This window comes from Tachypleus tridentatus, chromosome 7 (assembly GCF_004210375.1).
Source record: "Tachypleus tridentatus isolate NWPU-2018 chromosome 7, ASM421037v1, whole genome shotgun sequence".
Classification (NCBI taxonomy): domain Eukaryota; kingdom Metazoa; phylum Arthropoda; class Merostomata; order Xiphosura; family Limulidae; genus Tachypleus; species Tachypleus tridentatus.
In genome coordinates this window covers 169,058,228-169,198,910 of record NC_134831.1, presented here as the reverse complement: position 1 = coordinate 169,198,910, position 140,683 = coordinate 169,058,228, and the positions used below count along the sequence as shown (strand labels likewise).

Genomic DNA, 140,683 nt, shown 5'->3' with positions numbered 1-140,683 from the left:
GAATGTTTTCGGTCCTTGGGACAACAACCCAGCCAATAAACGTACAAATGAATGTTAAATATAGCGATTTGTTATAAATTATTAGCTTATGTTTTTCTGTGCGTGTGTTTTTTAATATCGGGATATCAATATCAAGTGTAATATGATATCTCAGGTGATGATAGAAAACACCATTCATAATTCCTTCGTTTTTATTGTAGAATATGGCGAACCAGTTGTTCTTATTAGTTATCGCATCGTGTTTATCATTATAAATACACTTCTCTAATATTGATTGATTTGTTGTTGTCAGTAGTTAAATATACTATATATAAAGTTTTGGTTATGGACACTGAGCTTTATATGACTTACGAAATTATTTAAGTAGATCTCCAACAACAGAAAAGCATTACTGACAAAACTTGTGTTCTCACAGTATACAACTAGGTGCCGACCCGTAATCATAGAGTTGGAGATGAAAGAAGCTGTCTTTAAAACCTGCTACAAAAGTGGTGTTCTGACAAGGTACAGCTAGGGATCAACCTGTAATCACAGAGTTGGAGATGAAAGAAGCTGTCTTTAAAACCTGCTACAAAAGTGGTGTTCTGACAAGGTACAGCTAGGGATCAACCTGTAATCACAGAGTTGGTAGTAGATGTGACTTTACAAATAATAATGCTAGTGTTGTTTAGAAATCCCGAGACGACATCCTTGAAGCTGAATTTTTGTAGCTAGGGTTTCCAAATAATAATAAATACTTCCAGGTAATTCATCCCTCTCTGAGAAAGCTATGAAGTTTTACTGAATCTATACTTTTAACATTAGATTTTTCATGGCAAAGCAATGTTAACAATAACTTATATATTACGATTTAAAATCCGAAAGTTGGCCAAGTATTACAAACCAATAAACCTAGGATTTTTATGATAATTATGATTACTATAATATTATATAATATATAATTATATAATATTATAATTATAATTATGATAAACTGCAACATTGTTGTTGTTGTTGTTTTATCACTTTCTTCTTAATCTTTCTAGTGCGGAATCAAAATCAGTGAAAATAATATTTCATTTCTATCTATTGTCTCTGAGGTTCTATTTTTACACGCGTCTATTCTTAATCCAAAATAGATAAATTAAGAGGAATTTTTCCAAAAAAAAATCCAGTTTCCGTGATTTTTATCTGAAATTGTGGTCTATTAATACCTTATATATCTTTTATATGTTTCCTAGTAGCAATAGGACGTTTAATGAGACCTCGATAAACTGGTTTTTATTGCTGTAATCCAAGAAGTGAGAAGATTTTATTAACGTTTAATAGTTTCTCAGAGCGGCCGTAGATTTATTTATGTTACGCGTCTTTAGTAAGGAGATAACGGGATAAAATGCGATATTTTAAGGTGATACCACAGGAATTAATGTTTATTCAATTTCCTTAGCAATCATAGAATTCTTTATGTTAAAACTCCTTTGGTAACGAAAATATTTAAAGAATATAAACCACTTTTTGATGTCGTAACTCTCAAGCTGACGTTTAATAATTTTCCTTTAGCAACAAAATAATAGAAAATATACAGAATTATTTTGCTGTGGTAACTCACGAACTTACTTCTAATATTGCCCTTAGCGACTACAGACGTTTTATGTTAAACCCACTTAGTAGCAAAAGATTTTTGTTTTGAATTTCGCGCAAAGCTACTCGAGGGCTATCTGCGCTAGTCGTCCCTTACATAGCAGTGTAAGACTCAGAGGGAAGACAACTAATCATCATCACCCATCGTCAACTGTTGGGCTACACTTTTACCAATGAATAGTGAGATTGCCCGTCAAATTATAACACATCTACAGCTTAAGGGGTGAGCATGTTTGGTGTGATGGGGATTCGAACCCGCGACCCTCAGATTACGAGTCGAATGTTTTAGCCCTCCTGGCCATGCCGGGCCCTCACGAATTGACGTTTGAACACTTTCCTCAGCGATCATAGACTTCCCTATACGTTAACAACGAGAGAATTAAAATGTAATTAAACATACCAAACAGTATTTTTATTAACCACTTGTTTATGTGAAACTTAACCATGTCCTCTTTTAAACATTTACAACACTTACTTCACTAAACATGAGAAGCGTTACATGAAAAGTAAACAGTTGTAATTCACAGTAAAACAGTTGTAATTCACAGTAAAACAGTTGTTATTCAACATACTGATTATATAAATAGTGTATGGACTAAAACTGTCTGTTATATTCTAGCTGGCTAGTTATTATTCGAACGGTATTAGTCGAAAAGCCTCGTCGGCACAAGATGTAGCAGATAGTGTGGCTGGTACGTTAATACACTTTATCTTTCTTGTGACTTGTGAAGAATGTTACTAAGCTTCGTTGCAGCCAGTGAAGCCTGAGTTGGCTGAATGTAAATCACTCAAAATTCTAGTAGAATAGAAACGTGTTTATTTTGATAATAAAAAATACGGAACTCGTGCTATTCAACGGTTCACTAAGACGTGAAAGATAGTACGAGTCATTTTCTAAATCATACAGCGTGAACACTTCTACTTTAACCTGCTGTGATATATAACAACTCCCGCCGTCTCTCGTCGTCCACCAATGAGAGATTCTTAGGTCGAAGTTCCAGCGGCACGCACGACTGCTTCAACAATAATTCTCACGGAAATAATCCGGAGCCAGACATTACCGTTTATGTAATAAGCTGAGGCCAGCATAAACGTTAAACATGTCAAATGTAATCCTTGGGTTTTGAGAAATATCTGAATCGATTTACCTAAAATAGCTTTTTGGTTTACACTAATTTAGATTTCAGAATGCATTTTGTCAGTGAAACAGACCAGTTAAACAACTGATTGTTCCATTTTATCAAACAAAAATAAGACGATTTTTTTTATATCTGGAAGCACAAAGCAGCATTTTTTTATTCTGTAACAAAAGAAAAAACTTCATATATCAATATTCATGTACAAGTCAAGAAACACTTTGATACTAATGTTAATGAATTATATATACGTATATATTAAATTAATTAAACTGTGTTATATTAAGAAATATTTTTGCAAGGTCGAAATCACATGAACTACCATTATGTACTCTTACCACAAACACAATAATGAAACAAACTGTTCAAGTTGACTGTAAGTTGAGTATTAGCCATTTTAAGGAAGAATTTGGTTAAACTGAGATTTCATGCTTAATGATAAAGTATTAGTAATATTTCAACCATTCTGTATTTTAACCATTTACTTTAACATAGCGCCCTCTTAAGTATGAACTCAAAAACATTAGATGTTTTGTTACGAAATCAAACTTTCCAATCTGAGATGAAGATCGAAACAACAATTAAAAGTTCCGATTATCTCGTAAATTTATTTTATTAATTTTTAATTTTCTAAAACTCAAATATCCCTAAATGCAGTAGCTGGATATATTATTTTAAAAGGTTAACGTAGGGCTTTATGAAGTTTGATAATGTTCAAATCTAAGACCGCACTTCATGAAATGAAACCAGTTATTAAAGCTTTAGTTCCATAGTGAGCCAGCTAATATCAAGGTTCGATTTCCAGTGTTTGACGTAGCAACTAGTCCAATGTGCTATACAATAAACTTAAGTTTATATTCACTTTACTTCTACGAAACAGACTTTGATTAATGGTGTGTAATAACTTAACATTCGAAGCTCCGGTAATTAAGGCACTGGACTCGTAATCCAAGGGTCGAGGGTTCGAATCCCCATCACACCAAACATGCTCGCTCTTTCAGCCGTGGGGGCATTATAATGTGACTGTCAATCCCACTATTCGTTGGTAAAAGAGTAGCCAAGAGTTAGCGGTGGGTGGTAATGACTAGCTACCTTTCCTCTAGTCTTACACTGCTAAATTATGAACGGCTAGTTGCAGCCCTCATGTAGCTTTGCGCGAATTTCAAAAACAAATAAACAAACAATCGAAGCTTTTTATGAGATACAGAATTTATTCATGAAACTACAAAATTATATCCAAATTATACTACACAAAATTCAATTGCGCAACCTACTGGAGGGCGACGCGAAACATTCAGTTAAAACTACATTCTACCACTAGGGGTTATGTGAAAATTTATGTGGTTTCTTCTCTTTTTTTTCAACTGTAATTATATACATTACTTCACATCAATTTCTTCGTTAACCGATAAGTGTAGTATGGGTTTAATTAAGTTTTGCCTACTTGAATACACTAATTCAAAGCTATTTCCAGTCATTCACTTAACTAGGCGACGTGATAATATAGCTACTATCATTCGTATAGAACCTGAACAGTTCCCAGAAGCAACTCACCACACAGCTTTTGGTTTTATTTCTCATCCCATTAAGTTTGAGCACGGCGTGTCTTCTGGTTTTACGTTTTCCAAATTGAATTTTATGTAAATAAAAGGCCGTTAAGATTTTCCCAAAGCTTATAATGAAAGCGGAAATATATATATAAACATATATATATAGCACAACCATTAAGAGAAAGTGAGCTAAACTTAGTAGTGGGTTTCTGTGGGAATAACAATACTCATAAACAAGAAATCTCTGTCTTGTGGAACAATACACGATCAAGAGAAAGTGAGCTAAACTTAGTAGTAGGTTTCTGTGGTAACAACAATACTCATAAACAAAAAATCTCTGTCTTGTGGAACAATACACGATCAAGAGAAAGTGAGCTAAACTTAATAGTAGGTTTCTGTGGTAACAACAATACTCATAAACAAGAAATCTCTGTCTTGTGGAACAGTACACGGTCAAGAGAAAGTGAGCTAAACTTAATAGTAGGTTTCTGTGGTAACAACAATACTCATAAACAAGAAATCTCTGTCTTGTGGAACAGTACACGGTCAAGAGAAAGTGAGCTAAACTTAATAGTAGGTTTCTGTGGTAACAACAATACTCAGAAATAAGAAATCTCTGTCTTGTGGAACAGTCCACGATCAAGAGAAAGTGAGCTAAACTTAATAGTAGGTTTCTGTGGTAACAACAATACTCATAAACAAGAAATCTCTGTCTTGTGGAACAGTACACGGTCAAGAGAAAGTGAGCTAAACTTAATAGTAGGTTTCTGTGGTAACAACAATACTCAGAAATAAGAAATCTCTGTCTTGTGGAACAGTCCACGATCAAGACAAAATGAACTAAACTTAATAGTAGGTTTCTGTTGGAACAACAATACTCATAAACAAGAAATCTCTGTCTTGTGGAACAGTACACGATCAAGAGAAAGTGAGCTAAACTTAATAGTAGGTTTCTGTGGGAACAACAATACTCATAAACAAGAAATCTCTGTCTTGTGGAACAGTACACGATCAAGAGAAAGTGAGCTAAACTTAGTAGTAGGTTTCTGTGGTAACAACAATACTCAGAAATAAGAAATCTCTGTCTTGTGGAACAATACACGATCAAGAGAAAGTGAGCTAAACTTAATAGTAGGTTTCTGTGGTAACAATAATACTCATAAACAAGAAATCTCTGTCTTGTGGAACAGTACACGATCAAGAGAAAGTGAGCTAAACTTAATAGTAGGTTTCTGTGGGAACAACAATACTCAGAAATAAGAAATCTCTGTCTTGTGGAACAATACACGATCAAGAGAAAGTGAGCTAAACTTAATAGTAGGTTTCTGTGGGAACAACAATACCTAGAAACAGTGAGCTAAACTTAATAGTAGGTTTCTGTGGGAACAACAATACTCATAAACAAGAAATCTCTGTCTTGTGGAACAGTACACGATCAAGAGAAAGTGAGCTAAACTTAATAGTAGGTTTCTGTGGGAACAACAATACTCAGAAATAAGAAATCTCTGTCTTGTGGAACAATACACGATCAAGAGAAAGTGAGCTAAACTTAATAGTAGGTTTCTGTGGGAACAACAATACCTAGAAACAGTGAGCTAAACTTAATAGTAGGTTTCTGTGGGAACAACAATACTCATAAACAAGAAATCTCTGTCTTGTGGAACAGTACACGATCAAGAGAAAGTGAGCTAAACTTAGTAGTAGGTTTCTGTGGTAACAACAATACTCAGAAATAAGAAATCTCTGTCTTGTGGAACAGTACACGATCAAGAGAAAGTGAGCTAAACTTAGTAGTAGGTTTCTGTGGTAACAACAATACTCAGAAATAAGAAATCTCTGTCATGTGGAACAGTACACGATCAAGACAAAATGAGCTAAACTTAGTAGTAGGTTTCCGTGGTAACAACAATACTCAGAAATAAGAAATCTCTGTCATGTGGAACAGTACACGATCAAGACAAAATGAGCTAAACTTAGTAGTAGGTTTCCGTGGTAACAACAATACTTAGAAACAAAAAAGCTCTGTCTTGTGCACGATCCACGATATTTGATTTGCTTTGAATTTCAGGCAAAGCTACACGAAAACTGTCTGCACTAGTCGTCCCTAATTTAGCAGTGAAACAGCAGAGGGAAGCTAGTCATCACCACACCTCTTTGGCTATTATTTATCCAAAGAACAGTGGGATTGATTGAGACATCATGACTCACTTACAGCAGAAAGGACAAAAATGTTTGGTGGAATTGGGATTAGGATCCGGGATCATCATATTGCAATATTCACACCTCTACACGTAAAGTATCGAAGAAAGCGTACATTCTTTCTCTAAAGCAACATTGTGTTTTAAGACTCATTAACGACCTAGCCGTTATCACTAATGTTTATTTTTTGTAGAATATTTTGTAACAAAAGAAAAAAGTAATGGAAGACGATACGGGTGTTGATAGTAACACAAATCGTTTTTCATGAAATTGTTACATAAAGAGATAAAATCTCTACTTGGTTAGAAGTATCTTAAAGGCCATTCAATAATCTACTACAGGGTGTACAACCGGCGTGACTAGCTCTGTAATACAAACTACGACAATAGGTGTTAGATGTTTCTCTTATCTGAATCACGGAATGAGGAAGAAAAACTTGTCTGTTTGTTTGTTGTTAAGAAAATTGGGCTATTTGTGCTGTGCGAGTAAGGTTTGGTTTTAATCAAGAAACACTAAATATTATTTGATAAGCTTGCATTACGGTTTCACTTAGAGCTCTAATTTATTAAAACTTTTGCCAGATATAAAACTTTACAGATTGATTTATATTTCTCACTTAGAAATGAAATCGCAGACCACTGAAGTATATAAGAGAGTAAATATTGGTAACGGATTCTGGAGTTGGCGAAGCAAGATCCATAAAAGAATAAAACATAACTAGTTTATAATAGCCATTACATAAAAATTTCTTTTCGGATACGTATTAATACTATATAAGGATTAAAAGCAATACAAAAACTACATATTTTTGGCACAATCAAACATAAAATGTTTATTAGAAATTTCAGCCGACTAATATCGGTAACTCAGTTACCGTAGTCACTAGTCCTGATGATGGTAATACAGTTACCATAGTCACTAGTCGTGATGATCATAACAGTTACCATAGCCACTAGTCCTGATGATAATAATACAGTTACCATAGTCACTAGTCGTGGGGATCATAACACAGTTACCATAGTCACTAGTCCTGATGATGGTAATACAGTTCACATATTCACTAATCCTGATGATCATAACAGTTACAATAGTCACTAGTCCTGATGAGAATAACACAGTTACCATAGTCACTAGTCGTGGTGATCATAACGCAATTACCATAGTCACTAGTCCTGATGATCATAGCAGTTACCGTAGTCACTAGTTCTGATGATAATAACACAGTTACCATAGTCACTAGTCCTGATGATAATAACACAGTTACCATAGTCACCAGTCCTGATGATGGTAATACAGTTAACATAGTAACTAGTCCTGATGATCATAATACAGTTACCATAGTCACTAGCCCTGATGATGGTAATACAGTTCACATATTCACTAATCCTGATGATCATAACAGTTACTATAGCCACTAGTTTTGATAATCATAGCAGTTACCATAGTCACTAGTTCTGATGATAATAACAGTTACCATAGTCACTAGTTCTGATGATAATAACAGTTACCAAAGTCACTAGTCCTGATGATAATAACAGTTACCATAGTCACTAGTTCTGATGATAATAACAGTTATCATAGTCACTAGTCCTGATGATAATACCACAGTTACCATAGTCACTAGTCCTGATGATGGTAATACAGTTAACATAGTAACTTGTCCTGATGATCATAATACAGTTACCATAGCTACTAGTCCTGATGGTGGTAATACAGTTCACATATTCACTAATCCTGATTATCATAACAGTTACTATAGCCACTAGTTTTGATAATCATAGCAGTTACCATAGTCACTAGTTCTGATGATAATAACAGTTATCATAGTCACTAGTCCTGATGATAATAACACAGTTACCATAGTCACTAGTTCTGATGATAATAACACAGTTACCATAGTCACTAGTTCTGATGATAATAACAGTTATCATAGTCACTAGTCCTGATGATAATAACACAGTTACCATAGTCACTAGTCCTGATGATGGTAATACAGTTAACATAGTAACTAGTCTTGATGGTGGTAATACAGTTCACATAGTAACTAGTCCTGATGATCATAATACAGTTACCATAGCTACTAGTCCTGATGGTGGTAATACAGTTCACATATTCACTAATCCTGATGATCATAACAGTTACTATAGTCACTAGTTTTGATAATCATAGCAGTTACCATAGTCACTAGTTCTGATGATAATAACAGTTATCATAGTCACTAGTCCTGATGATAATAACACAGTTACCATAGTCACTAGTTCTGATGATAATAACAGTTACCATAGTCACTAGTCCTGATGATCATAACACAGTTACCATGATCACTAGTCCTGAAGATGGTAATACAGTTACCATAGTCACTTGTCTTGATGATAATAACACAATTACCATATTCACCAGTCGGCTGAAGTTTCTAACAAAGATTTCTTCTCTTGTTGTATCAACAAGTATACAGTTTTATTTTTTACAGTTACCAAGTGAACGTACTCCTTAAGTCTGTACATACTATGTTTTACAGTTACCAAGTGAACGTACTCCCCAAGTCTGAGTTTTATGGTTCACAATGAGAAAAAACAGTAGGTCTAAGCTGTAGATATTCTTAGATTTCTCCTCCTTGTATTAGAATCAACGTTCCATCGTTTAGGTTTTTATGTATTTTTTCTCACTTCTTCTTCTCATGATTGGATGGAAAGTTAAGCGTTCTTATCAACTTCCAGCTCATAAACCCAGAAACAAAACCTGATCCGCAACTGTCACCGTAACAAAGTTACTTGCTTGATTAATTAGCCGAAACGTAATAAAAAATACTAGCCACGATTACGTTATCTTACAAAAGAGCAACTTTAAAGGTTCGAAACTGACGATAATGGCTTAAGTTTTGTGATTCTCACGGCTGAATGCCTAATTAATATTCTAAGGGAGTCCTAAGCAAGCTTTACCAAATATTTTTTGTCCAATGTTAAAAGTCTTATAAAGTAACGTATGATTGGTATTAGAATTATTTATTTTTTTATTAATACTTAATCCAATATTGGTTTACTTCTGTCTGAAAAACTGTTAGATTATGGACACTGAATAGTCTAGACCTTTTAGCATTAGTATTAAATATTTTGCAAAAATAAGTTGTGATCTCTTCATTGGATATTAACCAATAGATTTGTTTTTACTAGAGATAAATGGACATTTTTGTGAAATACAGAGACGGTTAACAAAACGAGCTTTTCTTGGAAAACAAAAGTATGTTTCTCTAACTTTGAGAAATAACCAAATGTGTTATATTTAAATAGCCAGTGTAAAATGAAACAATAAACTTTTGATATTCTAATTTTACACTTGAAAATTGTTTATCTTTGCATTTCGCGCAAAGCTAAAGCTACACAAAGGCTATCTGCGCTGGCCATCCATAAATTAGCAATGTAAAACTAAGGGAAGACAGCTAGTCATCACCACCCACCGCCACTTGGGTTACTCTTTTACCAACGAATAGTTGGATTGACCTTAAATTTATAACGCACCCACAACTGAAAGGACGAGCATGTTTTGTGTGACTCAGATTGTGAGTCGAACGCCCTATCCATCTGGCCATGCCCACATGAAAATGCGGATATTGTAATCTTATGAATGGTCATGAAAGTAATGTTTTCATTATCCCGAGAATTACACTTGGAATTCTAAACATTGTGACACATAAACTTGTGGTACTAATAATACTTAAAATTATGATTAATAAAAATCTGTTCTGGTATTGATGTTAGCAAAATATACTAGCAATATTTTGTGAAAACCGTATGGACAGGGTTTCTTGAAACGATCAAACATTCTGTTGTTGTTGTGTTTTGGGAAGGGGTTATTACGTGGTCACGTTTATGTTTACTTAATATAATGAACTACGCGAAAAAATTACATTCAATTTGAGGTTATAAGATAACTAGTGTATTTCTTCAGTCATTAGAACTTTCAGTTAAATACCACAATACATAAACATGTGTTTGGATACATACTCACGATAAATAAGATGAGTATTCTACCATAGCGGTAACAGCACTCATTAAATAACTCTCGAACTTACTGTTTAATTTGTTATCTTTCGATAGCATAATACCCAAAATTCCACAACCTACAAATTTCCCATCCCATATATAGGTTCTAAGATATGAGTCCCAGAACTAACTAGCGATTACCTTTGTTATGTGTTACTGAAATAAGAAATTACAGCCAAGTATGGATATATGGAGGGTTTGAAGTCAACCTGATCTATATCATTATATCGGTTTTAATCATTAGGCCCTCCAGAGGGCGATGAACGAAAATAATGCTCTAACACAAACAAGACCATAAAACGTAGTTTCACTTCCTTAAAACACTATCTTATCAAGAGCTTTACATCTGCAGAATGAAACAGAGACAGAAAAAAAATTCTCTCTCCCACGACTTTCTTCTGTGTAACCGTTTACTAAACACTAAATTTAGAACAAAGCTGTATTGTGCATACACAGGTTGAATACTGAATATGGGATATACGATTACTTGGAAGTGGGTAAATTATGAATATTTTACACAATGCTACATTTCTACTATTTTAAGGTAGTGTGTGAGAAATAACAAACAAAGAAAATATTCACACACAACTGTAACTAAATAGTTACAGTTCTGTGTAGAGCTTTGGGATGTTTTTTTTTTATTCTAAAATTTTAAGAGGTTAAGTCAAGATAAAGATAACTTTTGTTAAAATTCAGCGAAGCTCTTGGTCTGACATTATAATATTTTTTAATATTCCCTTGTTTGTTTTTTCTGAGTACCGCTTGCGGGAGTTCGTGTTCCACACAACTTTGGCCAACGGGTCATGTGTATAAAACACAGGAGCCGAGATAGCAGCACTTTGTTTTGTTGTTTGAAGTTAAGCACAAAACCACACAATGGGCTATTTGTGCTATACATACTAAGGGTATCGAAGCCCGGTTTATAGCGTTGTAAGTCCGCAGTCTTGCCGCTTTCTATATCTACATTTATTTTTCATGTTCTTCTTACCATGGTATATTTTAATCAGTGAGTTTCGTAGAATGAACTAATTTTAGATTCGAAATGGTCATAATAAATTCGAGCTTGTCGCGGAGTGATTTGACGATTGAATTTATATTTATACGCTAAAAAAAGTTTCCATGGGTACTCAATGAGTGGTATGTTGATAACGTTAAATCTAGACTTGATGGTATAAGTGATGCAATAACATAGAGTAAAATAGGCTTAAGTGAATAAACCTACTTTCTCCCAAAGAAGGTGTCTTAACGTTCAGTAAATACGCCGAGACGCCTTTATTAAGACATTTTAACTTAAATTACACTACGTAACAAAATGTTTCCTTTTTCTTGTTCCTGGGCAGAAAGTGTTATTTCCCAATTGCTTATGCCTAAAGTAGATGGGAAAGACCTATTTTTCTCTTCGAACTTTGCTTTTGTGACCTGGGTGATGAAATTTTTAAATTTACCCATTTTCCAGAACATTCCAGGTAGATTCAGTGCTGAGTAGCTGATAGAGAATTTTTTCTAACTTTCAAGAATTTTCAAGAACTCTTTAGAATATTGTAGAAGCCTCAAAGCTGTGCTGCTCCATAACGGGAGTAAGCATCCGTCTCTTCCCCTGGCTCATTCGGTGCACCTCAAAGAGGAATAAAACAGCGTCAAGACCTTGTTAGAAGCCTTGAAGTATGATGAGTATGGTTGGGAGGTTATCGGACACTTCAAAATGGTGGCATTTCTGATGGGTGTCCAAGGAGGCTTTACCAAGTACCCTGTTATCTTTAGCTTTGGGACAGCAGGGACACCGCAGCGCACTGTAACAGGAAGCATTAGCCACAACGGACCAAGTTCTATGTAGGGAGGCACAATGTCAAGTGTGAGCCACTAGTGGACCTCCAAAAGTTGTTGTTTCCACAGTTGCACATAAAATTGAGTCTAATGAAACAGTTTGTCACAACTTTTGATAAGGAATCTGCAGCCTTCAAGTACCTTCGAGACATCTTCTCTAAGCTGTCTGAGACAAAGGTCAAAGCTGGTGTCTTCGTTGGGCCACAAATAAAGAAGATCCTGGAGTGCACATAATTCTCCAAGAAACTCAGTAGGAAGGAAAAAAAACTCGGGCAGAATTGTTGCAGTGGTTCGGGGCTTCTTAGGCAATCTCAAGGCCGAAAATTATGTGGAACTGGTTGAGGCTCTGGTGAAGAACAACGGCAAAATGGGCTGCATGATGTCCCTGAAAGTCCATATCCTTGACGTTCATCTTGATAAATTTAAGGAGAACATGGGAGCATATTCAGAGGAGCAAGGCGAGCGCTTCTACCAAGATATACTGGACTTTGAACGCCGCTACCAAGGAGCGTATAGCAAAAACATGATGGAAGACTATATTTGGGGGCTGATACGTGAAAGTGATTTGCATTACAGTCGCAAATCTCGAAAAACTACTCACTTCTAAACATTTTTGTTCATTTTTGTATAACTTTAGTATAAATACATGCAAATCTTGAATCATATGTTGTTTTTATTCATACCTGATGTAAATGAAAATGTGCAAATTTGCCAATTTTTACATAGGAAATAGATTAATTTCTAAATTTCATTATCCAGGTCACAAAAGCAAAGTTTGAGGGGAATACTGGCCATTTTCTGCACTTTTACAACATAAGCAATTAAGAAATAACACATACTATCCAGGAACAAAATTTGGGTTACATAGTGTTATTTGATTTTTAATCACAATGATAATTTACTTAAGATATTAGTACATCTGGGATACAAAACTATTAATTTCTTAAACCTTACCATATAAGAGTAAAATAAATATACCTGTGAAAAAGAAACATTCTTCAAGCAGTTTAAACTTTTCAATTGTTTCTTCTACGAATTATATGCAGGTATTACTTTGCTTTCTAATGCATATTTATTTACAGAATCGGTACTTGTTTCAAAGCTAAAGTAAACAAATTGTTACTACATTAAAATGAGGTTTACCTGTGCGGTTTAGTAAACAAAGATAAGAAAGAAAGAACTTGAAAATACATAGCTTATGTACGTTTCTCCAAACTCATTTAAGCTTAACAATTTTGGGTTCTCTACTTTTTCGTAGGATAAAATTATGGGTTTATAATTTCTTTTAATTGTTTTATTTATGTTAACTCGAATTTTGCGATGCTGTTCAGATGGCAACATAGTGAAAAAAATATATTACACACACGGTCTTCGTCATGCTCATGAGACTCGTGAGTTCAGAATAACTACTCATGATTCTGTACAATTGTGGTTTTCAGTTTATTTTCTTTATAGCACGCATTCCTTCAGAAATAGGTAAGGTTAGAGCCTGCGTGCTACACTAAAAAGAAATAACAGGTACTCGCCTCCCCCAGTGGCTCAGCGGTATGTCTGTAGATTTGCAACGCTAAAATCCGGGTTTCGATATCTGTGGTGGGCAGAGCACAGATAGCCCATTGTGTAGCTTTGTGCTTAATTTAAATCAACAATAACGACAGGTACTAACCTGTTAAAATACGAAAAACGGAGAGTACGTTGTTGTTAAAAATATGAAAACACTACGACTACATTATTGTTGAAATTTGAAAACAATGGGAATGCATCTCAGTTAAAGTACGAAGAACCAAGAGTACATTATACATACTGTACTGTAGTTAAAATATGAAAATACTGAAGGTACACCATAGTTAAAATATGAAAATACTGAGAGTACATTATAATTAAAATATGAAAATACTGAAGGTACACCATACTTAAAATATGAAAATGCTGAGAGTACATTGTAATTAAGATACTGAAGGTATACCATACTTAAAATATGAAAATGCTGAGAGTACATTGTAATTAAGATACTGAAGGTATACCATAGTTAAAATATGAAAATAATGAGAGTACATTAAAGTTAAAATATGAAAACACTGGGGGTATGTAAAAGTGTGATAATACTGAGAGTACATTAAAGTATGACATGATTGAAAGTGCATTCTTTAATTTTAAATATTATTTTACACAGTTTTCTCCAGCTCTAGAAATCTATTGTAACTTTTCAATAATTTCGAGTGAGGGTGAAATATTTGAGAGAGTTGAATATTATAAAGTTCCTTCAAAAAAAAATGTAACTGATTTCATTTAATCATTCAATCCAAGATTAGGTTTTATTCCGTTTAAAACCTCCACAGTCAATCCAGGATTAGGTTTGACTTAACTTTTACAATATGAAATATTCTATTCGGGGTTGAGACGAAGGGGGACTGTTTTAGCGTCGATTATTTTTTTATTTTGGTCTGCTATTTATACAATGATTCCTTTGGGGTATTTATTGAGATTTAATTACAACACAAGCCAGCGAAAATTCTTATACGAATTATAAAATAACCTATCAGTATTTTAATAACTACATGAGCCTTATAAAATTCCGTTTAAAATCAGCCTGAACGCAATGCCTCGGGCACGAAACAGATCCTGGAAACGGCTGAAAGACAGTTTAAAAACGGTAATGAACCGGTGCCTGTATTCCCATACAGGTATCTCTTCGGGTGCTGTAATATACATAACCACGGGAAAAGTTACAACATCCGTAAAATTACACCTTTGTAAGTACACTTTGTTGCTCCACACAAAGCAGCTCTCATCATGTGAGTCGAGGGTGACCTGGATAATCTGCATGTGTGTGTGGAGAGGTGGGGTGGGGTTGGGGGTGCTATGACTTAAAAACAAAGATCGCTTGTTTGTTTGTATGCTTTGAATTTCGACCAAAATTACAAGAGGGCTATCTGCACAAGTTGTCCCTAATTTAGCAGTGTAAGACCAGAGGGAAGACCGTTATTCTTCACCACACACTGCCAACTCTTGGACTACACTTTCTCTAACGAATAGTGGGACTGACTGTCACATTATAACGCCTAAAAGGGCGAGCATGTTTGGTGCAACGGGGATTCGAACCCGCGACCTTCAGATTATGAGTCGAACGCCCTAACTATCTGGCCATGCCAGGCTAAACAAAGATCGAACTTTGGAACCAATGGGTGCATTTTGTGAATAACCCTCGTATCTCGTTATTCGATCACAAAAGTTGGTGGCGCGTGACACCTGCGTGTTGGTTCAATATTAGTTCCAAATAGCTTTGCCTGAAGTTAAACTGGTTACAATTCGGACACTTCTGACAAACAATATAAATTAGTTCTGACTGTTACCATCAGGTGGAGTAAGTATACTGTATTTTATATAATAACCTGCTTCATCGAAATCTCTAAACAACCACGATTTTGTATTGATGAGTTTCCGAGTGTATCTCTGTCCGTCACCTCGTTCGTCTGTTTCTATGAAGCTCTGTCAATACATCGGTATATTAATCACTATATCTATCAATGCGACTAAATGATGTTTTCACTCAGTATGTCTGTCTATCACTCTATTTGTCCACCATCCCGTCTGCCATTTTCTCTATCTCTAATCTGTCTATCAGTATGGCTGTATGCCTATCCATGTTGTCACTCTGTTTGCCATTCCGTTCATCTGTCTCTCACTCCGTCTGTTGGTTTGTATTTGTAGTCTATCTGTCTATCATTACATATATGGCTGTATAGATGCCCATGTTGTTATTCTTTCTGTTTCTTAGTTCGTTCATAACATGTATATCATTCCATTTGTTTGTTTCTGTATATGGCCCATATGTCTATTATTTCGTTTGTTGTTTGTGCTTCTGGTTTATTTGACTATCATTTTGATTCTTGGTTTGTGTCTCTGGTTTATCTGTCTATCATTCCGTTTATTGGTTTCTTCCTTTCGTCCATCTGTTCTATCATTCTGTTTGTTGGTTTGTATATCTCGTCAATCTGTCTATCATTCCGTTTGTCGGTTTTTGTCTCTTGTCCATCTGTCTATCACTCAGTTGATTCGTGTTTTGGACTATCTGTCTATCATTCCGTTTGTTGGTCTATGTCTGTTGTCTATCTATCCATCATTCTGTTTGTTGGTTTCTGTTTCTCATCCAATTGTCTATCATTCCATTTGTTTGTTTCCATCTATCTGTATATTATCCCGTTTGCTAATTCATGTCTCTAGTCCATCTGTCTATCACTAGATTGGTTCGTGTATTGACCTATCTGTCTATTATTCCATTTGTTCGTATATGTCTTTGGTTCATCTGTCTATCATTGCGTTTGCTGGTTCGTGTGTTTCGTACATCTGTCTGTCACTGCGTTTATCGTTTCGTGTCTTTGGTCCATCTATCTATGGTTCCGTATGCTGGTTCGAGTCTCTCGTTCATCTGTCTATTCGTACGTATATTCACCTATCTGTCTATCTTTACGTTTGTTGGTCTCTATCTGTCATCCGCCTATCTATCATTGTTTGGTTTCTGCCACTTATCCATATGTCTATTATTCCGTTTGCTTGTTCGTGGCTCTAGTCCATTTTTATGTCACTCAGTTTGTTCGTGTTTCTCGGCTATCTGTGTATCATTCCGTTTGTGGTCTCTGTGTGTAGTACATCTATCTGTGATTTCGTTTGTTTGTTTCTGTCCCTCATCCTACTGTTTATTATTCCGCGTTCTGGTTCCTATATCGCGTCCAACTGTCTATCACTCAGATGGTTCGTATTTCTATATTATCTGTCCATCATTCTGCTTGTTGGTCTTTTTTCTGTCGTCCATCTATCTATCATTCCATTTGCTTGTTCGTACCTCTCATTCATTTGTCTATCACTCAGTTGGTTTATGTTTCTGGCCTATCTGTCTATCTATTATTCCGTTTGTTGGCTTTTCTCTCGTCCATCTGTCTATCATTCCAATTGCTTGTTCGTGTCTATAGCCCGTTTGTCTATCATTCAGTTGATTCGCGTTTCAATGTCTATAGTCAAAATATTAAGCATTATTTCAACATATATGTATTATTGTGCTGCCATCTACAACTTAGCTCGGTTATTACATACACGCATGATTACAATTATTACAATTGTTGCTATTATTCCTATGTCACACTACACACGTGTATAGTAAAACAACACTATTGTGAAAGAACTTCTACTTTCCTTAATTCCTGGCCAAAACAATTTGTGTGAAATATCAGTCGAGGTTTATCAAAGGAACCTACTATGTGAAGAGGTGGTATATACAACAAAGTCGACATAGATTAAAGGGACACGCAAGATGCGATTTATACAAAAGCAATCAAATTAGAATAAAAGAATCAACAATACAAAGATATAACGTCTACAAAGAACCAGCAATGCAAAGATGTGATAGTTAAAAAAACAGTCACAAAGAAATGTGACATCTACAAAGAAACAACAGTATAAAGATGTGACACCAAGAAAAACAACCACATAAAGATGTGACATTTACAAAGAACCACCCATATAAAGATGTAACACCTACAAAGAAACAACAATATAAAAATGTGGCATCTAGATAAAAACAACCATATAAAGATGTGATACTTGCAAATGACCACCACCCATAAAATGATGTGACATAGACAAAGAATCAAATTGAATAAAGATGTAAACACATAGCGTTAAAACGACGATGTTAAACAAAACATTTCTCGGTGCTTTGTGGTCAACCTTAAAGTTTATAAAGCTCAAAACCTGTTTTCGATACCCGTGGTGGGTTTGCCCAGTACAAATATCCCACTGTGTAGTTTTGTGCTTTACTGCAAACAAACACACAAACCAGCGCCATGTTGGCCACACTTTTTATATTCGTGTTGTTGCTAGTTCCAAAAGCTACAAAGAACTCAAAATCCTATTTTGAACTGGAAACTAAAGGAAAGATAAATAATTGAATGCGTTTTTGTAACAACATCTGACCAAAACACTTTGTTTGAAATATCATTTTCTCAATATTAACCGCAAAGCCACGCCCGCCCCAGTTCAGACTGTAACTACACAAGATATTTAAAACTCATCTATTGTGATGAAACCAGGTTCTGGTCTCTCCAAGTAACGAGGTTTCAGAATAATTTGTATATCCGTTTAATTAACTTATTGCTGTCTTTTATTAAGTATTTTGTCACAGAAGAAAAGAATGTCTCAGCTCATTGAAAATTAGATTCTTTATATAACGAAACAAACATGTCTTCAATTACCAAACATTTAGGCTTATTTCACATCCAATAATTATCATATTATTAACGTCGGACAACTTAATACTCAATAATACATTAGCGTCGGGTAAATAAATACTCAATAATTATTAAAATTATTAGCGTTGGATAACTTAATACTTAGTAATTATTAATACATTAGTGTTGGATAACTTAATACTCAGTAATTATTAAATCATTAGTGTTGGATAACTTAATAAACAATAATTATTAATTTATTAGTGTTGGATGTCTTACTGTTCAATAATAAATAATAGGTTAGTGTGAGATAAATTAACACACGATTGTTATTACTATATTAGTGTCAGAAAAATTAATATTCAATAATTATTACATTATAAACGTTGAATACCTTAATAACTAATAGGCTATTAGCATTGGATAACTTAACACTCAATAATTATTAACCTGTTAGTATCAGATAAGTTAACACACAATAGTTATTAATTCAATAGTGTTGGACAACTTGGTGCAAAATAACTGTGAAAATGTGTTAAACTAAGTACATGAATGACATAACATGAGTTATTTGACTAATCTCAACAAGGGACATTTTAACTTGTTACATGCAGTTGTTATTGTTTTTTTAAAGATAATGTTACATATTCACTGTTCATTAACACGCAATAATTTCCTGGTAAAGATATAAAACATTCCAACAAATATTGATTTTCTTTTACCACTTTCCTAGCTGCATCCAACTGAAACCAATCTCTTCCTCTGGTACATCGCAAACTTGTCTGACGAAGCCTCAAAGAATAGGGCTCTCATGAGCCGACAGTCCAAAGACCCTGAGGGATTCAGTAGACAAAAATAGGAATCGTAATTATTTTTGGCCTTCAAAAAACTCAGATTCATAAAAGCTAGGCCTATTTTTTAACTTATATCGTACACTCGTAAAGGTTAATGGTTTTAAGATCGTTGTCCTAAATTCAGATACTAGTCCTCTGTAACTTTTCCCCTGATCTTTCTGCCCCTGAAATATCCATGCTTCCCTAGAAATAACCATTCATATGTTTATAATCCCAGGTCAGGCGTCATTTATGAGGTTCTGGTAGCGAAAACCATCACGTTAATTCTGTTGGTTTTACTATATTATTAACAATTATATGGGCCAATATCCTTCCATGCTACATTATTACTATTATGGTTTTACAATGTTTTTTCGTTAAACTTCCACGGGTACATCACCTATTCCACTTGGTTTTTATTTCGTTGCCTAAAAGTTAACCATATTTGTCGTTTAGACAAAAAACTCAAAACCTACATAAAAACATTGTTTATCGTCTGTCAAAATCTTATAGGTACACATTTTTCAGGCTCTAAGTGTTACTATGGGAAATGTTTTTCTTACAAATTGCATATATATTATAATGAAAAGCGAAGAATATTTTTAAATCGCTGTTTTTTTGTGTGGAATAACATATTCTTGTTCCGTATTCTTGCTATTACACTGTATGTCAGTGTTATCGTTGTAAAGTGTAATATCGTTTAGGTTATGATCGAAAATTCACACACCATTCTTAGTTATTGTTGAAACTCATCAGTGTTATTATGTTGTTATTGTTGCCAAATTTAATACTGGATTATTTTTACGGATAAACTGCATTATTATTTTTTGTCATTATTCGGAATGTCACTCGAGTTTTTTCTTGTGTAATGTGACAATGTTTTTTATCGTTTAGAGTATCATATTTCTTTTTTATTTGATCTGAGTTTATTACGGTTATCTGTTGTTTTTGGAACATGTGGTTAGTTCGTTATACACACTATAGAGTCATGTAGTTAGATTTGTAAGATACTCTCTGTTTCTTGGTTGGGTAGGCGGATTTCTTTCCAAATTATTAATGCCAGAATGGAATCTATATTTCATTCACTTTTTTCCAACGTAGTCAGAGACTTAATTAATAGTGTTGGTTAAAGCAACGCATGTGAGTGTCTATCTCGTGCGACCAATAGTTTGTTTTGTCTGCTGTTACAATAATGATTAGAGCAAATGTTTTCCGTTTTGTTGATAGAATGGAATTTTGTTAACAGCTTGTTACTTCAAAGAAAAGTATATTTTCTGCATAATTACTACCAATTTTATTTTATATGTGTATATTTAGGGCACAATAGAAACCAATACAAAACAATGCATGAGTGAGATGGAATAAAAAGTAAATAATGAAAATCAAAATTAGTTTAGAAACGAACGCAACAGATGTATTAGTTTCTTCTATAATGTCGGATTTTCTAAAATAAAACTTTATTATTTCTTAGATAACTTTATGTTCACTAGATGTCGCCATATTTTGAAACGATTACGATTGTAGTACAAAAATGTTTAGAAATACACTGGATATGTATTTCAACGGCACGGTAGGGCCAGGTGGTTAAGGAACGCGACTCTTAATTCGAAGGTTCTAATCCCAGTCACACCAAACATACTCGCCCCTCAACCGTGGAGGCGTTATAATGTAACAGTCAATTCCACTATTCGTTGGTAAAAGAGTAGTCCAAGAGATGGCGGTGGGTGGTGATTATTAGTTGCCTTTCCTCTTGTCTTACGTTGCTAAATTAGGGAGGGCTAGCGCAGATAACACTCGTGTAGCTTTGCGCAAAATTCAAACAAAAAAAAAAGTTTATTTCAAAAATTAAATATAGTTCCTAAGTAATACTTATTAAGTGTGTATCATAATATAAAATAGGTACACGGAAACCGAAAAATGCAAATTATAGTTTATTAATTAAACAATAACTAATAAATTTGAATGAGAGCTAGAAGAGAGAAATTAATCTTTAACTGTGATTTAAAAAAAATAATAGAATATAAGTATATAGCCAGTAAGACTAAATCACAGTTTAATTCATACCCAAAATAAGAATAAATTATACTTTAATTGTTATACAAAATAAGAATAAATTACAATTTAACTGTTTTAACACTATACACTCATTATCATTGAGCTACACTTAATTGTTAAACGAAATATGAACAAACTATAATTTAATTGTTACACCATATAATTTTGAATTATATTTTAAATATTACGCCAAATAACAATAAACTATACTTTAATTTTTACACCAAATGAGATTGAACTATGCTTTAAACTTGAACTGTTACATTAAATAAGTATAAATTATAATTTGGTTGTTACACCACATAAGATTGAAATATACTTTAATTATTTAAACGATCATTCTGGCTTCGTCAATTGCGACTAGAACAGTGTCTTACAACAGAATCCAACAAGCGGCAAAGAACACAAGTTAATTATTTTTTGTGTCACCTATAAACTAAAACATTGAGTTCCAAACCTGATTCCGTTTTCTTCTCTTGACTCTGGATATTAAATCTAGAACATGTTTTGGAATTGTTTTTTTTAATGTAAAAGCATAAAAACTATGACTAATTTTATCACTGCTTCATTTGCAACTTGAAAGAAACCAGAAACACCCGATCAGGTTAATTGTCTTGATAGTGTTCAAATTATTATCATTTTCTAAAATTCAATTTTTTTTCTCTTGGTACTAGTTCGCCATTTGGTAGAATCCTGCATTTCTGAGCTAGCGGATCGGGTTTTAATCTGTATGATTTCACCAAACATTTTTTTTTACTCTACGCTCTGTGTGTGTTATAAGAGTAACAGGCAACACTTTATCATGGATGACAGGTGCTGACAGCTTCAGTAGCTTTGCTATAAATATGTAGCACAGGTAGAACCCCTATTTTCTAACCAATACGAGAGAGACAATATCTTCAGTTTCTTATTGATAGAACACAGAGTAATTTACTGAAATATTCTTCACGTGGTTTAAATACGGCTATTACTCTTCAGAGCAAAGTGTATTTATTTAATGGAAAACAGTAAATAAGATTTGTAAGAACTTTCATAGAGTAGTTTTTACGGTCTATTTGTAAGAATTAAAACAAAATTTCTTAAAGACATAATAAAACAACAGCACCACCTACCATAGTACACCTAGAGAACGAAATCTGCTTGAAGTATCATTAGAAAGTAAAGAAAGTAACAAAGAAAACGACACTAGAGGGTTAGACTGTTATTTTAGTCTAAATATGATATTTTTTGTTTAGTGTACAGTTTTGTTGTTACTATCTTATATTACTTACAACATATCATTATACCGTGACTTTCATAAGAAGAACATTTTTTTACACCCAGGACCGACTTCAAGGTATTTGAGCAAAGAACAAATAAACATACAACTCTTTATGTTCTGAAAGGAAAACATACCAGCGAAAGTTTATCTTCCGCGAAGATTTCTCGTTCATTTTCTAAACATTTCCCTAACTTTTTGATAAGTCCTAACTGAATGCAAAAGGTACATCAATACAAATGAATAATTATACAAAAGAAATAGACGCATAAAGATAGACAACGTTTAAATTCTTGTCATTATAATACGCACAACCAAGTGAAAATAATATTTATTATAAATAAAGTCCCCTAGTGGCTTAGTGTTAGGCTTGAGGGTTAATATCAGTAAAAATCGTGGTTCGATAAGCCTACTAGGTACAGCACAAACAGCACATTATGTTTCTTTACTCTCAACAAAAGCACGCGCCTTTCAAATAGATTTCACGTTTTATAAGAACTAACTAGATAATTTGATATTTTATTAATAAAATGTTATGACTAATAGAAGTTTAAAGGGTTATTTGATGGATCAAAAGAGACCTTAAAATGCATACAAATTAAATGAATTATCGTCATTTGTGATAACTTTAATAGATAAATAAAATAAAATTTTGAAATATATTTTAAATCAAAATGACAAATCTATTAAGACTATTTTACTCAGGTCCACTAACTAATAAAGAGTACTTCCTAATAAGTGTGATAATGTTAAGATTCATAAAATAATAGGTGTAACTTGCTAATCAGTAGGACTATGTATGTCTCCTCCTTTATCATGAACTATAATAGTTTTATTAATAAAAACACTAATTACATGTCTAAGTCTTCTCCTGTGTTATATACTATTGTTGTTTTTCAATATAAACATTGATTGTTGATGTAAATATATGTCTCCTCCTGTGTTATATACTATTGTTGTTTTTCAATATAAACATTGATTGTTGATGTAGATATATGTCTCCTCCTGTGTTATATACTATTGTTGTTTTTCAATATAAACATTGATTGTTGATGTAGATATATGTCTCCTCCTGTGTTATATACTATTGTTGTTTTTCAATATAAACATTGATTGTTGATGTAGATACATAAGTCTCATCGTGTGTTGTAAACTATTTTGTTTCATTAACAAAAACATTGATTGTTGATATACATACATAAGCCTTATCCTGTATTATAGACTATTGTTGTTTTATTAACAAAAACATTGATTGTTGATATAGATGTATGTCTCCTCCTTTACTGTAAACTATTTTTGTTTCATTAATAAAACATTAATTATTGATGTAGGTATATGTCTCCTCCTGTGTTGTAAACTATTGTTGTTTTTCCAATATAAACATTGATTGTTGCTGTAGATATATGTCTCATCCTTTAGTGTAAAAAATTATTTTATTAATAAAAACATTGATTGTTGATGTAGATACCTAAGTCTTCTTCTTTATTGTAAACCATTATTTTATTAAAAAACATTGATTGTTGATATACATACCTATGTCTCCTCCTGTGTTGTAAACTATTATTGTTATATTAATAAAAACATTTTGTTGATATAGATACCCGAGTCTTATCCTGCATTGTAAACTATTGTTATTTTATTAATAAAAACATTAATTGTTGATGTAGATATCTAAGTCTCCTTCTGTATAGTAAACTATTGTTGTTTTAATAATAAAAACATTAATTGTTGATGTAGATACCCAAGTCTTCTCCTTTATTGTTTTTTCAATAAATTCATTGGTTGATGATATAGAGATGCTAGCGTTAGCCTTCGACTATATTGTAAACTATTGTTGTTTTATTAGTAAATTAGATGTAATTATAGTTTAGGAGAGGTTAAATAGATTTTTTGTTTTTTGACACAATTTTATTCCACATATTTTCAAGTCTGAAAGTAGGTTTATTTCTTATCTTAAAACTTTCTTTAATCGTTTTACAGACAATATGCTAATTACGTCAAATGTCTTCTATGATGTTTGTTTGATAACTGTTAGAGTAGATACAACGATTTCTCTCCAATTTTATCTTAGGTTTTCAATTCGTGAAACTGCGTTTCTGGCTCACTGGTTCAACAGATATGATGTTAAAAACGCGTTGGTTTAAGAAATCAACTTCATACAAAAATATATTGATATTCTATAAGCCGAGAGCTTTTCAAAGATGGACCTTTCTTCTTCGTTTTGTATTCGTATTGTTATATTTAACTGGTACAACAGAGGTACTCTGACAAATACATATACGTTAATTTTAGGACACGTGCCACATCTCTAATTCACTGTGTGGTTAATAAGGTGTATTTACACCACAGCTCCTCTGAACACTTAAAATATTCACGTGACTCGTCATTCAGAATTACTCTGCACCAGTAATTCTCTTCTGTGTCAAGAGTACAATAGATAACGCGAGAACCTTTGACGTTGGTATTAATACGGCAGGCAAGTAAAGGCTACTTCTGGCTTGGCCAACAACCCGTATCACCTACTGTTTCAAAAGGCTGGACTCGTGTGTCGTAAAAATCAAGTTTCCACACTGTGCTGAGAGGATGTTTTTTATTATAAATATATAATATAAAAGCCTCGAGAGTCAAGTGGTCGTTTAGTTTACATACAGTAACAGAAGAAGTAATACATCACAATGATGACGGTAAGGTTCATATATGTTATTAGTTGCTGTGATAACTGGTTAGATTCTAAGATTTAAGTTGGACAGACAGTAGCTTTAAGACAAGAATATCAGTCTAAATATTTATATTATAGTTGTAGTCGAACTGGTGGGATAACAGGTTCGTTTTCATGAGTATCTTAGATTACTAACTTGTTTACCATCATCTCAGATTACTTATTACCGTTTGTCCTTACAGAAACTTCTTCTAGTTATGTTTGTCGTCCATTCAATAATAGTAACAGCAAAGAACAAAGTGACTTGGGATGAAGAACCCTCACACGTTAAAAGAGATGGTGTTCATGGAAGCTTTGGTGATCGTATTAGTGGTAAACATGGAAGCACTGGAGGGAGCCATGGAGTATCTAACACTAATAACCCTAGTGATCCGAAACGTGATCATGGATATGGTTCTACCTTTGAACTTGGTAACGAATTTGGAAGAAGAATTGGTAGTGGAAGCGGAAAACATTTTCAGTTTCATGAGCAAGTATGTGAATCAGAGTAACATCCTCTGCTATTAAGTTACTTTATTTTATCAATCATTTCAACTTATTATAAAATCTATGTTTGCGTTTTTCATATTTTGTTGTTTGAATAATTCTGTTTTATAAGTTTAAATTTTACTCAAAAGTTTCTCTTTCATATAATTTATTTAATATTCAATTTATATAAGATTCAAAACCTCGTCAGATACATGTTTTCTTTCAGTCAGTTAAAACAAGCACTTACACAGAAGGTGATTAATGGTTGTCATGGTTAGTACCATGACAACGAATAATACATCCAGTTACGGCTACTCAGACGATGGAGGGTTTTCTAGTTATTCAATACCACAATTTTTGCTTTAAAATGAGATTTTGATTTTTTGGGACAGCAAAAGAATATATTTTTACTAACCAATAGGGTCAAAAGGGTCCTCACTCCTACCGTTACGGGTACGACACTGGTGACTCCTACAATCCTTTAACACGTTTCGAGGAGCGAGATGGCAACGGAATTGTTAGGGGTTATTATACATATCGAGACCCTTATGGAAAACTTCAACGAGTTGAATACATGGCCCACCCCAAATTTGGGTTCCATGTCAGGGGGAGCTTTGGAAAATTCCCCAGGAGAGGGCACTGATTTTGACAAGTATTAACGGTCAGTGTATACTTTATCAAAAGAAGGAAGAGACCTAACTTATATTTTTTCTACGTAAACTACAGAAAACTTGAATGTGATTTTGTATTTCTGTTTTTTTTTTCTTATAGTTTCGAATAAAACACGTACTTAAGCTCTGACTGATCAGCAATGTCGCAATGTTCTGTCAATAACTCATTACCAAACATGACAACTTATGTAAACATACTGGTATAATAACACAAATTATTCATTATTAAAGTCAAGTGATTTTTTTTGTTAAAGTCAAAAGTACTTATCCTTTGATTTATTTTTAAGTTTTCTTGTATTTGTACTTTTAAAATATTGTCGCCATAGTTACTTTCTGCCGTCGTGAGTGTAAACGTACTTGTTCAAACCGCTCATGCTCTGTTTCTTTTATATAATCTGACCTGGAAACATGTTTATATCTTTAAATATCAAAAGTACGGTAAAAATAGGTTTATAAGTTTAGCTTAAAGTAATAAGTGAGATATTGCTTATAGAAACAACATAATTTGTTGCACGTTAACTTCAGTCACAAAGAAAGAAAAGAACAGGTATATAAAAGTTACATGAAAACATTATGTTTCAAATGTTTAAAGAATGTAGCGGTTTTTTGCTATTAGGCTTAACAAATGTAGGGGTGTCGTGGATATTAGGCTTAACAAATTTAGAGGTTTTGTTGCTAATGAGGCTTAAAAATATTGAGTGGAATCTCTTAGTTTGGATAAGGTGTCATTAGAAGAATTACGTTTATTTAGTTTTAATAAATATATTATCTGATGGTTTCAATCATCTGATATAGTGACTTTTTTAAATAGTTGAATTATTCATAAATGGTGTTTTGGGAAATTATATTATTAAGTTTTCTCACAAATTAAGGAAGATGGGAGTTTATAACCTGTGGTATCTACACTAGAAACACGAATATAAATTAAAATACGAATTCAGCAATATTCAAAAAGGTTTAATATATTATTAATAATTTCTGTTTAAAGCAAACTACCTACAAAAGTAAAACTAAAGATTAACTCAGTAAATGATACATCTAACGTAACAGAAAATATAATAAAATAAACTTATAAAGGTAAGAACGCAATTATTTATCATTATATTCCTCTATATTATTAGTATTTTTTCTTGTTAATATCAGTTTTTAAAATCATATTAGGTTGAGGAATAATTCGTGAGCGTTTTTAAATAATTTCATTCAAGCATTGCATGCAAGACTATACAATACTTCAATGCATGAACACATGACACCCAAAACATTTATTATGATACTTTATTTCATGTAATACCTAGGTATATAGTATGCATTGTTGTAAACGAAATTGCAAGAAATTAAATGCGAAAAGCAGATGGTGTCGAAAATGCTCGATTTTGTCCACTTCACATTCCATTTAATGAGCTGAAAATGAAAGCAAAAATTAAAGACATGTGAAAATCAAACACACCATCTATTAGAGCAAAAAATTATCTACCAAATGACATGAAATATTTTGCGAAAGCGTTTCATTTATGAATATATTTTTTTAACTTGAAAAAACGCTCACGAATTATTCCTCAACCCAATATGTTCCGCAACAATAACAGCTGCTATTAGACACAATATCCTCTAACTTCGTGTCTTGCAGAATTATCACTTATAGTCTAAACATCGATTTATATTTTCAATATTTCTCAAGTCTTATAATTTATATAAAATTTACGTAACAACATTAATCAGTGGAAGAGGGGGCGGGCAAAGCCCAGCGGTTAATATGACGGACTGTAAATCCGAGAATCAAACATTGGCACGTTGCTTCCATAAAAACACTCTCCGTACTTGGGGCACTGGATGCATATAAAAGTGACGGATATATCCCACTAATCCACCAGATAAATGGATTACGTCTGTTAGCCAACTAACTTCCAGTCTATAATTTCAAAATTAGGGTTGACCCTTGTATAGTTTTGTTTGAAATTCTCGTAAGTGTAAATTTTAGGTTCAATCCAAGACTAGTAGTTTTATGTGATAAAACGTTATAAAACTTGAATATAAAAGGTAGGTTACATGGTTATTTCTTTAAAATGTAATTACTCCACGAGTCTACAAGGTTGATTTATTTAACCAGTAATATATTTTATGAACAGAATAAGACAAATGTGAATATTTACAGCAGTGATAACTTTTCAGTTGCCAGAACCCTGGGTCTATTTCAATATCTAGAGATTCCACACTTCTTCCTACCTGAAACAAAATATTAAGAATAATTATTACATGAATAAAACGTTTTGTAAAAAAGTGTAAAAACTAACACCAACAATTAAGCTTATTGGATAAATGATTTAGTCAACTAAGATATCAAAGTACTGAATGTACACATCCCCTCACAGAGGGAACTGTCTGGTATGGTGAGTCGAGGGTTCGAATACAATATGTTGGAATTATTAATTTTCTAAAAGCTTAGATTACAACAAGGGTTACCTTCCTAAAGAATATTAAAATGTATCGTGAAAAATATACATAACAAATACAGTCAACCTGAAAATAAATTCTGTTAATTTTGTGTGTGTGTGTGAAATTATCTCAGAAATTTGTTACCCTACTAAATTCTCTTAGTTTCAAAGTTTTACAATGCATTGAAAGAAAGCTTTGGAAAATCAATTATTTGTAACGCTACCTTTATTTTCAATCATTTCTGCTCGAGACAAACATTTCTTTGCGTTTTTTATTTCGCCTATTTCCGCGTACGTTAGGCTTAGCTGTTTTAAAACTTCTGCCACCTGTAGAAGAAAATTAATATATAAAAACTATGAAATATTGAACATTTGAAAATACATTTTCTTCAGTCTTCAACAGTGATGACATTTTCTAAAATCATGGCTGAAGTAACGTTATTAAAATTATTTATTAGTGCTGGAATAAAATTAAATTTCAAAATCAAATAAAAGTAGAAACCTGTTAACTCGTAGAACAACTTGCACTCAAGGTTACAAATACTTTTAATCCTCCAATAAATGAAATTTTGTTGCTAATCGATAAATAATTAACTTCAGAATATTTCTTGGAACACAGATATTTTATAATTAAAAAATGATACAAAACCCTGGCTAAATAACTTTTTTCTTTCTTATGATATATAACAAACGTCTCTACTCGATAAAACCATAGTTCAGTTTAGTAGCAGTAATAAAAATGAATATTTTCAGTCGAATTTTACAAAGTGGTTAAGTATTGTTCAATATAATTGAGGGAAAACAAAACAGCTGTAGCTGATGAAGCCTTAACTGGCTAAACCACGATCGTAATAAATGATGTATTTCGCCAATTATCGACAGTCTCAAATATTAATTATATTATTCTATAGATGGCACTACCATACTAATGTTCATGGATAATCAAGTTCCACTGTTCTTAATTCGCAGTTCTTGTCAGTTTGGCCATGGAAAGTTTGCTTACTTACGAAAAGGTAGAAGCAACACAGTTACTTGTTTTTATTGTGGTTTGGGAGATAAAACGTTCAAGTTGTCCTCACAGACATGTTTAGAGAACTACTGATTTAGAAAATGGTCAGAAAATTCACACGGTAAAGTTTAGGATTTTACTTACCTTTTTCTGTGTGCAATTAGAAAATAATGTTACACTATTGTAAAATATCACCTTACAAGTGATATTGTAAAATAACGTTACACTATTGTAAAATATCACCTTACAAGTGATATTGTAAAATAACATTACACTATTGTAAAATATCACCTTACAAGTGATATTGTAAAATAATGTTACACTATTGTAAAATATCACCTTACAAGTGATATTTAAAAAAAAAATACATTTTTGTATTTCTGTTTTTTTTTTCTAGCTTTTGTTGGGAAAAACAATTATATTATTATTTTATATTCAAACAAATCGTAGCCTTTAAATTTCAGCGTTATACGCGCGTATGTCTTGCTAAGCCCCAAAGTGCAATACTTCACAGACCTATGTATGAAAAAATTCAATGACTGGAGCGATTTCGGAAAATGGACTTTCTTTCATTGGAGTTAAATGGTCATTGCATGTTGAACATTTACGTAGTTGTCTTACAGGAAGTCTGACGTCACGCATTCTGGAAATATGACCTTAACTGTGAAATAGTGTGCTTGTGCGTACGTCAAGTGTTGGTTGGCTGGTGTTAATACAAAGCTCTGCCCACCATGGATACCCAAAGTATTTCCAGAAGGGGGTTTAAGTGAATATGATGATCACTGGAGTAAAGATTATACACGTGGGTTGAGCATATTTAATATTTTGATCCAGTATAAGATATATCTCTCTCGAATTTGACAAAATAGCGGTTTTGTTGTGTTCGTTAAACAAGATACTTATAGTACTTATAATCTTACAACCCTGACATCGAACCGTCATTTTCTCGCACACCATAACTTATTGTTGCATCAACAAAGATATCTCAAAAACTTTTGTTTGTTTTTTAGAAGGAAACAACACGGACTTAGGGAATATTTGTTTTCAAATGATTTATGAGTTGAATAAAATGAAAATGTTACTTAAAGAGTTTGTGAAACATTTTAAAGTTTGGGATAAGGTGTGACAACCAGAGAAACTCTGCTATAATGTTTAGTTGAGGATAACAACATGTGAACTTTCGTCACACTTTTCGGTGTATGTTTTCTGAAGATTACTCTTAGTAAATATCGTTTTCTTGATTTGTTTGACGTAAGTCCGTTAGCAGCTTTCTAGTGGAGACATTTTACTCTGTGTTTTACATGTCAGTAGATATAAACCCATCTCTTAAAGACACGGTTGATGGAGAAATTGACTGGAACTCTATTAGTAATTTAAAAAAAGCATAGAAAGGAAAGAAATGAAGGTCAGTGATGGCTAGAGATCTAGTTAGGACTCAGAAATAGAAGCATGTGATCGTGGACGTAATGTAATAAGAGCCATGAACTGGGAATGTAGAAAGAAGGCTTAGAATGATAACAGAAAACTTATGGAAGGTTGAGACACAAAAGGGGAGTCAGAAGACTTGGGTAGGGGGTAGAAAGGATAAAGAACTTAGAAGTCTTAGAATACGAGGCTGGAGAAAACTGGAATAGTTAAGTGGCATAAGATTTATGTAACTTGGAAACAATTTTTAATTACTTTTTCATCGGATTCCGGCAGACGGCGTCCGATCTTTAGAGCTAGGGTAAAACAGGTCACAGCAAGAGAGAGCTGACGTTTAGATCTGTATAAGTAACCCAAACTACTGAGAATAGAAACGACTGGCAGGGTGATTTCTTGTCCGATCTAAGAAAGAGAAAGATAATTGTTCAATTTACTTGAGTATAATTTAACAGTTTAAGAAAACAAAACTTTCTCTTGATGAAAACAAACATATCATTGATAACAGCAGTATAATGCAATTTTATTTAATACATGTCGAAACATTTAATTATTAAATTTCTGTGCAATAGAAAAGTAAAAAAAGTACTGATTATTTTATTTGTCATAGTTTTAGTAATAAGAAAATTTCAATCACCAATATTAACATCTCATCAATAGTGTGTTTTATTTTAACACAATAAACTAAGCTCAGTCCACCACGAGGAATTGAACCCCGGATTTTAGCGTTGGAAGTAAACTTATCACTCACTAGGAGACTTTCTGGTCAAAGGAAACTTCCTGCATGCATCAGAACTACAAACACACACCTTAGTACAAAACACAGTTAACTAGATATACTGTTCAAAGTGCAATATAGATACTTTTCGTTACAATGAAACAGGTATTTATCCATGTTTTTATCTAATCAGTCCAGCTATAATTCAAGGATCTTTAAACACGTGTTACACTGGGAAAATCTAGAAAAAACTGAATTTTAATTAAAGGGTTTAAAAGACGTTATTTAGAATCAAAGTATGAGAATTGGATGAAAAGACATTATCAGCCTGATACTCACAAGAGCACTTTAACTGTGGATTATATTGAAATACGGCCCATTAAAAGGAAATTATCAATTCTTCTGGCAAGGAAAATATCTTAATTTACTTGCTTTATAGATAAAAACGGGTGTGCCAGGTTAAATAAACTTTTGCTTGGGTAAGGTAAATATTTCTTAAATAATGAGGCAATTACCCTGGTAAAACAAACTCGAAATAAACTGTCCGATGACATGGATTTTAGTTCGAGGTTCTCAAAACTCGTTTTTCTTTAACAACTGAATGGACAATAGATCATACTATTAATAGTTTAAAACAGTTAGAACCGTACAAGTGTTGACTTGGACACATTTTAACCAGGTCTAAGTTCTTAAATCCATTTAGACAAGATTATAACCCGAAAGTTGTCAAACACTTACATTTTGCTTAACCATCAGTGCAGCCAAATAATACTTCTCAGCAGTTTCATGGTCACCTCGATCACAGTGGACATTAGCCAACGCGTGTAAGGTCCGTCCGACCTGTAGAAGAAAAGAGATTTTCTAGAAATTAGACTTCAAAATGGTTAATATGTTCTGACTGAATTAAGCGTGTCAATGTTTTCTCTTTGTTATCTTATATCTTGTTCTCTAAGGGTTTCAGTCTGTTTCTGCTACAAGCTCTTTCAAGAAGAAAGGTATGATTCGTCAATGATTAATACACTTTCCCGGGTTTTACAAGCTGGACAACTTACATCTAGGTATTAAAGACTGAACAAGTTACACCTGAATTTTAAAACCTACGTAGTTTAACTGTATAGTCGATAGTCAAATAATTTTATAAAGTGGTGTATTTTTAAGAGACAGTCTTGTTTTACGAATTTTATAAGATTGTAAGTTTTAAACAGAAATTTCTGTAAAGAAGCCTTTAGAACATTTTTATGCCTCTGACGGCTTTAAGTATTTATGAAAATTCGGTTGAGTTTGCTGGTGTGAACGTAGTTTGTAGTCACTATGAGAAAAACCTATAAGAAACAGTTTCACTGGTTACTATTCAGCTCTTCACAATAACAGATATAACAAATAAACTTTCAACTGGAACTAGACCCTCATGATCTTAAGACTTCCAGGTTAAAACAATTTACAAGGTTCATTTGTTATACCTTCTATTGTATAATTTTTAATGTGAAGAACTGAAGAGTGACCAATGACACTACTTATTCACTTCAACTATTCAGTGTATAGGTTTTTTCACAGTCACTACAAAGCACGTTCGCATCAATAATATCTTTGATACTTTTCACTACGATATAGGTCCATCTTATCTTTCTTTAGTTAACATGTATTTAAGGTTACTGATGAAGAGTGGGATTATTTTATAACACACGAGAATCAAAGTGTAGATTGAACAATTAAACAATTTTCGGAATATAGTAAGTTCATTTAATATAAATAAACGTTGTCATGGCTGTTTTCATACAAAAAACACACTTTCTAATAAAAAATAATGTCAAAAGACGTCGCTTCGATGTCTCAACGATAACTCTGATGCCTCTCATATCGTTATTGGGGCGAATTATAAAAGCTTAAATCGATATAGAACACTGTTTATTGCTTGTAATATATGTTCACGAATATTGAATAAAAAATAAAAAATAAATGGTTTGAAGTTTATTAATATTACAGTCGAATCATGAAACTTGTACTGTATTGTATTAAACAAGTGCACAAGTATCAAAATTTGTAAACCGTGATAACTGTCCGACGTAGCTCAAAACATGATAACCTTTGTCTCTATTATTGTGTACTAGTTCTATTTGTTTCATAAGTGCTAATACAAACTCTATTAAGTCTTCTATACAAGAGTACAGGGTCCTCTTTCTGATTCGTGATTTGTAAATTGAAAAGGTTTCAGTCGTTACATCAGCAGTCAGATGTTTTACTACGCAACAGGATAGGAGATGTTTACCGTAAAATAATACAGAAAATATACCGTGAATTATTTTCAGACATCTGTTATTTTAAAATCAAGTTCTCACCGATGAAATATCTAATGGGACCAACTTCAATCTCATCTTCAACACTTTTTCATAACATTCTAAAGCTTCGTCAAGTTTTCCCAATTTGTAGAGCACTCCTCCTAGACAGTGCAGAATGGTAGAAACCAAACACCTGTAGGGCTCTGCCCTCTAAACAAGAAACCGTTACAGAAATTAGGTCGAGAAAGGTTTGAAGTTATAAAGACATTAGAAAAACAGAGATGGTTTCTGAATACATTTAGTGAGAGAAGATACACTAAATAAGTCAGTTATAAAACTATCACCTGAAACTTAGAGAAAGCATACTGAAAAAAAAATCAGTTAAAAAACTAGTCCTTGATTAGTGATTTTGAAAAAAAAAAATCTACTCACATAACTATCAATTTATACATTAATTTGGCATCAAACAGAATCCACTATAATTTCCACCAATAAATTTCTTTTCATTTACACGATTTCTTAAATTTCATCCACAGTGATCCAACATTTAATTCCTTTATATCAGGGGTTCTCAACCAGGGAGGGAATTTTAGGGTTTCAGGGGGGAAAATTGGGACCACACATTGGCAGACTCAAACTATTGTAATAGTGATCTTTCTACAAACTAAACAATTCTACAGATTGTACATAATCTACAAGAAATCACACTTTATCGAATAAAGTGTAGATTATGTACAATCTGTAGAATTGTAGTTTATTTTCAATTTAATCTGTAACATTAAATAAACTTTGTTCAATGTCACAGATTGAATTAAAAATAAAGGTAAATATTTCACTTTTTATCTGTGAAAATATTCCATTTATAGTTATCTTTGAGTTATTCTTGTTTTTTATTCACAGAAAGAAAAAAAAAGGGTACGATGATTGATATATTCAACATGGATTCGTATCCATCACCATCAATGGAGAAGGAAAGCTTCAATGTGTTATTTGTAGCAAAGCTTTGTCAAATGATTTTATGGAACCAACAAAGTTGAAGCAATATTTGCAGAATGTTCATTCTCAACACAAGGATTATGACAAAAGCTTTTTTGAACGTCATACGAATGTGCTCAAAAAGGTAAAGCTGAATTCAACAGAGGCATTCCAAGAAATGAACGAAAAGGTTATTGAAGCTTCTTATGTCATAACACTGGAGATAGCAAAGCAGTAAAAAACACACACAACTAGGGAAACTTTGATCAAACATTGCGCTCTCAAAATGGTAGAAATTGTCTTGGGAAATGGATTGAAGAAAAACTTTCAGCAGTTTTACTATCAAACAGTACTGTTCAAAGAAGGATCAGCGACATGGCAATTGACATCAAGGATTAAGTTGTGCAGAAGATCAAGTCTGCAGCATTTGGCTTATTTTTAACATGACGAATCTACTGATGTGGCATCGTGTTTCCAGTTACTGGTATTTACAAGAAATGATCACTCAGGTTTATTTAAAGAGAAGTTTCTTTTTTGTTCTCCTCTTGAAACATCTACCAAGGCCTCAGATATTTTAAAAAAAGTTTCATTACTCTTTGAATCAGAAATCTTTTGTGGGAAAATGTCGGTGGGTGCTGTAGAGATGGAGCACCAGCTATTTTAGGGACAAAATCTGGATTTCAAGTTTGTCTGAAAAAGCGAGCTCTAAAAGTGAAAGGCATTCATTGTGTGATCCATCGTCAGGCACTGGCCTCAAAAACACTTCCAGCTCCACTAGAGAAGGTTTTGGATCAAACAATTCAAATTGTGAATTTTGTCAAATGAGGAGTTATGTATGCATGAATGCAGGCCATTATTTGTTTCTTTTCCACACAAATGTTCGATAGCTTTCACGAGGAAATGTAACTGAGAGAGTATTTGAGCTTAGAGATCAGCTCAAACTATTTTTTGAAGTTTAGGGTAAGATGGAATTTTTTTGCCTGGCTGAATGATGAGGAATGGATCATGCACTTTGTCTATTTGGTTGACATTTCTAAGCAGCTGAATAAGCTGAATCAGATAAAAGGAAGGAACACAAACATACAATTCATGGATTCCTTGAAGGCACTCGACTCGTAATTCGAGGATCGCGAGTTCGAATCCCCGTCACACCAAAGATGCTCGTCCTTTCAGCCGTAAGGGCGTTATAATGTGACGGTCAATCCCACTATGCGTTGGTGAAAGAGTAGCCCAAGATTTGGTGGGTGGTGATGACTAGCTGTCTTCCCTCTAGTTTTACACTGCTAAATTAGGGACGGCTAGCACAGATAGCTAGCCCTCATGCAGCTTTGCGAGAAATTCAAAAACAAAACAACAAGAAAGTTAAAACTGTATTCGAAATGTTTTATATGTTTTTTTTAACCCTTGGGGGATATTCATCTCTTCTACCAACTTTCTTCAGAATCCGCGAAAGATATTTCGTGTTTTTTTTCGAAATGTGTTCAAACGAAAAGAACTACTTAACATTTATTTTACAGATTCTCTAAAGTCAAAACCATATTATTATTAACAAATAAAAAAGAGGTTTTTTACCTTGTCGTAAATTTCCAACGCTTGACGGAAATATATTTCAGCGTTGCTATATTGGTGTGTTTCCGCCAGAGCGAGACCCAGAACATAAGCCGTATTAGCAACCTGAAGGAAATCCACACAATGCTGTCTGTTTTTTAACATGTATTCTAAACAATTGAAACATCCTAGACTGTTAACAAAACTAAACAGTTTACATTTAAATACACTATTATTATTTCTAATTAAGCTTGAATAATTTAATTGTTGAAGGTTTTTAAAAGTGTAGTTTTATAACATGCGGCATAATTTCACTTAAAAACTTGAAAGCAATTTAAACAGTTTGATGTCCAATAGCATTAGGGCTAATTAGGGTTAACGAAGTAAATATGTAGTTCTCGCAATCATTTGTTGGTGTTTTTGTTTTTTAGAATTAAAGTTTTCGTATGATTTTAGTGTTCGTACACTTTGCTCTAGAACACTACCAGTAAGTCGTAACTTATGTCCATCTGATGGAATATAATTGTAAAATAAAAATTTAAAAACTAAAGAATGCATAAAAATGTTTTATAGTGGCATAAATCAAATTGAGAATTTCAATATTTTAACGGCTCATTTTGGAGTGTGTAGTGAATTTAAAATAAAAATAAACCTTTCATTTGTCTCACCGTCAAACTATCTTCACCATACAGTTTTTCCCTAATTTCCACAACCTCTTCATAGCATGAAATTGCTAAATCCAGGTATTTCATGTTGTAAAGAATGAAACCCATACTGTTGAGAGTTGAAGCCACAAGGGGGTGACTATGTCCAAGTACCTATAAAAATATAATTATTAACTTATTAAGATATTGAATTTTGGAATAAATTTGAATTCATAACTTTAAAATATTTTTTTACGAATGTGTTAACTTGCTGTTGGGCGCTATATTTCTTTCACATTTTCTAAACCTCGCATAACACAGAAAAAGAACAAAAGACAACAAAAACCAAACTGAAGTCTGTAAGATGAATCCAGTGATAACAAATAGACATTTACCTTTCCTTGATAGTAGAGATTTTGACTGTGTAAATGTAGAGCGTCTGTGTATTGTTTCTTATTGGCTTTATCCAGCGCCGTGATGTGCTTGGCTATGAGGATCTGCAACAGATCCGAGTTTTTAAAAAACGTCGTTTGAAAGTCATATCACACTTATACGTTTATCTGCAAGAATTAAATAAAATATTGTTAGTTATTAATTAATGAAATGTTTGAAAACATTTTGTGTTCGAAGTATTATTGTTCATTAATTGATGGAATGCTTGAGAAAATTTTGTTTGAAATTTTAGTGTTCATTAATTAATAAACAACAATAATTCAGACAAAGTTTTCTTAAGCATTTCATTTCTCATGCTTGAGAAAATTTTGTGTTTGAAATATTATTGTTTATTAATTGATAAATTGTTTCAGAAAATTTTGTTTGAAATTTTACTGTTCGTTAATTAATGAAATGCTTAAGAAAAGTTTGTTTGAAATATTGTTATCCATCAATGAAATGCTTGAGAAACTTTTTCCGAAATATTGTTATTTATTAATTAGTGAAATGCTTGAGAAAATTTTCTTTGAAATATTGTTGATTACTAATTAATTAAATGCTTGAGAAAATTAGTTGTTCATTAATTTATGGAATGTTTGAGAAAATGTTGGTATTCTTTCCGTCCAGAGAATAGGATCAGTGTGTTTTCATTCACTCGTCCGATTTTGTAAGTTGGTACGATAATAAAAGCACAGTTTAATAAAATGTAATATAACATGAGGGAAGGAAAACATATATTTAACTTGGTTTATTTATTCGTAATTATACTTACTTATTTTCATGCATATGAAATTTGTTCATTATCCAAAGTTCTTGTTTTATTTTAATCAGAAACTCTGGTTTTCCTGTTCCACGAGTATTTGGTTTCGTTAACAAACATCTAATTAATTAAAACTTTAATTGGTTGTCAATAACGCAGAGATGCCAACTATTTCAAGTGACTGAGCGTAATGATTCTAAACAGAGATCTTTATCATTTGCGGCTACTAGGCCTGACCAATGTCTCTAAGCTGTTTATTATTATATTATTAATATAACTATTATTATTTATTACTACTATAGATTACTCATTTATGACTGTGTTTTGTGTATTTAATAAATAAATTTAAAAAATTCTTTTGAAATTATGTCTTTGTTTTAGTTCAGAGTAACAAACATACTGGTAAAACAACATTGAACATGAACAAACAGTAAGCAGAAAAAGCCTTTGTGTAAGGACTAGTTTATATCCTGTTTATGACACTTATTGAAATAGTTTTGCAGCTGTTGCATCACTTCTGCATTTATGGTTTCATATTCTGAATTCTTACTCATAAATGTCGTTATCTGCATCGTTTTTGTTTTTGCCTCAGCCTTTTGTTGGTGATATGCCGATTTTGTATGTCTGGAACAATCGTTTACCCCGCCATGCGCCACAGAAAATTCGATGTGACAAACTGTACAAAACGCTTGACTGTCACTGACTTTTGATTCAATGAGCGGATATTTTGCACTATACTCTTTCCTAAATTTTTGATTTACAGTTTTAGTCCTTTTAGATTTGCCAGAAACAAGACAATCTGGTGAACGAGGCCTCTTTTTTCCACTTGTGAATGGTCATATTGGTGTTTCTATGCCGCTTAGGAAACGAAAAATATCCATCTACTCGAGCGCTGATTGGCTGACAAACACTGATGACGTAACTATGTATTCCCCAAGTACCAAGTATGGAGAAGCACCGCACTCAAACTATTGGTAAACGTCGTCGAAGATACAAATATTTTTTTATTATTTCAAGCACAAACATGATTATCTCAAGTAGCCATTTGGACTATGTCTTTTATTTATTATCAAAATATTTGTATCTCACTAGAAATTTTCTTTCCACCCCTTTCAAGCCCTGGAAGAACAATTTATCACTTTATTGTATAGGCCTATATTACATATTAATAATTTGGGAGTTGCAACAAGTCGTAATATTTGTCTGTATGAGCGTATAGTCGTAATGTATACACCAAAATCGTAATGGTTGGCATCTCTGCATCAGTTGCCACACCGGTTTCGTGAAATCCAATGAAACACTACTACACAGTCGTACTGTCTTTTCGAATAGAGCAGACCCAGTTGTCTGGCCCTTCATGGAACCCATGCTGATTAGTTCCTCTGTGATATCAAACAATCACGACACACCACGAACAAAAACTAGTAGCTGTGCTGTTGAACTGACGTCAGTCGACTGGTCTGCTGCCAAAGAAAAGTAGACAAAGTTGGTTGCTTTATTTGTAAGCTGCCTTGTCACGTCTGCTGAGAGGTGTGAAATTCTTCGTTGAACTGCCACACGATTCAAAGCCACCATCTGTAGCTTGAGGACTGCTTCCAGACACAACTTTTCCGATGAAGTAATCATACATTGCTTAACAAAATTACTATCAGTGAACGGTCGGCCAGATTTCGCTATCATCAACGAAATATCGTAACTGACCTCACATGCTGCACCTAAATCTGCTGACTGCTTGGAGAAAACGTTCTGCTGGTGATTCAGCGACCGCCACAGAGATACAATTCGAGCTGTTCGTTGTGGAAATCTTTATGATTCGACTCATAATGACGCTTTATATTGGATACCTTCGCCACTGCTACTGTCGAATGACACAGCAGACAAATCACGTTCTTCTGTTGTTGAACAAAACAATATTGCGCAGTCCAATCATCATGAAACTGTCGGTTTTCGTCGTCAACTTTTCTTTTACGATTAACTGCTAAATTAGGGACGGTTAGCGCAGACAGCTCTCGTATAGCTTTGCTCGAAATTCCAAACAAACAAACTCAACGTATTTAGTATTTTGTCTATAAACATATCTTTGTGTCAAATTATGACACTTTATTAGCACTTAACTTAAAACTAATACTTGAATTGCAGGCCATAAATATTGGGTCTGTTTGTTTTGTTTGTTTTTTTTGGAATTTCGCACAAAGCTACTCGAGGGCTATCTGTGCTAGCCGTCCCTAATTTAGCAGTGTAAGACTAGAGGGAAGGCAGCTAGTCATCACCACCCACCGCTAACTCTTGGGCTACTCTTTTACCAACGAATAGTGGGATTGACCTAACATTATAACGCCCCCACGGCTAAAAGGGCGAGCATGTTTGGCGCGACCGGGATGCGAACCCGCGACCCTCAGATTACGAGTCTTACGCCTTAACACGCTTGGCCATGCCGGGCCTTGGGTCTGTGAACAGGTGCGACAAAACAAGGGTTAAAATACTTCTTTCTCACTCCCTAACTCTACATCTTGTCTCCAGAATTCTGGGCTTGGAAGGAGCAGATTTTGCAAGTGTCAGGGGAGGGAACTCTCTTGAAGATAAATTATAGAGCCCTAAGGGGAAACTCACATAATATTTTATTAGCTTTTACTAACCTTTAGAACATTTTAGGTGTGGCGGGAAAGAATGCAGACAAATCTAACGGATAGTGCCCGCTATCACTTGCCCCTTCCCTCCGCCTCCTGATGAGCTATATTGAAATTCTGAGAGTCAACATATTAGTTATACATATATAAAGCCTGGCTGTATACACACACATACCTCAGTTTAAAACAAGTTGAGAATCAACTCATTATATATAACCCTGGCTGTATACACACACATACCTCAGTTTAAAACAAGTTGAGAATCAACTCATTATATATAACCCTGGCTGTATACACACACATACCTCAGTTTAAAACAAGTTGAGAATCAACTCATTATATATAACCCTGGCTGCACACACACACAGCAATTTAAAACACGTGTCACTTTCTCGTTCATGCTAGATTATATTTGATTCTAGATGGCACTGTTCACTAAACCTTCGTGTTTAGGTAGCTATGAACCTTCCAGATTTAATTCCTACAAAACGCTGCCATATTAAGTGTTTGCTTTGGTAAAAGGTATCTAAACTTACCCTCTTTCTGTACTTCCCAAATATCGTCCTCCTGTTTAACTGCACCTCTTTTCGAAGTTGCTGAATGATTACGTCTAGGTGAGCCTGAGATGAGTCATCTCTAATGGTAACTTACCCTCTTTCTGTACTTCCCAAATATCGTCCTCCTGTTTAACTGCACCTCTTTTCGAAGTTGCTGAATGACTACGTCTAGGTGAGCCTGAGATGAGTCATCTTTAATGGTAACTTACCCTCTTTCTGTACTTCCCAAATATCGTCCTCCTGTTTAACTGCACCTCTTTTCGAAGTTGCTGAATGACTACGTCTAGGTGAGCCTGAGATGAGTCATCTTTAATGGTAATTGTAACAGTCATCTTGAACTCGGGTAACCTCTGGGAAATATTTTAACTTGTTTTATTGCTAAAGAGGTAAGTTCATGAAACATCATTTAACATTAAAGATTTGTTTTCAAACCAATAGGTTATGGTGAACTATTTATCAGCGAAATGACCACTGATATTCTACTGAAATCTCCACAAAAAACTTGTAAAGAACATCAAATATTGTATTCGTCAATTCAACCTTGCTCACTTTAGTTCTGACTCGTATAAAATTGATAAAGATTATACTTCAATAACTTAATCTAGTTTAAACCACGATTATTACTATATTTATCGTATCTTGGCCTGTCTGATGAAAGTTGATATTAGGCTTAAAGTCTCCTTGGCACTGGATATAACAGGTATAGTGTGTCGGAAATATTTCGATACATTCTTCTATATTTTTATTCAAATGTTTTTGAACTTACGTGACGTCACTCCTTATTATTAATTACGGTTGTACCATATTTTTATGCACCACTACAGTTTGTTTGTTTTTGAATTTCGCACAAAACTACACGAGGACTATCTGTGCTAGCCTTCCCTAATTTTGCAGTGTAAGACAAGAGAGAAAGCAGCCAGTCATCCCCAACCACCGCCAACTCTTGGGCAACTATTTTACAAATAAATAGTGGGATTTACCGTCACATTATAACGCCCCTATGGCTGAAAGGGTGAGCATGTTTAGTGTTACGTTGGTCGAACCCGCGACCCTCAGATTACGAGTCGCACGCCTTAACATGCTTGGCCATGCCGGGCCCAATTCGTACGAAGCGATACAATATTAATAAATTATTATTATGCACCGATACGACACCAATATACAATCTGTAAACAGATACCATACCAATACACATTGTTATGAGCCGATACAATACCAATATAAATTTTTATAAACCAATACACAGTTCGTATGAACCGATGCAATGTTAATAAATTACTCTTTTGCACCAATACAATAACAATACACATTATGAGCCAATACACAATTGGACGGAATTACAACGTCAAACGTACCAGTATTATATTGCTGAATTACTAAGTCTTCAATAAATGTTTTGTGATAAACTGTTTCCGAATTTTATTGTAAAAATAAATATTAAATCACACACCTCACTGAATAAATGTATCAAATTATGTCAAAGTTTCGTACGGCTGGTCTTTCGTTAAATAAAAGGCTGCTATGAAATACTATAACATCTACTGTTATATTAACGTTTTCCAACAACCTCTTTCTCAGTTAGTTTGTTGCCTGTTTCAGTTTCGATACCTTAGTGAATTCTACTGTTAAAGTTAGGTTACTCTATCACGTTTGTATTACACCGTATCTATCAGAGCTTATATATACTACAATTCATATATTATATTGTTTTACCAACTCACCATGCCAACAACACAATTCATATATTATATTGTTTTTACCAACTCACCATGCCAACAACACAATTCATATATTATATTGTTTTTACCAACTCACCATGCCAACAACACAATTCATATATTATATTGTTTTTACCAACTCACCATGCCAACAACACAATTCATATATTATATTGTTTTACCAACTCACCATGCCAACAACACAATTCATATATTATATTGTTTTACCAACTCACCATGCCAACAACACAATTCATATATTATATTGTTTTTACCAACTCACCATGCCAACAAAACAATTATTAGAATATTATATTGTGTTTACCAACTCACCATGCCAACAACACAATTATTAGAAGATAAAAATCTTCACTTATCATTAAAACCTGTAATACAGTTAACTATGTTTTAAGTTTTACTGAATATCGCGTTGTATTACAGAAGTATTACTGTAACAATACTGGAAACGTTCTGTAAACCCGTTCTACTGTATATTACTGGCGTTTTGTGACTATCTAATTACATCAACAAGTGTCATGATATGAAAGTGTTTTTACAACCAAAGAACCATGACCAAAATATAGTGTACGTGGAACACTGTTATTGTAGGCTCTTGTAATTCTTGAAACTCCTTGTAGGACTAGATAAAAAATACAGTTTAAAAATATAATAAGTCTACTACTAGTAATACGTATATTACGATAAATATAATTAATTACAGTCATACTTCACCGCCTTTGAAAGGTGCTAACAACGTAACAACTATTTTTGTAACAAACGACTTATATAAATAACCTCCCTGTTACTTTAATTCTAGTTCTGAATTGAAAATTTCAAACCTGAATATTACCATAAAATGTTCCGACCACTACTGTTTTTGTCGTATTCTAGTCGGTAGAAAGAACATTATAATGAGCGAAATGCGCCATCTACAAAGTATATGGCGAACATGGTGTGTGGCCAGACATGGCCAGGTGGTTAAGGCACTCGACTCGTAATCTGAGGGTCGCAGGTTCGAATCCCCGTCATACCAAACGTGGTCGCCCTTGTAGCTATGGGGGCGTTATAATGTGACGATCAACCTCACTATTCGTTGGTAAAAGAGTAGCTCAAGAGTTGGAGGTGGGTGGTGATGACTAGCTGCCTTTCTTCTAGTCTTACACTGCTAAATTAGGGACGGCTAGTGCAGAAAGCCCTTGTGTAGCTTTTCGCGAAATTCAAAATAAACCAAACCAAAACATGGTGTAAGTAGAAAACTACTGGAATACGTTCTTCTAATTGTTGAGCATCCCTAAGAGACGAGATAAAAAATTAGTGTTTGAAAATATAATACGAATGAAAAATATAGCTATATCATATAAAATATTCAAATACAGTGTACAGAATGATAATTTATACTAAAAAATGTTGTCCTGGTACGGTTTAAATTATGTACATCACGATTACGTATTGTTTTGTAGTTTCATTTCATTCGTTGAGTTATCAGGAAATACAACAGTCGGTAAAATCAATCCTTTCAAGTAGAAATGGATGATCAGTCAAACTAACAGAAAATAAAGACCTGAAGACCGCCTTACGATTATGGATCAAATCACTTACTACGACGCTCCTCATACGAAACGTTAGATTTTTTCTAGTTTACTTTATAGAACGTTTCGTTAGACAATAGCGATCGGGTTACAGTGGAGTTAAGCTTAGTTCACATTTAAACATGTCGGTTCCTTATTTATTAAGTTTTCCTTCTTACATCTTGCGGTACAACACTCATAAAACGAAACCAGAGTATCATCCTCTTCCTACGATACTGAAACCACCACCATATTTAATGGTTTCAATCAAATAAAACAAGATCAAATTATGGTTTTATTCCTATAACAATCAACACATTAAACACGTATCAAACCACCACCATGTTTAACGGTTTCAATCAAATAAAACAAGATAAAATTGTGGTCCTATTCCTAAGACAATTAACACATTAAACACGTATCAAAACACCACCATGTTTAACGGTTTCAATCAAATAAAACAAGATAAAATTGTGGTCCTATTCCTATGACAATCAACACATTAAACACGTATCAAAACACCACCATGTTTAACGGTTTCAATCATATAAAACAAGATCAAATTATGATCCTCTTCTTATGATAATCAACACGTCAAATACGTATCAGAAGGCGGCCCTACTTTAAAGGATTGGCCATACAGGAGAAATAAATACAAGAGATTCACTTTGTCAGCTTACCGCAGTTTCAACCGAGCTAGTTATTTCTATCTGCAACAGTAGCTAGCAGCAGTGTTCACACTTAATTCTGATTGTTGTGTACTATCAGAGTCTAAAAGTATATTATATCTAACTTCGACGTCACGAACCTGGCGAGTTTACATCGAATCAAGATGAGTTTACTTAAGAGTCATACCGTTAACAACAATCAGATATTTCGTCTTTATCTCACCAGGCTCCCAGGGCAACAGTTTTTATGAGTTGGAATGTGAACGTCCTTGATCTGGGAAAAGGAACAAAGGACAAACGCGCCATCTTTATTTGAGAAATTGGGCGTAGCTCTGAAACGTCACAATTGCTAAAGGATATTTGCGATATTTTTATTTACTTATTAGCTATTTATCTTAGTTCAGCTGATCAAAAAACCTTTTTTTTTAGTAAAACCATAGTTAAATAATAAGTTTAATCGCTTACAACGTTGAAAATCAGGTTTCGATAACCGCAATGGATACAGCACAGATACATCATTGTGTAGCTGTGTGGTTAATAACAAAAACAAAATAAATAAACTACACTCAACTAGCGTCTCCTGGACTTCTGTGTAGAGAAAAATACGTCCCATGGTTTAAGAACTAGTGACAAACACACATAGCACAAAACACATTTCACTTTTTTTTTTTTTTTTTACACTAATTATTACAGTGAACTTGTGACCAGATGGATTCCACTTCTAAGTGACTGCCAGATTCAGGAAGAATATATAAGAAAAAGGAAAGCTCTGAAGTGGCATCCATTTAACAAGTCCTACTTTTGTTCGTTATAATTATCATTTCTTTATCTGTTCTTGCTTTAAGGTTCTTGAGTTTCTAATAGCTTTGGACTGCTGGATATAGTCCTTTGATCAAAGAGAACCTATGAAAGTAAAATATTTGTCTACAAAAGAAAACATGTTTTGTAAAAATATGAAACACATAATAAAACCTGATTTTCTTAGAAGGCTAGATCTAATATATAGCGTTTCGTATATGCATACAGTTACTTTAAAATGCATTCATTTTAGAATTAAGATTAGAATTATCCTAAAACCCTTTGTATATACATAAAGACGCCAAGTTTTTCCATGTTGAGTCTTGTTTTCTTCTTCCCAGTGTTGTGAAAAGTGAGAACATAAAGTCACTCAATACCTAGACCCTGTCAGTTACCTTTCGTCTTCAAAACTATTCATGAAGAACTTGTTGACCCAAGTTTCTCTATCAAGTTAAATTATAATAGTTCTGATATTATTTTTGTTAGTAATTAATTTATTAATTACACTGTGTGTTATTAAAATGTCTCACAGCAATATTTGTCTAAGATTATGTAACTAAGCCTAACAGTAACATGTGTCTTCAGATTATATGTTGCCAAGTGTTATTGTAACATATCTCTCTGAGTCTACAGTTCGCTAATGCTAGAGTAACGTGTTTCTTTTAGAGTATATATCGTTGTTATAAAATATGTTTCTCTTATACTAAATATATATCGTCAAATGTTACACTAATATCTTTCCGTCAGACAGTATACTGTCAAGTGTTATAGTAATGTGTTTCTTTCAGACTATATATTGTTAAGTGTTACACTAATGTGTTTCTTTTAGACTATATATTGTTAAATGTTACAGTAATATGTTTCTCTCAGACTATATATCGTTAAGAGTTACATTAATGTTTTTCTCAGAAAACATATTGTTAAATGTTACACTGATGTGTTTGTCTCAGACTATATTTGGCTTAGTGTTACATTAATGTGTTTTTCTCAGACTGTACATTGTTAAATTTACATTAATGGATTTTTTCAGACTATATATATCGTTAAATGTTACAGTAACGTGTTTCTCTCAGACGATGTATCGTAAGTTTCAGTAATGTACCTTTTTATCTACAACTTAAACTTCGTTATCTTCACGGGTGATAATTCTCCCTTTTTATACTAATATCTCCCGTATAAGCCAGTATCTTGATGTAATTGTAAACGTTACTTTGAAACGGTAGAACGTCATATTTTTATAAACGTGTTCAATAGATTTCAAACATAAAATGGTTATTCTGATGTTAACTTCAGAAAATACTATCGAAATAAAAAACTGTATTATTTCAAAATTTTTCCACCCCTAGTAGAACTTTCTCCTTTTTTGTCATTTTGGAATCTTTATATGACATTTCTAATAACTGTGTATAAAAAGAAGTGTTTTCCTTGAGTGTAACTTCTAACTTTCCTTTGCTCTGTATCCAGGTTTTACGCATTATCAACATGGATCTAGATATTGTTTAAGCTTAATACTCACTAGAGGACATTGTAAATTAAACTGTGGATACCGCGTTTGTCGAAGCGGGTGTCAGTGTTTAATATAGACATGTAATGATAAATAAATAAAAAACTTTTCAAATTCATTATAACAACCGATTGTTTGTTTGTTTTTTGGAATTTCGCACAAAGCTACTCGAGAGCTAACTGTCCCTAATTTAGCAGTGTAAGACTAGAAGGAAGGCAGCTAGTCATCACCACCCACCGCCAACTCTTGGGCTACTCTTTTACCAACGAATAGTGGAATTGACCGTCACATTATACGCCCCCACGGCTGGGAGGGCGAGCATGTTTAGCGCGACGCGGGCGCGAACCCGCGACCCTCGGATTACGAGTCGCACGCCTTACGCGCTTGGCCATGCCAGGCCTTTATAACAACCGAAAAGGTACAATTTAGTGCGTTTCATCCTACACTTTTTTTTTCACTTTCAGCGATTTGAATAATGTGCAGTAAATGACATTATTCTTAAAGAACCCATTATATGTTATCGCGCCCTTCGACATATCTCTTGTACACCTGTAAAGTTAATAGTACCAAGTTTTGCCACATGTACACTTTAAAGACAGAACTGAAATGAGCGCACGTAACTATAAGCATCAATAAAATCTCCATTTTACAGATCGGAAGTTCGAGTCACTTCCATGATAGTATTAATGGAAACAAGAAGGTGAGGCTAACTTTATTTATATAACTTTCAATATAAGTTGTATTCAAGAACTAAGTTTAATATCTGTTTTATTTCCTTTTTTCTGTCTTTTAGGTATTTTTCTTCGCTGAGTCTACAAGGTTCGTTTTGAGTCAGGGGCAGGAGTACGAGGGCTGTTCCAAGTTTGACTGTGTGGGTATTTGGGTATTGATGTTGTTAAATACCCAGGAGGGTCAGGTTTTGAGAACGATTATAGCGTCTGTCTTTAGGGTTTTTGGGTTTTTAAAGCTTTGGGCCAGAGTAAAAGTATAACATCATACTCAGATCCATTTCAGGGCTCAGTCCATGCATGGACGAACAAGAAGTTTTTTTTTCTTCATTTAATTTTTTTTTCCATATATATATTTTTTTTGTATTTTCATATATATATTTTTTTTTGTATTTTTCTCCTTTTCCTCGATTGAGAGTATGCTACTACTACTTGTAGTAACACACACAACGAGGGCTGTTCAAAATACACGGACTGTTTGAATTGCGCGGCTCCAGTTGGTTCCAGGAGAATCCGCTTGGTGTCGCTAGGTTTGCACAGATCAGCTGATTACGACGCCATTTCCCGATTGCAAATATCTTCATTTGTGAAGAATCACACGGCTTACGGTGATGTTGCTATGATGTTTCAAGTGGCATGAACGTTTTAAGGATGGTCGACAGTCCATTGAAGATGATGAGCGTCCTGGACGTCCTTCCGCGTCAACTGACGACCCACACGTCGACAAAATCAACACCCTGGTGCGGGCAAATCGACGTCTGACTGTCAGGAAGCTTGTTGAAGAGTGTGGGATATCAGTTGGATCTTGTTACGAGATTTTGACCGAAAAATTGAAGATGCATCGTGTTGCTGCGAAATTCAGCCCTCAGAACTCGTGCGTTTTTGGCCAAACACTTGATCACTGTTCTTCCCCACCCACCCCTTACTCACCTGACCTTGCTCCTTGTGATTTTTTCTTGTTCCCCAAACTCAAAAGACCCTTGAAAGGAAGAAGATTTGAGACGATTCCCGAGATTAAGGCAAATGCGACGAAGGAGCTGGAGGACATTACAAAAGAAGCGTACCAGGACTGTTTCAACAAGTGGAAACACCGTTGGTATAAGTGTGTGCGTTGGGGAGGAGAGTACTTTGAAGGGGTCCCAGACTTGTAACTTCTAAATAAAGTACATTTTGTTTTATGACGTCTGTCCGCGTATTTTTTTAACAGACCTCGTACAACTATGACAGTACAAGAGAAAATGTTAAAACAAGAACAATCAGATATTAAAACCACTGTCATTAGGTAATGTGCTGTCCTATAACGGCCAAAAATTAAACTAGAACAAAGTCAATTTAAATTGCTAATTTTTCTTATATTTTTTTAAGTTTTAAACTTCAGAAGTTTGGTTTTAATTTACACAAGTACCTATATTTTTTGCCATGTCGCTATGTAATTTTTTTTAAAAAATCTTTATGTAAGAACACGGAAAATGTAAAATTATCAAAGATTGTAGATGCCCCGCAGTTATAAAACTGTTTAATCAACCTTTTCTTTGTAATTGACGATTTTACAAAATATACCGTCGATTATTCTTATCAATAAAATAAACTGTACAATTATATTTAGTTAGACCAAATTATTTAGTTTTACTTTTGTGTAAGGACATATTCAACAGGCCCTGTGTTCAATGTCTTGTCCATTATATCTCTCCACCAAAGTTTAACCTGTGGGTACATGAAACCACCCGCAGGAGAATGGCACATAAAACAAGCCCTATATTGTACACCTTATGTATTAACTCTTCGCGCTAAAGTTTAAACATAACATACAATTTTGGACCCGCCGAAAAAGATTCATCAAGGGAGAAAAACAAAATAAGTAAATATCCACCATTAGAAATGAATAATAGAATAGCACACACAAACACACAAAACACTTTTAGAACACATCAAGAACTACATGAATACTCATTATAATGAAATAAATACATTCGTATAAAGAAACAAAAAATCTGTAAACCACTTTTTTCAATAACAACAAATGATGACACAGACATATTCAACGTAATATAAAATGTAACTAAAGATATAACTACAACAAACAATAAGAACAAAGCTCCAGGAAAAGATAGCAGACAAGCCATCCTGTTTTGAAATGTCAGTAAGAAACTGAATGAACATCTCACGGCCCAGACAAGCCATCCTGTTTTGAAATGTCAGTAAGAAGCTGACTGAACATCTCACGGCCCACTGTGATCTACTAATGAAATCATGATAGATCCCAATTTCTTGGGAACAAGTGAATGAGAGGAAAACACTCGATAAACAAAATAACCACTGTCCATTAAGCCTAACCAGCTCTATACGTAATTCTCGAACGAATAATTAGTAAGACTCTCCACATTCCTAAAGACAACATACAAATTGCCTGAAATATAAAATGGATTAAGAAAGTTCTGACAAACAACCGATCATTGAGATAGACTAATCCATTGTCAATAACTTTAATAAAGACGAAAGCACTGTCGCATGTTTTCTTGAAATCGAGAAAGCATTCGACACGGTACGGCACAATGGTCTAAGGTCTCGTATGTCATTCGCTCACTGTCCAACTCTTTAGAAAACAAAATATTTAATAAATGTAAAAGGAATATTCTCGGAATATTTTAGTCCCGAAGCAGGTGTCCCACAGGGAAAAATTGTTAGCCTCCTTCCGTTCATTATGTACGTTAACAAGATTGTCTCTAAATGATTCGAATCATGTGTATTCATCGCAGATCGCAAATGATGTAACAGTTTGGAAAAATGCTCCTAGCAAATCAATAGCAGCTACAAACATACAACCTCAATTGAATAAAACAGTAGAATACTGTCAAAAATACAGAATATAAAAAATTTGGTCCGCTATGACCAGGTGGATAAGACACTTGACTCGTAATCTGAGGGTCGAGGGTTCGTATCCCCATCACACCAAACATGCCGTGAGGGCGTTATAAGTGACGGTCAATCCCACTATTCGTTGGTAAAAGAATAGCCCAAGAGTTGACGGTGAGTGGTGATGACTAGCTGCCTTCCCTCTAGTCTTATACTGCTAAATTAGGGGTGGCTAGCATATATAGCCCTTGTGTAGCTTTGCGCGAAATTCAAACCAAACACACAAATGTAATACAAAGTCGGTTAGTCGTTTTAGTAAAATTAACAAAACACAGAAAAGATTTGCCTAAAATTAAACATGAATGGAGCACTTCTTAGACCAAAGCATCAACTAAATTCCTAGGCATAAAATACGACTGTAAGTCACCTTGATTTAATTACCTTAACAATATAAAAACCAGAGTTTGGCAACGCACGAACTATGCAAGGAATCTAACAGGTAAAACCGATAAAAACATAGCAAGAATCTATAAAACATACATACGTCCAATAATAAAATATGTGTCACCAGCCTGGATAAATATAACACCAAAACAATTTACAAATGAGTTACAAACAACACAGAACACAATACGTACAGAGTATCTAGACAAAAGTATAGAAACACCTACTAATAAATTCATACATAGTTCACTTGATAATTTCGCAAAAAATTGGCAAAAGAAAAAACTACAATGTAAACTCGATCGTTTTTACAGGCATGATGATAAAAAAAACCCTTAGTACTATTAATATCTAATAAAAATAAAAATAAATTATATAGACATATATAATTTTAATTTACTGTAACACCATTATCTGAATGCTCTCACTGAAAGTTAAAACTGTAATTGTTCCTGTAATGTGGACTTTAGCACAATCGAATTAAGCTACAGTGTATTAACATATTAATATCAATATAACTACATATTCGGACACGGCCCTGAAAGGGGTAAGAGTAAAATCCTGAACTAGCCAAACTCTGGACCTCTTGTGGTAATTATATGAACAGTAAATAGTGATAATTGAAAGGAGGAAGAGGTCACGTGGTACCTTACCCTCTCAGGTCCACTAGACCTAAACCCCATTATATGGAACAACAATCTGTGATCCTTATTAAGCTACTAAAACCTAAACGCCAATATCTGGAACAACAACATGCGATCTTCATTAAGCTACTACAGCCTAAACCCCAATATCTGGAACAACAACATGCGATCTTCATTAAACTACTACAGCAGTGGTTCCCAAACTTTTTCAGCTTGTTACCCAATTTAACATGCCACATTAAGCATGTTACCCCTTTCACAAAATGTTTTCAACATTGATATATATGGCTAAATTAAACTAGAGATATATTTCACTTTATTTATTTACAATTTATTTATATAATTTATTTACACTGAATTACACTTTTAATTATTGTATTTGATCATTGTGCATTTCTAATGAATATTGCCAAAGATGTCAAGAACATCAGTGGGATGGATGGAGTTGCATACTTGAAGCTAGTTTAGGAATTCTTGGCTTTGTGGTTGAAAGTGCCAGCCTGGCATCGTTTGCAACATTCAAGCGAGTCCTCTTTTTTGTTTTCATCCCCAGCACGGTTGAGAACCCCTTCTCGCACAGATACGTTGTTGAGAATGATACCAACAACTTCAAGGCTCTCTTGGACAGGGTTGGCGAGTCAGCTAGTTGTGAAATCCAAAAGGAATCTGCATTTTGGTTTTGGAATTTGACTTTCAAGGCTTCATTTGCTCGCATTGTGATCCACTTCTCCTTTGCAGGGAAATCATCATCATGAATGGCCTCATCAGGTACAGAAAAGGGATGAATGATCCACTGAAGACTGGCTGTTTTTAGGTCACTCTCTGGAAAGTAGTGCTGCATGCTTGTTTCAAGCCCCTTCAAATGGTCGCTCATCTCTTTGTTGATGGTCTGTAAAAGTGATCCAGTATCATAACAATTCTCCTCAACAAACTGGTCTAGAGTGGGAAACTGAGCGATCACTCCTTTCTCCAAGCGTCGAATCCAGAGTCTCAGTTTTCCCAGAAATGCAGTCACAGTGTGATGGGCATCAATGACAGTCGTGTTTTGGCCCTGGAGTTGCAGATTATCACTGTTCAGCTCCGCAAATATGTCAGACAAGTAACAAAGTCGAGCAAGCCACTCCTTATCAGTGAACTTGGTAGCAAAAGGAGATTCTTCTTGTTTCAGAAATTCCTGAAGAGCCGTTCGGAGCTCAATGACTCGACGTACAACCTTGCCTCGTGACAACCAGCGAACATCGGTGTGGTAGAGCAGAACTTGATACTGCTCTCCCATTTCCTTGCACAGCTCCCTGAATATGCGCGAATTCACATCCCTGGACTTGATGAAATTGACGATCTTCAAACACTAATTTCAGATTACCAGGCAGGCTTTTTTGATCCAAGAGAGTACCGATGAATGATGCAATGATCTACAGAAATTTCTGGATTCACAGGTTGTATGAGGCCCCGTAATCCATGATTACGATCCATCATCGACGGTGCTCCATCGACGGAGACCTAGATTAAAAAAGAAGAAAAACTATTATAGATTGCGTCAGTTAGTCATTCTTACTTATCTTTTGCGTTATAATTATATGGTTTTAATTTAATTTAATTTATTTTGGTACTTTAGTATTTCAGTACGACAGGCACGATACTTTTTTGTGAATTATGTATAAAATATTAGCTACACTACAGCTACTTGTACAATAAATAAAACTATATGACTATATGCCATGCAATTCATTGTATTTATACTAATCTAGACTTTATATAAACATCTCTCCCTACCTGTTGAACGCTGTTCCAATCCAATCCATTCGTGGTAAAGAAACTGTTGATGATATTGAAGATATCTTCTCCCTTCGTGGTTGTCAGCAAATCTTCGCATAATAGGAACTCTTCTTTGATCTTGTCCTGGTGGACGTAACGAACGAACCCAAGGAGAACAGCACAACTGGCTACGTCACACGATTCATCAAATTGCAAGGAGAATTTGCTATATGAGCTTTCCTTAATCTCTGTTGTAACTTGGGACAGAATATCTGATGCCATGTCATCGACTCGTCGGCGGATTGTGTTGTTTGATAGAGATATGACACTCAGTTTCTTCGCTTGATCCTCCCCACATGCTTACCATCTCGTATGCACAAGGCATAATCAGATTATGACGAATTTCGTCATAACGAGTAAGTTAATGCCTCTAGCAAAACTCATTGCAAATAACTGGTTGAAAAACATTGGGTCAAACGATTGAATTTCTATGAGAAACGCACAGAGAACACGAGAGATAAATACTTAAGTTAGTTTCAACTGCAACATTGAAGGTACATTTTATTAACCTCTGTGTGATTCGTGTGTTATTAAGGAGTCTAACGAACAATTTCATGTGCAACTCGTGTCTTAATGAAACTCTGTAGCTAAAAATATCATACATAGCTCGTTGTTTATTAGTGTTTCTGTTATGGACTCACAATCAATTTGAAAACTCTAGAGCTAATCAGCAGTTAAAAACATGTTTTTTAATCACGTGATTTTAATTGTTAGGTGGCACTTCACAATTCATGGACGTTTAAAAGAACAAACCTCCAAAATGTTCATATATCTCAAGACCGAAATGGCACCGTATCTCTAATTCCAACCACATCTTAGTAGTTAACCACATAGTTACGCTGAACTTATCCTGCACGAATTTCCTGTTATATAGCGGACCTATCTAACATTCTTTAAGACAGTAAATTGAGCTGAAAATAGCATGTGATCAGAACAAAACAATATATTTAAGTCTGATCATTTTGTACACCGTTAAGTTTATTTTGGAGCACAAAAATATTTTTTTATATTTTGTTTAAAAGCTACATTATATATATATATATAAAAATCCCTTTATAATACTCCAGCAAGGTAGTTAGGGGACTAAACCCACAATCTGCCAGTCACGGATTCGAGTCCCAGTTCCAAAAAACATGCTCATCCAGTAAGTCGTGGAGGCATTATAATGTGATGGACTGTTCCACTATTTGTTGGAAAATGTAGCCGAAAAGTTGGTGGTGATTAGCTGCCTTCCCTCTAGTCTTTCACTGCTAAATTAGCATGTGACAAGGAGGTTAAGGCGCTCAACTCATAACCTAAGGGTCGTAGGTTCGAATTCTTGTCACATTAAACATGTTCGCCCTTTCATACGTGAGGGCGTTATATGTGACGATCAATCCCATTATTTGTTGGTAAAAGAGTTGACAGTGGGTGGTGATGACTAGCTGCATTCTGTTTATAAAGTATTAATTACACTGCTATATTACGGATTTCTAACGCAGGTAGACTTTGTGTAACTTTGCGCGAAATTTAAAGCAAGTAATTCCTACATTTTCAAAGTTAGGTAATGAAAATATAATTTATTAGTTTTTATTGATGTATTTACAGATAAAATTTTGGAACAAATAAAATTTATTTACGATATTTAAAGAGCTGTTTATACGTAATATGCCAGAAAGGAAAAATATGTTGTATATTTTGATTTTCATTGTTTACTTGAAGAATGTTTTCTTCGAGTGTTTGCTATAAATAGTTTATCTTCCCTACTGGATAAAGTAGAAGTTTGTAAATCGAGAAAAAAATAAAGTAACGCCCTCTCTATATATTTATACTCCAAAAAAGTTACTTAGCTCCCTTCGCATATATTCCTAGTGATTTACAGGATAACATAACTGCCTATTATACCCAATTACGGGTCAATATTGGGAGCAAAATCCAGAAAACCAAATACATATGAACTGGCATAAGACCCAAAGTAAACAAAGTACCAGGAATTATTACACTTCATAGTAAGAGGAGTTTTTGTTTTTTTTTGTGGCCATGGGTGAGTTATTAGTGTAGCAGTGAAATCCTACCATTCGGTAATACAAGAGCAGGCTGTTAGTAGCGAGTGCTGCTTAATGGCTATTCCACCCCCAACCTTCTGGTCTTTCAGTACAAAACTGGGGATAGCTATAATGAAATATATATTTATAGTTTTATGACAAGCTAAAAGAAAGAACCATTTCTTTAAACGTATTTCAAGCAATGCCATTCTGATATTCTATTGTTCATTGCTTTATTTTCAAGCCCAAATCAACCTGTTTTATACTGAGTTTTTTTTAGGTTTATACAACTTAAAAACGACGAATAAATAAAAAAAAAACGACTTTTATTCTCAAAGAATCCACTCTCAACTTTTATCGTGCCGACGAAGCAAAAGGTAGCGCTGTCCTTACTTAGCCACCTATCCATGTAATCTGAAATTATGTCAGCATTTTTTTTTTACAAAATTATACCTTACAAGTTGAATAGATTTATCTTATAAATAAGAAACAGACCCTCCAACTTTTAGTTTAATTCAGTTTTATTTACAATTTACAGGCTTTAGAAAAGGATAAATAATTTCAAAATTTCAAGAAATTGTAACAATTTATTGTCGCAGTTTTCGTTCAGTATTTTATGGTAAATTCAATCTTGCAGTTACAGATTATGGTTAATTTCTTGTATTAGATCCTTCATTTCTATGGTTTACACTAAATCTTTACTATCTATGTTGCTGTTGATCTTATTTAAACTAAATCACAAGTTATCGTATGAATGTATTCTACAAACTATAAAAATTAAACATAGGATAGGTATGGAGATCAACTCATGTTCTATCATAGCAATATTGCTTCAAAACTTCAAAATTTCATTCTTACGCATAAAAACACAAGCTAGAGTTTCAATTAAGATTCGTAATTCCTCTGAGTTTTGTTTCATGGTAAAAGAAAACTCATCTGGACCTATTTCTTATGGCCATAACTTGGGTAGGCAGCGGGAAGAGGCCCATAAGGTACAGGTGCATAATGATAACTATGACCAGCATGTGGGAGAGATCCATAACCACCTTGTATATAACCACCTGCACCAGGGTAGATGGGACCTTCATGGGCAGCATTAGTGCTGTGGGTAACTTGTTGGTATCCATCGTAAGGATGACGAGCAGCGTGGTGAGAAAATGCATGATAGTTTCCACCAGCGTAATTCAAGGGGGCATTGTACAGACTGTCAGAAGCATAGCCATCCTGCTTCACTTCAGCTGCTACACCATAGGGGCCGTAGGAGGCACGAGTGTTCTGAGCAGCTTCACTTAAGGCACCATAGCCTGGACCCTGCAGACCCTGTACATCAACTACTTGAGCTTGAGTGTAACCACCCAGACCTGGGTGGTTGTCATGGGTTGTCTGAGATGTGTGAGCAGTGTGAGCGACTCCACCAGGAACAGCAGCGGCGTGGGCATTATGAACGGCGTGGCTAGCGTGGTTACCATAAGGAGATATAGAAGAATCATCGTGACTTTTCTGAACAGTCCTAAGACCAGGAGCTATCTGGGCATCATAGTTATCTTGCTGGTAAGCTGCTGAGGAAGTCTGAGGGCTAAGATGGCCATCAGCGTCGTTGAAATGAACAGCTGCTTTACCTAGGTACGGATTGATGTGGAAGGAATGTTCAGAGTGCGTTACATCTGTCTGACCAGTGTATGGGTCCGTGTGGTGTTTGTGACTGGCGTGTTCGATCGTATGACCTCCAAGAGCATCTTTAGAAATGTCTGTGTGTTGCTGGGTTGCCCCGTTTTTGTCAGCAGAATTAGAAACAGAGTAGGAAAATCCATTTTTCTTTTGTCGGAAGTCCAGACGAACTGAACCATCAGGTCCAAGCTTCTGACTATAGTTTGGGTCCAAAGTTCCCAGACCAGTAGCAAAATAGTCTTCAGCAGATACGACGGTAAAAAAAATAACAAGAACGATCTAAATACGAGAAAAAATTGAGAAATGTACAGAACACGTCTTCCGATAAATATGCGAGATATCAAATGACCTAAAAGGTCGACTAATAAGCCTTTCAATTCATCAGTACAAATATAATAATTTATCGATCATCAAGATGTGAAAAAGATTAAAAGAGAAGCATTTTGTTTCTACATTTTGTTTGTATTAAGTCACGCGACGTTTACAGTTTTTTTAATTTCGCGCAAAGCTACACAAGAGCTATCTGCGCTAGCCGTCCCTAATTTAGCAGTGTAAGACTAGAGGGAAGGCAGCTAGTTATCACCACCCGCCGCCAACTCTTGGGGTACTCTTGTACCAACGAATAGTGGAACTGACCGTCACATTATAACGCCCCCACGGCTGAAAGGGCGAGCATGTTCAGTGTGATAGGAATTCCTAATTTTAAAGTTATAGGCAGCCAGTCGGCGGTACCTACGACAGATCAGATACATTTGTCTCACAGAATAATGAAATTTTGTCATCCTTTGATAATATACCTAAGGTCCCAAATTTTACAGCGGAAGTACCAGAAATGGCACGTGAACTATTATCTAATGATTCATAGTCTAGTATGATAATTACTAAGCCACGCCCTGCTACCTATGGTGATAATCAAAGGGTTAAAGGTCTTTGATATCCAGCTCATACGTTTACACTTTTCTGTTTTCCATAATGTTTGACCTTATATAAAGACATTGTTTTATTAATGTAAATTTCTAAAAACACCTGTAAAATCTTGTTATTGTTCTCAATAACACTGTACTTTATGACTGTTCTCAACAAAACTAAGCCTTGTTACTGTTCTCAACAAACTAAGCCTTGTTACTGTTCTCAACAAAACTAAGCCTTGTTACTGTTCTCAACAAAACTAGACCTTGTTACTGTTCTCAACAAAACTAGATCTTGTTACTCTTTTCAACAACACTAAACTTTGTGGCAGTTCTCAATCCACCTACGCCCGGCATGACCAGGTGGTTAAGGCACTCGACTAGCAATCCGAAGGTTGCGGGTTCGAATTCTCGTCACACCAAACATGCTCGCCCTTTCAGCCGTGGGGCGTTATAATATGACGGTCAATCCCATTTTTCGTTGGTAAAAGAGTAGCCCAAGAGTTGGCGGTGGGTGATGATGACTAGCTGCCTTCCCTCTAGTTTTACACTGCTAAATTAGAGACGGCTAGCGCAGATAGCCCTTGAGTAGCTTTGCGCGAATTTCAAAACAAACCAAACCAAAGCTGAACTTACCCAGTGAAACATTGCTTCCATTATCTGTTCTATAAACTTCATTCACACTGAAGAAAAATTTGGACCTAGTGTGAAATTATAATAACCGTGGAGCTTTTATAGCAATATAAGTCCCGACCTTGAAACCACGTCACCAGCAGTTTTCCGTAATTCTTGACCTAATTTATTCAGAATATAAGAGAACGGTACCGAGGCGAGGCTAAGGATAACATTACAAATCATATTTGTGTGGTCGATCGCCTAACAGGAAGCGAGGTGTGTAGAAAGGTCAATTTTTAATAAATATTTTATGAAACAGAGTACCGTTAGGTAGCCCTAAAATTTTAGGCTAAAATATTTATATACCATGTTTCTTCTAAGGTTGGAATGGCTTGTTCCCGAAACTGTGAATCCGAAGGTCCGTAGTGGTTTATGTTCGTATCCACAAAACCGTAATTTGCGTTTTGAAGCCATCACCCCATGCAACTTGAACCTCATAATAAACATTACGATACATTAGACTACGCCCAGCTCGATTTCATTCGAATTTAATGAAGGAAATTTATTATCAAAAATATTTATGAAGCCTGATATATTATTTGATTCAGCACTTGTCACACGACTTTCGATTCCTAAGTGGTACTCTTGAGGGATTATATGGTAAGGAACGAATTTCGATACCTTAGGTGTGCGGAGCACAGAGAGATCGTTGTGTAGCTCTGCGCTTAAAAACAAACAAAACCAATAAATACTGAATCTAATGGGCGTCTATAGGATTTGGGTGCGTTATAAGAATGATAGTCAACTCCCACTGTTCGATAACCCAAGAATTACCCGTGAATTGTTGGTGAGTGGTGGTGATTAACTGCCTTTCGCTCAAGTCTGTCAACTCCAAATTAGGGAAGGTTAGCATAGTAAAACCTTTATATAGTAGTACAACGGAAAGTTTATCTGTCTTTAAGTCTGTTTTCTTTATCTATCTATCTGTAACTTTCTTTACCTGATTGTATATCTGTTTATCCATCTATCTGATGTCCATTTTAAATACATGTGCATATGTAATAATGATTTATAGACGCTTATGTACTTTGGGTATAATGTTCGTGTATATATATAATAGCGCAAAACTTACTTTAAAATATTTATGTTTTGTGAGTACAATGTTCATCTATAATTGTGTAATAGTTACATGTATATATTTATGTATTTTTCGTATATAATAATGTAATATTTACTTGTAGATATTTATGTCTTGTTAATATAATATTCGTCTATCATAGTGTAATATTTATTTGTAGATATTAATGTATTATTGATATAATGTTCCTCGATAATAATGTAATATTTACTTGTAGATATTTATGTATTGTTGATATAATGTTCGTCGATAACAATGTAATATTTACTTGTAGATATATATGTAACAAACAGTGTCTTCTCTTTTCACAATAACAGTTTTTGGCTTCTGTCTAAACCTAGTTTAGTTGTTTCCAACAATATTTGGCTCTCAGTAAGACCATAGTCCAAGCATTAGTCTACAAGTCCTTATTATACTACAGGTTTAACCTAATCACTTCCATACTGATGTTATTTTACATTGGTCCCCGTGACAGGAACAACACTTTCAGAATTCAAGGCTATCCAGAAGGAAATTTATTTGTCTCTCTGACTGCGTTAATAGGTCAACAATTATTTAGGGCACCACGTCTGTTATGCGTATTGTTTTTATTTAACGGAACATGAGTGAAACCATGTGATTTATACTTTTTTACGTATTTCTTATAGGAAAAAAAAAAAAAACAGCGCGAGTTAAACCATGTAAACATATCACGAGTATTAATCCGACTGTTGATAAAATTATGAAAGTTAAACCAAACTATGATTAGAACATAAATAATAATAAATTAAATATATTATCTGTGGTACGAACGTGGTAATACTGTAAAAAAGCAATCAACGACATCATTGTTTGTCACACAATGAAGTTGAATATTCAATACATATCGGAACTAGCTATGTACTTTCACTCAAGTAAAGGTGTCTGTTTCTTCATCAGGACTCGAATAAGTTTAACTTGAAAAGAAAGTTTATTCAAATCGAAAATATAATAAAGATAGAGAGACTTAAACATTTGTATTCTGATGTCATTTTTTTTTTTTATTGCGTAAGAACATTAGCGGAAAGATTTATGTGATACATCTAGTCACAAAATACACTATTTTTTAAATTTTCGGCCTCTTGGAGTACAAGTAAGTAATGTGGGTAAACCTGGGTGCTAAGGAAGAGATACACAATTTCCTTTTATGTTGAAAGTTCCGAGCATTTAAGGACACTTTTACATATGTTATTTTACTTGTTTTGAGACTTGCCGAACAAAGCATAGAGCCATCACTATTTCTAGGCTGTGAGTGTAAAGAGAAGGCACTCAACAGCACCCACCGCAACTTCTGCGCTATCTCGTCTGATCAAATAGTAAAATTTCACTTTTTCTCTTATAGTGGACCAAAGGCTCAAGGAAATTCAAACCATAAATATTCGGTTTCACAGACGAGGTACGCTAACCACCAGACCACGCCAGCTTTATGTATGATATCTGCATTTGTTATTGAAGTATTTCCATATATAATATTAGGTTGAGGAATAATTCGTGAGCGTTTTTAAATAATTTCATTCAAGCATTACATGCAAGACTATACAATACTTCAATGCATGAACACATTACACCCAAAACATTTATTATGATACTTTATTTCATGTAATACCTAGGTATATAGTATGCATTGTTGTAAACGAAATTGCAAGAAATTAAATGCGAAAAGCAGATGGTGTCGAAAATGCTCGATTTTGTCCACTTGACATTCCATTTAATGAGCTGAAAATGAAAGCAAAAATTAAAGACGTATGAAAATCAAACACACCATCTATTAGAGCAAAAAATTATCTACCAAATGATATGAAATATTTTGCGAAAGCGTTTCATTTATGAATATATTTTTTTAACTTGAAAAAACGCTCACGAATTATTCCTCAACCCAATAGTTGATGTTACTATACCACATCTAGTTCTATGTATGACATACACACTTGTTAATGATGTAGTGTTAATATTAACGAACATACACACTTGTTAATGATGTAACGTTACTATTAACGACATTACGTATAACCATATGTGCTGGTCAAACTTTTTTTTAACTTCATATACAAATAGCTTATCAAAACACATTGTCGAGACGATAGAAGTAAAAAAACGAAATATATTTTTCTTTTCTCTGAACCCTTGAACAACCGTAGATTTTTTGGGGTTTCTGTGTTTATTGGTACTAGTATGTAACAAACCCGTTACTTCATACCGTAAACTGACTCCACAAAACAGCAGGGTTGACCCCTGATATTACGGACTTCAAGGTTAGTCCCGCCTGTGGGAGTTACTTAAGGGTGTACAGCTATAGACAGATAAACGGACGGACTAACAGATACATATAAAGACAGACAAGAACAATATGTTTTACGCAGAGTTCAACAATTTATAAAGGTACCTTAGCTACCACTTATGGCCCGGCATGGCCAGGTGGGTTAAGGCGTTCGACTCGTAATCTGAGGGACTCGGGTTCGAATCCTCGTCGCACCAAACGTGCTCGCCCTTCCAGCCGTGGGGCGTTATAATGTGACGGTCAATCCCACTATTCGTTGGGAAAAGAGTAGCCCAAGAGTTGGCGGTGGGTGGTGATGACTAGCTTCCTTCCCTCTAGTTTTACACTGCTAAATTAGGGACGGCTAGCACAGATAGCCCTGGAGTAACTTTGTGCGAAATTCAAAACAAACAAACAAACAAGCTACCACTTTCCCCAACAAAGGACAATAGTAAAAATGTTGTACCCGATGAAGACACAATATTGTTGAAACGTTGTATATTTATAACAAAGTTTTCTTCCTTCAAATTGTCTCCAAATTTTATCTTATATCTTCACCATCAAATATAAACCCTTATTATATCGTGAATATCTTTTCCCAGCTGATGAAGTATGAATATAATCAACTGTACTTGTCACAAGACATCAGTATTAGGCTTACTGTATGTTTTAACACTTATTTCCTTATATATTTCCTAAGTATTTTTCAACAATAAGAAAATTCAGTATTAAGACAATGGTAGGCCTAATAACCAATCAAAACACCTTTCTTCACGATGTACTTGTATTTATGAGATCTCTAATTGGGTTTAATGTCAAGTGTCCGATGTCTTCATCAGCATTAGCAATGTATCTCATATAAAGATCCTCTTAAAAACTGTATTAAGTAAAACAGAGTTATTATCCTCGATATATTTATTTGGGGGGGTGGATTACTATGGGTGACCATATATACAATTAAGCACTTTAAAATTAAGGTTTGTGGTTTTAAGTTCTTACATTTTGTTCGTTACTTTATTTCTCCACAAGTCATAACTAATGTTTCTTTTGATATCTAGTGAATGCCTTTTCTGTGAACTTCAAATTATAGATGTACAAGATCCTGTCTGTCTGTTTCCCATACTTAGGCAAATCTATACAAGAGATATATCTGTGCAAATAATCATCAGCACCCATTGCCAACCTTTGAACCCATCCAATGGAATACTGGGATTTGATCACCACCCTTATAACGCACCTACGGCCCAAAAGTAGAGTAGGATTACCGCGGAACACAAAGGATTGATAGTCCAATACGTTTCCTTACAAGGCCACGCCCGTCCCACACACAACGTCTGTTTCTCCAAATCGATTCTAAAAGTGATTGGTGAATGATACGTATCGTAGTTGTAGGCTTAACCTCTATGTATATTAAATTAATTTTTTTGAGTGTTAAAAAACTCGAGTGATTTCACATTCTGTAGCCCTTAAAATCGACCATAATTCAAAGACAAGATATTCTTACACCATAAGTATCGAGCACAAGGTCAACTGAATGAGTCTCGGCAAGGTAGAAATAGCTGTTGAATATAAAAAACAGACCACCAGGTGTCGTATCATACCAAAACACGATTAAACAAAAGAAAAAATTAAAGAACCAAGGAAAACAAGTACTAAAAACACGACAAAGATACTGTCTTTTATCTGTGTTACTGCAAAAAAATGAAACTGTAACGTTGGACAGCAGCCAAAATTGCTTACAGATAGACATGTGTATTGTCTTATAGCAAAGCCACATCAAGCTATCTGCTGTGGCTACCGAAGGGAATCGAACTTTGCAAATCCGAAGACTTACCCTTGTCCCATTGGGAGACTATATAAGTAACCACCAACTGACTCAGCAGTAAACACGAAGGCTTACAATACTACAATTTGGTTATGATTCCTGAGACAGCGTAGCCTATTTTACAGCTTTGTGCTTTAAATAAGGTTGGTATAAAAAGATTTTCGCTGCATCTTTATACTAGCTTTTAATATCAGTTTTACCATAAGGTTTGTTTGTTGTTTTTGTTACTGTTTTACTGTAAATAATTGTTTAGTATTTAGTTTAACACGAACGGTTCTTTATTATTTCTTTTATCGAACAAAGATAAAAGTTACTGTTCGACACTTCTTAATTATTTTACTGTTTGTTTCAGAGCAAAGCCACATTGGACTATCTGCTGTGTCCACCATGGGAATTCGAACTCCAAATTTTAGCATTGTAATTCCGTAAGTAATTCAACAAGTAAGATTTCAATAAACTATGAAACTCATGAAATTTCTAATTACCTGATTTTTTATAACTTTGTTAGAAATTAGTAATGATTTTCTGACTTAAGAATCACTTCGTTGGGTAAAGGTTGAAATACAGTTGAGAACTTTATAAACATAACTGTCGTAGACTATATTTTTTGTATTCCTTATCTGAGACGCTGTTTATTAGTTTATTTATCTTCGCTCTAAACACGGTTATATTGGTTTTACAATAGTAAAAGTGTTAAGTGTGATAAAGCATGCAAGCGTAAGATATGGGAACAGATCAAACGTACTGGAACATGCTCGTCCAGTCATCTTTTTGTAAGACTTTAACAAGGACCAATGATGAGCGAAGACTCCATGTAACAGGGTTTTCGTAAACTGAGGACAGCTGAATAATACCTGCTTACAAATTAATTTTGGCTTTAGTCTGCTGTAGAACTGAAGAAACAGTTAACTTATTATCTCATCACTAGTTCTGTGTTTTTTTTTGAAAGCATAGTTAACTATTTTAATTGTCACTATAATTATGTGTGCTGTTTTAACAATTAACTATTTTAATTTGATATATTTTGGTTTAGGTTTCATAGTTTCGTTAGGATCGATAAACGTGTATAGTTAACGATGGCGTAATGTAGGTAAGTTCATGCATAATGAAGTTTAAACAGATAATACAGTACACAAACAAACCCTCGGTGGATTCAGCAGATAGTCCACTGTGGCTTTGCTATAAGAAAAAAAAACACACACACATAAAGAAATAGTGCAGACTTACACTCCTCGTATAATTTCCATGGTGAAGTAATTCGTGATGACGAGAAACCCACTTGAAGATGACCTAAGAAAATCAAAACGTTGTTCTCTGCTTTATTAGTAGAAGTGTTAATACCTATACCAGCCGTTCTGAGATACAGATATTGAAAATAGATCATGATATCCAATTAAAACTAGTTTCCATAAACACTCTGGACAAACTAACAAATCCTGAAATTATACTAATTCATTTCAATGGCACTAGATAGCACTACGTGTATTTTTCTGCTATAAAAATTACAAAACTATTTATTAATCATAATTTTTACCTAACTACAAATAAATATTTATCCTGTTTGTTGTTTAAAATCGAATAAGCCTTTAAAAGTACTTCGTAATTACTTAGCTCTCAATAGACTTCACGAACGTTTTCAATGCTACAGTATATTTTATGCAATTATTTTACGTATTTATTTACCACTACAGTAAATTTTTGTTTTGGAATTTCGCGCAAAGCTACTCGAGGGCTATCTGTGCTAGCCGTCCCTAATTTAGCAGTGTAAGACTAGAGGGAGGGCAGCTAGTCATCACCACCCACCGCCAACTCTTGGGCTACTCTTTTACCAACGAATAGTGGGATTGACCGTAACATTATACACCCCCACGGCTGGGACCACTACAGTAAAGCGTGAAATACAGTTGAGATGTATTTTAAACTTGACTGACGCCGACAGTAGTTTCATTGAAATTAATAACAAACAATCAACGAATATCAAAATTTACAACTTATAACTTATATGTGAGAAAACAGTACAAACAGCAAAGATAAAAATTTAAAGATTAGAATTAATTGTGGATGAGTTTTGTCTGTTTGTTACATATTTTAACATTTGTAATTACTGTATTTGTAAATAGTGTCGCGTATACAGGTAAAAAAAAATGAAACCATAACGCAAAGGTTAGCGTTACGCCTGCCCACAGTGTCACAGCGGTATGTCTGCGAATTCAAACCGCTAGAAACTAGGTTTCGATAGCCGTGGTGGGCAGAATCTAGATAGCCCATTGTGTAACTTTGTCCTTAATTTCAAAACAAAGAAACAAATCGTAAGGCATACTCTTTTACATACCAGTGTAGCATGATATACCGTATTTTAAGCCTTGTAAGATGGGCTTTTTCTTTAAAGATACCTTGAAAAATCCCCATGCGTCTTCCTAGACAAAAGTGATGGGTTAAGGCAAAAGGTTAGTTTAGGGTCTACTCAAAACAGCCTCTCTTGCAGATCGTAATCTCATTACTTACCAATAACATGTATTTTCAAAGCATAAAACATTCAATTTAACTAATATTGTCAATATACTGTGAAGAATATAATGTATTTAACTGTATTTACTCAGTAGTTTGCTGAGTCAAAATATTTCTTTATTAAAACTGTAACTGTCTTTCCAAAATTAAATGCGGTATATCGTTAGGCTTAGTCCTCTACATACCAGTGTAGCATGAAATATCGTTAGGCCTACTCCTGCACGGTTAGTTGACATTTCAGGAAAGTTGATGTTCCACTTTTTTTTGTCAGATAGTAGACCTTTGCACGTACCGCGTTAAAAACAGTGAAATACACAAACAACATGTATAATAACTATTATATTACTTTTATCCAACAAATATAAAAAATCTTCCTTCTTAATTGCGCAGATATCCTACCTGCTTCGCGCCATAAAACGACAAACCCACCCACCCCATAACACCATAATTAGTTTTTCCGTTAGTCGCCACCATTTTTATTAAAGTTTGGGAATCACTGCACTGTTGCCACGATTAATTTTCGTCCAAGAGCCTATATACCATATATTTTTATTAGTGGATAAAATGGTTTATTTTTATTCCAATAATTCTATGTTGGCTATATTTTATTTGACTGTATTCTTAAGACAGCTGGTATTGGCATTGAAACTTTAATTAAAATAAAGTACAGTACAGAACGAGAGTTTGAAAACTTTCTTTGTTAACCTGAAGGTGACCTAAAAGGTCGAAACGTTGTTTTGTACTTTATTTTAATTAAAGTTTTCTACCCATACCAGCCGTCTTGAGAATACATTTTTACTTCAAGTAGGTTTCTCATCATCACGAATGTTATTTGTTTGTTGAATTTCATCCAAAGTTACTCGAAGGATATTTGTGCTAGCCGACCCTAATATTAAAGTGATAAACTATCTAGTAAACACCATCCACTAATAATTCTTGGACTACCTTTTACTTGTGAATAGTGGAATTTACCATAAAATTATATAGTTCCCACAGCTAGCATATTCAGTGACAGGAGTGGAATTCGCGACCCGTAATTTGTGAATGGAGTTCCCCAACGACGTGGCCATGATATATTTCTTATAACTTTATAAAAGCAAAATAGATTTAGTTACGAAAATATTTACCACGTAATATTCTATAGTACTGTCTATATACGATATTATTATTCTATAATATGAATGAAAGTCATATAGAACTTGTCATCATTATTAACTGTTACTTAACAAATTTTTTTGATATTTTTTTCTTTTTAGTATTAACATAAATAAGCGCTCAATATAATTTTAAGAACCTTGTATTAACTTTCTTTTGGTGTGTAAGGTGTCATAATAATGGTATTATAATCAAATGCTTGGGCATGAAAAAGACAAAGTCCAGTGTGGATCTTGTATTAACTACATATACTTCTGTCCTTCTGAAAAACCAATCCGAGACTTTTTAAAGTCAACATTGAAAGAACATTTTGAAAAATAAAAAGTATTAATTTAGCATCTTCTGATAACATTTTTTAAACGTTTCCAAGTTGGTTTTAGCGAAAGCTACACATTGGGTATTCTTCAGGAAATCGAATCCCCTCTTTTACGTTGTAAGTTTGGAGATTTATCGTCCATATACCAAAAGACGCCTTTGATTATTGTGTGTGGTTAAGCACGAAGTTACACTGTGGGCTTATCCTGGGTATCAAAATCCGATATTTAGACTTATTATGTACTGTTTCATACAGTTTAAATAAAACTGAAGTTGTCTGTTAGTTTTATGTAAACTAATTAGATTAAATACGTATTGATAAATCACAAACAATTTGTTTGTTTTGGAATTTTGCACAAAGCTACTCGAGGGCTATCTGTGCTAGCCGTCCCTAATTTAGCAGTGTAAGACTAGAGGGAAGGCACCTAGTCATCACCACCCACCGCCAACTCTTGGGCTACTCTTTTACCAACGAATAGTGGGATTGACCGTCACATTATAACGCCCCCACGGCTGAAAGGACGAGCATGTTTGGCGCGACCGCGATGCGAACCCACAACCCTCAGATTACGAGTTGCACGACCTAATACGCTTGGCCATGCCGGGCCCATCACAAACATAAATATTTCGTTAACAGTCATTTGAAACCTAATTTTCAACAAATTAGTTGCATTTTCTGAAACTCCATAATACAAAAGAGTAGAAGCGAATTATACAATAAAACCTTATATAATAAATATTTTATATTTTATATAATAAAAAGTTATAAAACACATATTGAATATTTTGTATAATAAAACTTATAGAATGTATACTTATTATCTGTCTAAATATTCCAAAATTGTGTCAAGTTTTTACTGAAAAATCATTTTTGGGAGAAGTACTAAAGTTTGTTTTTTGAATTTCGAGCAAAATTACACGAAGACTATCTGCGCTAGCCGTCCCTAATTTAGCAGTGTAAGACTAGAGGAAAGGCAACTAGTCACCACCACTCACCGAACAACTGTTGGCCTATTCTTTTCCCAACGAAAAGTGGGAGTGACCGTCACATTATAAGGCCCCCACGGCTGAAAGGGCGAGCATGTTTGGTGTGACGGGAATTCGAACGCCTGCCCCTCGGATTACGAGCAGAGTGTATCAAAATTATATTTTTTGTTTGTTATTAAACACAATACTATAAAAGGGCCTATTTGAACTCTGCAACCGCGGGTATCGAATTTAGGATTAAGCATTCTAAGCTGAAAGACTTACCATTAAGCCGTCGAGGGTGGGTGGGTGTTTTCTCATAGCAAAGCTACATTCAACTATCTGCTGTGTATACTGAAGGTAATTGAACCCCTGATTTTAGAGTTGAAAATTAAAAACTTACCGCATTTTTAGAATATACTCAAACAAAACCTAATTTGAGTCAATGTTTTAAAGAAGTAAACGCTAGTATTAATTCAGTTGAGAAATTCGTAATAATGTTTTCTTGTTGAAGAGTCCTCCGCTGGTACAGCGATAAGTCTTCGGATTTACAACGATAAAATCAGGAGTTTGATTTCCCTTGGTGGACTCAGCAGATAGCGAACTGTGGTTTTCCTATAAGAAAACGCACACACATGTTGAAGAAATTCGTAATAATGTTTTAATGTTGTTGTTTTTTTTATTTCGCGCAAAGCTACATGAGGGCTATCTGCGCTAGCTGTCCTTAATTTAGCAGTGAAAGACTAGAGGGAAGGCAGCTAATCATCACAACCCACCGCCTCTTGGGCTACTCTTTAACCAACGAATAGTGGGATTGACCGTCACATTATAACGCCACCTCGGCTGAGAAGGCAAGCATATTTGGTGCAACGGGAATTTGAACTTGCGTCCCTCGGAGTGCGAGTTGAGCGCCTGGCCATGCTGGGCCTGTTTTAGTGTTGAAGGAATTCGTAATAACATCAAAGTTGTCACTAAAGGCTTTTGTTGCTTTATGTTTGTTTAAAATTTAATTGCAATTTATTGATTAAAACATGTAAAAGGCTTTTGCAAAAGCATTAAATATAACGGATACCAAAATCATTTGAGACTAATAGAACTAGGGATGGCTTTTCTGCCGTTTTACCCTTCCTCTCAAAATACCATAAATATACATATTTTTGAATAAATAAAATAAAAATATGTCTATAACAATGTGCAGGATAGTTGAATCGTTTATTGATAAAAAAGGATTGTATAATAATAACATAAAAATATAACAACAGTTCAATTTTTAAAAAATAACAAGAAGTTAAGATGTTAATATTATAATATATTAATTATAACGTTTTAATATGTTAAGCAATACATATTTCTAAAAAAAAATACATATGAAAAGCCGCGAAACATCAACAAGAGAAAATCAAAATGTTTATATATTTTTTTTGGGTTATATTGAAGCCTTTAAACGCATTTATGTATTTATATTCTCATAGTGTAAGAATCTCCATGTATTAAAAGCAAAATAGAACAAATGCAGAAATAAAATAAGTGACAAAACATTTCTGACAGTTCCAAGAAGTGAACTGTGTCGTTAAACTTTATAATACATTCAGTAGGACGTGTTTTCACCATAATTCATCCAGCGAATCAATATTTTTCTAAGTCATGTGAGGTCACACTTGGAAAACGAGCACTGGTCACTGTAAAAGGCGAAACACCAACTCGGTCAGAACTGACAGAAGGACGTTTAAAACTGGTCACTGTAAAAGGCGAAACACCAACTCGGTCAGAACTGACAGTTCCGTGAGGCAACACGGCCAGTCTAGGTGGACTGACTGGTCTGAGAGAAGAGGTCCCAGGGTGGGGCAAGGTTATATGGGACGGAGCGACAGGTCGAGGATGTAAGAAACGACGAGGTACACTGAAACTGTGGTCAGCGGGCCCTTTGAACCCAACAGCTTTGACTGGAGCAGAATAAGCGTCCTGAATGTGAGATGGAGGTTCTTGGGCAGTAATCTCGACGTTAGCTGGGTTAGCGTTAGTGAGGCCAGGCTCGTTGGATTCAATTGTTGCCCGGAAACCCTCAGCGTCAGCCACGTATTGTACCTTACGATAAAGCCCTAAACCATCAGTGTAGCCATAGCTTCCCTGGACATTGCCGGCCTCGTCTCCTGATTCTTCCCGCTCGTGAGTGTTCCCAGCATCATCTTGAATCTGATAGCCAAAGTTGAAAGGCTTTGGAGACTCCTAAAAAAGACAAGAAAACAACTTAACATTCTGTAATACAGAACAACGTCTTGTTAAATAAACCACTTATTATAACGTTATTACGTCACTAGCACACGACTAAGTGAAGTATTTTTATTTTAATAGCGAGCCCATAAAAAGAAGAAATACCAATATCTAACTTAAGAAAGTGTAAAAATCTAAGGTTTGAGTCTTTAGGTTGTAATTTTCACAAATTTGGTTTGTTTTGTGAAGTCGCATGTGCACTACGCACTTCGAATACGTCAGTTCCGATGGCAGCTCTTGCCTTGTACACTTGGGGTGGGTGATATGCAGGAACCGGAAGTGGGACTCCGTATGTCTCTGTTCGAACAGATGAGATGGAACAGGCCAAGAGAAATATTAGCGCGACCTAGTGTACATAAATCATAACATACATTGAATTATTTGACAGAATAATGTTGAGTATGATCTACTTTCAAAATATTTAGTTTTATTCACTGATTAAATTCAAGAGTTACATGGTTATCACAAAAATTGGTATATATTAATGCTACATATATGTTACTTATAACACCAAGTTTCATATAGATTAACGTTACTTATAACATCAAGTTTCATATATATAGCTTAACGCTACGTATAACGTCAGATTTCATATAGATTAACGCTACGTATAACAACAGGTTTTATATAGATTAACGCTACGTATAACAACAGGTTTTATATAGATTAACGCTACGTATAATAACATATTTTATATAGATTAACGCTACGTATAACAACAGGTTTTATATAGAATAACGCTACGTAAACACTACGTATAATATCAGGTTTCATTTAGAATAACAGTATACAAAGTTACTAAGAATGTTACGTTTCATATATTAGTAACCGTACCTGAAGAAAACATATTAATGTTCTGTCGAAACATGACATATTTTGAACCACCTTTCTTATACCTATAAATCATTGTTTGCCTATTATATCAGCATAATATGCTTCATTACATAAAAATACTTATATAACAATATGCAAATAAAGCAGCATCTATGTAACTTAACAGTATTTAATTTGCATCATTAATACATTATGGAATACAGTCTGGTTGTTGTTCCTAAATATTAGGTGTATTCATGTTATTAATATACTCTGATAATAATTTCCAGAACCTACTGTTATTAATGCATTATCTAACATTTCTGTCGTCACTTGTTTTGGCCATTGTTAATAACAAAGATACATAACTGGCGAACTGTGCTCAACCCACCAAGATTGTCAGAACCAAATTTTTAACATCGGAAACCGGCAGACTTATCTTTAAGCCACTGGAGGGCGTAGCTCCTGTCTGTGATGTGTATTTGTATAGTTTGTAGTACAGTCTGACTATAGATTTTTGACAACACGTATTAAAAGTAAATCGTGATGTACTTCTATACTCTTGGACAGAAACACTGAATGAGAAGAGTTTGGTTGAAATTCATCCAATAATCCACAAATAGGTAATTTTTGAGGACATCTTATTACTACCGGTAGGTAGCGCAATTACAGAATATAAACTTGCTGAAATAAAGTATAGAATCACTAATAGGATAAACGAGTTCGTAAGAAAACAGGTTTAAATACGACACTGTGACTTCTTTAGGTTTTCTGTGACAATGGACATAAATTGATGTATTCATCTATCAATATTAAGGCTAGTTCTAAAGCACAAAATAGTAGCACTAAAACCTAAACTGTTTGTTTATCTGTGAGAAACATCGTTTACTTTTAAACAAGGAAGTCAAACCTACCTTTAAAAACATTTTCAGAAAAACTGAGTTCTTCGAAACTCTTACTGTATAATAATTTATTTCTCTGGTCTCTGGTCCTTTCTCGAAGGTTTATATACTCAGACATGTAGGGCAAAGAAAGGGAAAGAGAAAAATCGACAAACATTTTTTCTTCTTCTACATTAAAGCATCATCTAAACTGGGCCACTTGTATTCTCCTTTACTCACCTTCCCCCGAGGGGTCAACAGTACAATAATGAAAGTGCTTCTTCTGAGTTAATTCCCCAAACTATAGGGCGGAACAAAGTTTCCTTCTTTTTTGCCTCGAGTTTACTAGAACGTCTGCCACCGAGAGTAGAAAGAGATCTACTGCAGAATGAAGCTTTATTATCATTATTATCAATGTATTATTATTATTAACCATTTTCTCTGTCTCGCCTAACGAGAAAATTCCATGGAAAAAGAGAAAGTAAATGAATAAATAAGTTATTCTCCAATCAACAGATGGCGATACTCAACAATATATATCGGTATTTTTAATTTCTTTGACTAGAACAAATTTGGTAATGCGAAATAGTAATCGCGCCATAGCTACTCATAGAATCGCTCTTAGGTTGTTTTGTTTTTCAAATACAAACTTTTAGCTCATAGCTTTATCTCTTAAGCGAATTCAGATCTAGTTACAGCTGCGGCTGTTGAAGGTTCTCCCTTGTTTTGCTATTTACTTTAATGTCTAGTATGGTGGTTGATGATTAAAGTATTATCTGTATAGAATTTTTTTTTTGCTAAAAAAGTTGCAAAATACAAAATAAACACCTTATCAAATATCACAAGAAATCAGAAGAAAACTAAACTTTCAACACGTCACACAAAGCTACCCAATCGGCTACCTGTGCTGTGGCACCACAGATGGCTACCTGTGCTGTGGCACCACAGATGTCGAAACTCGGCTTTTAGCTAACTAAACGTAATGCCGCACCACTAAGGAGAAACAACGAAAGGAGTATTACCTTATTAAATAGAAAAGGAAATGGTAAAAAAAAAGGTGTTTATTGCATCAAACAGAGAGGGTTACAAACGTGAGACACACAGGATTGTTTCATAAATAACTTGGTTTCTGTAAATTTTATACCCCTGTTTTTTCCTTATTAATATCAAGTTATAGGAGAAAAAGTTTCACAACTTTGTTTGAAACGAAAACCTGTTCAGTTATCTAAATACAAATATTTGAGTAGTATATTAAACATTCAAAAGTGAAGACTTAAGACGGTTTTTGAGTAGTGTATAAAATTTTCAGATGTGAAGAGCTAAGATAATTTTTAATAATAAATTAAAACTTCATATCCTAAGACAGTTTTTGAGTGGTATATCATTTTAATGTGGACTAGTTTTGTTACTTCAAATAAATAGCAGTTCAATGGGAAGTAATTGTGTAGTTGACAAAAACTGTAGCACATTTTACTCGGATCAATAGTTTGTGACTTCTCTGGAATCACAGTATATTCAAATGTAATTTTGTTTTCTGTTCACAACGAATATATAGTTAGACATGATAGCAACAAATCATAGACAACTTTAACGATTCTAACGAGTGTTTATAAGTCACAAAATGGAACTGGAATTCTCGAGCCATAATTCTCCGAGTGAGGGTGGGTGAAAGATGGGGTGAACTGGTAAATGTCTGACCCGCAAAATATTTTTGATTTCCACGAAACTGTCGCGTTCGTGTCACGTTAAAATTACATTAGCAGGTGTAAAGCTGTAATTCAAGTCGTTGAGACAAAAGCCGACATGGGCGTATGTAAGTCTCCGGTTACAGGATACATAAAATTATTTGGGTGTTGTTACAGTTTCTCCTTTTTAATTAGCTAAAAACAAATACTCCCAAATTTTGCTCTTATTAAAGGACGAAGTATAACCCATTTTCTCGTTTTGGGAAGCCTTTTTACAGCGTCATTCGAAAGTTGTTCAAACGTTACATAATAAACATATTAGAAGCACTTTTACCTAAGTGATTAATCAGCTACGTTGAGTAAAACGGATTCCTTACTGTTTAACAATATTTGTTTATTGTATTTTGATTCTATACTGTTTAAGAGTATTTGTTTGTTGTATATTGATCATACATTATTTAACAATATTTGTAGTATTTTGATTCTATACTGTTTAACAATATTTGTTGTATTATGGTTCTACACTATTTAACAGTATTTTTGTGTTGTATTTTGATTCTATACTGTTTGTTTCTTGTATTTTGCATATACTATTAATAAAAACCATTACAAGAACTGTGTGAACCAGAGAATTTTACTCAAAAGATAGCATTTGTTTCATGTTTTTTGAAGGTAAGTACGAAGCTACACAATGGTCTATCTGTGTTCTGTTCACCACGAGTATCGAAGCGTGATTTATATGGTTTGTAAGTCTGCAGGCATACTGCTGTACCACTGAAGAAAACAGATTATAAGGAAATATATCCAACACATACTTAACTTCTATTTACATATACTGAGTTTCACTTATTTATCGATAGCGTTTCTGTAAGTGTAGTTTTATTGTTTCTTCTGAAGATATTAATGACCTGTATTTACCAGCAACTATTTTAAATAGCTTCGAAAATCAGTTTCTTTTCGTTTTGAACTCATCAAGTTAAAGGCAACTTAGCGAGAAGTAAGTCCTAAACAGTTGATTTACACTTTATCTGAAAGTTATGATTTTATACTAAAAGAAAATGATGAAGGAAGAAATCATATTCCATTGTTAAAATATAAGGTATTTCTTAGTTATGGTTACTCTTCAATTTGTGCAAATGGAGTATTCATAAGTTATGGTTATGTATCACTTTATAGGTGGAGTAGTTATTAGTTACGGCTGTGTACCACTGTTTACAGACACAGTATTTCTAAGTTGTGATTGTCTATCACTGTTTATAAGTTGTGTATTTATAAGTTATAGTTGTGTACCACTGTTTATAGGTTGTGTATTTATAAGTTATAGTTGTGTACCACTGTTTTTAAGTTGATTAGTTATAAGTTATAGTTGTGTAACACTGTTTATAGGTGAAGCATTTTTTCTTGACTGCTGGCAATCTCAAGTTCGTCTTTTGTTAAAATTTTCCTATCATTCCTTTGTTTGTTTTTGCAACTTTTTGCCATATGTATTATGCAACAAGCTTTCACTTAAGGTGTGTGCGTAGGACTTCTTTGCCTAGTCACACAGAAAACACAGATATGTCGCAATAAATGTTTTTTTGTGTGGAAGACATAAGAAAAGAGCAATGTGTCTCCTCGTGGTTTAGGGCATCCAGTTATATACAAGTTTCCAATGCTTGGTACATTATTGGATGTAAGCTGTAAGAAGGCTGAAAATCTCCTACTCTGGCCTTATATAGATGAGAGAAAATCATAAACACTTGCATTCACATCAACTCCCTCTGACACAAACTTCTGCTTTAAAAAGTATCTACCAAGTATCAATTTGGGAAAACACTTTGGAGTCTAATCCGCAGTTTCTAACCCCCATTGGAGATGAATGGAAGATGGCTGCTTATTATTAACCATGGATGAATAATTTTCTTGCATCTCAGTTTATCAGGCAATTGATGAGTGTAGGGTGAAAAGGTTGTTATTACGTAATAAAGTGGTCATTTTCTGCTTGCATCTTTTTCTTATGCACGCGGATGTAATGAACAATGCACGAACAAAGATGTTACAATCTTTACTAATAAAGAGTTTTAAGTTATGTTTCAGTGTTTTAATTTAAATATTAGCCAGAGACCGCATAACGTTAAACTTAGATAACGTAGAATATTCTAGATTACATCAGGAAAATAGAGTAACTTAGACCAATATCTAGGAGTGAGGCATTAGATATAAATTAGCAGTAAGAGAAACATTAAATAGTATTACTCTTTACTTACAAGAGCGCTTGTTATTCAATGAAGCTTTTAGTTTTACTGAATTACAGAAAGAAATAGTGTAAGTTATAACGTATATTTGGTTATGAAACTGTGCAAATAAGTTTTTAATTACTTGCGGTTCCATTAGCGAAGAATTTTCATTAAACATCATGTGCAAATTTAGACGTATAAGCTACAATAGTGTACATATCAAGACAGCTTATAGAAACGTTAAGGAAGAAATAAAATAATTTATTATCGTTGCGTGTACGGGCCTTCGCATTACTCTTACCAAATAATCTCTTTCCAATGAAAGAACAACGTTACAACAATGTTTTCAGGTGGAAAAAAACAATATAAAGCAACAACGTTATAACAGTGTTTTCAGGTGGAAATAACAATATAAAGTAACAACGTTATAACAGTGTTTTCAAGTGGAAATAACAACCTTAAGGAACAAAGTTACAACAATGTTTTCAGATGGAAATATCAGTCTTAAGGAACAATGTTACAACCAACAATGTTTTTAGGTGGAAATAACAATCTCAAGCAACAACATTATAATAGTGTTTTCAAATGTAAATAACAATCTCAAGGAATAAAGTTACAACAATGTTTTCAGCTGGAAATAGCAACCTCAAACACAACGTTAAAACAATGTTTTCATGTAGAAATAACAGTCTCAAGGAACAACGTTACAACAATGTCTTGACAAAATGAGTTTCTCTTTTGACTAGTTTTGTTTGTTTTAATAACTACATTCTTGTTCAGTTTGTGTCTCTTTTTTGACTCCCAGTTTGCCTCTGAAGAAAATATGCCCACCTTTAGAAAGCGCTCGAGTTACAGTTAATTGTTCTTCATTTCTACTATATCTTATACAATTGTATAATCAAAACTTGTTGAATGTTAATAGGTTTATAAATGTATCATTACCATCATATAAAAAAAAAAAAAACTATCAGCTAGTTATTGTTTTCCAATAATCAACCTCAAAACAAACCCTAATAATCTACAGGACGATAATTACTACCTCATTCTGACATAGATAATTAAATCGTGGTAAATTATAACTAAATTAGAAAGGGAAGAAAAATATCAAACTGTTAATTAAGCAAAATTACAAAATCATCTAACTGATAAAATCCTATTTTGAATTTTAGTATAACAGTGAAAACAATGATTTGTTCACATTAGGACAAATTTTACACCAAACATGTTACTCAGAATTAATATAAAAACAAGACTTACCAAAAAACAACAGATTTTCCAAACAGTAAAATTAAAATTTAAAATGTGTTTGTAGCTGTATTTACAATTTTAACCAAAAAATTATCGTAGGAGTCTTCATAATTTTGAAATGATGGCGTAAAGGAAGGGTAACTAGTGAAGAGCACCCACAGCCACGTTTCGGGTTATTTCCTTCTTACCGAATAATGAAAAGTAACAATCATAATTATATCGTATCCACAGCCCTCAAGTGCGGAGTGCATTTGTGCGGCAATGAGATATGTATTTTTAAATATACAATCCGTCCACGCTAGCTACTTTACAACGCTAGGTCTATCGATCTCTGCAGGTTTGCGCCTAAAAAACAACAAAAAGAAGACGATAGCAGCATAATAATAAGAAATAATTATCGAAAGATTACATAAATTTTAAAACTTCTTTTACTTCTGTGTAATCAATACGAATTTAATTAATGAAAATCATATATTATCAGCTGTTAGACGGTGCTGTTAAGTTAATGAGTAAACCTTTATTTATTTATAAAGTGATGTTGCGTTTGGTAGTTTATTACACATTCATGTGGGATAGTTATATATTCAAAAAACAAATTTCCTCAAGGCGAATTATTGTGCTGAAAAGTAATTATAATTATGTCTAAAAATAAAGATACATCTTAAATTTTGATTCTTGTGTAAACTATAAATGCTCTGTTAATAATAATTAATGTATTCTAACTCCCAAATTTTGATATTATTATAATACGAATCCAAGAATAAGTTCACAGTAAATTAGTAAGAACAAACGTTCAGTAGCGTAAACATAGTACACTAACTTAACTTCAACAACAAAGTCTAGTAAACATTATACTGGTAACTCGATTTCAACAACAAAGTCCAATAAACATTACACACTAATTAAACTTCAACAACACAGTCCAGTAAACATTATAATGGTAACTCAACTACAACAACAAAATCCAGTAAACATTATACAGTTCCATATTCTCTTTTTTATTAAATTTACTTTTCTCCTCTGTTTTTTCACTTCCAGGAATTTAAAAATCTCAAAATTATTCACTAACTTTTTAGGCTTATTTGGAAGAATGTTTACTTTTCTGTTCCTGTCATTAATGTACACAAAGTTGTTTAAGTATCTGTACACGGATTATAAAGAAATTAGGTATATTAATACCTGAAGACAGGAGTACCTATCTTTGATGAAACATTAATTGATTCAGTAGATGTTTAGTGGAGACACTGTTTTTTGCACTTATCTAAGGTATGTTACACTGTATTAAGCAGAATATTTTTGTAATTATTGATGATTATCTTTTTTAATGAGTAAATATTTATCTTTCATTTTGGAATAAATATATCAGCTTCATTATATCTTATTTAATTCTTAAAGTATAAGAAACCATGTAATATTTATTAAACTTATTATGTTTTGATCATTTACCTTTTATTGTCATATATCCAATAAATATATTCCTCTTTGTATCTATTACCATTAAAATAGTTTTGAGTTTTTAGATTTCTTTATATGCTCAGTTCCTGGTCAGGAAACAACTTATTTAATACATGTACTGTTTATTCTACTTGAAAATATTGTTTTTATGTGGTGTATCATTTTCTATTTGCAGAAATAGGTACTTTGTTAAGTTTTGGCAGCTCAAATCAGTGATGGTGTTCTTTTGGTGAAGAAGATGTAACAGATACTGTAAGTTGAAGTAGCATTTTCGTTTATGGAAAACACAAATTGGATTTTAAGTAAAACAAATCATTTCAGAGTAAAATAATAACAAAGTTTAAAATTAAAATATACACAGTATTATGTAATACAGTATAGGCTGGGATTGTGGTCTTTAATTTCTTTTTAGTAACTGTTAATAGGTCTGAGTTTGTAATGTTAAAATGAAGTTTATAAACATGGTAACCTTAAGTCAACTACATAAAGAAAAAAACTGCTGTTAGAAGAGTATAAAGGGTCTGGTCAAGTGGCTAAAGGACTGTAATATTTAAGTTTTGGCCAAAGACAGTCTGATGTTGTTTCTCCAACAAGTGTTTAGATGGGTAGTTGAAACATATCAACATATTCATGTTATCCCTGTATACAAGTGTTTTATTATGCTATATTTAGTATGTAAGGTTTTCAAATTAATTCATCAAGGATTATAATAGAAGTCTTGAAATTTGTTTTACTCACAATGACTCACTTCTACACACTGAAATGCTATTTCCCTCATGTGTCTGTATATGAGATTTGTATGCTACTAGCCTTCAGTTAACTCACACCTAAATTAACATGTTAAATGTGAACTGTGCTGGTGAGTATATATCAAACACACATTTGTAAAATGTATTTATTAATAAGATCCTAGCTTGCAGTTTGTTACTGAAGTGCATATGGTGGCATTTTGTTTAATTTTCTGTCCTTTATCTGTTTGCATTAACTTGTGAGTATCAGTTGCCTGCAACTTAATGTTTTGTAAATTAGTTGTAAGATAAAACAGAAGGCTGGTGTATTCCAGATATCCTTCAAGTGTTTAAATTGAAACTCAAATTATGCAATGAACAATCTGTAAAAAACTGATTGGATGATTACCACTGAATATCATGTATTGTAGGTCTCACAGTGAATCTATAAAAATGTCTGTTTAAAGTTACATTGTCATAAAAATATGTTAAAAGCAGGACTTTGAAGAAAAGGGTAAATTTCTTCACTGTATTAGAAAACTAAACTTATAAAAAAACATCTGATAAATTCACAAGTGTTTTGGTAAATGCAAGAAATCTGTTGTTAAATAATTTTGTTCAGGCAGAAAAACTATAATAGTGTATATATTTCTGGTCAATGAGCATATGAAAATCTGAATTTTCATGTTCCAGTTTATTTTTAAGCCCATTCTTACGTGAAACAATATCTAGGTTGTCTGATACTGATTTTTTTATTCTATCAAAAAACTGTTTTGTGAACAAACAAATGATGAGATAATAAAATATGATATATTTTTTATATATTGTTTTACATTGTTAGACTGCGGACTTTTTCTTTTCTGTTCATTAGTTTAATTAATCTAACAATAAGATTCCAGGATTAGTTAACCTAACAATAAAATCCTAGGATTAGTTAACCTAACAATAAGATTCTAGGATTGGTTAAACTAGTAATAAGACTCTAGCATTAGTTAAATTAACAATTGGATCCTAGGATTAGTTAAACTAACAATAAAACTATAGGATTAGTTAACCTAACAATAAAATTCCAGGATTAGTTAACCTAACAATAACATTCTAGGATTAGTTAACCTAACAATAGTATTCTGCGATTGGTTAAACTAACAAAAAGATTCTAGGATTAGTTAACCTAACAATAGAATGCTAGCATTAGTCAACCTAACAATAAGATTCTAGGATTAGTTAAACTAGTAATAAAACTCTAGGATTAGTCAACCTAACAATAAGATTCTAGGATTAGTTAACCTAACAATAAAATGCTAGAATTAGTCAACCTAACAAAAAGATTATAGGATTAGTTAATCTAACAATAAAATGCTAGAATTAGTTAACCTAATAATAACATTCTAGGATTAGTTAACCTAACAATAGTATTCTGCGATTGGTTAAACTAACAATAAGATTCTAGGATTAGTTAACCTAACAATAAAATGCTAGCATTAGTCAACCTAACAATAAGATTCTAGGATTAGTTAAACTAGTAATAAAACTCTAGGATTAGTCAACCTAACAATAAAATACTAGAATTAGTCAAACTAACAATAAGATTATAGGATTAGTTAATCTAACAATAAAATGCTAGAATTAGTTAACCTAATAATAAGATTCTAAGATTAGTTAACCTAACAATGAGACTCTAGGATTAGTTAACTTAACAATAAAATCTAGGATTAGTTAAACTAACAACAAAATTCTAGGATTATTTGCTATAGAGGGTAGAGTTGTTTATTGAGGACATGAAATCTAAGGTGGAACAAGATAAACATTGCTATAGAGGGTAGGGTTTCTTGAGGAAAACAACAATAAATTTGTGTATCTTCTAAATCTGGACACTGTGAACTGACCATATTAAGAAAGTTAGTTACTCGTGTATCTTTTAAACTTAACATGGTAGTGATAATATACATGTTGAATTGTTGAAAGTCTAATGAAGTTCTTCCTTAATCATACTGCTTGAGTATAACATAGACGTTTGTACCTGGGCTGCAGATAGGAGAGCAAGGGATGTAATAATGCTGTACTTCTTTCTGCTAGTGATACTACTATACTCCCTTGTATTAGTGATGCTGCTATACCCCTTGTGTTAGTGATGCTGCTATACCCCTTGTGTTAGTGATGCTGCTATGCCCCTTGTGTTAGTGATGGCTCTATACCCCTTGTGGTATTGATGCTATATCCATTGCATTAGTGATGATGCTGTACTCCTTGTATTAGTAATAATGCTATACCCCTTGTGTTAGTGATGATACTGTACTCCTTGTATTAGTAATAATGCTATACCCCTTGTGTTAGTGATGCTGCTATACCTCCTTGTGTTGGTGATGTTATACCTTCTGGTGTTAGTGATGATGCTATACCCCTTGTGTTAGTAATGATGTATGAATCCTTGTGTTAGTGATGCTGCTATTCCTCTTTGTGTTAATGATGCTGCTATACGTCCTTGTGTTAGTGATAATGCTATACCTGCATGTGTTAGTGATGATGCTGTACCTCCTTGTGTTAGTGATGCAGCTATACCCCTTGCATCAGTGATGCTGTTATACCCTTTGTGTTAGTGATACTAAAATTTTAAAATACTAACAAAATATCTAGTATAAACTATGAGTACAATTAATAGTGTTTATCATTACGACTTATGAATAGGAGAAGTTCTTGTAACAATTAACTTCAGTTTATCATGGTTAACCACTGTAAATTATTCCCTCCAAAAATCAAACCCCAGTGGCACAGCAACTTGTCTGTAGACTTAATAACGCTAGAAACCAGGTTTCAATAGCTGTGGTGGGCAAAGCACAGATAGCTCATTGAGCTTATTCCCCTTGGTTCAATACACCAATATAGATCAGTTTGTCATAAATATAATTATCATTTGGTAAACAGTCTATTATGATTAATGAAAAAAAAAGAATCTTCATTACACTAAAGTATAGAATGAACTTATTAATGTCTTTGAATATACAAGGGTCGTTGAACAAACAAGTAGGCACTGAGGTGTCTTGTTTTTCCTTTTTCTCTCTTATTTTTTAAATCAATGTTGTTATTTAGCTCGACAGATGGCGCTACGTAAAGTAATCGTGGCAGAAATTTTGTTTGAAGGAAGAGGAAACAGCACGAATATTGCCTGGACTTCCAAAAGGAGTGTTTGGGTACAAGTATTCACCTTTGACTGCTAGTGTGAGAACGTTTTGAATTGTATTTCTAGGTTTAAGAGCATTCAGAGGTCTGAGAAGGCACGAGGATCTCAAGTTGATAACGTGACAGATTGAAGTAGTGATTACTAGCAACCAGTTCCAACATGTATTATTTGTTAAATAGCTCCCTTTAATGTTTAAAAGTATCCGTTGGTATTGTATTATATTTTTGGAACAATACTATTGAGAAGGGCTGGACCATTAGGTCCAGTGTCTAGATTAATTTGGATGTGGGAGAAAAACAAAAGCACCCATGTAAAGCCTACTTTCACAGAACAGATGCTAACTTTATCTGTCCTCTGATATAATATTTAAACCATCACAACTGTGAGAGCTTGGTTAATCTTTTTTTTCTTCTTCTCTGGTGATGTGTATTTGAGAGTAACACCTGTAACTGTGTGTAGAGCTGCTTTAAGTTTGTTTCTTTTGTCTTCCTTACTTATAAACTCACTAGAACCATTCAATGGCTCAGTGGAAGGTCTGTAGACTTATAATGCTAAGAAGCAGTTTTCTGTACCTATGGTGGGCAGAGCACAGATAGCCCAAATAATTGTAGGCAAGCTCAGTGAATCCGTTCCTTAATTAAGGAGGTTATTGGTTTTATGCAAATGATTTACGGCAGTGAATTTTGGAAGCCTTAGGGATAATCTAATTGGTCTGTTTTGTTGTAGTTTATTAAGGTTATTCTCTGTTATGTTATTATATGAGAGGGCTAATAAATATTCTATATATATATATATATACAGTTGTGATTAGTGGGTTTCCGTTTGTGATCCAAACAGCTGCTATGGTACGTATACGTTAGATTGGAAAATGGAACGTTAATTACAAAAGTTATGTTGAGTGGTAATACTAAATGTTTTAGATAATGGCTTAGTTACTTCATCTTGGGTTTTTGTATCAGCCTTGAAGTTGGATACCCATTTCATTATGGATTCATTGATATTCTATTGTTTTAACTTATAACTGATGTCATTGTGTAAAACACTTTTTTAACAGCTAAGAATACTCCTGTGTTAAGCTTTATTGTCATTAAGTGATTTGTGGACAGATTCTTTTAATTGTGTTCTTTTTTGTTTGTTTTGTCTTTGGAAGTTTGTTATTAAATTGTCTGTTTCATGAAAGAGCAGAACTCTGTTAGATATTAGTTTACCAAGACATATAAAAAAATTAATAATGCTGATGCTGTCAGGGTTAAGTTTATTATTTTGTTTCTTGGGTATAACAGTGATTATTGTTGGGTTTTTCCCATGTGTTCAGGTAGCATCCAGTTAAAAATGAGAAGTTGATTATTTATTAGATTTTATTTGTTTGTTGATAAATTATTGTGCAAGTTGTTGAATGAGAAACACAGAGTGTATTGACAGTTATTTAATTGGAATCTGGAGAATGTAGATTACTAAAGAATGTTTTGCAATAATTAGCCAATAAATCTCCCCTAGCTATAATATTGTTATGTTTTATCCAGTAGAATAGTTTGTTTGTTTGAAGTTTGTTTTGGAATTTCGCACAAAGCTACTCGAGGGCTATCTGTGCTAGCCGTTTCTAATTTAGCAGTGTAAGACTAGAGGGAAGGCAGCTAGTCATCACCACCCACCACCAACTCTTAGGCTACTCTTTTACCAATGAATAGTGGGATTGACCGTACATTATAACGCCCCCACCGCTGGGAGGGCGATCATGTTTAGCGCGACGTGGGTGTGAACCCACGACCCTCGGATTACGAGTCGCACACCATACCAGTAGAATAGATAATTGTTTATTTTTGTTAGCTGATAGTGATGTCTTCTGGTGAGACAGCAGTAAATCATCAGATTTACAATGCTGAAACCAGGAGCTTGATTCCCCTACAGCTTCGCTATAAGAAAAACATGCTGAATAGTGATCAATTTTTTTTTCCAGAATTCTTTAGCACCACAAAATTTATGCCAGTAACTAGTATGTTTTTTTATGTAATGCAAGCTGTTCAAAAGCATAAAAAAAATGTGTGATATAATCTTTGCTATGTTTAGAATCAACTGCTCAGATGTTACCTGTATAAATAATATTTAAAAGGTAGAAACAAATGTGACATTTATTTACAAACTAAAATTCAGACAATATATTTTCTGGCCAGAGAAAAAATATATATTTATTTATCAATTGAAAATACAGTTGTAGCTCTGAGTATTGTAAAACAGTATGGCACTCATACAGCTCAGAACAATAATTAGTAAGAATTTGTCTTTAATGTCAGTGGAATGTACTATATACAGTTAGGAATACATCACAATCATAAAATTATACTTATCTGTTCTATCAAGTTAGATGTTTACCTGACCAGCTTTTGAAGTTAACAAATTCATATGTATATAGAAACACTTTTATGCAAATCAGAACAAGATAGAAATGTATCAGAAAGACAATACCAGTATTGTTCAGTAAACAATGTTTAGAACTTTGATTATTGATTATATAGTTATATAAACATTTCAACTCACTTTATGAGTTAATACATATTTATGAAATGAAATCTCTCTTACTTTAGTAAGTTACTTGTAAGCTTGCCATTTCATTGAATGGATATGTGCCTCAGTTATTAGCACTAAATTTAGTGGAAGAACATTAATTTAGCAATATTAGTTAACGTACTGTTCAATTTACAATAGTAACTACTATTGTAAAAAGTAGTGACTATTTTAATGCTAAAAACCACAATAAATAAAGTCCTTAAAATAAGGAATTCCTAATCATAGCGAAAGTATTTTGTTTTATTTTTACTTTGTATTCTAGGAAAGCAAGTTATCTGGGTGGATGATTAAGTCACAATAGAATACTTACTAAAATTATAGAAATGAGGGCATCAAAAATAAACATACAGAAACTGCAACTGCAGCTGACCCCTCGTGGCAATTGAATGCAACAAAAGCATTAATATATAACCGTATCAGCCAATGGAATGGCAAATTAACACAGGGGGCATCACAAATAAAGACCTAGATACTTTATTTATTGTTCACCCTTTGTGGGAAGAAAATGCAACAAAAATATTAATTCAGCACATCATTAGGAGAGTACTACAGTTTTTGATAATACATCTTTGTTTAAATACTTCTCATGAACAACAACAGATAGAGAAAACCTCAAACACTTGCACCATTTGGCTAGTATCTGTTATTTTTAAAACAATAAAACACCATAGTGACACAAAATAGACACATCAAATATTTGTTTCAGTATAATTTCTCATGTTAGAAAAAGAGTTTGCGAAGTTCACCAGAAGTTAACTGAAAGTTTCCCATTTCTTTCAAATCAACTTTAGAAAAAGAAAATTGTATAATCATATTTTATGTAGTGTTTTAAGCTATTAAACAATGTCTCTTAATGCGTCTTTTGTTCATGATGTCTGCAATTGAGACACACAAACAAAACATTATTTGTCTTATTTTTGCTAATGGGAAAAAACATGCAATTCCAAATTAATTCTACGAGTATGTTCCAGACCTGTACATATCTCATGCTCAGAACTCTGAATTCTCATGTTTTAACTGAATTCTTGGCCCTTTATGTTCTCATTGCCCCAGATATATTGTAATTATGAAAATGTCTAGACTTCATGAAGGTACACAGAACTTACTAGCTCACATAATCAGTACCCCTGACTCATCCTTCTTCTAGATAAGCATTTTGTTACTACCATGTATACAAAATCCTCCATTACTTCAATGTACACATTATCCATGACTCATTCTTCTTCCAGATGAATATTTTATTACTACTATATACACAGTACCCCTGACTCATCCTTCTTCCAGATGAATATTTTATTACTACCATATGCACAATTACTTCTATTTACACAGATCTCCTGACTCACATATACAAAGCATCCCATAATTCACGTTTAGCTCACAGGATGGTCTCTATGTACACAAAACTATTGGTTTGTTCATTTGACACAGGGCTTATGATTAGTTTACATTGTGCAGATCTGATATTTAGTCTACCTGACACATAATTGATGATCAAACTAATTTACATAGCTCTTATGATTTATCTATCTGAAATAGAGGTTGCAGTTGATCTACCTGAAACAGAACTCTGCATACATACAAAACAACCTTAGATGTACAGATAGCCCCTCCTTCCTTATGTGTGTAGAGTATCTCTGAGATTTTCTTCCCACATTTCAATCTTTCCACATGCTTATTATTAGTTCTCCTTTCTTGCTCACTAAAACCCAATGTATCACAACAATAATGCTACTCAATAACTTGTTTATGATTACTTGTCTAGTTCTTTATATACAGACCTCTTACTATCATTAAAAATACATCTTACAGAATCCCACTGTACAGATACCCTTACTTTTAATACATGTACAGAACTATATATATAGAAGTCTTGTCTGCATATTTAGAGAAACTATCTGTCTCTATAGAAACATTTTCTTCACATACATCTTCAGAATTTGACCACATAGAAACCTTTACTTTTCACAAATCTACAGAATTTGACCACGTAGAAACCTTGACTTTTCACACATCTACAGAATTTGACCACATAGAAACCTTTACTCTTCACACATATACAGAATTTGACCACGTAGAAACCTTTACTCTTCACGCATATACAGAATTTGACCACATAGAAACCTTTACTCTTCACCTTTACTCTTCACGCATATACAGAATTTGACCACATAGAAACCTTTACTCTTCACGCATATACAGAATTTGACCACATAGAAACCTTTACTCTTCATGCATATACAGAATTTGACCACATAGAAACCTTTACTCTTCACGCATATACAGAATTTGACCACATAGAAACCTTTACTTTTCATGCATCTACAGAACTTGTCTACATAGAAAGCTTTACACATATAGTAGAACTTTATATAGAAATCTTGACTTTACATACATCTATAGAACATGTCTATACAGAAACAGTGATTTTACACACATCCAGAGAACTTGTTCGTGTAGAAACCTTGACTGTACACACATCTAGAGAACTTGTTCATGTAAAAACACTGACTGTACACTCATCTAGACACGTTTGTATAGAAAGTTTGATTTTACACACATGTACAGAACTTGTCTAGATAAAACTTTTACTTGACACACATCAACGGAACTTGTCTATATGCGTATACACAGATATTCTCTCTATATAAAACTTTGATTTAGAGGATTCTACAGGACTTTTCTGTATAGAAACATTGGATTTACACACATCTAAAGAACTTGTTTATATAGAAACCTTTACTTTAAACAGATAGATAGAACTTGTCTATACAGAAACCTCAACTTTAAGCAGATATGAAGAAGTCCTATACATATATATAGAAACTTTGACTTTCCATGCTTCTAAAGAACATATGTAGGAAACGTGACTTATCTTACAGAAATCCCAAACTTCCATTTAATGCCAAGTTTGAAGTCCCTACTAAGTATGTATCTGGAACATGTTTTTAAATGGTTTTATATCTTACAGAAAAGTAAATCAATAAAGTATGAAGAGAGCTATGTTTTGTAAAGCTGTTTTTAAGGGTAAAGTTTAGCATTTCAAACTTATTGAAGCTCCATTTCGAACCAATCCCATCAGTGAACTTTGAAAATCAACTATTTTCAGAGGTCAAAGGTTTATGCAAAGTGTCTTACAGCTATAAAAATGTAAACATTGTTTATCCAACAATACTGGTTACTTCGGAAGCAGTATAATCACCTTATTAAATATAAATTGTTACTATTGTCTTGTGGCAAAGATAATTGGTAATAAATAGAAATTCTAAAATATATATTTGATTACAAGTATATATGTTTCAACTAATAATTTAAACTGAAAATAACACTATTATCATAATTATAACAATACTTCATAATTATTTATAACAATATTTTAGTTTTAAGATTATTGGTGCATTGTCAATAAGCTAGGTTTGCCTCAAATTGGATAAAGTTTAAATGAACACATGGAGGTATGTTTCTTACTCACTTACATTTTCACCCATACATATTGCTGTCAGCTTCAACAGTATCTAATAATCTTTTTCCCAAGTTTAATTCTGATAGTGGTTCGCTCCATCTTTAACATTCGGACCGATCGATTATTTTAAAAGTTATCTTAGTATATTCATATGTACAGTTCAGAATTACTTTTGTTGGTTTATTTCTTTCAAAATAAACTAAAAACTTTAATTAGAGAAAATGGTTGAAATTTGGTTGTTGAAAGCAATACTCACTGGGTTTTGGAAAGAAAACAACTATTCTACTAAAATATCTCCTACTTAAACCAAACATTCTAAACGTAGAAAATTTGATAATTTTCAAACCTTGTACGATAAAATTAAGAAAATTGATTATCAAATAAAAAAGTGTAACAATAAACGTGATTACAAGGAAACATACGAACGACTAGGTGAAATAGCTATTGGAAATACCTTTATTTACTAAAATATGTTAAGTTGGAACATTTAAAACTTAGAATAAGAATACTTTGCTAATATGTTTCTCTAAATAAGAAACAAACGGAAAACCACACACCTTTAGGCTTAAGTTTGGGATTCATCATTGCCAACCTTAAACCTTATTTCAATTTTGTCATAAAATAAAGGTCGTAAAGTTCGTCGCTTGACGACTGTAAGAATGGACAATGACTAAAAACAAGTCATCGTCATAGTAACAGCTGCTTAACGTGATGGCTGCTTTAGCTGCTAAGAAACGTACAGTTATACATTGATTAATAGATGTTACACTCACGTAACGATAAAGTAATACTGTATTGTACCACAACCACTACTTTCTATGACGCAACGGTGACGTAAACACCTTGTGTTCATATATACATACAAGTACGTATGAACCAACATTAGTTTAATGAAAACGATTTTCTTTCATTTAATCGAAGCTCTCTTTCTTACTGTTTGTAAATAAAGATTAAAACACCTTTAACAACTGACTGATAATTCAAACAGTAAAGCTAAAAAAAAAATCCCCCAAAAGACAAAAACGCAAATGTATTTTGAAAATGTGGAAGAGTATTTCGACAATATATTAAATATTTATTTATTTTTATTTCGTAGGTTGTTAGCCTATTTTTATGTTTTAAATGGGTAAGTAACATTAACACTAACACGATTGGTAGCACCTACAAGGGCTTTCCATACTCTTGATGAAAGATGATAACACCAAATAAAGAAAGCGAATAAAACAGCAACGGTATGATATATAGTATTTGACAAAGGTCGCTGAAATAGATTGAAACAAATAACCGCACATTAAGCCTAATTTTACATGACATCACAAAATTATTTTTCATAACTTACTCTCTGCAGTGACAAAATAAGCAATCGGATCGACAGTTTTTGTAACGTGATATCAGTATAACATACTTTAAAACGATTTCTATTGTAATGGCACGTAAGGTTGTCTTGACGAAATAAAAGACTAAAGTATACAAAAATACACGCGTACAGGTAAATGGCGTTCTTAAAATTATCTGTTGTCACTGGGAGGGATAAAGCTTCCTCTACAAGACTAAACCAGAGCACCGATCATGATAAACCTGAAATAATTAAGTTTTAAACAAGAAGAGAAATTTGAAAACAAAGAGAATTAAATACGAGTTTCTAACGATTAGTCATATAACTCGAATGGCTCTAAAGTTTTGAGGTTGTGAGATAATAAATTTTGTTTCGAAATAACTGGTAATAAAAATTAAGAAAATCAAAATCAAAAAGCTCGGATACAAGCTGTGTTGTGAAAATAACTTCAGGGATGGACTCTGGCCTGGGTTTTCATCTTGAAACATTTTCTTCAGAAGCGCCCTCTAGCCCATCTTAATAAAGCGTCAGCCAATACATCTAGATGGGCTTTCGTCTGAAAGAGAAAAACATCCATATAATCGTTGTTTCAAATTAAGTCATCTTTACCCAAGTCTAGCAATAATACAAAAAAAGCTCACTTTATGCAGAGTGATATTGCATACTAAATGAAGGGAAATATCCATTATTCCAAATTAATTCATTCTCAGACGTGCTTCTATTAAGGATATGTGCATGTTGCAACCGATTTTTGGAACAAAAAAGTCGTATATATTATTTTTATTAGTTATTCTTGTTGAGCCTTTATTAAACTAAATAAACATAGAATGTCATTTTAAAAACATATATTAAAGAATGTTTTGGAAATTTGGTGAATAAATAAAAGTTTACAAAAAAAAAATTACCCAGCAGAAAACTGCTATCACGTACAGCTTCTAGCACTAGATAAACAATGATTATATAATAGTTTTAACATCAGTAGCGACCTCTTTTTCCTTTTCTCTTTTAACCATCTTAACTGAGAATATTTACATCCCATTAAGCATATGTCGCTCGTGGAGAGTCTACGTGGGTCTAATACGTTCCATTATGCACTCTGTATTATTATTATTTATTTAACGTTTTTTTGATCGATATGCGGTATTCAACTCTAAAAACTCCAACAAAAGAAATAGTTCACAAGTGTATAAAGAAGTTAAGTAACTGGTAACTACTTTATTTATTAGTTTTGTGCCCTATTTCTAGCTTAGTTATTTTCTTTGGTGACAAGAATAAATAAATAATTAAACTCTCTCTCATATTATGCAGACTTTTAGCAGTTGGGAATTCACGGAGAGTAAATCCATTCCAGTTAATGAAAACGTGAAACATACATTTTTTTACTCTTTTAGAAACATAATGTAGTCATATCTAATATATAGATTAATCATTAATTTGTTCAAATTGTCAATAGAAACACTACATGTTCTAGACAGTCGTAGTCCCAAAGGTAAGTTGAGTTGACAAAATATTAACAGAAAGTTCAAAGGAAATATTAACTGATAGAGTTGTATGTTGTGTAGCAGAGACTGAGTTATTCAGTAACTTTGTCTTCCCAAAGCTCTTGAGGATGTTAATAAAATATAGGTTTGTTCTCTAGAAATATTAGACTTTGTATCCTTAGCGAAAATAAAATTTTATTTACAAAAACTTATAAAGTCTTTATGAGGCCTAATACAGTATTGATTAAGAGAACAGCTAACTATTAATATTTGTGATATTTGGAGTTAGGGTTAGTAATTATTCGAATATAGGTTGTCTCAGACAGAAAAGATGATGTGACGTGCCATGTATTTTAGGTGATTTTTCTCTGTCTTTTAATAAAAAAAAAAACATCTGAGTGAAAATTGGTACGCGTTTCTTTTTTATTGTTCTTTTAAATGTCCAGTAGGGGCACTACTGATTCTGGCTTGACATCGTAATTCTGGCGTTAGGTTAAGTTTCAAAGCATCTTTAATAAATGTACAGGGTGGCCAGTAAGTTCATACCCATCCTTATATCTTATGTATCCAGCGTATTGTGACAAGTACGTGGGTACATGAGCGCAGCGAGAATGAGGGACAGCACACAGATACACTGTATATATAAGATAAAAGGATGGGTAGGGACTTGCGGGCCACCCTGTACATATAAAACTATGTTACTAACCCTAACTCAGAACGTCGGTAACCAAGTAATACCCGGAGAAAGGGGTTAATCAAAAAATGCATTCTACGTTGTATTTGTGTTTGTATTGTTGTCAGAAAAACGATTTGAAGCATTCGTTTCCTCATTTATTAAACATCAATTCTTCCTTACTGTAAACTCTATAACTAGAAATAAAATAATTCCAAAACAATTTTCAAAAATGACTAGTTGCATTATTTTAGCCAAACAACTAATGTGAGAATGAAAAACAATTCATTTGTCAAACCAAAGTTCATTAGTGTACAGACGAGAAATATGTAGAAGTAATTATGTGAACTGACGGTGTAAACTGGAGTAGTTAGAAATCACTATGTACTGACTAGTGTAAACTGGAGTAGCTAGAGGTCACTACGTACTGACTAGTGTAAAATGTAGTAGTTAGAAGCCAGTATGTGAACTGACGAGTGTAAAATGGAGTAGTGTTAGAAGTCACTACGTGAAATGACGAGTGTAAACTGAAGTAGTTAGAAGTCACTACGTGAACTGACGAGTGTAAACTGAAGTAGATAGAAGTCACTACGTGAACTGACGAGTGTAAACTGTAGTAGTTAGAAGCTATTACGTGAACTGACGAGTGTAAACTGGAATAGCTACAAGTCACTATGTACTAACAATGTAAACTGGAGTAGTTAAAGATTCCTGCGTAGTTAAAAGTGTAAACTGGAGTAGTTAGAAAGTGTTAGATGTATTGAAGAGTGTAAACAGGAGTATTTAGAAGTTACTTTGTATTCCGACGAGTGTAAACTGTAATAGTTAGATGTCATTATGTGTATTAACGATTGTAAACTGGAGTAGTTAGAGGCCACTATGTACTGACTAGTGTAAACTGGAATAGTTTGAGGTCATAATGTAGTGATGAGTGTAAACTGGAGTAGTTATAAGTTATAGTGTGTACTTATAAGACAAGTATTTACGTTTGGTAAATCAGAACAGTCTCTGATTCAACAGAAATTTCTGGGTTGATTTACACGAATAAAATTTTTTGCAATGTTTTAACAATACGTAACAAATGTAACATTTTTAATTTGTGATGTTCGTTCGAATAACACAAGGAATAATGTAAAGTTACAAACGTGCCAATAGCGACACTGATACATAAATGGCACTAATAGATTACGCAGTGGAAAATACACGTAGTTTTGTCTTATAAAAATCGTGAATACACAATTTTGATATTTGTTTCCTTATGTTAAGAAACACTACTTTTTTATTTTCCTGCTCTGATTTATTACTGGATCCGTTAATACTGATGTTACTGTTACCAATTCCTTTCCTGTGTCACGTTTATATTAAAATTTGTTTTTGAAATTACTTACCGTTTTATAAAACATACATGCCTGTCTGTCTTCGTCTTCACCTTGAGGACAGTCAATGAAACCGTCACACAGCTCCTGATCATCTATACATCGGTACCGGCTCATTCTGTCTGGGGTTGGGCAGGCTAATGTTTCAGTACCGTCTTCGGCGGGGGGGCACTCTGGGAAGTGGGGGAGAACTGGTTTTCAAACGGTCAAATGATGTTGGGCATGTTACTACTGAGGTAGTAGTTTAGAAGAAATAATTAAAAACAAATAATATTTCACCCAAATGAACTACAATAGTTTATTTACTGAGACATTCACTATATTAGGTTGAAACATTTCCAAACCCATGTTACGTCTTTAACATAATAAAACGCTCAGTGAAAAATACCGTGTAGTAAAACAAATTAAAATAAAATGTGTTATCAGAATATAATATGTATTAGTAAGAAGAAAAAGTGTTACGTGTTACCTCACTAGAATATAGAATAAAAAGTAGAACTAACTTGTGTGTATTATCTGAGCAAAATATAGAAAGATATCTTAAATAATGTTCATTATCACAGGAAGACGTTTAACATGATTCTTGAGTTTGAAAATGACATATCAGTAGAAGGTGTTACATTCTAACTGTCTAAAGCAGTCTAAACCTAGGCGTATGAAACACGTTCTATCTTGAAAGTAATGATTTATTTCAACCTCGATAGCAGGCAAAAAGGTCACGAAATGGTGAAAGCTAAGTAAATATTTGTTCAAAGAGAAACGCCCTGTTACCGTTGTATGTACGTAGAGCCACATCGTTCAGATAAAACGTTCTCTTTAGTCCACAAAACGTGTGGTGAGTTCAATGTAATTTTACCTGTTCAGTCGATTGTTAGGAGACACCCACTGTCCAAAGGTTCTCTGAACTGCATGACATGCTAGTAGATGACATTTGTGATCGTCATGAAGAGATAATAAATCCAATGAACTAAGGAACCAGCGTGACGTCACTAATTTGTCCTTTTTAGTCCTAAAACTAATATCTGAGATACGTAAGAAAGTGAATGAAGCGTGGACCAACGAAACAATAGCAGTTGATGTGCCTTGATACACGATACACGCACGAGATAACTGGAACGCCCCAGGAGTTCAACAATAACCCTTCTGGTTAAACTCCAAAAAATGTTTATTTCTAGATGACAGAAAGTTTATATTTTGGAATAAGAAGAGTAGTAACTTGAACTGGTTAAACCCTGAACCATTAGTTTGGTTGGTTGTATCTGTGTTCAGGCAAAGTTACAAAAGGGTTATGTGCCCTAATCGTCCTTGTTTTGAACTAATACACTTAATCGAATAGTGGGTTTTAACTGTCACCCACGGAATACGAATCTGGATCCTCAAATTCACAGAGCACCTTGCTATTCCAAAGAGGACTTCAATAAACCAAAAATACTTAATAAATCAGAAAAAGGACTACAACATGTAACGTAATGTTGAGAAAATTTAATTTCAGTTCAGAATAAGAACGAATTTCCTTATGTATACGTTTGAATGTAAGAACACAAATTACGGTTTAGTTCACTGCAAAGTTTTCACGCAGCAGAAAATACAAAAATTATTAGCAAGATTGTTTTACACACAACTTACCTGTTTGTGTTTTAATCTGGTCAGTTATAACACAATCTGTATTTATCAACCAGCAAAAATATTGCTAGAAACAGGTCCAGCTAAACCTAATGCAGGTAAAGCTTTCCAGATATGGTTGGATAAAGAACCTCACTTTCCGATGATGCTGGTAAAACATTGTTTATCTTCGCCCCCAAACAAGCAAACGGAGCTTTAATATCAATAATTGTACCAAAATCACTAATCTGCACATGTGTATATTCTGGCCACCCCCTAGAAACAAGTTTAACTTCTAATACTTGATAGCGTTACTTCACTTTCACACACAAGAGTTCAACATTGGAAATCGTTTATGGTTGCCCTATTCTCACGAGAAATTACTTACAACACAATTTCGCAATCTAAGAGTTTCGTACAGTTCCATCATATTAGTATACTATTCATTTACTTGTCTAAGTTTACTTCTAAGATAATCATTACGTCTATTTAACTTTCTGTAAAAGTTACAGAATCTTTACTAGTTTACTGCTTTGCTAAAAAGCAGTTTGCTGGTTTTGGGAAAGTATTTGATGACTTGTTGGTTAGAGCGAGTCGAGGGTTTACATCTCATCAGAAATCATGCCCGTTCTTTCAGCCTTGGGGGTGTCGTGAAGTTAAAGTCAATCCTATTATTCAACTAAAGCATTTCAAGAGTTGTATTCGTTTTAGATATAGTCTATTACTTCTAAATATGGACAGCTGGCTTCAAATAGCTTTCAACTAGCTTTGCGCAAAATTCAACAAACAAATATCTACACCCTTGTGCAAATTAATTGAAACAAGACGGAAAATTACGATTTTTTCAATTTTTTGCGTTTTATTTCGGAGAATCCAAAAATTACTCACAAATTAATACATGATATGACCGCCTTTATTTTTCAGAAGTTCATTAATCCGCTTTGGCATCGAGTCCACGAGTTAACTGCAATCTTTACTAATATTTGGATCGCGGTACCACACCTCAATCATGGCCTCAATTAGCTTATCTTTCGTAGTACAGTCTTTTCCCAAAGTCTTTCTTTACAAATTGCCCAAAGATTTTCAATAGGAGTTAAGTCTGGAGAGTTTCCAGGCCAGTTCAGCACTTTTATTCGCGTTGTAGTCATAAAATTCTTCACAAGTTTCGATGTGTGGCACGGAGCCAGATCTTGTTGAAAAATGCCAGATCCATCTAGAAATCTCTTTTTCAATTCTGGAACCACTCTTCTCTGCAAAACTTCAATGTACTGTGGTCCTCGCATCACACCTTCTACGATATGTAAGCCTCCGACGTCATAGTAGCTGAAACAGCCCCAAAACATCTTCTTCAAGGGATGTTTTACGAACTGACTGATGTGAGATTTTCGAAGTTTATCACCTGGAAATCTGCGAACATGCAGACTTCTTTGTTCCTGTACGAAGAAATGAGTCTCGTCACTGAATAACACCTTTTTCCATTGTTCTTGCGTCTAATTCTTGTATTTCAGACCCCATTGATACCATTGAGTTGGTAAGAAGTTGTTTTTTAACTGGTCTCCTTGCCCTTCTAACGCACTTTCGAATGACGTAATATTCCTCAAAATTTCGTCATATATCCCAAAAATAGATCGACCATGCTGCAAAACACAGCTAATGACGCCGTCTGTGTGAAAAAATGACTATAAAGGAAATCAGTGGATCCAGCGAGCCTACACCGGCCGCCATGTTGAAAATATTGTAAAATGACCATTTGTTTCAATTAATTTGCACAAGGGTGTATTGTTATTTGAACATTACGCTACCAAAAAGTGGCAATTCTTTGAAAGACACTGATGCTAACTTTCAACTATTAGAATTTTGATAAACTACCTTATAACGTTTAATTTCGTAGTAAATAGTAAAGAATTATAAAATAAAAATGGACTTACTTTAAGTATGATCTGCAACTCTTTTATTTACTTCTCAACTCATTGGGCTGAGGGTCGTCGGTTGGAATCCCCATAGCACCCAACATGGTCGTTCTTTCAACCGTGGGGGCGTTGTAATGATTCGACCAATCCCACTATTCGTTGGTAAAGGAGTAGCCCAAGAGTGGGCAATGGGTGGTAATGACTAGCTGTCTTCCTGCTAGTCTTACACTGTTAAATTAGGGACGGCTAGCGCAAATAGCCCTCGTGTAGCTTTGCACAAAATTCAAGAACAAACTCTTAAATCAAGGGTTCGATTCTCCTCGGTGGACTCTGCAGATAGCCCGATGTGGCTTAGCCATAAGAAAACACCAAAAACAAATTCATCGGGATTCGCTACTTCCTTATCCGTTTCTGTAATCCAGTGGCCTTCTTTTGCCCAGTTAGTTTTAAGAGCATACAATGTATTTTTGTAAGTATATGTGCCCCCACTCAAAGTTTCGAATACGTATGAAAAAGAAAGAAAGAAAGATTTTTGTTCCGTGCCAATTGTTAGGATTCTGGGATTTTGTTATTGTTGATTTTATCTGTATTTCTTGTGGAAATTTGAAACTCAGATTTAAAGGCACAATTTTTCGTTAAGATAAACCTTTAAATTTGTTCCCAATTCACATCTCAATGAATAATTTGTCCGTTTAGCAGTTTGTTTCCAAAATAATTAAAAAATAACAGCAGTCATAAAGGTAGAACATATTTTTGTCTAAAGTATAACTTTTAAACTATCATCTTACCTACCATGTACTTAAGCTGTCTGGGGGAAAAGGCTATATCTTCTTGTTTAAGGTACATAGATGTTTATTAACATGCAGTTACATCTCGTTGTGTATAGAAATGTATTACCGATGAAGTATTATAGCTTACAATATTGAGTGATTAATACGTTCCCTAAACTCTTAAAAATAAAATATAATAATATTCTTACTGATCTCCTTCCCGTGGCTTATAACGATCAAGATTGGGTTTCGATACTCCTTATGAGCATGTCACAATAGGCTATCGGTGCTCCGCCCACCATGGGTATCGAAACCCGGTTTCTAGCGATTTTAGTCCGCAAACATACTGTTGTGCCACTAGGAGACAGCTTCGTGCTTAACAACGTATAAACTAATTATATATAATTATTGGATACATTTTTCAACGTTGTTGTGTTGTTCTGCTTACATGTACTTAATTTGATATTTACTTTATAATAATATCGTTTAGTTTGATAATTTGTTTTGTCTATTATGAAGCACTGTCGAACATAAAAATAAAGATTTAAGTCAACTCTAGCAAAACTTCGAAGAAAAGAGTGAAATAAAAATTGGACAAAGTTGAATTCTTTCTATGCAATTTGTCTTTCGCATAAACTCGATTATTAGTAACTTTCCAAGTTCTTTACTTCACCATCTAGTCCGAGTCTACAATTCATTTTACAAGCATCTCTAGGCCATTAATAGTTAAGGCCCAGCTTGAATCGATTCTCCGATTTTTCTACGTAATTCGAGGTAGAATTGGACTATTTATGATGGAGCCGACTTATTTCTGTCTTCACACTCTAATTTACGAATTTGCCGCAATGCACTGCCTCAAAGTTAATATTGAATTCGATCGTACGAGTATTTACATCTCATTCGTATCCATGCAACCAATAATATAAAGCGAAGTCTGAATTCTATAAGAAAGAAAACTCTTCCATCTCGTCGCCTTTTACTAGATGCACGTGGGTTTCAGGTCTCGTGTACAGAACACTTACGTAAAAAAGCATGAATTCAAACTAGTTAAAGAAGGCCAAATTAACATCGTATATTTACCACATTCACTCCGTCTTGTCTTTAAAACGAACAAAGTTACACACAACTTCCACATTCTTCAATAAAATTTTTAAAAAATCACATAAAACGTGCAAACACGATAACTAAAGCAAAAATGACAACGAAAATATTCGAGATTAGACACAACATTTTAATTTAAACAAACTAGTAATACGCGCTATCTACAAAAGAATTGCCTGGGCGTGGAAATTACAAAATGTAAAATAAAAAAATAATAATGCAAAACTCGCCAAATTAATATAATTTTATTAGTAAACATAATGTTCGTTTTTACCAATAAACTATTTTTAATTTGTTATATTTTCCTTTTATAAATATACGCCAGTCTACATAAAACTACTTAAAATTAAATTCATTTAAATTAATAGAGTATAAAGACAAATTAGAGAGTTATTAACATGAAAATGCTTGATAAATTTAGTTAATTTTTTACTATTATAATTAAGCTAAAATATCGTAGATTTGATCTGGATATGTGGTGCCAATGATTTTACTTTTAAATATTCAATTATATGCAGAATAACACGGTATTTATGAGTTTAGCATTTTGTTTGAACCATTTTAAAATCCTTGTTAAAATAATTCGCATAAGAATCTCACGCATTGTTTAAAAAAGTTTATTTTGTTTTCTTCGCTGAATTACTGGTTTGATTCCCTGCTGTGAACAAAGTGCGTATATAACATCATGTATCACTGAGGAAACAACAGTTGCATTAATGCCTGGATGTACGACCTATGAGTGTTTGTTGACTGGGCGTAGCGTTGTATGTCTGAACCTGGATGTACGACCTATGAGTGATTGTTGACTGGGCGTAGCGTTGTACGTCTGAACTATTACCACAGAAACATGCTCCGCAGTTTTAGCCATAGGCGCGCTTCAAAAAGAATGTTAAATCCCATTATTCGATGAGACAAGAATAGCCCAAAAGTTGGCGGTAGGTGTTATTGAATACCTGCCTTTCATCATATTTGTCAGTTTAATGTTATAGATAGCTGTACGCATGTGATGAGTTATGTGGCGAAAGAAACAGACGTTTCAGTTCCCTGAAAAATACAACAAACAAAAAACATGTACATTCCATAAGATATGAACTGTTCGTAATATATGTATATTTTATAATATATCGACTGGCCATGAGGTATGCAAATTCCATAAAATATGGGCTGTCATAAGGAATGAACATTCTGTGAGATATGACCTGCTCGTAAGGAATGCAGGTTCCATAAGATTTATACATTTTGTATGATACAGAGTGTTCGTAATGTATGCAAATTCTATAAGGTATAAACTGTCTATAATTAATGTACATTCCATAAGATATGGACTGTGCATGAGGCATAGACAGTTCTAGTATCCACAAACAACCCGGTGCACAAACAGTTGAATTGAAATCGTTTAAAGGACCCATGGGGCTCACATGTACTGCACCGATGACTAAGATGTTAGTGCGTTAGGCTTATTACAGCCACATTATTCTCAACTCTTATACTTCTGCTCGGCCCGGCATGGCCAAGTGGTTAAGGCACTCGACTCGTAATCTAAGGGTCGCGGTTTTGAATCCCAGTGACGAAAAACATGCTCGCCCTTTCAGTCGTGGGGGCGTTATAATGTGATGACTAATCCCATTGTTCGTTGGTAAAAGAGTAGCCCAAGAGTTGGCGGTGGGTTGTGATAACTAGCTGCCTTCCCTTTGGTCTTACATTGCTAAATTAGGGACGGCTAGCGCAGATATTCCTTTTGTGTAGCTTTGCGCGAAATTCAGAAACAAACAAAAGCAGAATAATAGAAAAATAGAATTGGTAGGCCTAATACTAACTAATGATTTTCATTAAAATAATTACATTGTCTGGAAACCTAAACACCAACTCCCCGTGCAACTCCCCCTTTCACCACTGGAAAGACAGTAAACAGGTGCACTAAAAATACGGTGGCAATAAATTTAACAGTTGTTTAATTACTGGATCACTTGAAATTATTTTGGCGTCATTGTACGACTATGAGTTCCTTAACATCTACAGGAGTAACTCAATCTGATATTTCTAGCAGGACCACATTAGCTACGTTATTAGCTATTTTCAAGTACGTCAGCTTACATTAAGCTGAATGAACAATTAGGCTTAGCCTATTATTTGAAATCGAGGACCCGTTGACCCAAAATAGTACTTTACACTTTGAATCTGTAAGTGTGTTTTCAGATAACACTCAGATCCTATTAAGCGATATTGATTAGGTGTTTTCTCTCTAGTCATTACGCCTACACTCAGGGACGACTAGTGAAAGTAACTCTTGAGTAGCTTTGTGCAAATATCCTATACAAACAAACAGAAAAGTAAATCTATAGAAATAAGAAAAGACGCCTTCTAACATTTTTCCGCATTAATATATGTATCTAAGTATTCGTATTATGGTACGTAGACAACGGTCAACTGGAAATTTAATGGAACTTACTAATTTTTTACATGCACATGGTATTCATTGCTCTGATAAATTAATAACAAAGACCAAATGTTCACAGTAAACTTTCTTCAGAAACACGATTCTTGGTTAAGCTAACTCTCGAATAATGGGTGCTTTACATTTAATTTTATCAGTCTTTGATCGAACAGTTATTAACTGAGGTTGACAATGTTAAAGTATGCTCTTCCTTATGTTATGTATTGAACCACAAAATTGGCATGACCAGGTAGTTAAGGCACTTGACATGCAGTTTGAGGGTCGCGTGTTCGAATCTCCGTCCCACCAATCATTATAGCTGTGGAGGCTTAAAAATGGGACGGTAAATCCACTATTCGTTGGTAAAAGAGTAGCCCTTTGGTTACCAACCAACCAAAACTTCTAAGCCTTAATAACAAAATGGTATCGAACTCCGAACTTTACATTTAAACTTCTCTTAAAAACAGCTTAATTTAGATTTTTGGTAAGGGACGAATCTAGGATGTTCCCACAGGGGAAATAGGGTTGTTATAAAACAGTTGCTTGCTGTAAACACGCTCATCTCGAGCGTGTGGTACACAACAATACCACTTTTTAATTTTTTGATACGTTTGGTTTTTCTTAAAAATGTTCTTTCATCATTATTTTTTTAAATTCAGTTTCTGATGGAATTTTGCTTTTATTTTGATAAAACGAAGAAGTGTTGTATCGCACCTTGTACTTAGCTAGTGATTAAAATCATATTTATGGAGGAGCGCTCGTATAAAGTGTTAAAATTTACCCTAATTAGAGCTACTTCTGTCTGTTCTGGAGATTAAAATATACCCTGATTATAGTTACTTGTGTCTGTTATTTGGAGAAAAATGTACCCTGATTAGAGTTACTTGTGTATGTTACAGAGAGTGAAAAGTTACATACGTACTTTAAATTAAAGAACCCAAGAGTTATCTGTGGTTATTGTAGAGATTAAACAGTTACAAAATGTATTTCAAATTAAAGAACTCAAGTATTACTTGTGGGAAAACTGTGATCCTAGAAACCACAAATCTTTCGAGTGTATAAAAACATATATAAACTGAGCTTCCTGTGTTCGAGCGTAAACAAGGCCCTTTGACATTTCACGAGCGATAGATTAGTTTGAAATATCGTGGGATTTTCAGTAGTGTTATTAACAATGGTACGGACTTAGATTTTCAACGACGAATTCCTGCATTATAATAATTACCATCTTATTATTTGACGCAAAATGGATCAGAATTAAAGACTTATAAATTATTTAATATAATTCTATATAATAAAATGACTAGAACGTCACAAGTCGATATGACACAAGAAAAAGATAACTTATAGCATGCATTAATTTGTAAGTAAAGTAAAGTAAACTCTTGCCGAAAACGAAACTTTCGGCCGTAATCCCATTACCTAACAAAGGTGGACCAGCTTAGGAGATTTGGAACAGTCATATATCGAAGAAATCGAAACGCACAATGCAACGTAATCTCTATATGTACAAAAATTAATAGCAAGAACGAAAGATGGAGTGTGCTATTACTTGAAGTAATATACATTGAAACACAGAAACTCATAGAAATTATCAACTGAATTTATGTATGGAGAGTAATGCTTGTTCTCTATGCCTAAATCTACAGTGAAGTAGCCTTCTGCTTGTTACAGAAAAAACATAAAATTTTACAATAAATAGTAAGTGAATCAGGGAAACTTGACTTTATATTTCAATGTAGGTGATTAGTCAAAAAGAAAAGGAAAAAAAACAACAAATAGTGGATATCCTTCATTTCCACGGTTTATTGAAAACCACATTCAGCGTGTACAAACGAGTTATATATGTGATAAATGCCAACCCTTACCCTCTTTACTTCTAGCACTTAGAGTAAACAAACATTAAAATGAATAACTTCCCTGGTGTGGGAATATGGCGATCTCTAGAAATGCTGAAAGTATTTCATATAAATCTTAGTGCATGCGCTCTTTCCACTTTGCTCAAGAAGACTTGAATATGTTTCGAATATTAGATATTATATAGTTATTCTACCTATAAAACACCATTTTACTGTGGAAAGCACAACTATCGGGTTTTGAGTTTAACGTAGTAGCGGTCACAACATTATATTTTTATCCACTATTTCGTTTAGCCACGTGCAACCACTGCTAAAATAAAGATCCTACAAATCTGATAAGTGGCCCTCTTCTTTCTTTTGTTTTATGTCTTGTATATTAATTTTGTTTTCAAATGTAATTGAAAATCAAAAACTGCATTATACTTTTTGTACGCCTGCAATAGTTTTTTTTTACAATATTTCAATAAAAGTCATAAATTTATAACTTCCTCTGAACCATGATGTCAACATATTCTATAAAATTAAGCCCTAGATGTAACAGAGGAAAACAGCGTGGGCTTTCTTGTAATGGTGTTTCAGACGCAATGGTTAGCATGCTGGTCTTCTGTAAAGATCTTCTGTAAAGATCTTTCTACAAAAATACATATTCTAACTGAGGAAAAAGTTAGGACACTCCCACATTTATACCCACTTAAAATGGCTCAACTCACACACAGATCGTTACTCAGTATTGTGAATGAGGCTTGCTCTGTTTAAACCTCAGACGTGCAGTTTGGTATGCTCCTGACTGTTGAAGTGAGAGTGAGCACCATGGTAAGAGCAAAAGAGCTGTCTGAGGTCTTCAGAAAGAAAATTATAGCAGCTTATGAGTCTGGTACGGGATTTAAAAAGATCCCACATTTTCCACTATCTGGAAAATAGTCAACAAGTGGAGGGCTTTCAAAACAAATGCCAAAATGCCCAGATCTGGTCGTCCAAGAAAGTTCACCCTGAGAACAGATCGCCAGATGCTTAAAGAGGTCTCCAAAACCCTAAAATGTCATCACAGGACTTGCAGCAGACTCTGACTACTGTTGATGTGAAAGTGCATACCTCTACAATCAGAAAGAGACTGCACAAGTGTAACTTGCATGGGAGGTGTGCAAGGAGGAAACCTTTGTTCTGTAAGAGAAACATCAAGGCCAGACTGAAGTTTGCCAGAGAGAATGTAGACAAAGACCAGGACTTCTGGAATAAGTTCTTTGGGCAGATTACTCCAAAATTAAATTATTTGGACACCAGAACAAAGGACATGTTTGGCGTAAACCAAATACAGCATTCCAGGAAAAGAACCTCATACCAACTATGAAGCATAGAGGTGGATGTGTCATAGTTTAGGGCTGCTTTGCTGCAGCGAAACCTGGACAGCTCACAATCATAGAATCCACCATGAATTCTACTGTGTTGTGCTTGAGGAACATGTGAGTCCATCTGTAAGAAAATTAAACCTCAAGCGGAACTGGAGCCTGTAACACGACAATGACCCAAAACATACCAGTAAATCCACCAAAGTCTGGCTGAAAACTAAGAAATAGAGAGTTCTGGAATGGCTGAGTCAAAGCCCAGGTCTTAATTTCATTGAGATACTGTGGAGTGACTTGAAACTGGCTGTACATGCAAGAAATCCCTCAAACATCTCACATCTGACAGAATTTTGCATTGAGGAGTGAGGCAAACTTTCTTCAGACCGATGTCAAAGACTGATAGATGGCTACAAGAAACGTCTTACTGCAGTTATTTCAGTCAAAGGGCGTAACACTAGCTATTAGGAGATAGGGTGTTCTAACCTTTTCCTCAGTTAGAATATGCATTTTTGTAGAATTACATTTACAAAAGATCTTGAAAAGTCTTTTCTTCAGTTTTAATTGTTCAGTTACATTTTTATAATCTCTCAGTATTGTTGAAATTGAGATTAAATATCTATATATCCAAAAATGTTACAAAAATACACAGGCTTTCATAGGGTGTCCTAACTTTTTCACATGACTGTATATTATATATAGTTCAACATCGAAAACAAACAACCACATTCTTATTATGTAAACTTCTATGAAGTCTATGATTTTGTACAATAGTAATGGCCGTCATTGTAATCTTGTTGATTAACGTACTGGACGAATTTATAGAATGCATGATACTGTTACTATCAGTAGCGTCATTCCTGTAGTCGTTGTAGCAGTGATATGCTTCACTCGAGACTGAACTTAAAGTTTCATTAATTTAAGAGCACTGTAGTTAATGTAGTTATTAGTTAGTAATTTACGATATATAAATTGAAGTTTTGTATACAGTGACGGATTCGTTAGTATTAATGTAATGCCGATACGCAAAAATTGCTAACACTGCTACCTGGGGAATAATATTCTTATTGGTGGAATACGACGTTTCATTATCTTCTATTTGCTGTCCAACACCCACCAAAACACACTAATACCAACCAAGTAGCGACTCCCATCTCTTTGGAAAATTTGTTCAGTGGGAGGAACCGAAAACACGTTGACTGTTTCAACAACTTACATTTTAATGTAAAACAATTTAATCAAATTCACAGAATCAAGTTTTCAATGTAGAGATTAATTCTTTATTAATTTCACCGAGGTTAACGAAACCTAATCCACATTGTAAGGATAAGCTTAATCTATAAATCAGAATAATCCAACCTAACCTACTAGTTTTATTGTAACACCATCTTATTATCCAAAATAAGGGAGCTGATGGAATCTGTATTGCAGAATAAAATTGATTTATAATCCATCATAACGTATTATTGTAAAGTAAAACTATCTTATATCAAGTGTAATCAGGATACTCCGCCATAATCTGTTGTTGTAATGTAAAACAATATATTATCAAGTGTAATCAGGATACTCAGCCATAATCTGTTGTTGTATTGTAAAACAATATATTATCAAGTGTAATCAGGATACTCCGTCATAATCTGTTGTTGTAATGTAAAACAATATATTATCAAGTGTAATCAGGATACTCTGCCATAATCTGTTGTTGTAATTTAAAACAATATATTATCAAGTGTAATCAGGATACTCCGCCATAATCTGTTGTTGTATTGTAAAACAATATATTATCAAGTGTAATCAGGATACTCCGCCATAATCTGTTGTTGTAATGTAAAACAATATATTATCAAGTGTAATCAGGATACTCCGCCATTATCTGTTGTTGTAATGTAAAACAATATATTATCAAGTGTAATCAGGATACTCCGCCATAATCTGTTGTTGTAAGGTAAAACAATATATTATCAAGTGTAATCAGGATACTCCGCCATAATCTGTTGTTGTAATGTAAAACAATATATTATCAAGTGTAATCAGGATAATATATCATAATCTATTGTTGTAAGGTAAAACTATCCTATTATAAAATGTAAGGAGGATAATCGCACACTATTAGTTTGAAAGTAAGATTAATTGTGGACTAATTCGGAATAATATTTTGAAACAAACAATGTGAATATTTGTTAAAATCTTTCGAAATTATTTCTTCAACACGACGTCTTTCATTCCTCGTGTGGCAAAACTAAAGTACTGCTCTGACTGGGAAAACGTTTTCTACAAGAATTCGGGTGCCTTCACCAGCAGCGACAAGGATATATTTGAGATTATTTTCAATATATAATTTCATTTTACTGAGTCAGATATTCTCACGAAGGTACACTATGGTGAGCTACGTTAGCCGCCCCTGATCAGATATTCTCACGAAGGTACACTATGGTGAGCTACGTTAGCCGCCCCTGATCAGATATTCTCACGAAGGTACACTATGGTGAGCTACGTTAGCCGCCCCTGATCAGATATTCTCACGAAGGTACACTATGGTGAGCTACGTTAGCCGCCCCTGATCAGATATTCTCACGAAGGTACACTATGGGAGCGACGTTAGCCGTCCCTGATTTTCAATTGGTTTTCACATAAGAGCAAAGCTTCACCACAAGAATCCGAACCAAGGTTTTCGCGTTATAAGTATTCACATTTACCACTGAACCGTTTGGGAAGGAAACAGAATGCAGCTAGTTAAAAGTACCCACCGCCAACTCTTGTACTATTTTAATTCGTATAACGCACTCAAGCTGCAAGGCATGATTTTCTTCCTTTTTTTTTGTTCATAGTGAATGTATTTTGAATAAAGGGTTGAAAACGTGTGATAAAGAGAAAAAAATCGCTTTGTTTTTTAGCTAATACACATGTGCATACTTATAACTTTTTACGTGTCTTACAGGTATTGGAACCTTACATCTTTCAGTCTTATACAGATATGAATAGTTTACCATTTTTCTGTCTGATATAGATATGCGTACTTCACTTTCCCTGTTTTATATATATATGAGTACTTCACTTTCCCTGTTTTATATAGATATGGGTACTTCACTTTTGCTGTCCGATACTTACCTATCAAGCGTCTGTCAAATTCAATACAAATTATTGTGGACAGTGAGCATAAATTTCAAACATAATAAAATTATTTTCGTTTGTTATAAAATTGTTAGTAAGTGAACTGAATAATTGATTTTACGTAACATTCTGACTTGTTTATTGACTATATGTAGCTTTATAACTTGATTTATTGACCTTGTATGGTATTATAACTTGTTTATTGACATATGTAACATAATAACTTGGTTTATTGACCATATTTAACATTATAACTTGATTTTAGTGACCCTGCATAACACTATAACTTGTTTATTGACATATGTAACATAATAACTTGGTTTATTGACCATATTTAACATTATAACTTGATTTTAGTGACCCTGCATAACACTATAACTTGTTTATTCATCTGATATAAAATTATAACTTGGTTTCTTAACCAAATCTAACATTATAACTTGATTTATTGTATCACTAAGGAAACAACAGCTGCACTAATGTCTGGATGTACAACCTAGGAGTGTTTGTTGACTGGGCGTAGCGTTGTGTGTAAACTAATGTCTGGATGTACAACCTAGGAGTGTTTGTTGACTGGGCGTAGCGTTGTGTGTAAACTAATGTCTGGATGTACAACCAAGGAGTGTTGGTTGACTGGGCGTAGCGTTGTGTGTAAACTAATGTCTGGATGTACAACCTAGGAGTGTTTGTTGACTGGGCGTAACGTTGTGTGTAAACTAATGTCTGGATGTACAACTTAGCAGTGTTGGTTGACTGGGCGTAGCGTTGTGTGTAAACTAATGTCTGGATGTACAACCTAGGAGTGTTTGTTGACTGGGCGTAGCGTTGTGTGTAAACTAATGTCTGGATGTACAACCAAGGAGTGTTGGTTGACTGGGCGTAGCGTTGTGTGTAAACTAATGTCTGGATGTACAACCTAGGAGTGTTTGTTGACTGGGCGTAGCGTTGTGTGTAAACTAATGTCTGGATGTACAACCTAGGAGTGTTGGTTGACTGGGCGTAGCGTTGTGTGTAAACTAATGTCTGGATGTACAACTTAGGAGTGTTGTTTGACTGGGCGTAGCGTTGTGTGTAAACTAATGTCTGGATGTACAACCAAGGAGTGTTGGTTGACTGGGCGTAGCGTTGTGTGTAAACTAATGTCTGGATGTACAACCTAGGAGTGTTTGTTGACTGGGCGTAGCGTTGTGTGTAAACTAATTTCTGGATGTACAACCTAGGAGTGTTGGTTGACTGGGCGTAGCGTTGTGTGTAAACTAATGTCTGGATGTACAACCTAGGAGTGTTGATTGACTGGGCGTAGCGTTGTGTGTAAACTAATGTCTGAATGTACAACCTAGGAGTGTTTGTTGACTGGGCGTAGCGTTGTGTGTGAACTAATGTCTGAATGTACAACCTAGGAGTGTTTGTTGACTGAACGTAGCGTTGTGTGTAAACTAATGTCTGGATGTACAACCTAGGAGTGTTAGTTGACTGGGCGTAGCGTTGTGTGTAAACTAATCTCTGGATGTACAACCTAGGAGTGTTGGTTGACTTGGCGTAGCGTTGTGTGTAAACTAATGTCTGGACTATCAATCCGGACTATTGCTACAAAAACATACTCCGCAGATCTATTCATAGGCGCACTTCAAAAAGAATGCTAAATCCCATCATTCAATAAGACAAGAATAGCCCAAACGTTGGCGGTAAGTGTTACTGAATACCTGCCTTTCGTCTAATTTTTCAGTTTAATAACTGTCTATAATTAATGTACATTCCGTAAGATATTGATTGCCCATAAAGTATAGACAGTTCTTGTATCCACAAATAATCCGGTACACAAACAGTTGAATTGAAAGCGTCTAAAGGTCCCATGGGGCTCACATGTACTGCACCGATGATGTTAGTGAGTTAGGCTTATTACAGCCACATTATTCTCAACTCTTTCACTTCTGCTTGGCCCGGCAGGGCCAGGTGGTTAAGGCACTCCACACGTAATCCAAGGGTCGAGGGTTCGAATCTCCATCACCCCAAACATACTCGCCTTTTCAGCAGTGGAAGCGTTATAATGTGATGTTCAGTCCCACTGTTTGCTGGTAATAGAGTTGCTCTCGTCTTACACTGCTAAATTAGAGACAGCTAGCGCAGATAGCCCTTGTGTAGCTTTGTGCGAAATTCAAAAACAAACAAACTTGTGTCAACTAATATATATCACCAACGGAGTTCTTTCAATAGTTCGGAACGTTTTATCAACCACCATGAAGAGAGAGCATTCTTTTTCAAACTTCTCATCAGTTTTAGCTAAATAACGAAATATTAAAACATGCTCCTTTTTGTATGGCTGACAATACACCTAACATTAGAAGAGTTATTTTTCTACAAATGTGACAGAGAAATTAGTTCAATGTGCTTTTATTTTTTCTTGTACTGGGCATAGCCTAGTAATCAGCATGTCGAGCTGCGAAGTATAAGGTTCGACCCATAACATGGTGCTGAACGCATCCGCATGTTCGTATTAGGATGTTATAAGTGTGACATTTAATTCCTCCATTTCGTTAAAGACAGCGATTCAGGCGACATTTGCTGCAAACCAACTGCCTTCTGGTCAGGAAATTTAAACTCGGGATAACTGCGTGAATTTTAGTGTTTGGATTACGGCCAAAAAACACCAATAACAATGAAGAGTCAGTTTTATAACATTGCATACTCTAAGCTGGATTGATACATTAAATTAGCTGCATTAATTACTGTGTTATTTTTCATTTCTGTGCTTAACATATTTCACAAGTGGATTTACTATCAAACGGTCAAGTTTCATCTTGAATGGTGAATTTTATTATCAGATTTATGGCTAGTTCCTAGTTTAACTGATTATTTTGTATGTAAAAATGAGGAGATTTGGTGAGAGATTTGTTCAGTTAATCAATAAAACATACAAGTTTTATAATATTTAAAGAGCAGTGTCACGTTATTTTAGGATTATCTCGGCCAACAACATGGTTGTATTATATACTGTCAACTGTATCCAGAACTCTTTCAGACACTAAGATTACAATCAAAGGTTACAAACTGGTTTTAATTTGATTGTCATCTTGTATCTTTGAAAGCTTTATTCTAAACAGCTTTATAAAAACTTAGCGCACTTTCTAATCTATGTGATTTTTCAGTCGTGCAATAGCGGTATGTGCAATTAAACTGAACTATGAAATCTACTAAATAGCGTCTTTATGTTAATAGCTGGAACAGTGTAATAGAAAATAAATAAATAAAAACATTTATCATTTATAACATACCTTGTTATCCATTAACCCTTGTCCTATCGTATCTGGTAAAATTGACTAGTAACTTAAAGAAAAGAATGAGAAAATATCGTCTGCCAGTTGATGTGACAGTTATTTTCAAATCACAGGTAATGAGTTAGAGTTCTTGTAGAGTTAAAGACAGAATTCCTGCACTATTATTTGTACATATAATTGTTCTCGGTGTGGACGAGATAACAGTGAAAACACGCGATTACAATGAGGGAAACAGAGTTCTCTGCTGGACAATATAGTCAGGCATATGGAACTGTAATATTGACAACAAAGATAATGGGACGTAGTTTGAAAGGGGAATCACTTCAAATCAACAAATCTCTGCATATTAAACTACTTTAGCTGAGTGCTACTAAAAATGTAAATCGGTAAAACGTTCAGTAGACAGGATAAGTTTCAGTAATTTAGTTACATCACAGAATAATATAAAAATAGTGTTGGTAGGCCTAATACGAACTAATATGATTTTCATTAAAATAATTACATTGCTTGAAAGCCTAAAAACCAACTCCCCCTGCAGCCATGTGTTATTACTTTCATCACTGAAAAGACAATAAATAGGTGCAGTGTAAATATAGTGGCTACAAATTTAACACTTATTTAATTACTGGATTCTACTATATAATTAGTATAGAAGATAACACTAGGCGATATTGATTAGGTGTTTTCCCTCTAGTCATTAAGCCTACACTGAGGGACGTTAGTGCAAGTAACTCTTGAGTAGCTTTGTGCAAATATCCTATATAAACAAACAGAAAAGTAAATCTATAGAAATAAGAAAAGACGCCTTCTAGCATTTTTCCGCATTAATATATGTATCTAAGTATTCGTATTATGGTACGTAGACAACGGTCAACTGGAAATTTAATGGAACTAACTAATTTTTTACATGCACATGGTATTCATTGCTTTGATACTTATTAACAAAGACCAAATGTTCACAGTAAACTTTCTTCAGAAACACGATTCTTGGTTAAGCTAACTCTCGAATAATGAGTGCTTTACATTTAATTTTATCAGTCTTTGATCGAACAGTTATTAACTGAGGTTGACCATGTCAAAGCATGCTCTTCCTTATGTTATGTATTGAACCATATAATTGGCATGACCAGGTTGTTAAGGTACTTTACTTGCAGTTTGAGGGTCGCGTGTTCGAATCTCCGTCCCACCAATCATTATAGCTGTGGAGGCTTTAAAATGGGACGGTAAATCCACTATTCGTTGGTAAAAGAGTAGCCCAAGAGTTGGCATGGGTGGTGATGACTAGCTGCCTTCTATCTAGTCTTTCACTGCTAAATTGGCTATCGCTAGAGAAGATAACCTTGTGTAGCTTTGCGCGATTTTCAAAACAAACAAACAATCTTAGCCTGCCCTCAAAGTTTCACCGATAAGGCGACAGTCGCGGAGAACCAGGTTCGATACTCTTGATGTGTAGTCCTGTGATTACCAACCAACCAAAACTTCTAAGCCCTAATAACAAAATGGTATCGAACTCCGAACTTTCAGATTAAGCTTCTCTTAAAAAGAGCTTAATTCAGATTTTTGGTCAGGGGCGAATCCAGGATATTCATACAGGGAGAATAGAGTGATTATTAATCAGTTGCTCGCTGTAAACACGCTCATCTCGAGCGTTTGATACACAACAGTACCACTTTGTAATTTTTTATACGTTTGATTTTTGTTAAAAATGTTCTTTTATCAGTATTATTTCTAAATTCAGAATTATAAGGTAGATGTGCTCTTATTTAGCTAAAATAAAATCAGACTTGGGGTGAGTATTACATATCACATGACCACTATAGCGAGCACAGCTAATATCCGTCTCTACTGCTAACATCATAAGATAAGCGTGTGCTATTCACGACACGAGTCCACAGCTAAAGCTCACTTATTTTTTCGTTTCAGTATGTTTAAAATAACCTTTTAAAACTAACTTATATTTTGAACGCCAATAGAATTTACGTTAGAAGATGCATACAGTTGTGCAGACATTGTAAAACCTGCATATCTATTTTTACTTCGTAACTCGAAACTCCAAAGTTTCTGACGGAATTTTGCTTTTATTTTGATAACCGGAAAAAAGTGTCGTATTGCACTTTGTACATAGCTAGTGATGTAATTACATATTTATGGAGGAGCGCTCGTATAAAGTGTTAAAATATACTATGATTAGAGTTACTTCTGTCTGTTATAGAGGGTAAAATGTACCCTGATTATAGTTACTTGCGTCTGTTATTTGGAGAAAAATGTATCCTGATTAGAGTTACTTGTGTGTGTTATAGAGAGTAAAAAGTTACATACGTACTTTAAATTAAAGAACCCATTAGTTATCTGTGGTTATTGTAGAGATTAAACAGTTACAAAATGTATTTCAACTTAAAGAACTCAAGTATTACTTGTGGGAAAACTGTGATCCTAGAAACCACAAATCTTTCGAGTGTATAAAAACATATATAAACTGAGCTTCCTGTGTTCGAGCGTAAACAAGGCCCTTTGACATTTCACGAGCGATAGATTAGTTTGAAATATCGTGGGATTTTCAGTAGTGTTATTAACAATGGTACGGACTTAGATTTTGAACGACGAATTCCTGCATTATAATAATTACCATCTTATTATTTGACGCAAAATGGATCAGAATTAAAGACTTATAAATTATTTAATATAATTCTATATAATAAAATGACTAGAACGTCACAAGTCGATATGACACAAGAAAAAGATAACTTATAGCATGCATTAATTTGTAAGTAAAGTAAAGTAAACTCTTGCCGAAAACGAAACTTTCGGCCGTAATCCCATTACCTAACAAAGGTGGAGCAGCTTTGGAGATTTGGAACAGTCATATATCGAAGAAATCGAAACGCACAATGCAACGTAATCTCTATATGTACAAAAATTAATAGCAAGAACGAAAGATGGAGTGTGCTATTACTTGAAGTAATATACATTGAAAAACAGAAACTCATAGAAATTATCAACTGAATTTATGTATGGAGAGTAATGCTTGTTCTCTATGCCTAAATCTACAGTGAAGTAGCCTTCTGCTTGTTACAGAAAAAACATAAAATTTTACAATAAATAGTAAGTGAATTAGAGAAACTTGACTTTATATTCCAATGTAGGTGATTAGTCAAAAAGAAAAGGAAAAAAAAACAACAAATAGTGGATCTCCTTCATTTCCACGGTTTATTGAAAACCACATTCAGCGTGTACAAACGAGTTATATATGTAATAAATGTCAACCCTTACCCTCTTTACTTCTAGCACTTAGAGTAAACAAACATTAAAATGAATAACTTCCCTGGTGTGGGAATATGGCGATCTCTAGAAATGCTGAAAGTAATTCATATAAATCTTAGTGCATGCGCTCTTTCCACTTTGCTCAAGAAGACTTGAATATGTTTCGAATATTAGATATGTATATAGTTATTCTACCTATAAAACACCATTTTACTGTGGAAAGCACAACTATCGGGTTTTGAGTTTAACGTAGTAGCGGTCACAACATTATATTTTCATCCACTATTTCGTTTAGCCACGTGCAACCACTACTAAAATAAAGATCCTACAAATCTGATAAGTGGCCCTCTTCTTTCTTTTGTTTTATGTCTCGTATATTAATTTTGTTTACAAAGTGTAATTGAAAATCAAAAAACTGCATTATACTTTTTGTACGCCTGCAATAGTTTTTTTTACAATATTTCAATAAAAGTCATAAATTTATAACTTCCTCTGAGCCATGATGTCAACATATTCTATAAAATTAAGCCCTAGATGTAACAAAGGAAAACAGCGTGGGCTTTCTTGTAATGGTGTTTCAGACGCTATGGTTAGCATGTTGGTCCGCAGTTCGCGTTTTGTTTTCAAAATGACACAAAATCAAATTTGGCGGAGGGTGTTGTTAGCTAGCTCTCTTTCTTCTTTCTGCACACAATTTAAACACTTTTTAATGAACATATTTAGTTGAAGTACTGTGGTACGTGAAAATAAAAAAAAGTTAATTTATATATTCATTTTTATTTATATAATTTTAATTTATAAACTTAAATATTAATCATATCTTTTGATATCTTCACCAGAAAGTACGGGTGTGGCCCATGGTTAACTTAGCGGATTATGAATCCGACAGTCGATAGTTCTCTTATCTTATTATAATATATACAGTCATGTGAAAAAGTTTGAACACCCAATGAAAGCCTGTGTATGTTTGTAACAATTTTGGATAAATGGATATTTAATCTCAATTTTAACAATACTGAGATATTATAGGAATATAACTAAACAATTAAAACTGAAGAAAAGACTTTTCAAGATCTTCTGCAAATGTAATTCTACAAAAATACATATTCTAACTGAGAAAAAGTTAGGACACCCCTACATTTATACCCACTTAAAATGGTTCAACTCACACACAGATCGTTACTCAGTATTGTGAATGAGGCTTGCTCAGTCTAAACCTCAGGCATTTAATTTGGTGTGCTCCTGACTGTTGAAGTGAGAGTGAGCACCATGGTGAGAGCAAAAGAGCTGTCTGAAGCCATCAGAAAAAAAATTGTAGCAACTTATGAGTCTGGTAAGGGATTTAAAATCATCCCAAAAGATTTTTAAATCAGCCATTCCACTGTCCGGAAAATATTCAAAAATTGGAGGGCTTTCAAAACAACTGCCAACATGCCCAGGTGGTCTGGTCCTCCAAGCAAGTTCACCCTGAGAGCAGACCGCAAGATGCTTAAAGAGGTCTCCAAAACCTTAAAATGTCATCACAGGACCTACAGCAGACTTTGACTACTGTTGATGTGAAAGTGCATACCTCTACAATCAGAAAGAGAATGCACAAGTGTAACTTGCATGGGAGGTGTGCAAGGAGGAAACATTTGCTCTGTAAGAGAAACATCAAGACCAGACTGAAGTTTGCCAGAGAGAATGTAGACAAAGACCAGGACTTCTGGAATAACGTTTTTTGGACAGATTAGTCCAAAATTAAATTATTTGGACACCAGAACAAAGGACATGTTTGACGTAAACCAAATACAGCATTCCAGAAAAAAACCTCATACCAACTGTAAAGCATAGAGGTGGATGTGTCATGGTTTAGGGCTTCTTTGCTGCAGCGAAACCTGGACAGCTCACAATCATAGAATCCACCATGAATTCTACTGTGTATCAGTGCTTGAGGAACATGTGAGTCCATCTGTGAGAAAATTAAAGCTGAAGCGGAACTGGAGCCTGCAACACGACAATGACCCAAAACATACCAGTAAATCCACCAAAGTTTGGCTGAAAACTAAGAAATAGAGAGTTCTGGAATGGCTGAGTCAAAGCCCATATCTTAATTTCATTGAGATACTGTGGAGTGACTTGAAACGGGCTGTGCATGCAAGAAACCCCTCAAACATCTCACAGCTGACAGAATTCTGTATTGAGGAGTGAGGCAAACTTTCTTCAGACCGATGTCAACGTCTGGTAGATGGCTACAAGAAACGTCTTACTGCAGTTATTTCAGTCAAAGGGCGTAACACTAGCTATTAGGAGGTAGGGTGTTCTAACCTTTTCCTCAGTTAGAATATGCATTTTTGTAGAATTACATTTACAAAAGATCTTGAAAAGTCTTTTCTTCAATTTTGATTGTTTAGTTATATTCCTATAATCTCTCAGTATTGTCGAAATTGAGATTAAATATCTATATATCCAAACATGTTACAAAAATACACAGGCTTTCATAGGGTGTCCTAACTTTTTCACATGACTGTATATTATGTATAGTTCAACATCGAAAACAAACAACCACATTCTTATTATGTAAACTTCTATGAAGTCTATGAAATTTGTACTGTAGTAATGGCCGTCATTGTAATCTTGTTGCTTAACGTACTGGACGAATTTATAGAATGCATGATACTGTTACTATCAGTAGCGTCATTCCTGTAGTCGTTGTAGCAGTGATATGCTTCACTCGAGACTGAACTTAATGTAATGTACGATACATAAATTGAAGTTTTGTATACAGTGACGGATTCGTTAGTATTAATGTAATGCCGATACGCAAAAATTGCTAACACTGTTGCCTGCGGAATAATATTCTTATTGGTGGAATACGACGTTTGATTATCTTTTATTTGCTGTCCAACACCCACCAAAACACACTAATACCAACCAAGTAGCGGCTCCGATCTCTTTGGAAAGGCCCGGCATGGCCAAGCGTGTTAAGGCGTTCGACTCGTAATCCGAAGGTCGCGGGTTCGAATCCCGGTCGCACCAAACATGCTCGCCCTCCCAGCCGTGGGGGCGTTATAACGTGACGGTCAATCCCACTATTCGTTGGTAAAAGAGTAGTCCAAGAGTTGGTGGTAGGTGCTGATGACTAGCTGCCTTCCCTCTAGTCTTACACTGCTAAATTAGGGACGGCTAGCGCAGATAGTCCTCGAGTAGCTTTGCGCGAAATTGAAAACAAACAAACAAACAAACTCCGATCTCTTTAGAAAATTTGTTCAGTGGGAGGAACCGAAAACAGGTTGACTGTTTCAACAAATTACATTTTAATGTAAAACAATTTAATCAAAATAACCGAATCAGGTTTTCAATGTGAAGATTAATTCTTTATTAATTTCAAACATAATAAAATTATTTTCGTTTGTTATAAAACCGTAAATAAATTAAACTGACTAATTGACCTTGACTAATTGAACATTATACCTTGTTCATTGACAATCTGCATATTTGTCAATCCACAAATAAACATTGAAATTGAAAAATCATTTAAAACTTTGTTTTACTAGAAACAATGAAACACCAACTAAAACTTTGTTTTACTAGAACCAATGAAAAAAGCAGCTAAAATTTTGTTTTACTAAAAACAATGAAAAAATCATCTGATACTTTGTTTTACTAGAAACAATGAAAAAAATCATTTAAAACTTTGTTTTACTAGAAACAACGAAAACATCAGCTAGAACTTTGTTTCACTAAAAATAATGAAAAAAATCATCTAAAACTTTGTTTTACTTGAACCAATGAAAAAATCATTTGAAACTTTGTTTCACTAAAAACAATGAAAAAATCAACTAACACTTTGTTTCATTAGAAACAATGAAAAATCATCTAAAACTTTGTTTTACTGGAAACAATGGAAAAAGCAGTTCAAACTTAGCTTTACAAGAAACGGTAAAATACAGTTAAAGTTATCTTTATCAGACACAATGAAAAAGAAAATCAACTGAACTTAGCTTTATCGGACGCGGTAAGGGGACGAGAGTGATTTATTGTAGATCCATTGTCCGTTATTTTAACCATTGGGCCACGCTCCACCTGTATATATTAATTTAGCGACGCAAAAGCATATACACTTACGTCAACAAGTAGATATAACGTATTTTAAAGTTTTCTTATTACGACCATAAGTTCTTACTATTTATTTAGTTGGTTATTAAAGCGGCGAGACTAAATTGTTTAGACAGTTTAGGACTGGATAACGTCTCGATCATGGACCACCTTACGCAGTTTATGTAGATGTAATCAGAAAGTAAATACCTTAGAAACAAACTTTGTTTAAGTCAAGCCTAGATTCTGGTTCTGTATAGGTTTCCAGTTTTCATTTTTGTAATGCTAGTAAAAATACAGAAATTTCGGTTAAGAGTCGCACATAACTCTTAAGATTAAACCAGCTCAAATACCGCGGTAAATATTAATTCAAATAAGGATTTTTTAGGAAAATGCCAATAAGGAGTCGAACCTCGTTGTTTATTGGTGTATTTTCATTCTTTAGACACTTGTTTATTGGCTTGCATGTATTCTTGTAACTCAGAAAAGGAGGGTTTACTGCTTACACTGCATAACTGCGGAGCTAACAGGAAACAGCCGATTTAGAAGGGCATGTCAATTGTACGTGTATATTACTGATTTAATTATCTTGATATGCTACCAAGTAAAGCTGTAGTTTATAGTCAGGACACTTCTTACAAATGAGAAAACTTAGTTGCCCTAAAACTCACCAATCTGAGGAACATCGTATTGTTGAGATCCGCGCCGTTCTCTGACGAATAATTTGGCATTCGACGTTTTTCGCTCTCTGATGGTTGTAGGAGCCCAAAGGTCAAGGATTGCTGGTGGCTGGCGTTGCTGCTTGGCTGGTGGAGAGAGGTCAAAAGAGGCTCTGTTTAAAGTAAGTGCCGTGGCCATCAACAGCAATGGTAATAACGATCTTTCCATTGTGCCCGGTGTGCACGCACTGATAGGTATGTGTGGTGGCTAAGCTATGTTCGGCGTCCGTTTCTCAATGAAACGCTCCACGTCCCGCCTCTTCTGGCAGGTGCTGTCGGGGTTTCTAATGCGCCTGCGTCTGTCAGAAAACTACAGGTAATGACAGCCGCGGACGGGATGAGCTGGCGTTAACAACTTCTTTTGTAAACATACCCTGTTTATGTCTTACAGTGCGTGTCTTACTTTAATTTCGTAGCTATTTTCTGTCATCTGCTTTGCAAGTTTCCTTATAATAAAATCTTTTTTTTTGTGTCTTAGAGACAATGCAGCTTCTATTTTTTCCGAGCCAAAAGAAAGCCTCATAACTTCATCCTACTTTCGCCCACACACATTATGTCAGCCATTGATGTAAAGGTGACGCACACGCAGCATGCAGTGTTCATCGTCCGCTCACGTACATGCGTGTTTGGTTCGCAAGCTATTAACAAGGGAGACTTCTTGGAGCACCGTAAATAGTTGGACAGTGTTGGTGGTCATTCTGCTTTAGAAACGCTGGACAGTGTTAGTTGTCATTTCTGTTTTAGAAACGCTGCTTCTCAACATCTGTTAGAGGAGTTTTGAATTTTCTTATGAAAAGGTGAAAAATGAAACAGTTAAGCTAAGCTATCTTGGAAACTCGGTCATTTTACTAGAATAAGTGCCAGGACTATCGACTTTATTGTTTTATGATTTGTCTCATTTAGTTTCTACGTGATTTTTTTTTTTAGTGTCATCAAAAATGTATAAATAATTTTTTAACGTGACAATTTCATAAACGTTAAGCTCCTGACCTTTAGAGAGCTGAATTATATCGTGAAACTTTGAGTGAGAGAAACTAATTACAAATACACGAGACTATAGACCATCAAAAACGACATATCTTATTTAAAGCATCGAAAGCTGTTATTTTCGGTTAATTCTGCAAATTAATGAAATATTTGACACCACGATGTGCCGTAAGTGTAGCTCTTTTAAATTTTAATGATTGAACATTACTAACGTAACGAAACTTTGGGTGGTAAGCTCTGTAACCATAGAAACAGCTTCAGGCTCAAATTTTTTTAAACCTTAAGTAAACTAGATTACTTACTGTAAAATATAAAAAATACTTCTTTTTTGTCACTTTTGGCAAAAAAAGTTCGAATTTCTGGGAATGCCGACGCTTAGAGATTTTTTCTCAAAAATCAAAGTAAACACAGTTTAATATTTGTTAGATCATTTGGGCAAAGAAAGGGAAATGATTGAAGTTTTATGATAACAAAATATTCCTCTACAGTTTATCAGTATAGCTTATAAAAGTTATTTTTGTATGCCATTCCTCTTCATTTTGTTAAAGTATTAAATCTACAAATAAAGTTAACATTTTGACAGAAACGAAAGTTATTTTTTCAGAACTTACGAATACATCAACTTTCAACATAAATATTCGAAAACCGATTCATATTTGAAATAAGAAGAACAATAGACGACTTTTCTTATTTTTGTCTCTTTGTACTTAAACACATAGGTTCACAATGGACTATGTATGCTGTGCCCACCACAGGTATCGAAACGCGGTTTCTAGTGTCATAAGTTCACAGACTTTCTGTTGGGCCACTAGAGGGCGATTTTTCTAGTAGTAGAAGGATGAACATGGTTCGTACCTGCTTGGAAATTCAGCATCCTCTCAAAGAGTCTCCATCATTGATTGTACGCTGAATCTGACTTATAGAGGATAATTTTCTTCATGCCGAGCTACATCGCCACTTACAAGCGAATTGCAAATTTCCGGTTTGACTCTCGCCCTCAAAGCGAAATATAACAATAACTTTCTTCAAAGTCTTCTGTAAGTTTTGAACTGTTTACAGATTGAAAGAAAAAATAATCTCTCCTGAAAATTAAACAGCAAATATATAAAAAATAATTTTAACTTGTTTGGTTTCCATAATGAAGCATATCTTGGAAGAATAAATTCTGCTTCATTTATCTTTCAATTCACGCTTCAAACAACGAAGAAGATCTTGGCAGAGAAAATGAGTATATAATGATCTTCTCCGAGCGCCTCACCTCAGGATGTATTACCTGAACCTTGCAATTCATAACTCTAATCAGAAGAGAACAGTTCAGTGCTTTATTTACTCTATTTTGTGTTTTCTCCCTAAATGATCGAATAACGATTTAGTCACAAGTCTTGATGAAGGAAATTGTCACATTTTGCGTTGTTGCTTCTTGTGTCTCATAGATTGAAAACCAGTGGGGAATTCTCAATAGCCGCGGCACTTAAAATTATTGTAAGCAGAATAAGAATAAATTAATCTATGAATTTTTTTTTTAATAGCTATATTTAGGTGCACCAGCATTGCCAAGTGTGGAGTGCGCGTGCACCTGATTAAAGTTTGTTACTCATTAGGATCTCTACCAATCTACTTTCAAATTGAAATTATCTTAGGCATGATTAGAGTAAATTGATCTATGAGACGATGTGGTCGAGTACATCAATCAAAAGAGTTTGACCTCCTACGTCCAAAAGTGTAAATATATCTCAAATTGCTCAAGATATGACAGACCTATGAGCTAAATATTTGTACTTTAAAACATACACAAAAACTCAGAATTATTCTGAGCTGTTATTCCATTGTGATGAACGATTCAGCCAGGAGAGTAAATGACAAAGATTTTGAATAAAAACTTGTTTTTGCCTATAATCTTGAAAAAACTTAGCAGTTATTTTGAAGCGATTTTAGAGCCTCACAAAGTCGTTAATGTTCACTTTCTGTCTTATAATCGTAAATCTGAACAAATACTTCAAAATTTAGTTTTCATTGCAAATGATTCTGTCGTCAGGCTATCATGTACAAAGTACTCTACTCCTCCCTGCCATTTTTTGATAATCCATGTAGAGTACGCTTCAACAGTTCGATCCTACAGAAATCCAATTATCAACTGCTTGAGGTATGGGACGGAAACATCATATTGCTAGCCTTGTTTCCAGTAAGAGATCCTTATTGTTTATGAAGTTTCAAAATCGTTTCAATATATTGTACTTACTTCCCTTAATTTCTTTATAACTAGTAATGTCTATTCACAAATAAAAATGTGCATCTTTATTGGGTACTGTCGGAAAAAGAACAACTGATTGCTTATAACAATGAAGAATAAATAAAACGTTGGTGAGATCTTGAAATACTGAAACTAAAACTAAAGATGAGAAATCAAAGCAATAAGATCTGTATTATACAGATTCACAACTACGTCCACAACACAAATACGGCAGTGGTGAGTTGTGACAACAATAAAAACATATTGTTACATTCTTCTACATTGTGTTCCTAGAAGAAGATGATATTGAACGACCTGATTGGCTAGCAAACTTATAAGATATGAAATCAATTGAAGATGTTTCGTAACGTATAATTCATCTCCAAAGGTATGATGACTTGGAGCCATCTGTGGCCACTCATTAATTTACTTAACTTAAATACGCCTACGACAATATACAACTTGCGTTATTGTCCGGAGGGGGCATAATCTTATTAAGAAATTGTTTCTTATTAGTTACTAGTAGATAGGCCTTGTGGAAACTATGCAAAAAGAACGTTTGTTTCATGCAGAGTATAGGAGCGTGGACTGTGTTCAAAAGTTTTAGTAGTGTACACTGTTACCAGTATGGTTGGTGTTTCAAACGTCACTTGACTTATTTCACATGTATTTAAGGAGATCTTTGTTAGAAGTCAAGAGATTAATTTTTTATATGAATATTATTCTAGTATATTATACGTTTGTTGTTGTTTTATAGTTTTATTCATCAGAAACTTCATAGAACAATTTTTTGTTTTCACTTTGAAGACAACACTAAGATACAATCCTAGATAATGGCTGATGCTTTGAGTACCAACAATCCTAGATGGTTCTGCAAATACCTACCTCTTTTTTGTTTAATTTTGAGAAATGAATTAAAATTGCATCTTATAGTTAACTTTTTATTCACCGTGATCATGTGCAAGTTACTGACGTAGTTCATGACGTTTAAATCCAAACACACAAAAAGTATCTTATACATTAGCTGAGTCACTTGTTTCTGTGTATTGTACAGTAAAAATACGTATATAAAGAGGTACTCAGGATTAAACAAAATATTCGTCTTTGGACAACGGCCTAAGATGTTGTATATCCTTCATCCATATTGACACTGTGGGGGCGACCACAAGAAGATTGTGTTATTTTAAATTTTCTAGTTGTTGTTTGTAGATTCATATTTTTGTCTAGAGGGCGAACTACTGCAGACGCCCACTGCAAGAAGTCTCAACCTACTTACCTGCCTACTTCTGTTCATCTCGGCCCTTAAATAATGACAGAAATTAGAACCTTAAATGTCATTCTCACATCTGCTATATACAATAAAAATAAAATATCTCCGTTCCAATACATTTAAAAAAAAACAAATCTAAGTCTCCTTAGAAGAGTGAAACACTCTATTAGGCGCACAAAAATGGTAAAATATTGATAGTAAGATACTTGATAAAACCAAGGTATTTATTCCAAAAAAATGTTCTCTGAAATTCTACTTTCCTTAGGTTTTTGGTAAAAATCAACCTGAAAAATAGAATTAGGAGATAAATTATTTAATAATTGTAAAACCATTCCAGTTCTTTGTTTTTAATACACCAGGGACTATTTGTAGTCTATCACCTGCGGGTATCGAAATCCGATATTTAGTATTATATGCTCTCCCACCTACTGCTAATGCCTTCAAGTGGTGTTGGTCAGCGATAAATTTCAAGTCTTACAACGCTAAAAACCGACTTTTGATACTTGTGATGGGCACAGCACAGTTAGCCCATCGTGTAGCTTTGTGCTCAACAACACCCAACCAACTTAATGATAAACCAATATACCAACAATATATCTGAAGGCTTATAACGCTAAAAACCGGGTTTCGATACCCCTAGTCAGCACAGTATAAAGTCCATTACGTAACTTTTTACTTAACTACAAACAAAAAATATATATTGCCGAGCTGACGCACAGGAATATAATTTTAGAAACATACACAGTGTAAATATTACAAAGCGAGGCTTTCAAAGCTATGACAAGAGAAATCTAATAACTCTTCAAACCACTTCGACTCCAAGATGCATAAAATTCGCGTGCACTTTAGATACTAGTTAGGGCTCACTAAATTGAAAACAATAATGAACCTTATTTTTAAGCATAATTATAACTCCGTTAAAAAGGTTTCTGTTTTATTATGTGTAACCTTTTTACTTTTAATTAACTGTGTCATTATGTTTTAAATTATTCTCTAAATGTTTAATTTAATGTTTATTTTTGGAAAATTTAAACGTTATGTCTATCAACAATAATATTTAATAAACTCTTCATTGTATTTCAAACCTTTTAAAAAACATGGAAGACATTATACATACTCGGACGAAAAAGTACCTAGTGGCTTAATAACGTGTATTTTCACCTTTGGCTGTTGGAACTGCTTTAGTTCTTTATAGCAGGGAATCTATAAACTTCTGAAAGGCTTCATTCTTCAAGAACACATCTCGAAGTGAAGCAAGACTGTTTCTCTCACTCTTGGTGATTTGACAACCGTTTTTACAGTTGCCTCGTGAGACTTATTGGGCAGTCACCACTGTGCATTAATCTTTGATCCTACTTCTACTGAAACGTTTATCTGTTTCAACCATCTGACCTTTTTGTACATCAGCTACGTCACATAAAAATAACTTGGAATGGAGTTTACATGTGTTAAGCAAGATACTGACCACTTGTCTCGGAGGTAATTTGAACTACAGGCGAGTCTGTCAACTGAAAACCTAGTTCTTTTATTATCTGAGAAATAAGACACATCTTAACCTCGAACATGTTTGGCTTTCTCACTTACTTGTTAACATATTTAGTCTTAGCATAATAAACTCTGAATGCTGTCTGACATTGCAGCCGAAACGAAGAACCTTCCATTAGATGACGGACACTTTTGAAAATAAATTCCTAAAACGTTTTAAACATTTATGTTTGTGTTATATGTGTGTAGCACATTAACTCAGACATCTTCTGCATTATAATTATGAAGTTCCAAACTAGTGTTAGTAAAAACAAGCTATAGTCTATCAGTTTAATATTAAATATCAATAATGGAAGTACAATTTGAGTATCTTTGCTAGATTATCCCAAACAAACTAGTAAATACATCCAAAGTTTCATGTTTACTTAACAACGTATCCGATAAGAAAATCGGAAAGTTCTTTAGACCACATTGTGTCTAAAAATCTTTAAACAGTCTATTAATAAACGTCTTGGTTTCTTTCTTTTGCAAGTTACTGAAAGCGATCCTTCCATATTTATTCTTCATTATATTTACTTTCTCTTTTACTATTATTATCCTTGTTCGTATCAAAGTTTATACTAAACATTTATTATTTTTACTGCTGTTGTCATAGCAACAGTTATTTCCCTTTTTTTCTTGGTAGTTTTATTCAGTACAATAATGTTTCTCTTGTTGATTACTTGTGTATATAGAAAAACGTTTTGTCTTTGATAAACTGTACATCCTTTATTAATGTATCGAACGAACAAGGTCAGAATGTAATAATTTTAGCTATTTCTCCTACATATGACACTGAAAATAAGTTCAACTGACTTTTATATTTAAACAAGTGATACTAAAATTACGAAACTATGTGACGTACACGAGAGTTACTACACAGGTGAAAGTGATAAACAATAAACAGTACTTGAGTTAAGACCAAATAATTAAATCAAAGTGATAAATAGTACTTGCGCTGCAGCTAAAAAACTTAAACCAAAGTGATAAACAGTACTCGAATTAAAACTACACACTTAAAGCAAAGTGATAAACAGTACTTGAGTTAAAGTAAACACTTAGATCAAAGTGGTAAATAAGACTTGCGCTACACTTAAAAACTTAGACCAAAATGATAAATAGTACTCGGGTTAAAACTACACACTTAGAGCAACGTGATAAACAATACTTAAGTTAAGATTAAAAAATTACGTCAAATTGATGAACTATACTTGTTAAGACTAAACACTTAGATCGAAATGATAAACAATAACAGCACTGAAAACAATAATGACTACTCAAAGATAATGTAAACAGTACCCCAGATATAACTAAATGCTTTGGGAAAAAACTAAACAATATTGCTGAGCAAAACGACCACTCCATAAATCGTAAACAAGTGTTTGAGACTGACCATCTATATCTGTGTGATGTCCAATACTGGAATTTTAAAGTGATGTATAACAACTTGACACCACCTAATGAGAGGTGGACAGATATTTATAAGAACGCTTTACTCAAATAAAGTCGAGGTTTTGAAACAGTAATGTTGGACAAGATATCTGATGATAATAGATGCAAACCTACTCCTAACTGGCAACATTTCATTACACGGGATTGGAGGAGCCACATACACTTGAATATTGTGTAGTCTATTCAAACCATGAACGATCTTAAACTATTTCCATGAAACCTAATAATTTTGAACAGAACACGGAGTTCTGGTGATAATCCATAACTATATCTCAATTTGGACATTTCAACAATACGATTTTGTTTTAGGTGATTAGTTTGACTAGTGATTACGGAATTACAATTCTGGAAAGAAACTTAAAAATCAGGGACAGAGAAGACATTTTTGTATGTATGTGTGTTTTCCGGATTTGTGAATTTCTATTATTCTACATGCATAATTTCTTATATCTTGATAAGGCAAGGAGGAATCTAGTTGGCTGACAGAACATGTGAAAAAATCTATAAACGAATGAACTTTGTTGTTTAACGCATTACCTGCATGCAGTAATCTTTGTTCACGTGCACAATGCCCGCATATTGTTTGCAGGCTCAGCCTCACGTGGGTGGTGTCGTGGGAATGGTCAAGTCTGCTGCGCTGACCATGCAACCAAGCATGCTTGTTTCTACAGTGGACAGGAAACGTAAGACTGGGCGTTACGCTAGCAGAAGCGATGAGGTCACACGAAGCTTTAAACCGACAGATTTTTTAATGTCATATTACACGCTAAACTTGGAACATCCATTAATTCAAAACTGGGATATTCATTACTTACATTTCATTAAACAAATCATACTATAACATTCAAGGAAATTTAATAGTAAAATTCCTTTATGTTACTCAATCCTTATTCCATAACTAGCCTATTAACTTAGTAATATGGCCCGGCATGGCCAAGCGTGTTAAGGCGTGCGACTCGTAATCTGAGGATCGTAGGTTCGAATTCCCGTTACACCAAACATGCTTCGCCCTTTCAGCCGTAGGGACTTTATATGTGACGGTCAATTTCACTCTTCGTTGGTAAAAGAGTAGCCCAAGAGTTGGCGGTGGGTGGTGATGACTAGCTGCATTCCCTCTGGTCTTACACTGCTAAATTTGGGATGGCTAGCGCAGATAGCCCTCGAGTAGCTTTGTGCGAAATTCAAAAGAAACAAACAATAACATTTAAATATATCAATAACTGTTTATTTAGATGTGTCTGTTTCATAGAAACTTACTTGATCTACGTGCGAAACCTTACTTGGCTGAAACTTTTATTTTTACCCAGTCTTGAAACAAAATAGCTATCTTCCAAACTTCCGGTTGATCGTATTTGACTGTTTTTAATGCCAGTTCTTAATAAAGACAAACTTTTCTACAGACTGTTTGTCTAAATAATGTATTTTCAAATATTATATATCTGACCATTAAATAGGATATAGAAAAAGTCCTATTGACAAGTTGTCTTCCCTTTGTTGAAAATTGGGAATAATTGTAACAGATAAAACATTAGTTGCTTTGAGCGAATGACCTAATGAGGTAGAAGTCACAACATAGATTTCACTTGGTCTTGAAAACACACTAGGAAGAAATCTCACCGCGCGTGTTCAACTAATCACCCAATGAGAATAAATCACCCCGTTGGATGGTATTAAACTAATCATGCCACAGTATCATGTACAGTTGATCATAGATTAAGAAGAAATCACATCATATTGTAGTGTTTAGCTGATCACACAGCAAGAAAAAATCACCGTAGTATGGTGTTAAGTTAGTCACACAATAAAAAGATATCACACCGACAACAACGTTTATATTTGTTGTTGTTACAGGTAGCGTTTATTTCTGTTACTGAAGTCAAGTGAAAACATTTTGAAGTTCTACATGTTTGTGTTTTCACTGACTTTTGGTCACCTGGCGACAAAAAAATGAAAGCTCAATAGCAATAATAAATAAATATATAAATAATTGTATTCCTAAACAAAACTTTTTAAAAGTCAGCAGAATTCGCTGTTTGTTTCCTGTTTGCTGCATGTGATTACAATACCTTATTGTTTGTTATTTGATAACACATTTTAAAGAAAGCTTTTGAAATTTAAGGCTTAGACATTTTAAAGTTGTATGAGAAGTCTTATGATATAGCTTAAATTCTAACTTATCACAGTAAACTCGCTGTCTGAAAACTGAACTTCCAAAATGTCATCGATCATTTAAAACAGTTTTCTCATATATTTATTAAACAAATGCCATCATGTCTGTACCTTTTATAAAGCACGTGGTTTCTATATGCCGTCATTGACGTCAGTCGGTTTCATCTTAAACTTGGTTATTGCCTTAATAATTACATGACCACGTTATCTTGTACAGTTTTTGTGTACACTTGCAACAAGCCACCAACTCTACAATATAGTATTAGCTTCAGCGACGGTTATTATAGATTCATTAGGAACTGTTGACATCCAACAGATACACGTAACAATTCCTGTTCCACTTATGGTGGGAGGAAGCGGATGTCCTTAACGTCTTCGAACATTTTCTTCCTACGGTCGTTTTATTGTTGTATGTGAAAACAAATCTACAGTGAAAACTAGAAGATAAATGTTTTCATCGTGATTTATAAAGGTCAGTACTTTCTTTCTATTCGATAGATAGACATATATTTGTTACTGGAAACTGTAGTTCTAGTGTTTATACGTTTCGTGCACAAAAACAATTATCCCTGCAAGATTACCATGATATCCATTAGCAAATAATACTTATATGTTTACAACAGATAATTTTATTTATTTTCTTCTGCAAATCATAGCTACAGTTTTTATCCAGAACCTAAGACTTCAAACCGATAGATTCAGGATTGTCCATAAACTTTGTTAAAAACGAACTGTTAATTTACAAGTTTCGTTATTGTCAATAATTCACATATACAAACATAATAATACTTTAAAGTGTTGTTAAACAAATCGTTTGTAAAACTAGTTACATACTAATCGCACTTCCAGACTCTTCTAAAGTAGACAATATTACAATATTTTAAACTACAATGCATCATTGGCATTCCTGCTTCCAGTTTTTTAAAACAGTTATAATTCACCATATTGTATAGCCTGTGCATATGCTAATATAATCTCACATATTCTGTTATACATAAAAAGTAAATTAAATTATTTTTAAAGCTGTGTTTGTTAAAATTTCAGTTGCATGACAACTAAAGTACGTATTCCAGTACTTACCAGTTGTTACATTTCCATACGGACATGTTCATTATTTTCAATGACATTTATTCGTTTTAATCATAGCTAAGTATCTAATGTTTATCTAAGTAAACTTCTGATTTGATCGCTTTCTACGGGCTTTTAGTAAAGAGTGGAGCTGATAAATCAGAATGTTTCTTATCCAGCTGATGTTGAACGTTTCAATCTGTTGATTCTGTCAGGTCATTCCTTAAGTAATATCCGATTTTAGGTTCAGAAAAAGAGAAATGATTTCAAACGCTTTTAATGTTACTTAATCAGTAATGTATGTTCCATTATTATTAATTACGTCCTGCAAACGATTCACAATCTTCTGGACGCCACTTCTATAAAATTCTTGGGGTTTGGAGGAAAAGAATGTAGAGAGGGTAGTTTTGACATTTTCATGTGTTCCAAGATCTTTTCCATCAAGGTAGTTCTACAAACTTCAGAGTAGATGATAATCAGATGTGGCAAGATCTGGAGAATAAGGAGGATGTGGAAGTTTTCCCCACTATAGCTCTTCAATCTTTGCAGATGTGATCCTTATTGTATGAAGTCGTTCATTACCCTGGTGTAACACAACACCTTTACGATTGATCAAAGCAGGCCTCTTTTCATTCAGTGCAACATTCAAGTGCTCTAATTGTTGACAATAAAAGTCTGATGTAATCGTTACATTGAGTGGCAGCAATTCAAAGTAGATCACACTAACAATATCCCACCAAATGCTTAACAAGACTTTCCTATGGTGGAGGTTGTTTTTTGGCTGTGCTTTAGCCAGTTTACCTGCACTGAGCCATTGTCTGCAGTGCTTAACATTTTTATAAAATATCCATTTTTCATCTCCAGTCACTAACCTGTCCAAAAAACGGTGAGTTATGTTCACGAGAGTGCAGAAAAGTGCAAATGCCCACTCTTGTTCTAAGGTTGGCTTCCTTCAAATCATGGGGACCCATTTTCCAAGTTTTGATACCTTTCCAAGCTGTTGCAGATGACGGTGAACTGTTGAATGGGTTCAGTTAAGCTTCTGTGCTAGTTCTTCAACTGTTACAGCACAATCTTCATCAAGTGGAGCCAGCAGCAAGTCATCATTAAACTCAACAGGTGCATCACTTAAGCTGTAGTCACCTGATCTGAACTTCTGGTACCACCTTCCACATTTCCTTTCACTGAGAGACTCCGCACCATAAACACCTTGAATGTTTCGTGTAGTTTCTGCTGCACTATTGCATTTTTTTAAACTCATAAATCATTGTATGCCTAATGTGCTCCTCAGACACATCCATCTTCATAAGGGTTTTTTTGATTAATGATTTGAAAAAGTGGAGTTAGGTTAGTTTCTTTTATTTGTCTGAACATTTTTATACACGTCCTATTACACATGTTAGTCATTAGAGCTTTCTATAAAGACAGAAATGATGATGTACTTTCTGTATTAAATTTTCAGACATTACTTATGGGATGACTTGATATTATGGATATGTCACCTTGTTTCTTATTAGTTGCAATCACTCCTACTTGTTAATCCAGCAGGATTAACAATTAATTATAATTTATTCTAATCACAGTCGCTAATCAATTCAAACGTTCGTAATTATCTAAATGTGGCCGTAAAGTGAACTTACTATTTCTTTACATGTCTACATTATATGGCATAGTTATTACAACGTTTATTAACCACGAGAAAGTAATAATAAATAATACAATATCTAGTAAATAAACATAACAAAAAAAGGGTTCATAATGAAGTTCTTAGAATAATCTGATTTCTGCTTCTTGTACTAAAACCGTTCCATCATTTTGAAACAAAGCTATTAAATATTCCTAACTTTTCTCGTAATTCCATGTTATCCATTAACAGAATTTTTAGGAAAGCAAAACGTTTATATGTTAGTTTAAAAATAGCTTCATTTCTAGGCAAACTGATTGATTTACATAATATATATTAGAAACACCAACTACTAAAAAGGATTAATTTACCATCCAATGATTTGATATTAAATTTACATTTTTTACAAACGTAAAGAAAGTGTTGTAAACGACATTATTTGTGGGTAAATAAGTAAATAAAAACAAACCGTTAAAAAGTATAATAAGTTATTGTAAAAAAAAACACTATAAAGCTCGTTGGAAAACTCCACGTATTTCTGGTTGTCTGAAGTACCCGTCTCTCCACATGTTTCTGGTTGGCTTTAGTACCCCTACCTTCCACATGTTTCTGGTTGACTTTAGTACTATGCTCTTCAATCATCAGCAGAAGAAATCTATAGACTTGTGAAACAAATCTTTGTCGTTACTTAATAAATTGTTGTTATGTTTCGATGTCTTTAGTTCGTGTACCTTTAAAGTATTTCTATTGGCCCAGTAAACTCTTTTCTAAACAAATTGTATAAAAACAGTTACCAGCGTCTTAAGATGCTCTAACACCTAAAATCTCTGCCACGTACCGCTAGTAATTTTATTAGAGTTAATACTTTACCTTTTAATAATAAAAAAGTTGAAAACATTTCCACACTGCAATAAGTTTCTAAAGTTCCTCTTTCAGTTCGTCTCAGACTTTAAATCCATAATGAAGAGTTTCCCAAATAATCTTATTTCAAGACTGGACCATTTATAGCTTAGTTTATTTCCCAAGTATAAACCAAGAAACTTTTTTCATGGAACTTTAATATACTTCAAGTTTCTTTATTTTGAACTTTGATCCAGATTGTACTTCAAGTTTCTTTATTTTGAACTTTGATCCAGAATATACTTCAAGTTTCCTTATTTTGAACTTTGATCCAGAATATACTTCAAGTTTCTTTATTTTGAACTTTGATCCAGATTTTACTTCAAGTTTCTTTAATGTGCTTCCAGTAACATCAAATACTGTCTTCTTCCTGACCTCAATGTTTACATCGTCATGATTTAGGATGATAGGTGCTTGATGATCACAGTTAGTGTTAAATAATTAATTTTATGAACTAGAGTTGTGTGATTTATGTACGTGAAAAACTAGTACTCAATCCACTGAACAATAATATAAATGATATTACAGAATCTGTATATACGGATAGTCAAGGTACTCAACAGGCATAACACAAATATTCGTGCTAAAAATCAATAGCGACAGAAAACCTCACTTTAAAAGATGATTGCTATTTCATTTTCATTTCTTTCTCCACCTAACGAGCCGCAAAACAAGGTTAGAAGCCATCGTTAATATAACAAACCAGAAAGTGCTCAAAAACCAAACTGTTCATCTTTATTCTTTTTATTTCAGTCGAGATAACTCTACAATTACTTTATTAACGCCAGGTTAAACTTAAATCCATTATATGTGTTTCTTGAACAGTGCACGATATTATCGCTTAGTCAAAACAACTGGTAGTAATTAAAAACAAATCGTAATTCTCGTGCAAACGATGTTATCCTTATCATTTAAAGTTAGATCTTTTACAGAAATATTGCGCTTCTTTCAAAATCTTAAGTAGAAGACGAAATAAGAATTACCAATCAATAATAAATGCGCAGAAGGTTACTTCAACTCAATGGTTTGTGCACTATACTAAAAGCAGCCGCCTTCTATATTATGCATGAAATGAAAGAGGTAAAAAAAATTAGTACACATATTTATTATATTTGACATTATTATACATATTCATACAGTATAATAATTTTCAGAAGGAGAAAAAACGAAACAAAATAAGTGATAAAAACATTTTATAAACATAAAATTATTTTGGGATGATAGTGCCAAAACCATTGAAAGTAAAAATATAGGGACGCTACAACTACACATAGATTATCTATATATGACTTTCAATATTAATGATACCCTAAAAGTACATACTTGACTTTAATATTACTTCAGTTAGAAGTTATATATTTCTGACTGTTTGTATGCAGCTTGTTTATCGTAATATTATGTTAATGACTTTGTACAAAGAAAACTGAGTCAAAAATGTTGTGATTATTACAGACAATTACCGAATCTCGCTACGTAATCGGTCGTATTGATCGAACTCGTAATCGTTTTGTACATTTGACAGAGGAACATTAAACTTGAATGATATATGCATAGTTGTGTTGTCCATATATTCTTGTTTGCGTTGTTTCAGGCACTGTCATCCCAGAATAATTTTAAATATCAAAACGTTTTTTATAACTTGTTAAGAAAATGTGTCACCTGCCAAAACCTAACCTTTTGACTATCTTAAATAGTTATGGTTTATGCAATTGAATGTTTTTCAAGCTCTAAATTTACATCTGGTAGTTTGCTGAGAAACCGTCTGAATTGAATAATTTATCCAATAATACAGTAACAACCACATTTATATCCAAGAAGCCAGGAGAGTTTACTTCTTTTTTTAATTTCGAACAAAATAGTGGGATTGACCATCACTTTATAACGCCCTTACGCCTGAAAGGATGAGCATGTTTAGTGTCACGGGGATTTGAACCCGGAACCTTTAACTTGTGATTCGGGCGCCCTAACTGCCTGGCCATGCCAGGCCCGAAACTAGGAGAGAAATGGATCTCAAATTTAAGGAACATCTTACAAGATCCTCAGATGCTTTTAAACACCAGAAAGAAACAACCCAAGGTGTGAAATTCTTAAATGAAAAAGTAAAGATACTCAGCTGGGTGAAGTGGACCTGTTTTTTGAAAAATAAAAAATGTACGTGCAAACAAACAACAATAAACAGTTCAGGTAAGTCCCGGTATCGTAACGTCTTAAAAAATCAGTTCCTGTACTCAGTACCTTTGGGTACCAGCAAAATTTCACCCCTGGACAACACTTATTCTTGATAAAACTGTCGAGACAATCTATAGAGAATGGGGCATCAGAAAAAAAAATAGCTGAAGCACAGATGAAAAAGTAATCAAAGTTAAATAAGTACTCTGAAAGGTAGATTTGGTGTATTTTAGAAACTTGTCACTGACTTTGTTCTTATATTTTTGTCTTCTAAAGACAACTGTCTAGAGTTATCAGATAAAGAAAACCGTAAAAACATCTTTAAAGTTGACGAGGTTATTTATGTTTCCCGACTAACAGCAAGTAAATAATGTACTCAGTAATTTTGTAATAGAGCTCGTGGAAAGGTCAAAGTTTATCGTCCCTTCTCACACTATTGTAGGTCTAGCGGAGTCTTGGGAGAATTTCAAGATGGAAATTAATGGAAACTGTATTTACATTGTGTTCACTATTCCAAGTTTCACATAGTTGTTAGATTCGGAGATGTAAAACACCACGTAAACGTCATAGACGTAAAATGCTAAGCACAGCAGAATATGCGTGTTTAATAGATGCTGTTCTGCAAATATCCGAATATTTTACACTATGCCAAGAATGAGTAACTAACTACTGTAATTAGGTTTGATACTGTCCCTGAAAACGACTTCTACAGTCCAGAATAGAGTTCACAATTACATCTAAGTGTTAGTAACAATGTAAACCCAAGTATCATATTTCACACAGTCAGGTTCATTACAATAGGTAAGTGTATGAGAATCGACTGCAATTTCCTGTTACGCTCACACTACCAGAACAAATGGATTACATTTATTTAGTTGCTCTGAGAAATCAGCTATTTTCCTATCTCTTACTTCTTCCTATAACATTAATTTGCTTGATATTATTCTATATTTTTAAGAGATTAATTAAGCTACAAAGTAAAAAGCAATATAAATGGAAATGAAGTCTGGTCTGAAACACACACTACAGACTTACTAGTAATGACCTAGCCTAATCTACTACGTCACAAGATAAGGAAGTGAGTGAGGACAAATAATATTTACCATGATAATAATACTGGCGGTTTACTTTAATGTAAAGTACGATGAAAATTTTCCATTAAGAAGATTGCTAATGTCAAGAAACCATTCGATATATAAGAAAAGTAAATACACAGCGCTAAATATTTCTAATTAGTAAATTCTATATGTGAAATTTAAATATTCATTAACCCTCAAACTCCTGTTTGTGTAGCATTATTAACCGATGGAGTCCACCTACTGCATAATGTTAAGAATTATTCTACTTATAACAACGATCGCATATTTTCTAGGTGTAATAAATAAAGAAAAAGGTGGCTAAGATTAGCTTTAATATTAAGTGCATCTTTATTTGCATCTTTGTGCGTGTGTGTTTGAGAACCTTATGTTATTAGGGTACAGCATCCGTCAAAGTTATGGAACCTCGCAAATTACCACAGGAATATTTCCAAAGAAAAAAGGTTTTGAAATTAGTAACTTTAGATAATTGTTTCACACTCTGGTGTATATCAGCTACTACATTAAAAATAATATACGTATTTAGCAAACAAATAAAACCCAAATAACGTGACACAAAGTCAAAACTAATAAAGACACAAATAACTCAAAACCAAAGCAACAGTTATATCTATCTTTCATCTTGATTAAGTCCAAACATAAATTTTGTCTTCCACAGAGACTGAGTAAATTGTATTAAAATAGTTAAAATTCTATCTTTCATCTTGATTAAGTCCAAACATAAATTTTGTCTTCCACAGAGACTGAGTAAATTGTATTAAAATAGTTCCTTCCAACTATCTTTAATTTAGAATCATTTTTTCCTCCAAATTATATGTAAATGCAAGTGAACATCCAGTTTTTGTAAATTACAGAATTATATTTCTTTTGTTTAACGTAAATCGCTTCTTCTGTATTTTTATTTGTTACATTATCACTTGAGGATTGTAAAATTTGTAAGTTCTGAAAATCTCGTTTAAAAAATGTTTGTTACAACTGTGGTGTTTCTGTTTGTTACTGGCTCTTTCTACTTGACAGATAAATCTGTTTCTAATATTAATTATTTATAGACAAAACCATTCGTATTGCATCTTTCACAACTAATCTGAGCAACTGGTATCATTATTCTGATCCAGCATATGTGTAAGTAAATCCACGTGAACTTAAGTAGAGATGTTCTATGGAGTGTTAAGTGTAAGAGAATTAGTTTCTGAACATCGTAGGTTGTTTGTGTGTGTGTTGTTCTTATGACAAAACCATATTGAGCTGTTTGCTGAGTCCACTGAGGGGAATCGAACCCCTGCTTTTAGCGTTGTAAATCTGTAGACTTACCGTTGTACCAGCGGGATACAGGTTGTTTGGAGTATATGACGATAAAATCTTTACCATGCAATTTCTTTAAAATAACTGTGGTTTTCTACATTAACAGGTTAGTAAATCGAGCTGAGCAGAAGTGTATATATCAAAATATTCTTTCTAGAATGCGATGGAGAAAATAAATTTCAGACTGTCGTGAAAATTACTGAATCAGTTGAGAACGGTAAAAATCAGTTTAATATCCAATTGGTCTAGACAATAGTCTCTTAAAAAATCAGTTTAATATCCAATTGGTCTAGACAATAGTCTCTTAAAAAATCAGTTTAATATCCAATTGGTCTAGACAATAGTCTCTTAAAAAATCAGTTTAATATCCAATTGGTCTAGACAATAGTCCCTTAAAAAATCAGTTTAATATCCAATTGGTCTAGACAATAGTCTCTTAAAAAATCAGTTTAATATCCAATTGGTCCAGACAATAGTCTCTTAAGTTCTTTCGGCCAGGTGTGGTGTGAAAGTTTTCGTCCTGGTAACATAAAAATGGGTTCCATATTTTTATGGCCGTAGGCGAGTTATAAGAGTGATGGTCAAATATCACTATTCAAATAGAGTAGCCCGAATGTTAGCTGTCGTTCCTGTTGACTATCTGACTTTTCTCTCATATCAAATTTTGGGAGGAATAGCTTTACATGAATTTCCGAAGCAAACAACTTGATGATAATAAATGATGTTAAATGAAATGTTAATGAGCATTTTTCTATTTCGTTTATATTGCTAAAACAACTTCAAATGCGTTTCAATAACCAAGAATGACAGAGAGTAGAAATTTGGTAATATAGTTTCACAGAATTCTAAATGTTTTGATGTAATAATATAGTCTGACATGCTTCTAAACGTTCTGATGTAATAATATAGTCTTACATGCTTCTGAATGTTCTGGCATAATACTATGTAGAAAGCTAACACAATTTAACATGTTACTTGGTAACAGCTATGAAATACGTGTACGACTCGTAGAACGTAACATTACTGTCGTTGAATATAAATAAAAAATACGTATAGTGTAAATCGGAATTAGCAAGTACAGCTGACAATGTTTTAATAATGAGAAGTTAGATAGATCACCTCCTGTGTAACATCGTTGTTCTAATCAGAAACTAACGTGGAAAGTTGTTGCTTTGAACGTACACTAGAAAACAATCTTTTGCTTCGTATATTATTCCTACTAAATATAACAACATGTATATATATCACATTGATAGGTCATAACCTACGTAACATAAAGTACAGCATTATCTATATTGCTAACACGTCAAGATCTAATTGACATAATGTACAACATTGTATCGAGTTCTCTGATTGATAAACGTCTATCTGTCATAATTTCAGTCAGGGAAAAATAAAAAAACAATATATTGTATGGAGTTATTATAATGAAATAATCCCTACTGTTTGTTGTTTTGTGTTTTTTTCCTATACTTATGCGAATACTTTTGTAAAGAATAGCCCAAATTTATATATTCTAATATAATCCTTGGACATTTGGGAAAAGAAAACAAAAACGGAGACCACAGCTGGGAAGATACAGTTGGCCTCTGTTGATGTAGTGCCAGAAATAAACGTTCTTACTTCACAGAATACAAATGATCTAATCACAGTTAAATTAATTAACAAAAAAAAGCTAAACCGTGACCAATAGGAGCCGTAGTAGCAGATCAGAAAAATTCTCCACGTGGGCAAAACGTTCAGTGTGGAGGCGTGGCCTAACGACAACCGAGTCGAACTGTGAACCTAAGAGTCGTAACACGTTGTGGCAAAAGCGCAGTTCGCACTTTGGGGCTGTGAGTATGCAAGAAGAGGAAGAGTCGAATCTTGGGGTCTGTTCAAATACCCTAAGAATAGGCGGCGGATGCTACTATCTATCTTCTTTCCCTA

At 33.9% G+C, this 140,683-nt stretch overlaps 6 protein-coding genes and 2 long non-coding RNA genes across 13 annotated transcripts; 3 read left to right on the top strand and 5 right to left on the bottom strand.

Moving 5' to 3' along the window:
* The first annotated feature begins 25,180 nt into the window (after positions 1 to 25,180).
* Positions 25,181 to 26,710, top strand: LOC143257198 (uncharacterized). Its single transcript, XM_076515573.1, has 3 exons — positions 25,181 to 25,423; positions 25,641 to 25,931; positions 26,348 to 26,710. Exons 1-3 carry the CDS (start codon positions 25,415 to 25,417, stop codon positions 26,567 to 26,569), a joined length of 522 nt encoding a protein of 173 aa, XP_076371688.1. The 5' UTR covers positions 25,181 to 25,414; the 3' UTR covers positions 26,570 to 26,710.
* A 911-nt stretch (positions 26,711 to 27,621) lies between these two features.
* Positions 27,622 to 37,783, bottom strand: LOC143257197 (uncharacterized). Of its 5 annotated transcripts, XM_076515568.1 has the most exons (8): positions 37,646 to 37,777; positions 37,002 to 37,103; positions 34,515 to 34,664; positions 32,917 to 33,018; positions 31,719 to 31,865; positions 29,254 to 29,356; positions 28,748 to 28,820; positions 27,622 to 27,998 (listed from the first exon to the last, which is right to left on the bottom strand). In XM_076515568.1, the coding sequence occupies exons 1-7, from the start codon at positions 37,748 to 37,750 to the stop codon at positions 28,789 to 28,791; spliced, it is 741 nt and encodes a 246-aa protein (XP_076371683.1). In that variant the 5' UTR covers positions 37,751 to 37,777; the 3' UTR covers positions 27,622 to 27,998; positions 28,748 to 28,788. The 5 variants fall into 5 exon arrangements, with proteins under 5 accessions (XP_076371683.1, XP_076371685.1, XP_076371682.1 ...); XM_076515570.1 differs by lacking the exon at positions 27,622 to 27,998 and having other exon boundaries at positions 28,688 to 28,820; positions 37,002 to 37,147; positions 37,646 to 37,783; XM_076515567.1 differs by lacking the exon at positions 27,622 to 27,998 and having other exon boundaries at positions 28,688 to 28,820.
* LOC143257199 (uncharacterized) lies at positions 29,981 to 39,177 on the top strand. Its single transcript, XR_013031732.1, has 2 exons — positions 29,981 to 30,159; positions 35,355 to 39,177. It is a non-coding gene; the product is annotated as an uncharacterized LOC143257199 (long non-coding RNA).
* Positions 39,178 to 53,075: 13,898 nt separating this feature from the next.
* Positions 53,076 to 57,115, bottom strand: LOC143257190 (protein FAM200A-like). Its single transcript, XM_076515556.1, has 2 exons — positions 54,696 to 57,115; positions 53,076 to 54,422 (listed from the first exon to the last, which is right to left on the bottom strand). Exon 2 carries the CDS (start codon positions 54,196 to 54,198, stop codon positions 53,350 to 53,352), a length of 849 nt encoding a protein of 282 aa, XP_076371671.1. The 5' UTR covers positions 54,199 to 54,422; positions 54,696 to 57,115; the 3' UTR covers positions 53,076 to 53,349.
* Positions 57,116 to 57,264: 149 nt separating this feature from the next.
* LOC143257189 (uncharacterized) lies at positions 57,265 to 60,048 on the bottom strand. Its single transcript, XM_076515555.1, has 2 exons — positions 59,974 to 60,048; positions 57,265 to 58,708 (listed from the first exon to the last, which is right to left on the bottom strand). The coding sequence occupies exons 1-2, from the start codon at positions 60,013 to 60,015 to the stop codon at positions 57,704 to 57,706; spliced, it is 1,047 nt and encodes a 348-aa protein (XP_076371670.1). The 5' UTR covers positions 60,016 to 60,048; the 3' UTR covers positions 57,265 to 57,703.
* A 4,655-nt stretch (positions 60,049 to 64,703) lies between these two features.
* LOC143257188 (uncharacterized) lies at positions 64,704 to 90,240 on the top strand. The gene is made up of 4 exons (XR_013031730.1): positions 64,704 to 65,333; positions 65,543 to 65,615; positions 80,879 to 80,955; positions 84,519 to 90,240. It is a non-coding gene; the product is annotated as an uncharacterized LOC143257188 (long non-coding RNA).
* On the bottom strand, positions 71,333 to 74,261 carry LOC143257186 (uncharacterized). Its single transcript, XM_076515552.1, has 3 exons — positions 74,133 to 74,261; positions 72,614 to 72,751; positions 71,333 to 72,360 (listed from the first exon to the last, which is right to left on the bottom strand). The coding sequence occupies exons 1-3, from the start codon at positions 74,142 to 74,144 to the stop codon at positions 71,761 to 71,763; spliced, it is 750 nt and encodes a 249-aa protein (XP_076371667.1). The 5' UTR covers positions 74,145 to 74,261; the 3' UTR covers positions 71,333 to 71,760.
* LOC143257187 (uncharacterized) lies at positions 75,479 to 121,332 on the bottom strand. Of its 2 annotated transcripts, XR_013031729.1 has the most exons (4): positions 120,915 to 121,332; positions 95,516 to 95,676; positions 91,195 to 92,529; positions 75,479 to 79,593 (listed from the first exon to the last, which is right to left on the bottom strand). XR_013031729.1 is itself a non-coding variant. In XM_076515554.1 (3 exons), the coding sequence occupies exons 1-3, from the start codon at positions 121,129 to 121,131 to the stop codon at positions 92,467 to 92,469; spliced, it is 441 nt and encodes a 146-aa protein (XP_076371669.1). In that variant the 5' UTR covers positions 121,132 to 121,332; the 3' UTR covers positions 86,769 to 92,466. The 2 variants fall into 2 exon arrangements, 1 of the variants encoding a protein (XP_076371669.1); XM_076515554.1 differs by lacking the exon at positions 75,479 to 79,593 and having other exon boundaries at positions 86,769 to 92,529.
* Between the last annotated feature and the right edge of the window lie 19,351 nt (positions 121,333 to 140,683).

What these genes read in the sequence shown, in the direction of transcription:
- LOC143257197 (XM_076515568.1), bottom strand. Translation starts at nt 37,750, where the DNA reads ATGGGTTTCATTCTTTACAACATGAAATACCTGGATTTAGCAATTTCA. An exon ending in CGTTGGAAATTTACGACAAG is followed by an intron (nt 34,665 to 37,001) that starts GTAAAAAACCTC and finishes TTTCTTGTTTAG; the next exon opens with AGGGCAGAGCCCTACAGGTG. An exon ending in TGCCGGAATCCGATGAAAAA is followed by an intron (nt 29,357 to 31,718) that starts GTAATTAAAAAT and finishes TTTCTTCTACAG; the next exon opens with GTGGCAGAAGTTTTAAAACA.
- LOC143257186 (XM_076515552.1), bottom strand. An exon ending in TCGGAACTGACGTATTCGAA is followed by an intron (nt 72,361 to 72,613) that starts GTGCGTAGTGCA and finishes TGTCTTTTTTAG; the next exon opens with GAGTCTCCAAAGCCTTTCAA.
- LOC143257187 (XM_076515554.1), bottom strand. Translation starts at nt 121,131, where the DNA reads ATGGAAAGATCGTTATTACCATTGCTGTTGATGGCCACGGCACTTACT. An exon ending in ATACGATGTTCCTCAGATTG is followed by an intron (nt 95,677 to 120,914) that starts GTGAGTTTTAGG and finishes CCCACTTCCCAG; the next exon opens with AGTGCCCCCCCGCCGAAGAC. An exon ending in CATGTATGTTTTATAAAACG is followed by an intron (nt 92,530 to 95,515) that starts GTAAGTAATTTC and finishes TTTCTCTTTCAG; the next exon opens with ACGAAAGCCCATCTAGATGT.
- LOC143257190 (XM_076515556.1), bottom strand. Translation starts at nt 54,198, where the DNA reads ATGGGAGAGCAGTATCAAGTTCTGCTCTACCACACCGATGTTCGCTGG.
- LOC143257189 (XM_076515555.1), bottom strand. Translation starts at nt 60,015, where the DNA reads ATGAAGTTTATAGAACAGATAATGGAAGCAATGTTTCACTGG. An exon ending in TGGAAGCAATGTTTCACTGG is followed by an intron (nt 58,709 to 59,973) that starts GTAAGTTCAGCT and finishes TCTCGTATTTAG; the next exon opens with ATCGTTCTTGTTATTTTTTT.
- LOC143257198 (XM_076515573.1), top strand. An exon ending in ATTTTCAGTTTCATGAGCAA is followed by an intron (nt 25,932 to 26,347) that starts GTATGTGAATCA and finishes ACTAACCAATAG; the next exon opens with GGTCAAAAGGGTCCTCACTC.